The following is a 144,179-nucleotide window of genomic DNA, read 5'->3' on the forward strand; positions in this document are numbered from 1 at the left end:
TGTCACTTCCCCCTTATCAGTTCCAGTAGCGAATGGTTTGCAGGAAGAAAGATTGTTGGTCAACTTCCGTGTGACCTCGAATCCCTCTAATTTCACCTTCAGGGTCTTTTCGCGAGATATAATTAGAAGGCAGCTATGTATTAGCGGACTCTTCTACGAAGGTATGCTCTCGGGACATTAACAGTAAACCACATGGCAAAACCGGTCTTGGAGTGTGTGCCTCTGGTACTGATTGTCTTTCCGACTCTTCCACACTTACCAAATGAATCTGTGACGAAACGTGCTGCTCTTCTTTGGATCTCCCCTATTCCCTTTATCAAATCTTCTGCTATGGATCTCAGACTGACGATCAAATTCAAGTACTGGCTGAACGGTTATTGTACGCTACTTAACTTGCTGATGGACTACATTTCTTGAAGATTTTTCCAACTCAGTCTACCATCAGCTTAACCGCGATTAATATCAATCGCCATTAATATCACCCAACCGCGATTAATTTTATGTGAGCCTTCCACCTCAAATCACCCCATGTGCATACCCCATCCGCATTCTGTGTGATTATACAATATAGCCCGCATCTCGTGGTCGTGCGGTAGCGTTCTCGCTTCCCACGCCCGGGTTCCCGGGTTCGATTCCCGGCGGGGTCAGGGATTTTCTCTGCCTCGTGATGGCTGGGTGTTGTGTGCTGTCCTTAGGTTAGTTAGGTTTAAGTAGTTCTAAGTTCTAGGGGACTTATGACCACAGCAGTTGAGTCCCATAGTGCTCAGAGCCATTTTTTTTATTATACAATAAAGTTACTTTCTGTCTATGTATTCGCAATAAGTTACATTTTTTGTGTTGAAAGTCATCCTTTCTGCATCTTCATGCGTTTCGCTATAATTTTCTATCGTCACGACTCCTCAGTATATAACAGCATAATCCGCAAAAACTCTCATGGAACTTCCGACGTTGTCCACTAGGTCATTTATGTTTTTGTGAAAACTAATGGGCCTATAAGACTCCTTTGGAGTACGCTCGCAGTTTGTTTTACGTCTCAAGATTTCTCTACATTGACAATGACATGATGTATTCTGTTTCCTAAAAGCTCTTCAGTTCAGTCCTCAAGCTGCACTGATATTCCGAACACTCTTATTTTGTTCGGTTAGGTGACAGTGGGAAACTATATCGAGTGCTTTATACTCCAGTCAGATTGTGTTTTTGCCAGAACAGTTGTACGATAATTTTGATTTCTTCCATTTTTGGAGTTTTTTGCTTATAACTTGGAAACTATGAACTTTACGTAAATAACTTCCCCATTCGAAATGAAAGTACGTGATATATCTCAAAAATTTTACTGTTAAGTTTTAGGATGTGAAAGAGGTGGTTAGAAAACAACAACATGCGATCATGAATGGTTAATAAATTGATTGTAAGTTTAGACATATCTTCTTCATCGGATCAGCGTCCTTCTTCAGTCTGTTCTCGATCTCTTTCTTCAGTCTCTTCTTCATCTAAGTTAACGCTCTGTTCTGTTAGTTCGACATTTTCACACATCTCCCTGCACGCTCAGCAGATCGGGAAACAATGGAAGCCTGCCTTCCTCCATCTACACTTGCGCTTGCAGCCCTTTTCAGGTTTACAAGAACTGGCTGGAGTATCGTGTCCATTGCGGGGTTCCAAGAGCTTGGCATTACCACGAGACGACTCCTTGTTCCCACCCCCATTAATTCGGATCTCTTTGTTGATCATCGATTGGGGTTTCACCGGATAACCATTGCTGCACCTGAAAGTAAACACATTGTGAATGTTGTCATGCAGCAGGTTCGGTGAGGGATAATGAGGGAATATTGTTTTACTCCCGTTGGTGGGGAGGCTTGCGGGCCTCAGCGATACAGGTAGCTGTACCGTAGGTGCAACAGCAACGGAGGGGTATCTGTTGAGAGGCCAGACAAAAGTGTGGTTCCTAAAGTGAGGCAGCAGCCTTTTCAGTAGTTGTAAGGGCAAAAGTCTGGATGATTGACTGATCTGGCCTTGTAACACTAACCAAAACGGCCTTACTGTGCTGGTACTGCGAGCGGCTGAAAGCAAGGGGAAACTACAGCCGTAATTTTTCCCGAGGGCATCCAGTTTACTGTATGGTTAAATGATGATGGCATCCTCTTGGGTAAAATATTCCGGAGGTAAAATAGTCCCCCATTCGGATCTCCGGGCGGAGACTACTCAGGAGGACGTCGTTATCAGGAGAAATAAAACTGGCGTTCTATGGATCGGAGCGTGGAATGTCAGATCCCTTAATCGAGCAGGTAGGTTAGAAAATTTAAAAAGGGAAATGGATAGGTTAAAGTTAGATATAGTGGGAATTAGTGAAGTTCGGTGGCAGGAAGAACAAGACTTTTGGTCAGGCGAATACAGGGTTATAAATACAAAATCAAATAGGGGTAATGCAGGAGTAGGTTTAATAATGAATTAAAATATAGAGCGCGGGTAAGCTACTACAAACAGCATAGTGAAATCATTTTGTAGCTAACATAGACACGAAGCTCACGCCTACCACAGTAGTACAAGTTTATATGCCAACTAGCTCCGCAGATGACGAAGAGATTGATGAACTGTGTAATGAAATAAAAAAAAATTATTCAAATAGTGAAGGGAGACTAAAATTTAATAGTCATGGGTGACTGGAATTCGATAGTAGGGAAAGGAAGAGAAGGAAAATTAGTAGTTGAATATGGAGTGGGAATAAGGAATGAAAGAGGATACCACCTGGTAGAATTTTGCACAGATCATAACTTAATCATAGCTAACACTTGGTTCAAGAATCATGAAAGAAGGTTGTATACGTGGAAGAGGCCTGGAGACATTGGAAGGTTTCAGGTAGATTATAGAATTGTAAGACAGAGATTTAGAATCAGGTTTTAAATTGTAAGACATTTCCAGGGTCAGATGTGGACTCTGACCACAATTTATTGGTTATGAACTGTAGATTATAACTGAAGAAATTGCAAAAAGGTGGGAATTTAAGGAGATGAGGCCTGAACGAACTGAAAGAACCAGAGGTTGTAGAGAGTTTCAGAGAGAGCATTAGGGAACGATTGACAATAACGAGGGAAATAAATACAGTAGAACAAATATGGGCAGCTTTAAGAGATGAAATAGTAAAGGCAGCAAAGGATCAAGTAGGTTCGTGGACTAGGGGTAGCGTCTTTCATTCATAATCAAAACGTCTTCGGTCCCGGGTTCGATCCCCGCCACTGCCTAAATTTTGATAAATTATCAGCATTGGCGGCCGAAGACTTCCGGCATAAGAAGTCAGCCTCATTCTGCCAACGGCCTTGTGAAAGAGGACGGAGGAGCGGATAGAGGTTCAGGGCACTCTCTTGTCCTAGGGGTGGGAAATTGCCCCTAAAGGCGGAAGAATCAGCAATGATCAACGACATGAGGATGCAGAAGGCAATGGAAACCACTGCATTAAAGACACGTAACGTGTATCCACAGGACATGTGGCCTGTAATTGAAGAAGTGTCATGATGATCTCTCCATTGGCAAAAGATTCCGGAATAGTCCCCCATTCGGATCTCCTGGAAGGGACTGCCAAGGGGGAGGTTACCATGAGAAAAAGATTGAATAATCAACGAAAGGATAACGTTCTACGAGTCGGGGCGTGGAATGTCAGAAGCTTAAACGTGGTAGGAAAACTAGAAAATCTGAAAAGGGAAATGCAAAGGCTCAATCTAGATATAGTAGGGGTCAGTGAAGTGAAGTGGAAGGAAGACAAGGATTTCTGGTCAGAAGAGTATCGGGTAATATCAACAGCAGCAGAAAATGGTATAACAGGTGTAGGATTCGTTATGAATAGGAAGGTAGGGCAGAGGGAGTGTTACAGTGAACAGTTCAGTGACCGGGTTGTTCTAATCAGAATCGACAGCAGACCAACACCGACAACGATAGTTCAGGTATACATGCCGACGTCGCAAGCTGAAGATGAACAGATAGAGAAAGTGTATGAGGATATTGAAACGGTAATACAGTATGTAAAGAGGGACGAAAATCTAATAGTCATGGGCGACTGGAATGCAGTTGTAGGGAAAGGAGTAGAAGAAAAGGTTACAGGAGAATATGGGCTTGGGACAAGGAATGAAAGAGGAGAAAGACTAACTGAGTTCTGTAACAAGTTTCAGCTAGTAATAGCGAATACCCTGTTCAAGAATCACAAGAGGAGGAGGTATACTTGGAAAAGGCCAGGAGATACGGGAAGATTTCAATTAGATTTCATCATGGTCAGACAGAGATTCCGAAATCAGATACTGGATTGTAAGGCGTACCCAGGAGCAGATATAGACTCAGATCACAATATAGTAGTGATGAAGAGTAGGCTGAAGTTCAAGACATTAGTCAGGAAGAATCAATACGTAAAGAAGTGGGATACGGAAGTACTAAGGAATGACGAGATACGTTTGAAGTTCTCTAACGCTATAGATACAGCAATAAGGAATAGCGCAGTAGTCAGTACAGTTGAAGAGGAATAGACATCTCTAAAAAGGGCCATCACAGAAGTTGGGAAGGAAAACATAGGTACAAAGAAGGTAGCTGCGAAGAAACCATGGGTAACAGAAGAAATACTTCAGTTGACTGATGAAAGGAGGAAGTACAAACATGTTCCGGGAAAATCAGGAATACAGAAATACAAGTGGCTGAGGAATGAAATAAATAGGAAGTGCAGGGAAGCTAAGACGAAATGGTTGCAGGAAAAATGTGAAGACATCGAAAAAGATATGATTGTCGGAAGGACAGACTCAGCATACAGGAAAGTCAAAACAACCTTTGGTGACATTAAAAGCAACGGTGGTAACATTAAGAGTGCAACGGGAATTCCACTGTTAAATGCAGAGGAGAGAGCAGATAGGTGGAAAGAATACATTGAAAGCCTCTATGAGGGTGGATATTTGTCTGATGTGATAGAAGAAGCAACAGGAGTCGATTTAGAAGAGATAGGGGATCCAGTATTAGAATCGGAATTTAAAAGAGCTTTGAAGGATTTACGGTCAAATAAGGGAGAAGGGATAGATAACATTCCATCAGAATCTCTAAAATCATTGGGGGAAGTGGCAACAAAACGACTATTCACGTTGGTGTGTAGAATATATGACTCTGGCGACATACCATCTGACTTTCGGAAAAGCATCATCCACACAATTCCGAAGACGGCAAGAGCTGACAAGTGCGAGAATTATCGCACAATCAGCTTAACAGGTCATGCATGCTTACAAGAATAATATACAGAAGAATGGAAAAGAAAATTGAGAATGCGCTAGGTGACGATCAGTTTGGCTTTAGGAAAAGTAAAGGGACGAGAGAGGCAATTCTGACGTTACGGCTAATAATGGAAGCAAGGCTAAAGAAAAATCAAGACACTTTCATAGGATTTGTCAACCTGGAAAAATCGTTCGACAATATAAAATGCTGCAAGCTGTTCGAGATTCTGAAAAAAGTAGGGGTAAGCTATAGGGAGAGACGGGTCATGTACAATATGTACAACAACCAAGAGGGTATAATAAGAGTGGGCGATCAAGAACGAAGTGCTCGTATTAAAAAGGGTGTGAGACATGGCTGTAGCCTTTCGCCCCTACTCTTCAATCTGTACATCGAGGAAGCAATGATGGAAATAAAACAAAGGTTCAGAAGTGGAATTAAAATACAAGGTGAAAGGATATCAATGATACGACTCGCTGATGACATTGCTATCCAGAGTGGAAGTGAAGAAGAAGTAAATGATCTGCTGAACGGAATGAACAGTCAATTGAGTACACAGTATGGTTTGAGAGTACGTCGGAGAAAGACGAAGGTAATGAGAAGTAGTAGAAATGAGAATAGCGAGAAACTTAACATCAGGATTGATGGTCACGAAGTCAATGAAGTTAAGAAATTCTGCTACCTAGGCAGTAAAATACCCAATGACGGACGGAGCAAGGAGGACATCAAAAGCAGACTTGCTATGGCAAAAAAGGCATTTCTGGCCAAGAGAAGCCCACTAATATCAAATACCGGCCTTAATTCGATGAAGAAATTTCTGAGGATGTACGTCTGGAGTACAGCATTGTACCTGTATGGTAGTGAAACATGGACTGTGGGAAAACCGGAACAGAAGAGAATCGAAGCATTTGAGATGTGATGCTATAGACGAATGTTGAAAATTAGGTGGACTGATAAGGTAAGGAATGAGGACGTTCTACGCAGAATCGGAGAGGAAAGGAATATGTGGAAAACACTGATAAGGAGAAGGGACAGGATGATAGGACATCTGCTAAGACATGAGGGAATGACTTCCATGTTACTAGAGGGAGCTGTAGAGGGAAAAAACTGTAGAGGAAGACAGAGATTGGAATACGTCAAGCAAATAATTGAGGACGTAGGTTGCAAGTGCTACTCTGAGATGAAGAGGTTAGCACAGGAAAGGAATTCGTGGCGGGCCGAATCAAACCAGTCAGTAGCCCGATGACCAAAAAAAAAGGTAAAAAGACGAGGGGTAGTAGAAATCCTCGGGTAACAGAAGAGATATTGAATTTAACTGATGAAAGGAGAAAATAAGAAAATGCAGAAAATGAAGCAGGCGCAAGGGAACACAAATGTCTCAAAATTGAGACTGACAGGAAGTGCAAAATGGTTAATCTGGGATGGTTGGAGAACAAATGTAAGGATGTGGAGGCATGTATCACTTAGGATAAGATAGATACTGCCCACAGGAAAATTAAAGAGACCTTTGGAGAAAAGAGACCTACGTGTATGAATGTCAAGACCTCTGATGGAAAACCAGTTCCAAGCATAGATGGGGGGGAGAAAGGTGGAAGGAGTATATAAAGGGTCTATACAAGGGCGATGTACTTGAGGGCAATATTATGGAAATGGAAGAGGACGTAGATGAAGATGAAATGGGAGGTATGATAATGGGTGAAGAATCTGACAGAGCACTGAAAGACCTAAGTCGAAACAAGATCCCGGGAGTTGATAACTTTCCATCAGAACTACTGATAGCCTTGGGAGAGTCAGTCCTGACAAAACTTTACCATCTGGTGAGCAAGACGTATGAATAGGAGAAATACCCTCAGACTTCCAGAAGAACATAATAATTCCATTCCCAAAGAAATCAGGAGTTGATAGGTGTGAAAATTACCGAACTATCAGTTTAATACGTCACGGCTGCAAAATACTAACACGAATTCTTTGCAGACGAAAAACTGGTAGAAGCCGACCTTGGGGAAGATCAGTTTGGATTCCGCAGAAATGTTGGAACACGTGAGGCAATACTGACCCTACGACTTATCTTAGAATATAGATTAAGGATAGGCAAACCTACGTTTCTAGCAATTGTAGACTTAGAGAAAGCTTTTGACAATGTTGACTGGAATACTCTCTTTCAGATTCTGAAGGTGGCAGGGTAAAATACAGGGAGCGAAAGGCTATTTGCAATTTGTATGGAAACCAAAAAATGGCAGTTATAGGAGTCGAGGGGCATGAAAGGGAACCAGTGGTTGAGAAGGGAGTGAGACAGGGTTGTAGCTTATCCCCGATGTTATTCAATCTGCATGTTGAACAAGTAGTAAAGGAAACAAAAGAAAAAATTGGAGTAGGAATTCAAATCCATGGAGAAGAAATAAAAACTTTGAGATTTGCCGATGACATTGTAATTCTGTCAGAGACAGCAAAGGACCTGGAAGAGCTGCTGAATGGAATGCACAGTGTCTTGAAAGGAAGATATAAGATAAACATTAACAAAAGCAAAACGAGGATAATGTAATGTAGTCGAATCAGGTGATACTGAGGGAATTAAATTAGGATATGAGACAATTAAAGTAGGATGGGTTTTGCTGTTTAGGGAACAAAATAATTGTTGATGGTCGAAGTAGAGAAGACATAAAACGTAGACTGGCAATGGCAAGGAAAGCGTTTCTGAAGAAGGGAAAATTGTTAACATAGAGTATAGATGTAAATCTCAGGAAGTCTTTTCTATTTGTATGGAGTGTAGCTATGTATGGAAGTGAAACTTCGACGATAAATAGTTTAGACAAGAAGAGAATATAAGCTTTCGAAACGTGGTGTTACAGAAGAATGATAAAGATTAGATGGGCAGATCACGTAACTAATGAGGAGGTACTGAATAGAATTGGGTAGAAGAGGGATTTGTGGCACAGCTTGACTAGAAGATTGGATCGGTTGGTAGGACATGTTCTGAGGCGTCTAGGGGTCACTAATTTAGTACTGGAGGGCAGCGTGGAGGGTAAAAATCGTAGAGGGAGACCAAGAGATGAATACACTAAGCAGATTCAGAAGGATGTAGGTTGCATCAGTTACTTCTAGATGAAGAGGCCTGCACAGGATAGAGTAGCATGGAGAGCTGCATCAAACCAATCTCTGGACTGAAGACCACAAAAACGTCATATTGGGGTCGTATAAGCTCTAGTGGCCTTTCTTCTGTTGAGCAGTTTCATTTGCCTGTGTAGTCTCTTATATCCGTCATTTTGACGTTCGTGCGACCATTTAAAGGAAAAAATATTTCTGATGAAGGATGTTCAGCACTGCGTCCTTCCCTCTCTCATCCTCATTATTGTCAAAGAGTGTCTGGATAAGCGACTTCGATCCGTTTACTGTGATTGAGAAGTAGCGGCTCCGCTCTCGTAAACTGACATACGGCCAGGAAAGCGGTGTGCTGACAGCATGCCCCTCCACATCCGCATCCAGTGACGCCTATGGGCTGAGGATGACACGGCGGCCTGCCGGTACCGTTGGGCCTTCATGACCTGTTCGGGAGGAGTTACGTTTTAGTTTATTTTGTTCTGCATGCCTTACTTTCCAGAGTAGCAGAATGCCTTCACATTCATTACATTCATTCAGAGGTTCTAGGCGCTTCAGTCTGGAACCGCGCGACCGCCACGTCGCAGGTTCGAATCCTGCCTCGGGCATGGATGCGTGTAATGTCCTTAGGATAGTTAGGTTTAAGTAGTTCTAAGTTCTGGGGGACTGATGACCTCAGATGCTAGGTCCTATAGTGCTCAGACCCATTTGAACCATTTTTTTTATTACTACGGTTATCTTTAATCTCATTTATGCTACTCCTCATTACTTTCGTCTTTCTTCATTTTACCAGTAGTCCATAGTCTGTAGTCATCATACCGTTAATTCCAATAAATGGGTCATATAATTCTTCTACACTTTGTCCGATAGCAGTGTCGTCAACGAATCTTATCATTGATATCGTTTCATCGTGAATTTTAATCCCACTACTGAAACTATTTTAATTTTCTTCATTGCTTGTTAGAAGTTTAGAATCAACAATCTTTTCAATCCGAACACTTCATTTTTGGCCTTCCATTCGTATTATTCTCTCTTGGATCTTGGACATATTGTGTATTACCTGTGTTTCTCTATAGCTTACTTATATTTTTCTGAGAATTTCGAACGTCTTGCATCATTTTACATTGTCGTACACTTTTTTCGGTCAACAGATGCTGTGAGAATATCTTGATTTTTCTTAAGTCTTGCTTTTATTATCAGTCGCAATTTCAGATCTGCTTCTCTCATGCCTTTACCGTTCCCGAAGCAGAATTGATGGTTGTTGTTGTTGTTGTTGTGGTCTTCAGTCCTCAGACTGGTTTGATGCAGCTCTCCATGCTATTCGGTCCTGTGCAAGCTTTTTCATCTCCCAGTACCTACTGCAGCTTACATCCTTCTGAAATCTACTTAGTGTATTCATCTCTTGGTCTCCCTCTACGATTTTTATCCTGCACGCTGCCCTCCAGTACTAAATTGGTGATCTATTGACACCTCAGAACGTGTCCTACTAACCGATCCCTTCTTCTGGTCAAGTTGTGCCACAAATTCCTCCCCTATTCTATTCAATACCTCCTCATTAGTTATGTGATCTACCCATCTAATGTTCAGCATTCTTCTGTAGCACCACATTTCGAAAGCTTCTATTCTCTTCTTGTCTAAACTATTTATCGTCCATGTTTCACTTCCATACACGGCTACACTCCATACAAATACTTTCACTTATGTAACAGATTTTCAATTATCTTTCGGCAACATAGATGGATGAGCTATTAAGCTGACTGTGCGATAGTTGTCGCCCTTATAGGGAGACAATTATTGAGCTACATAAAAAACGTAAATTATTTACAGACTACGGGGTGCACACAGTTTATGCAACATGTAAACGTAACTACAGATATTCGTATTTATGTTATGATATGTTCGATATGCTGTAAGTAGGCTGTTTAGGTTTTTTTTATTGGTAACGCCACCTCTGTATGAAAATCACTGGCTGTGCTGTGTGCAGTCTGTGGCTGCTTTTCATTGTTGTAATACTCGCCATTGTAGTGTTAGGCAGCTGGCTGTGAACAGCGCGTAGCGTTGCGCAGTTGGAGGTGAGCCGCCAGCAGTGGTGGATGTGGGGAGAGAGATGGCGGAGTTTTGTAATTTGTCATGAACTGATATATATATGATGATATCAAGGTAAATACATTGTTTGTTCTCTATTAATATCTTTCATTTGCTAACTATCCCTATCAGTAGTTAGTGCCTTCCATAGTTTGAATCTTTTATTTAGCTGGCAGTAGTGGTGCTCGCTGTATTGCAGTAGTGGGAGTAACTAAGATTTTTGTGAGGTAAGTGATTTGTGAAAAGTACAGGTTAATGTTAGTCAGGGCCATTCTCTTGTAGAGATTATTGGAAGTCAGATTGCGTTGCGCTAAAAAAATACTGTGTGTCAGTTTAAGCACAGTAGTGTACTATTATTGAAAGGGGACGTTTCATATGTCGACCCTTAGCCTAGGATACCTCACTGGAATCTTCTGATTTTTTCTTGTATTTTGTGTAATTAGTGTAGATTTTGTTTATTGCTAGCGCGTAATTGTAGAGAGAATCTCCTTTGTAGTTGCAGTCTTTCATTGTTGTACAGTAAAACAGGTGTGGCACGCATGTAGATTTGCACCAAGTATTTCGCAGCTGCAATTAACTAGATATTATTTTCAGTGCTATGTTAATGTGTTCCCCTATTTTTGCTCTTCAAATTGTGTTTTTCTGTGTTGTCGTGTGAAATACTGTGACAATAATGGCGTGTGAAAAACGTAACACTAGGCTCCAAAGTAAACTGAGAAATCACAGTGAAGACGAAAGCAGTGTGTTAGCGCCGCAGAGTAATGAATTAACTAATGTTCAAAGTAGTAATTTGGTAATTGTGCATAGGGAAATGGAGCGGGCGGCAAACAATGGCGTGGACAGTGAAACAATTAGTGAAGAGGGAAGCATTATCGGTCGATCGGTCGGCAACAGCTCGCCTCAGGAATCGGGAATGACAGAACACAATATTGCAAATACTGTAGACTCCGGTTTTGGGTTCTCACCGTTTTCTCAAATGAGTCAAGACACATTTTCCACTTGTCAAAATGTGAATGTTGCCGGTGCAAATTCACTGCAAAAAAGCATAGAGAAACAGATTCCAGACACTAATACATTATTATTGCAATTAATGCAACAAATGGGACAAAATCTTCAAAAGTTAGACACAGTGGAACGAAATCTTAAAAAGTTAGATACAATGGAACAACACCAGAGACAAACACAGCAACAGTTAGACACAATGGAACAACTTCAGAGACAAACACAGCAACAGTTAGACACAATGGAACAAAATCAGAGACAAACACAGCAAAAGCTTCAAAAGTTAGACTCATTGGAGCAAACTCTTGAACAAACACGTGAGGATTTAACTACTGAGTTATATCACATTGAATCGAAATGTCAAAAAGTCTGTAATGACGTAAAAACACAAATTTGTGAGCATTTCCAACCTATTTTTTCGCGTCATGAAAATGCACTACAGAATCATGAAGCAGCCATAAAAGAACTGCAAACTACTGTTCATGAAAATCATGAGACCTTGCAAGCTAAATTTGACTCAGTTGCATCTACCGATTCGGTTACGCAACTTGCAAAAACTCAGGAAAACTTGAAGGACACAGTAGATTCGATTTCAACACAAATGGACACTCTGAAACTCGGTTCAGAAAAACACACTGAGGAAATGTGTTCACTATCGGAGAAAGTAGCCGAACTTTCGGATCAGGTCACTAACTTATCTACAAAGGTAGATGATGATCTGAATGACACAAGACCTGTAGCCTTCACTGACACAGAAGAGTATGAACAAATTAGAAAATTCAAACAAAATCAAAATCAAATCAATACACAGTACAAAAGAGAAATCCGGGAAGTACAAGATCAGTTGGCGCAGGTAATACAAGAATTACATACTTCAGAGGACACTCGCGCTCCAGTACGGGAAGAGGGACATAGAAATACGGAACAACCACAAAATAATAACACAGGACATTTCGGAAATTATGAAAGAAATTCGCAAGGCGCATTGGATTTTGAGAGGGAACCGCCGACACGACGTAACAATGACCGATATGCTACTCGCCGACACGATGATTTTGACTATAAGCTGTTCATTACTACACGTAAATTCAAAACGTTTAACAATTCTGCCAACGACATTCATCCACAAGCGTGGCTCCATCAATTCTCTCATTGTTTTCCTCCCAACTGGTCATTGGAGCACAGGTTAGAATTTATGTGTGGCTACTTGGAGAATGAACCAGCTGTAAGAATGCGATCGGTCATTCACTATTGTCACAGTGAAGGAGAATTTTATCATGCCTTCCTCTCAGCGTATTGGTCTCAAGCTACACAAGACCGAGTAAAACATAGCATCATGATGATGAAACACTTTGAACAATCTCAATTTTCCAGTCTTGTCAAATATTTTGAAGACATGTTGCACAAGAATCAGTACCTGTCAAACCCATACAGCCCCTCAGAACTCATCCGCATTTGCTTAATCAAATTGCCTGAACATTTAAGAAATATTATTTTGGCAGGGCGTTGCAAAGACGACATTGAAGCTTTTCAGGGACTCCTACAAGAATTAGAAATTGACACAGACGATCGCGGGATGCGAAAACAGGAACACAACAATTACAGGTCACATCCGTCGCAGTTCCGCGATGAAAGAAATAATAACTGGACACGACAAGGCTATTCTTACAACGCAAATCGTGACCAAAACAGACACCACCCATATGACAACCACTGGCAGAGTAATAATAGTTACAGAGAAAGATCGCATTTCCATAGTAATGACTATCACAGAGACAGCCAGAGACACAGACGATATGGAAACCAAAACAATTATTATCAAGGGAGGCAGAATAACTTCAGACGCAACAGTTCGGTGCACAGTTACGATTCCGGGAGAAATTCTCCACCACATGACAGAGAGAAAAGAAACTATGTAAACTACCGACATAACGACAGACCTGAATTTCATCAGAACTGGCGGGATTCTAATAGAGCTGGGTCCTCTCGGCAAGGCGAATTTGTAGAAGTTAGGTCTCCTAATCCCAATAACGGCGCGCGCCAACAAAGAGACAGACAATGACTAGCACAAGCAGGCAGCCGCGTGCGCCCGCTGGTTCCGAGAAAAATAACATTAGACGCTAGCCTTGAGAAAAATTTTAGCATTCTTTACCGATGTATAAAACATGATAATTGCTTTGAAGTTGAAACTCTGTGCACTAGGAAGAGTAAAGGTTTACACCACATTTCACATGTAAAACCGTCTATTGAAAGATAATCTGCTTTTTAACTTTGTCTTTGCCATAAAACGTTTCACTTCACATTTCTAGTATGCATTGTCAGTTTTAGAATCTGTTAACATGCAACACTGTTTGAAGTTAAATATTCAGTCAAGAACCAAGAGAACTTATTTAAACAGAAATTACGAATGCATTGTTATTGTGAACAGACGACACAGTGTTATTGTGTGTGTGCATTCTTGCTTGTTTGTCGCACGATTACGTAACGACTATAAGGCTCACATACTTAGAACATTTACTAGTACTGCTAATGAGATTTTAATGCAACATTTTGGTTTATTTGAAAATACATTCTGAATTTAAAGTGCTTTCTGAGAGATACTAGATGACACAGTGGTTAGTTTATGTGACAGCTACACGATTTTATCACGACGCTACTAATGAGTGACAATTTACAATGTTGCTTTTGTGGTGTATCTGTTTTATATCTGCACAGTTTTCTGAATTCTTCTGGAAAGTAAAACACGTTTTAGTAGTAACTTTTGTGATATAGCAACAATGAGACAGCCTTTTTCGTGGCACAACAATACGTTACTGTACAGTACTTTCTTCATCACGCCAATAAGCATAATAACTACGATATCTATACGCAAAGCATTTCACTTTTGTTTATAATGAGGTAAGTACATTGACTTCTGCAGAACTTAGCTTTCGGAGGACAATAACTACGACACTTCCATAGAGATTATGTTACAAGATGCACAGTTTAGCGCTACAGTACACGTATTTGAGTGATTAATTTTATACTTAAAACACTTATTTTTAAACATTTTTTAATTACAAAGGAAGTTTTCCGTGATACATTTCATTCCATTGCTATAATCTGTAACACCTGAGGGTATAATTACATTTATCCTCAGGGGGGTACACGCTTACTTTGTGTACCATGTGTTTGGCAAGCACAAGGAACCCTAGCTAATGTGGTATTTGCTAATACAACTTTACACATCGGTACCATATTTCTCTAACACACAAATTACACAGCTATCTGATTATTTACCTGAGAGAAACAAACATTTTTTTACTATATTAGTGACAGATGTTTACGTAATTACACAGTTGAATAATTTCACACTTATGAAATTGTATTTTGTCAGTACTTTGCGAACTGTTCATATTTTTTCGGAGCCATTGTGGTACCATGAGAGCTTTGAATGATGTATTTGGTATGGGATCATGATTTTTAAAGTATGATTGAGGTTGATGACACTATTGAAATGAGCAGAGAATTTTTTTAGGTTTTGAAACTATTGGAGGAAGCTACGACGATTTTGAGAGTTGACTGAGGTGTTATGATGTTATTTTTACGACGACGATGTGTATTATGCTGCTGAGGTATGTTTATGGTCAAGAAGCTGATGCTATATGAGGAATTTGATTATGCTACATATTTCATATAATGAAATATTAAAGAAGCGTCGACGAATATATATATGTGTAATAAGGTAAGGAGTAATGAGTAGCGGTTAGGGACACTGACTTGTGAAAAAGGATGTTGGAAACCAAGAATCGTACTTTAAGAGGTAGGAAATGTGTGTAAATGCGTGAATGTATCACAATGCTGGCGAAAATTTTTTGGACACTGTTATATTCATAAGATATTGTTTCTACACATTTGTAACCAAATTCTCAACCTGTGAATTTTTTATATGAGACTGTCACTGTAGCGAAAACTGCTGTCGTCAATATTTCGGTATGAAAGGTAAGTGACCGTGACGTAATTCGTTGTGAGCGGCCAGGTGTGCCAGCCGCCTTGAGAAAAAGCCATTAGGTGGTAGAAAAAAAAGGGGAGGCCATTATCCTCGCTATTGACATTCCTTTGTAGTAAGCATCGTAAATACGACACGCTAATAATAACTTGGAAACATTTTTACATCTGCACACCTGATTATGACAAGCGTCTTTCTAAGAGAGTTGAGAGATTTTCTGTACTACCTTATGAAATGCCCTATGGCTAATGAATGATGTTTCATGCCTTCCTTTGTACATATTTACTCATTTTGTTTAATATCTAGTTTCTAGCTGCACTGCAGCATTGGTTAAAATAAAATTTAATATATGTACTAATATAGTTATTTTATGCCTACAGATCGAGTCAATAAGAAATTTATGATCTACTTCCAAGAAAACGAGGGCACATAAATAGACATTTCCCTTCACAGGAATTGCATAAATAATTTCTTTACGATTTGGTAACTTATCTGCTAGTGTAAGTTCTCGTGATGCATCACTCTAGTGTTAAGATGTGACATAGGTATTAGACATGGCTATTTTTAGTGTAATACTTTTTCTGCTTGAACTTTGTCATGTTTAGGTATAAGTTATGCTGTTTGCCAGGCATAGTGCTACTGAATTTTAATTTGTGTTACTCTGCTAAGCCAGATTTATTTTTCTTGTTTGCTGCACATCGCCTTACATTAGTTGTAATATTGCAATTGCTTCGCTAATTTCTAAAAAGCTGCTTCCTTTGCAAATCTGCACTTTTTTGTCATTGCTGTTTGCGTTAATTGTTGTATGTGCTGCTGCATTGCCTCGTCCCTTAGTTTAGCATCGGAGCTCAGTAGATTTAAGTTAGCTTAAGAGGGGGTAGACTATATAAGAAACTAGTTGTGATGAATGGAAAGAAATGCATTGAAGGTATATGAAAATGTTTTGGGCCAAAATGCGTATTGTACAATGATCCGTAATTATTTTGAAAGAAATATGAACAGAGTAGAGAAAGCAGGTATTGATAGGACTTTTTGGAAATAATGAGGAACGAAGGGAGATCTCCGAGAAGTAAAGAAAGTTTTGTTTGCAAAATACTGCAGTAAAAGAAACCCTGTCCCTTCCTTGTGTTATCCCCCTATGTGTTTGTGCACCCTTGTGTATTTGTTTTCTTCCTGTCTCTGTGTACTGTTTCATAGAACTTTTTTCTCTTCTAATACTCAGCTACATGAACTATGATGAGGAATACTGTTATCCTCAAATATAATTTGCATTGATAATATGTTATTTACTTTGTAAATATGCTTAGACATTATTTATTCTGTTTTGTTTTAATGCTCATGTGTGAAGTTGATGTTTCGAAAGTTATTCTGAACTTTTATGTATCTACTTATCTCATAATTCCTGTAACATTGATGTATATGTTTATTTCTATTCTATTGTAAAACCAGTACTACAAATGTTATCTGTATTGTTATGTTCTTTAATGATGTATTTTGTAACTTTGTAATTGTATTATTCTGTTATAAAATTGTAATTGACACTAGTTCATCAAATTACATAACTTGTAAGTTACATTTCACTGCACCCGTTTCTGTTGGTCATAGTATATGGACAATATGTGAGAAGCAGGGACTGTTAGTGTTTGCACGTGTGTTGATAATTCAGCAAGGGACTGGATAACAGCATTGCTGGTACTAAGGACAATTCCAAAAACTTTGTGAGTGCACAAGTGGTGGTTGTGGACTTGCTCTATTATCCGCAAGACTCTTCAATGGTGATTGTGCACCTGCACAGTCACAACGGATGGCTGCTGGCCATCTCTACAAGGAATACAGTGGGTCTACGTCTTTGATGATCCATCAATACCATTATTTCTACAAGGACTGCATTGGGTCTGCACCTCTGGTGGCCCACCAATACCGTAATCTCTACTGGGACTACAGTGGGTCTGCTCTGTGATGACCTACCCACCAATATTCTTCAAAACTTCGACTGACTCTGCTGTGGGTTTACTCTGTTGTGGCCCATTACTTGTCTGCATGTCAAGAGTCAGCACTGTCTTTCCGTTGGAAGGACACTACTTCTTCAAGACTGCATGGAAATCCACTACTTCTGTGTGCATTTTCTTTTACTGCTCAGACTTTGAGAAAAACACTGCAATGTGATGAATGATCAGGACTGTCTTTATGGACTGTGAGAAAATTTTAGCTTTTGACCAACATTGTATCAATAAGTGTGTGCATTTGATTTCTTTGTTATTGTAATTGTGAAAAAAATTTTAACAAATATGTATTGGCCAGTGCCCAAAAAAATTTGTAAAATTTTTTGTGGGTAGCATGGGGGCTATGTAAGTAGGCTGTTTAGGTTTTTTTTTTATTGGTAACGCCACCTCTGTATGAAAATCACTGGCTGTGCTGTGTGCAGTCTGTGGCTGCTTTTCATTGTTGTAATACTCGCCATTGTAGTGTTAGGCAGCTGGCTGTGAACAGCGCGTAGCGTTGCGCAGTTGGAGGTGAGCCGCCAGCAGTGGTGGATGTGGGGAGAGAGATGGCGGAGTTTCGTAATTTGTCATGAACTGATATATATATGATGATATCAAGGTAAATACATTGTTTGTTCTCTATTAATATCTTTCATTTGCTAACTATCCCTATCAGTAGTTAGTGCCTTCCATAGTTTGAATCTTTTATTTAGCTGGCAGTAGTGGTGCTCGCTGTATTGCAGTAGTGGGAGTAACCAAGATTTTTGTGAGGTAAGTGATTTGTGAAAAGTACAGGTTAATGTTAGTCAGGGCCATTCTCTTGTAGAGATTATTGAAAGTCAGATTGCGTTGCGCTAAAAAAATACTGTGTGTCAGTTTAAGCACAGTCGTGTATAAATTGTTCAAAAGGGGACGTTTCAATGCCTGCCATCATTGGAGACGATGTGGGGCAGACGAAGAGCGAAATTCTGCATGACCCGCTGAAGTGTCGGAACTTCGATGCTGTCGATGACCTCCTGGATGGGTGTTTTCAGGTGAGTAATGGTTTTGCTGTTATTTCTGTACACCTTGTCTTCAATATAGCCCCACAGAAACGAGTCGCATGTGTTCAAAGCCGGAGAATATGGCGACCAATCGAGGCCCATGCCAATGGCCTCTGGATACCCCAGAGCCAGATTGTGGTCCCCAAACACGCTCCAGCTTCGATAGGTTCGAGCTCCGTCTGTCATGAACCATATCTTGTCGAAATCAGGGTCACTTTGGATAGTGGGGAAGAAACAATCTTCCAAAACCTTCACGTATCATTTGGTAGTCACCGTGCCATCAAGGAATATCGCACCGATTATTCCGTGACTGGACACTGCACACCACACACTTACCTGTTGAGGCTGAAGAGTCTTCTCGATCGCGAAATGAGGATTCTCAGTCCGCCAAAGGCACCAGACGAACCCATCCAAATGAAAGTGGGCTTCGTCGCTAAACCAACCTATACACGCGCATACTAGTTCCCATCATGCCCCGCGGCCAACCGTGCAATTTGAACATCCTAAAGCAAAACCGTACTTCGGCAGTCTCATCGATTAATAATAGTTTGCTATTACTTCCGGCAATAATTTTAGTAATTCCGAAGGAATGTTTTATATCCTTTCCGCCTTATCTGACAGTAAATCTTCCAAAGCTCTGTTAAACTCAGACTCTAATACTGGATTTCCGGCGTATTTCGTATTGAGTTATGATTCTTTTGTCTCGTCATTCGACAAGTCCTCCTGCTAGTATAAGCCTTCAATACACTTTTTGTGTCTGTACGCTCTCTCCTCTGTGTTTAGCTGTCGAATTTCCATTTCGCTCTTAATATTTCGACCATCGCTTTTAATTTCAAGGTTTTAGCTATCCTGCACTTCGAGTTGATTTCTTTCCTTAGCGATTTATTGTAGAATTCCTGTCTTTCCCTGAACATTTTTGTACTTCCTTCTTTCGGTGATTATTTAAAGTATTTTTTCTTCGCAGTTACCATACATCTATCAACGTCTTTCTGTACAACTTGGGTGATTTCTCGTTTTAGAGATGTCCATTCCTTTCGACTGCACCAGCGATTTTATAATCCGTTCTTTTTGTCATCGATGTACTTTTTGCTCATCTTTCATTGCAATAATTTAGTTTGCGACTATCGAATTTGTGTAAGGGTTGTTTAACAGAGAGAACACGCCTCGTTGCCAAATCATACAGTGTTGCCTAAAACGAAAAAGCCAGTTTCTTTACTTTACGAATATTAAAGTTACTTAAATTTACGTCGAATAAAATTGCGTTCAAAGGGTAACAGCAAATACCATTTTTACTTCGTTCTTTGAATTCTGAACCATGAATTTACTTTCAAAATCTTTTCTTAAAGAATTTACTTTATTTACTAGCGATATTCAATCCCACCAGGTGAGCGTGAAAGTAGTTGCCAGGGATTAACTGATGAAAATGAAATTACCTTTAACAAATGGGAATTTTATTCATGAAAGCCCTTTCAAAACAGATTTAAAATTTATAAGCAGAATAGCACCCTCGAAATATCAAGTTACAATTTCATTTAGAGGCAGAGAGAACAACACTGACAGTATGAGCCTTCGGGCTCAGAAGCTTGCCGCTCCCTTTCCACACGGCCGTAGTCACGACCGCTTACAACAACCTCTGAAAGACTACACTGGTGCAAATCTGCAACACAGCAGATTACTAAAAATTTTAACAACTCGCACAAACACATTAACTATGCACCCCGTAAGAGGCACGGAAATGGTACAAACACTCACACTAAGAAATTATTTGCCACCGAAAGTGCAATTTGTTTTTGAAAGGACTCTTACGGTGGAAGGGTGGCAACTTTATAAAAATGACTATTTAAACAAAACCCATGAAATTCAGACTTACATAAAATGTACAACATGCTCTACATTACACATATACCGCCTCGCAAGATGATAGGCAAGATAAAAACATATTTCAGGAATTCGGCCTTTACACCTTAATTCTGTAAATTCGTTAACACCGAATCCGACAAACATGTCAGAGGCAGCTATTAACGTATGGCAGATTGACAGGGGGATTACTGAACAACCTGAACCGCAGATTGCTCTAACCCTCCCCAACTTCACAAGGGAAAAACGGACCACCCAATTCACAAATAACCACCTTCCCGCGGGTGGACAAACGGAGATGAATGGTGGTACGACCCCAAAACAAAGCGGTTGGTGACCTCACCAAGAAAACAAGTTGAATTTAACAAGTAAATAGAACAACATGTCTCCAATCACTTAACTTCTAATAAATTGCGATATCTAGCTAAGACCTGGCGCAGCACCCCCAACGCTCTCCCGGACCGTCCGCTGCCAGCCGCGTCAACGGACGCAGGAAGGCGCGCCGACCTCCCGTCTCACGGTGTCGCATCTCGCCCCGGCCAGCCCGAGTCGTGGTTTCACTCCTGTTGCTCTCGTGTCGACCGCGAAGCCACTACCCCTTTCTATACGGCGCGGCCCACTGGACTCACGTGGGGACCTCACATGCGCCGATGCTCAAAGCGGACAAGACATCTCGTGTCTCAGTGCGGGACCGACCAACCGACCGATCCAACCGCCAATGACCGTTGCCCGAGCAACTCGAGCAGACTGGCGGCCTAACGCGCAGACTCCGATGCAGGAACTCAGCTCCGACCGGACGACCACTAGCTGAGTTCTGTTACTGGCGGAGTGGCAAGACTCTCATTTTCTGGCTTAAAGTTTGATCCAAACGACAGACATACTCGCACTCCGACGACAGACAGACGCTAACTGCTGCACAAATGCGAACGAGAGACAGACCTAGCCTTACTCCGACTGACCAACTGCCGAGCTGATAGCGCACGTGAACAGGCAACCTTTCCGCTTTCCCACCAGAGGGAGACACCAAAGCTGCGATTGCCACAGCGGCGCCATCGCCAGAAACGGAGGGCGACTGCTTCACACAACGCGCTGCGGCGCGCTTTTGAAAACAGCGATTTTTATTTATTTATTTATTTATTTTTTTACCATGGCTCAAATTCGTAAGTATCACACTTGCATCACACTTCCTAACAACGCCTAGATCCTATCATGCTCGTATTAACTGTAAAATTTTAGATCCCTTTTCACAGTGAAGTTTTCATTGTTGCATTACTGCCGGCCGGAGTGGCCGAGCGGTTCTAGGCGCTACAGTCTGGAACTGCGCAACCGCTGCGGTCGCAGGTTCGAATCCTGCCTCGGGCATGGATGTGTGTGATGCCCTTAGGTTAGTTAGGTTTAAGTAGTTCTAGGGGACTGCTGACCTCAAATGTTAAGTCCCATAGTGCTCAGAGCCATTTGAACCATAGTTTTTTTTTTTCGCTGCATTACTTATACAAATTAATCTATAACTTTATTAAAGTCCACAGCCGTTACTGACTAAGAAAGACGATACTCGTTCGTTCACTAAATCCGTGTGTAATTAAATTACGCACACCCTCCGCGAATAAACCGAATAATTACTCATTGTTGCCATACCATTCGGCAAGAATGATTCCACATTCTTATTTCATTGCATCAGTAAACTATTCATACAATTTTAGTGCGACTTGATTGCACTTGACCATTCCACACGAGACCCGAACAACGAAGTTTCCTCCATATTCTGGCGTGGTGTGACCAGTAGAGGTTGGGCACTGTTGAATGTAGCAAGACAACGCTCAGAGGGTCACAGAGAACCAGTGATGGGTAAGGGGTCTATTTACTACCCAGTACCACTATCGATATTAGCATCCCCTGCAATGTGCTTTAGTTTTTATTGTTAGCACTTCCAAACTAATTAATATTGCTTTTATCAACGGCCATTTACCCATATAATCATTTAAAACATTCTTATTAGTTAGCTGTAGGTTCTAATCATCTCGGATGATTAGGTGAGGCACTAGGTGACTCATGCTGTTTTCATACAACAAAAATATGGGAAAAGTGCGAAAAACACATGCTTGGACATAAATATAGAAGCTAGCCAAGACTGCAGGTTGACCTGTTGTATTTGACCACGACGGCAGCTGCATAGCTTGTTCAATACGTTACAGTGTTCCATGCAGTTGCAAGTTCGGTATGTGTCGGAGCAAAGTCAACTCGAATGCGGGCAAGTTGTTGGAGTTCCTGCGGTGCGTGCTTCCATAAAAAGGGTAACCAAAGTGTTTGGTGTTTCAAGAGGCACCATACCGTAGATTTATATTGCATACAGGAAATGCAGAAAAACATCACCCGCTGTGTCACAGCGAGGGCGAACATCTGTATTGAGTGATCCTATCAGACGGTCATTGAACTGGATAGCGACGAAAAACCAGAGGAGAACAGCTGCAAAAGCCACTGTAGATCTGAACAACGTACGCGCGAACCTCGTCAGCACCAAAATAATAGGAAGGGAGTACCATTAGCAGGGAATCTGGGGGCGAGTTGGAATTCCGAAAGCACTCATCAGTGATGAAAATGAAACTTCCTGGCAGATTAAAACTGTGTGCCGGACCGAGACTCGAACTCTGGACCTTTGCCTTTGACGGGCAAGCGCTGTATCAACTGAGCTACCCAAGCACGACTCACGGCCCCTCCTCACAGCTCTACTTCTGCCAGGTTCGCAGGAGAGCTTCTGTGAAGTTTGGAAGTTAGGAGACGAGGTACTGGCAGAATTTAAGCTGTGAGGACGGATCGTGAGTCGTGTTTGGGTAGCTCAGTCGGTAGCGCGCTTGCCTGCGAAAGGCAAAGGTCCCGAGTTCGAGTCTCGGTCCGGCACACAGTTTTAATCTGCCAGGAAGTTTCATATCAGCGCACACTCCGCTGTAGAGTTAAAATTTCATTCTAGAAACATCCCCCAGGCTGTGGCTAAGCCATGTCCCCGCAATATCCTTTCTTCGAGGAGTGTTAGTTCTGCAAGGTTGGCAGGAGAGCTTCTGTGAAGTTTGGAAGCTAGGAGACGAGGTACTGGCGGAATTAAAGCTGTGAGGACGGGGCGTGAGTCGTGCTTGGGTAGCTCAGTCGGTAAAGCGCTTGCCCGCTAAAGGCAGAGGTCCCGAGTTCGAGTCTCGGTCCGGCACACAGTTTTAATTTGCCAGGAAGTTTAATACCAGCGCACACTCCCGTGTAGAGTGAAAATTTCATTCTAGTGACTAAAATGCCTGTAACAGGCAAACGTGGTGTTGAAGCCTTAAAAGCTGAACTATGGAGCAATGGAAGAGTGTCATTTGATCGGATGAGCGTTTACATCAAAAGAGTGAGACAAGGCGGAGGTTTGGTGATCATTTGGGTAGCCGTAGTATGGAATTCTATGAGTCTCACGGTTACCCTGCGAGGTCGCATCACTGGCAAGGATTTTGTGACCATTTTGGCTGATCAAGTCCATTGCATGGTCCATTGTTTGCTCCCCAACAACAGGGACACTGTTCATAAGGTTCACATTGTTCAGAACTTGTTTTGTGAGCACGATATGAATTGTCACATCGCTCCTAGCCACCACAGTCACCAGATCTCAGTATTACTGAGCCCTTGTGGTAAAGGATGCGGGAACGCTATCAAATGGTTCAAATGGCTCTGAGCAATATGGGACTTAACTGCTGAGGTCATCAGTCCCCTAGAACTTAGAACTACGTAAACCTAACTAACGTAAGGATATCACACACGTCCATGCCCGAGGCAGAATTCGAACCTGCGACCGTAGCGGTCTCGCGGTTCCAGACTGTAGCGCCTAGAACCGCTCGGACACTCCGGCCGGCGTGAATGGTACCCGCCTCCGTCATGGTTACCTGAAGTTGGCACTATTTTGCAGGAATAATGATCCTCCAAAACCACAGAGGACCTGTATTTCTTCATTTCGGGACGACTGGAAGCATTGTCCACCATCTGTACGTGTGGCTTATGGATGATTGGAGGCTGTGTCGTATTTACTTACCTGTACTTTATATTAAAAAAAGCTGTAACTTTTTGTGTAAATGCATCATTTGAAAAGTAGCTTCATGTACTGTCTTCTGACGTCACCAGTTTTTCATTTGATACTCCTTATGATGCGATAGCTGCAATGGTTGAGTTGTTATTAATTTATACTGTCCAGAACAATATTCACAGGCAATGCGTATGGCATGATCTTGCTTAAAGAAGAAATGACATCTTCTAGTTGCCGCGATTTATAAGGTGTATTTGGTTTTATTGTGATGTGTTTGAAAGATCTGTAGTATTGTTTCCCCGAAAATGTAATATCCATATTATACTTCGATCACCGTATTCGCCATTCTCTCTTCGTGAAGCGGCTCATCCATACATGCAAGCACCTGCCGGTAAGTATTTCGCGCCCACTGGTCACGGCTTACTTGGGAGCCCGGCCTGTTCAGCCGCCGCACTGACCATTGACAGTCAATGCCCCTCCGCCAGTTCTAGTTATATCTGGAAGAATCAATATGGAAAGTAGTTACTCAGGTACTGACGCATGATTAGGAGCGTTTGAAGTTCCTAAGTCTGTAGGCACTGCAATAATGAATACTGCGGTAGGTATATCAGTTTAAGAGGATGTGGCATTACGAATGGTTCTCCAACAACGTCCTCTTTAGCTGAACTGCTCACTGTAGTACTCATCATCGCAGTATCTACAGCTTTGGAGAACTTCATACGCACCTCATTATTCGTAAGTACTTCCACAGTTTCCAGTCACGTTAATGTGAACACATGTCAGAATCCTGAATAACCACCTTTCGCAGCGCGGGCCACTGCGAGAGGAGCAAGACGAGAGTCAGTGAAGTTGTGGAAGGTACCGAGGGGGATGTGGAGCCATGCCGACTCCTCAACCGAGAACGCCAGCTGCGCTAGGTTTCTCGGTTGATGATTCAAGGCGCGTTCAGAACGAATGAGATCCCACAGATGCTCGATTAGGTTTAAATCCGGGGAGTCTGGTGGCCAGCGGAGTACGGTAAACTCATCCTGCTGCTCTCTGAATCACGCACGTACACTGCGAGCTGTGTGGCACGTTGCCATGTCCTGCTGGTAGATGTCATTTTATCGAGGAAATAGAAACTGAATGTAGTGCGGACATGGTAGGTAAGGATTGATGCATGCTTACCTTCCATTCTGCCCTGCAAGATAAAGAAATTGTCCAGGAAATGTCACGAAACGTTCCCCAGACCATAGCACTTCCTCCACCGATCTGGGCCCTTCCGACGATTGTTCCAGAGCCGTACAGGCCAATGTCCGACAGAACATAAGACGTAATTCATCTGAAAAGGCCATATGTCGCTACACAATGGACATCCAGTTGCGATATTGGCGTGTAAATTCCCACACATGCTGCGGTGGTCCATAAACAGTAATGTTCACTACAGGAGGCACTTGGTAGCCTTTTGGTTCATCTGACGGGGGCGGGAGGGGGGTCATTTGTTCAACAGTTGCACGTTTATTCGCCCGTACACATTTCCGCAGCCGTCGATCACCCTGTCGCCTATAGGCCGAAGAGCGATACAGTTGCCTCGGCGCCGGTTTTAGATGGCGCCATTTAGCAATGCATGTCATATTAATGTGACCGGACTGTGTACACATCCCACTACTTCCCATATTGATGCTTGTAGAGGATTCTCTTGAATTCCAATTTACTCTTTAACATTACTGAATTGTCTTCTGAGACTATATCTGCTCCTGGGTACTCCTTACAATCAAATATCTGATTTCGCAACACCATATTACGGAGAATTGGTTCAAAATGGTTCAAATGGCTCTGAGCACTATGGGACTTAACTTCTGAGGTCATTAGTCCCCTACAACTTAGAACTACTTAAACCTGACTAACCTAAGGACATCACACGCATCCATGCCCGAGGCAGGATTCGAACCTGCGACCGTAGCGGTCTCGCGGTTCCAGACTGTAGCGCCTAGAACCACTCGGCCATTCTGGCCGGCCAACGGAGAATTAATATAGATTGTGTCCACCATTCAATCACAGTCTCAATACAGTGTCCCATTATTTGATAGAGAAGTACGTCCTGGCAGACACAGGCGACCATTCATGTTTGGCACAACTTTGAAATATGGAAAGGTCTTGATCGCACAGTTCTTTATTAAGAAGAAAAGGACTGTGCGATCAGTACCTTTCCATATTTCATAGTTGTGTCATTACAGGGTGTTTATAAGCATTAATCTGATCACTGTATCTTTTATAAGAAAGGATACAGAGATATGGGGTAAATTTCAACATACGTGTGCAACTATGATCTTTTTCTCCAAAAGAAACATCCGACTTGACAAGGTTATGTATTTACATGCATACACATCATCTTTAGCGTCTTCCCACATCTTTGCGAGTATGTATGGCATTGCTTCCGATGCTTCTCCGGTACTGCTATTCTCCTAAAGTCGTGGGACTGTGAGATACATAAAAGGAGTCTTTCGCAGACTCCACAAAAAGTGTCACGAGATTAGGCGACGCTAGAAGTCAATGATGCAATGCGAGATCCATACGTCCTTGACATCCGATTCACATTTGAGGCGCTTCAGTCCGCAACCGCGCGACTGCTACGGTCGCAGGTTCGAATCCTGCCTCGGGCATGGATGTGTGTGATGTCCTTAGGTTAGTTAGGTTTAAGTAGTTCTAAGTCTAGGGGACTGCTGACCTCAGATGTTAAGTCCCATAGTGCTCAGAGCTATTTGAACCATTTGAACCACATTTGAGGCAGCTCGTTATTAAGAAATTCTCCCACAAGCAGAGTGCGGCGGTAGTCCGTCTTCTCGAAAAAAAATTAAATTTTCGATGTGTTCTCTTAATTTTGGAATAAGTCACATCTCTTAACAGATCTAGGTACCTGATTACTGCAATCGTCGTTTCCACAAAAAGAAGGGCCCCTTAAATTTTTATCGGAAAACGGTGCGAAACGTACGTGAAAGCTTTGGAGGGCTACCCTCGTGCTCGAGTCTTTGCTATGATCTCCACTCTTGGTGGTTCACTTTTCCACTTCACTGAATGGCAAGCGTGAAAGGAAACCGCTATCTTGAAACTCTACATCCAGACTCACTTCACAAACTGTACACACTGTGATTTATCCCACCATGAAGAACTCGTAACAACAGAACCCCATATGATTTTAAAAATAAACGTCATGACGGAACACACCAGACCTCTACAGGGAGAATGCCTAACTCAGATGGCACGACAAACCGACTTCTTCGGATCACGTGTAAAAGTGTTGAATGCACTCTGCTTTCCGAACGAGCACACAAGGGTGATCTGTGAATTTCTCCATACGCAAAAAATGGGTACCGAAACTACTGGTGCCGTCTTCGAATTCAGTATAGTACTCTGAACATTGAGTAAATAACAAGCGATGGACTGTCCAGCTGCTCATATTGATGTGTGGAGAACCCCCTCGTACCTTGCTTTGTGAGTCCACCAAATTTTCAATATTCGTCTACATCACACGTCACAATCTCATCGATTCTCATCTGTTCCGCCGGCCGAAGTGGACGTGCGGTTAAAGGCGCTGCAGTCTGGAACCGCAAGACCGCTACGGTCGCAGGTTCGAATCCTGCCTCGGGCATGGATGTTTGTGATGTCCTTAGGTTAGTTAGGTTTAACTAGTTCTAAGTTCTAGGGGACTAATGACCTCAGCAGTTGAGTCCCATAGTGTTCAGAGCCATTTGAAGCCATTCATCTGTTCCGGTTTTCCCACAGTCCATGTTTCACTACCATACATTGCTGTGTTCCTAGCGTACACTCTCAGAAATTTCTTCCTCAAATTAAGGCCTATGTGTGATACTAGCAGACATCTCTTGGCCAGGAATGCTCTTTTTGCCAGTGCTAGTCTGCTTTCATAGGATTTGTCGACCTGGCAGAAGGGTCCGACAATGTAAAATGGTGCAAGATGTTCGAAAATCTGAGAAAAACTGGGGTTAGCTACTGGGAGAGAAGGGTAATATACAATATATACAAGAACCATCAGGGAATAATAAGACTGGAAGACCAACAACGAAATGCTCGAATTAAAAAGGGTGTAAGACAGGGATGTAGTCTTTCGCCCCTACTGTTCAATCTGTACATCGAAAAAGCAATGATGGAAATACAAGAAAGGTTCAGGAGTGAAATTAAAATTCAAGGGGAAAGGGTATCAATGATATGATTCGCTGATGACATTTCCTTAAGAATTACATGATCTGCTGAATGGAATGAACCGTTTAATGAGTACAGTTTAGGGATTGAGAGTTAATCGAAGGAAGGCTAGAGTAATGAGAAGTAACAGAAATTAGCACAGCGAGAAACTTAACATCAGGACTGATGGTCACGAAGTAGATGAGGTTAAGGAATTCTGCTACCTAGGCAGCAAAATAATCAGTGACGGACGGAGCAAGGAGGACATCAAAAGCAGACTAGCACTAGCGAAAAGGGAATTTCTGGTCAAGAGAAGTCTACTATTATCAGACATAGGCCTTAATTTGAGGAAGAAATTTCTGAGAATATGCGTGTGGAGCGCAGCATTGTATGCACTAACAGAAGAGAATCGAAGCATTTGAGAGGTGGTGCTACACATGGATGTTGAAAATTAGGTGTACTGATAAGGTAAGGAACGAGGAGGCTCTGCGCAGAATCGGAGAGAAATGGAATACGTGGAAAACACTGACAAGGAGAAGGGACAGGATGACAGGACATCTGTCTGTTGGTATAAAGGCAGTCACATAGAGTCTAACACCAACCTGAGTAGCCATTTTGTTGCCACTTTCGCCAATGATTTTAGATATTCCGATGGTAAGTCATCTATCCCATCTTCCTTATTTGATTTTAATTCTTCAAAAGCTCTTTTGCTTTCTAATTCAAATACGGCTGTATCGACTTCTGTTTCTTTTTCCATCACGTCATCGGACAAGTCATCACCCTCATAGAGGTTTTCAATGTACTCTTTCCGCCTATCCGCTCTCTTCTCTGCGTTTAACAGTGGAATTCCCATTCCAGTATTCATATTACTTTTTATTTCACTAAAGGATGTTTTGACTTACTGTGCCACTATATTTATTTTATTAGCGGGTTAGGATATACATTACGAAAAGTTAAAACTCTGCCTCCTGATTTTAAGTGTCCCCAAAAGGAGAGAGAAACGGAAATTACCTAAAATTATTCCCTCTGTAGGGTAATAGTTTTGGGCCAGCGTAATTATAATGGAAATCCTTTTAAGCTACAGTTATTGGTGGTCAGCAAGATTGCGAAGACTGTTTGCGAAGGTCCTCGGTTTGAAGAAAGACGCCGGGAGTGTAAGAATGCACTCCTAGACTGTACTTGGCATTTAGGAACAGCCAGGTAATGGCAACATATCAAATCTGATTAGTTCCCTTAGCACTCTCTGAAACGACTCATAGCTTTTTGTTGGGACGGCCGTCTAGGGTGGCAATAGAAAATAGTACTTACCCTGACAGTTTGCTGTTATCTTACTGGGACAGATGGTTCAAATGGCTCTGAGCACTATGGGACTTAACTACTTAGGTCATCAGTCCCCTAGAACTTACAACTACGTAAAACTAACTAACCTAAGGACATCACACACATCCATGCCCAAGGCAGGATTCGAATCTGCGACCGTAGCGGTCGCGCGGCTCCAGACTGTAGCGCCTAGAACCGCTCGGTCACTCCGGCCGGCTTACAGGGACAGAGTTTTTGAACAGGGCGCAGCAGCGTCAGTCAGACTCACTTTTGTCGGTGTTCCAGAGTAGGCAACATGTACTGTCTGGATCCACTACAGAGGACCTTGTGGTCGACTGCCAGTCGACCATTGGAACAACACGCTGAGATGCTACGGCCCCAGGATAGGTTGCTTGGTAGGTTTGGGGGAGGGGACCAACCAGCGAGGCCATCGGTCCCATCGAATTAGGGAAGGATGGCGAATGAAATCGGCCGTGCCCTTTCAAAGGAACCCCGGAATTTGCCTGAAACGATTTACGGAAATCATGGAAAACCTAGATAAGGATGGCCGGACGCGGGTTTGAACCGCCGTCTTCCCAAGGGCGAGCCCAGTGTGCTAATCACCGCGCCACCTCGCGCGGTCCTAGGATAGGTAACACGCCCCCAAGCTCCACTGCTGCTCCTTATTGCTAGCGTCCTTGCCTCTCACTCGTCGTAACCTTGTACAGGGTGATTCCGTGATGATGTTACAAACTTCCATGGATGATGGAGAAGGGTAAATTTATCAGTTTGAGGGTTCATGTCAAATGTCCCTTAGAAAAATTAAGCATGACAGTGCTGGAAAAACTCTTACGTTATTTGATTTTCAAACAGCTGAGCAAAAACTCAACGTACTCAGACAGTCTCCTCTTCACCTATTCTGATCATCACTAAACTGACACACAATATTTTTTAGCACAGCGCAGTCTGACTTTCAACAATCCCTACAAAAGAATGGCCCTGATTAACAATAACCTATACCTCTCGTGAATCACTTACATCACAAAAATCTTCTGCAATACAGCAAGCACCAATACTGCAGCTAAATAAAAGATTCTAACTACTGAAGGCGCTAACTACTGACAGAGAACAAGCAATGTTGGTTGGTTGGTTGGTTGGGGGAAGAGACCAAACAGCGAGGTTATCGGTCTCATAGGATTAGGGAAGGATAGGGAAGGAAGCCGGCCGTGCCCTTTCAAAGGAACTATCCTGGCATTTGCTTGGAGCGATTTAGGGAAATCACGGAAAACCTAAATCAGGATGGCCGGACGCGGGATTGAACCATCGTCCTTCCGAATGCGAGTCCAAACAAGCAATGTTTTTACCTTAATAACGTTCAAAAGTCATTATATATATATATATATATATATATATATATATATATATAATTTTGTGACATCCAGTTAAACAAATTTCACTTCTCTGACGGACACACGTCCATATCTCCGCTCTCAAAACTCTAACATCTCTCCCCCACGTCCACCACTGCTGGAGGCTCACCTCCAACTGCCCAACGCTACGTTTGTTCACATCCACCTGCCCAACACTAAACAAAGGAATATTCCAACAATGAGTCCAACCAGCCACAGACTGCACACAGCGCAGTCAGCGATTTTCATACGGAGCACTACGTGGCGTTTCCAACATAAAAACCTAAACAGCCTACTTACACATGGTCCGGAAACGACCGAGTCGAAAGCTGAAGCGAAAATCATTCTTATACATCTGACAGTGTATCTTTTCTACCGCAGGCTCATTGCTTTCCGTATTTCAAAAGGCAGTGGTATGGACCAAAACAACAAAAAAAAGTCCCGTAAACATGGCCTCTAAAATGCATACCTTGAGAATTATGAGTACTTGTTCAATAGAAAAGATGTATTTCGCTGTAGCAAAGAGAAATAGTTCATAGCTCTTAAGGCATCCACTTTAGAGTCCATGTTTTCTGGGCATTTTTTCTACTTTTTTCCTTACTACCACCCCTTAAAATATGGAAAGCAAAGAGCTTGCAATAGAAGATATCGACTGTCAGAGGTGTCAAAGTAATTTTCGCCTGTAACTTTCGACTCGGTCGTTTCCGGACCAGGGTCTCTTACCTCACATTGATTCATTTCGCCGGTCCCACCATTCCTGAAAGTTTGTAACATCATCATTGTATCACCCTGTAGGTCTTCCATTGATAACAGTTTTGTAAAGCTGATTCTGATGGTCGATAACCCGTGAGCTTGATCTTCAGTAAGTCTCCTTGATATTAAACACTCTTCCCTCTCTCCTTAGTACTGAACAATCTTTCCTCGAAATTTCTCTGTTTCATTTTCATTTTGCGTTATATTACGAAGGTTGGAACTTAAATAGTGGCAACTATTTATTCAAAACCGATGCAAAAGAGTTACGCGTTTGCACCTGTTACTGTCCTTCAAAGTAGCCACCAGCGTTGTGTAGAACCCGTTGCCAGCGATGTGGAAGGCGCAGTATACCGTTAGCAGAGCCTTTTCTGTTGATGATGCGGTCTAAAGTTATGGTGATTCTCGTGTACGACTCTGATGGTGTTATCCTAACGCATTACGTTCCTCCACGGCAGACCGTCAATGGACAGTATTAGTTTTCGTTTTTGAAGCATCACCTGCGACCAACTTTGCGAAGGAATGGTGACTTTCTATGCAACCCACCCATCATTTTGTACGACAATTGCGCGGGCGCATACAGCGCAAGCTGTGGCTGCTCTATTCGGCCGATGGACTGGGAAGTACTGTACCATCGACCTTACTCCCCCGAGTTAACACCTTGTGACTTTGATTTGATTCCTAAATTGAAGGAACGACTTCGTGGCATTCGCTTCAGAACTGTTCCAGAGATTCGACAGGCAGTAAACCGCTCCATTCGCACCATCAACAGAATAGGCTCTGCTAACGGTATACTACGCCTTCCACATCGCTGGCAACGGGTTCTACACAACGCTGGTGACTACTTTGAAGGACAGTAACAGGTGCAAACATATAACTCTTTTGTATCGCAATTGAAAGAAAACAGCCCTCGGTCACTATTTTTAACGAATTAACCGGGTTTCGACACTGCTAGGAGTGTCTTCCGCAGAATTTAAAACAAAGAATGGTCTATAACATGGTCACAGAATTATGGCTAAAAACGTATGTTATAAAGTATAAGTACGGAATCATCGTGAAAGACTGGCAGTACTTATACGCCATTTACAAAATAATAAATATGCGAAAAGGGCATTAGTCACAAAGCTATTTAAGATAAAGAAAACTTTGATGGTGAGCCACTAAGGGCATATTTATTATTTTATAAAAGACATATACGTGCTGCCGGTCTTTCACGATGATTCCGTACTTATACGTTATATCATACGTTTTTAGTCATAATTCTGTGACAATGTTATAGACCATTCTTTGATTTACATTCTGAGGAAAACACTCCTAGCAGTGTTGAAACCCGGTTGATTCGTTAAAAATCGTGACCGAGGACTGTTTTCTTTCAATTGTAACTACTCACGGTCTCCGAACGTGCAGCCATGTACAAAATCTTTTGTATCGGTTGTGAATAAATAGTTGCCACTATTTAAGTTCCAACCCTCGTGTAAATGTGGAATACTAAATACATCTCAAGTGTGGAATCGAATTTGGGCTCTTACCGTTGTATTAGTTGTGGCACTACCATTCCTGTTCATCTACATCTCCATTAATCCACATTCAAAGTTACTGCTTGATTGACAGTTGGAGGCAGGATCGAGTGAGATACACCCAAGGCCTCGCGGTACGATATCTCCTTCATTGGGTTCCATTTGCCAGCGGAAACGGTAGGCAGGCAAGGTGTAACGCTAAATTAGAAACTTTTAGTCTCGATATGTAATTTACAATTTACACCAAGTTTGTATCTTCATTCATTTAGAAGATATTGTCTTATGAAATTTGATTAATTTTTATTGAAACACCTTTTGTTACAAATGCAGACCTCTAGAACGCTACGTATTTGATCTCTATTCTTTTACACGCCTGTATCGACCATTGTTAATAATGAAAATAAAACTGATAGAGTACTATATAAAGGGTGTAAGAAAGAGGATTGAAATGCTTAGTATATTGTGGAAGACGGAAAACTAGCCATGTATCAAGAGGGGAACCATACCGGAAACTCATGGTAGCTCCCCAGTATTATCAGATACAGTCAATTACAATTCTTTCACGAGCGCCTGGAAAAGAAGTGGTCCTAGTGTGGAATCCTGAGGAACACCGTAGCTAACGGTAATTCAGATAACAATGATTTTATCTTGAAACTCTTCCATTTGATTCGTGTTTGCATAGAAAAACAGCAATTTGTTTGATTATATTTAGTTCCTGTGTCTAGTTTTCTGGTTTAAGAGGTGCCCTGTTTATCCTGTGGAGCATGTGTGTGAAACTGGCATATTTACGCAATGTCGGGTGGTTTGATAAGCGTAGGTATGCCAGTTTCACACACATGCTCCACAGGATAAACAGAATACCTCTTAAACCAGGAAACTAGACACAGTAACTAAATATAATGAAACAAATTGCTGTTGAAAACGACTACAAAACAGACATCATAAACAAACTCAACAACAAGACAAAACGGAAACATGCAGTACACACAGACAACACAGCAGACCACACCACTTCAGGCAAAAGAGAGAGGTGGTACACACTAACATACAAGAACAAAATATCACATAGAACAGGAAACATCATGAAAAAGCAAGGAACATTCAGAACAAACAATACAGTTCAGAAAAGACTAAGACCAGTCAGAAATACCTCAGACAAATTCAGCAACGCTGGAATATACCAACTCATTTGCAACTCCTGTCAGGCCCAGTACGTAGGACAAACAAGCAGAAACTTCCGAACCAGGTACACAGAGCACATGTGAGCTCTAAAGAGTGACAGCACACATTCAACTTTCAGAACATCTAATGAACAAAAACAATAACCCTACTGATATCGAAAACGATCTACACATTCTGAGAAACAGCAACAGTCTATACCGTCAACTAATAATAGAAGAAAATTACTGCATACAAAAGGCTATAGTCCAAGGGAAAAATGTAATAAACGAGAACACAACACTTTGCAACAACACACTCTTTACCGCTCTGAGAGAACTGACCAAGGACACAGAACAGAAAGCACACACACGCAAAAGAACCACTTCCCCATCACAACACAGTGACAAAAATAATGAGCAGAAGTCGTCGTATTTCGCTCTACAGTTTTCATAGCTTTTCTCGCCACCAAGCGATACACATCTCGCGACACACGGGAACAGCAAGATAGCATAATGTTCTGGATCAGGAACAGAGTGCGAAGGTTTTGTTTCTTCTGTATGTAAAAAGAGCTACATACCATCCAACGAACATGAGTACACGAATACCTAAGTAACAGCTCTGCACACACCAAATAACTGGTTTCCACAACACTACCACAACCCCAGGCATATACTGCCACATACGAAGTTCAACTTTTAGTATTTCATCTACATCTACATACATACTCCGCAATCCACCATGCGGTGCGTACCACAACTAGCATCTTCTCTGCCTGTTCCACTCCCAAACAGAGGGAAGGAAAAATGACTGCCTATGTGCCTCTGTACGAGCCCTAATCTCTCTTATCTTATCTTTGTGGTCTTTCCGCGAAATATAAGTTGGCAGCAGTAAAATTGTACTGCAGTCAGCCTCAAATGCTGGTTCTCTAAATTTCCTCAGTAACGATTCACGAAAAGAATGCCTCCTTTCCTCCAGAGACTCCCACCCGAGTTCCTGAAGCACTTCCGTAACACTCGCGTGATGATCAAACCTACCAGTAACAAATATAGCAGCCCGCCTCTGAATTGCTTCTATGTCCTCCCTCAATCCGACGTGATAGGGATCCCAAACACTCGATCAGTACTCAAGAATAGGTCTTATTAGTGTTCTATAAGCGGTCTCCTTTACAGATGAACCACATCTTCCCAAAATTCTACCAATGAACCGAAGACGACTATCCGCCTTCCCCACAACTGCCATTACATGCTTGTCCCACTTCATATCGCTCTGCAGTGTTACGCCCAAATATTTAATCGACGTGACTGTATCGAGCGCTACACTACTAATGGAGTATTCAAACATTACGGGATTCTTTTTCCTATTCATCTGCATTAATTTACATTTATCTATATTTAGAGTTAGCTGCCATTCTTTACACCAATCACAAATCCTGTCCAAGTCATCTTGTATCCCACAACAGTCACTGAACGACGACACCACCCCGTACACCACAGCATCATCAGCAAACAGCCGCACATTTACTTGTTTACTAACTGCCACTCACATGTTTGCAGATGACATGATGTTCGCTAAGTAAAAAACGGCAACAGAAAAGAGCGCACAGAAAATATGTCGCAAACAGTGACAATAATTCCTCAAAACATGCTGTAACATACAATAAATAAGGTGGTATGAAAGTATCCATAGTAAACTATGTTTCAAGAAACGACCAGTAAACAAATAAATATACTAATGTGCTACTGTGTTTGTGTAACCATGCTATTTTCTGAATGTTTTAGATTAAAAAAAACCACTGATGATGGTGATACACTACTGGCCATTAAAATTGCTACACCAAGAAGAAGTGCAGATGATAAACAGGTATACTAGGGCTGACATGTGATTACATTTTCACGCAATTTGGGTACATGGATCCTAAGAAAACAGTACCCAGAACAACCACCTCTGGCCCTAATAACGGCCTTCATAGCCGGCCGTTGTGGCTGAGCGGTTCTAGGCGCTTCAGTCTGGAACCGCGCGACCGCTACGGTCGCAGGTTCGAATCCTGCCTCGGCCATGGATGTGTGTGATGTCCTTAGGTTAGTTAGGTTTAAGTAGTTCTAAGTTCTAGGGGAGTGATGACCTCAGATGTTAAGTCCCATAGTGCTCAGAGCCATTTGAACCATTTTGAACGGCCTTCATACGCCTGGGCATTGAGTCAAACAGAGCTTGAATGGTGTGTACAGGTACAGCTGCCCATGCATCTTCAACACGATACCACAGTTTATCAAGAGTAGTGACTGACGTATTGTGACAAGCCAGTTGCTCGGCCACCATTGACCAGACGTTTTCAAGTGTGAGAGATCTGGAGAATGTGGTGACAAGGGCAGCAGTCGAACATTTTCTGTATCCAGAAAGACCCGTACAGGACCTGCAACATTCGGTCGTGCATTATCCTGCTGAAATGTAGGGTTTCGCAGGGATCGAATGAAGGGTAGAGCGACGGGTCGTAACACATCTGAAATGTAACGTCCACTGTTCAAAATGCCATAATGCGAACAAGAGGTGACCGAGACGTGTAACCAATGGCACCCCATACCATCACACCGAGTGATACGCCAGTATGGCGAAGACGAAAGCACGCTTCTAATGTGCGTTCACCGCGATGTCGCCAAACACGGATGCGACCATCATAATGCTATAAGCAGAACCTGGATTATTCCGAAAAAATGACGTTTTTCCATTCGTGAACCCAGGTTCGTCCTTGAGTACACCATCGCAGGCTCTCCTGTCTGTGATGCAGTGTCAAGTGTAACCGCAGCCATGGTCTCCGAGCTGATAGTCCATGCTGCTGCAAACGTCGTCGAACTGTTCGTGCAGATGGTTGTTGTCTTGCAAACGTCCCCATCTGCTGACTCAGGGATCGAGACGTGGCTGCACGATCCGTTACAGCCATGCGGATAAGATGCCTGTCATCTCGACTGCTAGAGATACGAGGCCATTGGGATCCAGCACGGCGTTCCGTATTACCCTCATGAACACACCGATTCCATATTCTGCTAACAGTCATTGGAACTCGACCAACGCGAGCAGCAATATCGCGATACGATAAACCACAATCGCGATAGGCTACAATCCGACCTTTATCAAAAGTCGGAAACGTGATGGTACGCATTTCTCCTCCTTATACGAGGCATCACAACAACGTTTCACCAGGCAACGCCGGCCAACTGCTGTTTGTGTATGAGAAATCGGTTGGAAACTTTCGTCATGTCAGCACGTTGTAGGTGTCGCCACCGGCGCCAACCTTGTGTGAATGCTCTGAATAGCTAATCATTTGCATATCACAGCATCGTCTTCCTGTCGGTTAAATTTCGCGTCTGTAGCACGTCATCTTCGTGGTGTAGCAATTCTAATGGGCAGTAGTGTATCTGTCGCCGAAACTTGTTTGGGACAATAAAGAAATAAACGAATAACAAGGTGTTTTGGATCAAGGGAAATAAGAGCTCGTACTGAGGCGTTCAGACAGTCGTTTTTCCCTCGTGCGATCCGCAAGTGAAACGAAGGGGGGGAAATACGACTTTAGCGCAAATTGTGCCCTCCACGACACACCGCTTGGTGGCTAGCGGAGTATATCTGTAGATGTATGTAGAAGGCGGACTCAGTTTCTGATATCACTGGTAATTCAGATGGAAGCTAGCCTACTACCGGTTATGTAATCTTTGAAGGCAAGGAAAGAGCCTCTAAAGCAAACTTAACATAGATTTGTTAATGAAATAGCCAGCGGTTGCTATTCACAGTCGACAGATTGTCGTGCAGACTGCAGATTATTGGCGTGGCAGCTGGGTGGGAAGGACGGGTGCGGCGAGCAGCGCGTGCATCTGGCGCGTCGCCCTGGCGCGGCCCCAGGCTCTACCCGCGCGCTAATTATGCAGGCCACGGCAGCGCCCACGCGCGGCGCCGACTGCCTGCACGCGCTCGCAGTAAACAGAGCCGCCGAGCAGCGCCCACAGCGCACTCTGCCCCGGCACTCCAGGGACCGCTGTTTGTCCCTCGCACACCGGCAAGGTCGTTTATATCCAGGACGCGGCGCGCGCAGGTGCCACGCTACGGTACTGCTATAAACTTCGCATTCGTGCCTGTGAGCGTGCGTGCGTGCGTAACATGTAAGGATGCCGAAGTCACACGCAGCACTAAAAAAAGCAAGCACAACTGCTACGTATTCTGAAGATGGCGTAAGACTAGGCCTAAACCGGCCATTTAAATAAAATAAACATTGCAATCTAGACTGTTTTTCACCAATTTTTTTTCCGAAACTGCCATTAATACGAAACTCTCTTCTCTGTAAACGACCGAGGTGGTACTGAGCCAGGGACAGGAGATTTTAATTCCCTCGCTGAACTAACATCTCACGGCAGGAGTTTGTAGCACAATTTTCCAACACAGTCTAAAATGAAACATGATGACCTATCTGGAACTAAGTAGCCTTTAATATGTACACAAATTTCTTTTCCGAAAGTTCAAAATTGTTGGTAACATTTTCGGAGAAAAGCGATCTTGTAAGCTATATAACAGTAGTGAAAAACAGTCTAGATCGCAATGGTTATTTTATTTAAATGACCGGTTTCGGCCTAGTCTTGGATCATCTCCAGAACAGCGTCATCAGCTGAAGTTGGCAGTGTCCAGAAGTCAGTAGACCTAAGTCCCTGAAACTGCAGTCTACAGACTGTTCTAGACATCGTCAACTTCAGCTGATGGTGCTGCGTATTCTGAAGATGGCCGAAACCGGTCATTTAAATAAAATGAACATTGCAATCTAGACCGTTTTTCACCAATTTTTTTCCGAAACTGCTATTAATACGAAACTCTCTTTTCTGTAAACGACCGAGGTGGTACTCAGCCAGGGACGGAAGGTTTTAATTCCCTCGCTTACCATCGTGCCACCTCAGACCCATTCATATGCGCGTGCCTTCGCCACATTAATTTATCACTAACAATGGTGATTGAACTACGTACGTGTGGGTTGGGTACATGAAAGATACAACAACCAGCCACTTTTATTTATGCCTTGCATGTGGTGTTGTACACAAATACGTTACTCGCAAGCCGGCCACGATGGCCGAGCAGTTCTAGGCGCTTCAGTCTGGAACCGCGCGACCGCTATGTCGCAGGTTCGAATCCTGCCCCGGGCATGGATGTGTTTGATGTCCTTAGGTTAGTTAGGTGTAAGTAGTTCTAAGTTCTAGGGGACTGATGACCTCAGATGTTAAGTCCCAAAGTACTCAGAGCCATTTGTTACTCGCAATGTAAACATGGCGAGTGTGACAAATATTAAACGAGGAGCTGCAGTTTACAGTGTTGTCTAAATATAAATTAAACGTAATTATGGAACATGCGAAACGTTCTGATGAAAAGATTTCTAATTTTGTGCAAGGGGGGGGGGGGGGGGGGGGGGGGAGGGCTACAGCGTTCAAAATGCGACATACGTAAACGATGTACTCGTGAAAATATAAATGTATTACGCCAACTCTGTCTATAAATAAAGTTATAAGAAAATGGGCTGTCTGTTGTCTTTGGCCAAGTAAACCTATCGTTTTTAATATCTACCTTGACCCCAGAGTTGTAGTTCAAATACAGATAAACCCAGGTCGCTTATTGTTCGCTTTATTACTAGTGCGGCCTCTCTTCAGACAACAATATCTTCAGATATTCGCCAACACCAAATAGTATTGGAGTATTGGATCTGTTCAGTGCGGCGTCGAGCAGTAAAGCGGCGTGTATGTAAAAGTTTTAAGTATCAAGGTCCACGACCAAGTCTGGAAAGCATGATCTGCGGATCTCTTGTTTACACTTACCTTGAACTCCTCTACGGTTTGTTCAGAAAACACTTAACAACACTGGATGCATCTACAATCACATTTGCCCTACAACATTGCAATTTCTACTAGATACTGTAGACGCGGTCTTTAAGAAAAACAGCATACATCCACACCAATCTGGCGTAAACTTCACCAACAGTTTCATAATTTTCACTGATCACTAGCGTGACCAGATCACCAGACCTTTCTCCCCATTGAGATTGGAACGATTTTACGATCAGTTCATTTCCTTGACTTCTCGTTTGCTGTCATACTGATACGGCATCGAACTACACTCATGCTCGTAAATTAAGGATAATGCTGATACATGGTGAAACAACGCTCTGGTGGGCGGTTTGCGGGTTTAAATCACCTCGGGGTACGACCATGAGGTGCATTTGAACTGCAGTCGTCGCTCGGTGGCGCTGGCAGCAGTCCACATATGCAGAGGTGAGTTGGTGCATGTAGGGTGCAGCGATTAAGTGTGCAGACGTTTTCAGACGTGCTAATGGACACTGTTTGTTGAAAATGCCTCAGAGAACACATATTGATGACGTTATGAGGGGTAGAATACTAGGGCGACTGGAGGCTGGTCAAACACAGCAGGTCGTAGCACGGGCCCTCCGTGTGCCACAAAGTGTGTTCTCAAGATTATGGCAACGATTCCAGCAGACAGGAAACGTGTCCAGGCGCTACAGTACGGGACGTCCACAGTGTACAACATCCCAAGAATACCGATATCTCACCATCAGTGCCCGCAGACGGCCACGGAGTACTGCAGGTAGCCTCGCTCGGGACCTTACCGCAGCCACTGGAACAGTTGTCTCCAGACACAGAGTCTACAGGCGACGGAACAGACATGGTTTATTCTCCTGGAGACCTGCAAGGTGTATTCCACTGACACCTGGTCGCAGGAGAGCACGCAAAGCCTCGTGTCAAGAACATAGTACATTGTCATTGGAACAGTGGTCCTAGACTATGTTCACGGACGAGTCCAGGTATAGTCTGAACAGTGATTCTCTCCGGGTTTTCATCTGGTGTGAACCAGGAACCAGATACTAACCCCTTAATGTCCTTGAAAAGGAACTGTATGGAGGTCGTGGTTTGATGGTGTGGGGTGGGATTATGATTGGTGCACGTACACCCCTGCACGTCTTTAACAGAGGAACTGTAACAGGTCAGGTGTATTGGGATGTCGTTTTGCACCAGTACGTCCGCCTTTTCAGGGGTGCAGTGGGTCCCACCTTCCTCCTGATGGATGATAACGCACGGCCCCACCGAGCTACCATCGTGGAGGAGTACCTTGAAACAGAAGATATCAAGCGAATGGAGTGGCCTGCCTGTTCTCCAGGCGTAAACCCCATCGAGCACGTCTGGGATGCTCTCGGTCGACGTATCGCTGCACGTCTTCAAACCCCTAGGACACTTCAGGAGCTCCGACAGGCGCTGGTGCAAGAATGGGAGGCTATATCCCAGCAGCTGCTCGACCACCTGATCCAGAATATTCCAACCCGTTGTGCGGCCTGTGTACGTGTGTGTGTGGTGATCATATCCCGTATTGATGTCGGGGTATATGCGCAGGAAACAATGAAGATTTGTAGCACATGTGTTTCGTGACGGATTTCTCAACTTATCACCAATACCGTGGACTTACAGACCTGTGGCATGTGTGTTCCCTATGTTCCTATGCTATTAGGGCCAGTTTTGTGTAGTGCCACGTTGTGCGGCATCACATTCTGCAATTATCTTTAATTTATGAGCATGAGTGTATTTGCTGACAGAATTATTAGTGACCTTTGCAGCTATGATCCCCATGCATGTTGCTACACTTCTAACACCCTTCACTTGTTTTGTGTTAGTTACGATTATTGCTAACCTCTTTTCTGTGGTAGTTACTCTGCCCACTTCAAAGTCTTCTTGATTGTTCTTGCTTCCTGTGAGAAGGGTGAGCAGAGGCAGAAGACCAAGATAAGTGAGATTATGGTGCAAACGGACTTGGGCGTTGCTGTAATACTCTGTCCAGTCACATTAACGTGACCATCTGTCAAAAGTCTGAATAACCACCTTTTGCAAAGTGGACGTGCAGGAAGAGAGTCAGTTAGGATCTGGAAGGTACCAAAAGGGATGTGGAGCCAGGCAGACTCCACTGCCGTTGCCACCTGCGCTAGGTTTCTCGGTTGAGGATCCAAAGCGCGAACAGCCCGATCGAGGTACTCTCAAAGTTTCTCGATTGGACTTAAATCGAGAGAGCACGGTGGCCAGTGGAGTACTGTAATAATATACTGGTGCTCTTAACCACGCACGTACACTGCGGGCTGTGTGACCCATTGCATTGTCCTGCAGGTAGATGCCACTGTGCCGAGGAAGACACAAACTACATGTAGGGGTAGACGTGATCTCCAAGGATAGATGCATCCTTTTTTTGATTCATTGTGCCTTCCAGAATGACGAGATCATCCAGGGAGCACCATGAAAAATTTCCTACTACGGCCTGGACCCTTCTGATGATTGTTATAGGGTCGTACACGCCAGCACGGTACAGTACATCACGCCGTGCAGCGTGTCATGACTCATCGCCATACTTCCACCACGCGGTCGGCAGAATGTTTACGAGCAATGGTTTTGGATTTAGTCTTTAACGTTACCTACGGCTACCAAACCACGAAACCTGAAAATGTTCAAGGAACGAAGCCAGTTATAACACAATAAATCTTGACTTGGTTTTTATTAAGCCTTAACATTAGTGGCAGCTATGAGCTCAGCATGATCAACAAATTGAAATGTATCCAACAAATAATTTAATAATGCTGTGTGCATGTGCTACTCTGAGATGAAGATGTTGGAACATGAGAGGAAATCGTGCTGCATCCAAACAGAGGTTCAAAATGGCTCTGAGCACTATGGGACTTAACTACTTTGGTCATCAGTCCCCTAGAACTTAGAACTACTTAAACCTAACCAACCTAAGGACACCACACACATCCATGCCCGAGGCAGGATTCGAACCTGCGACCGTAGCAGTCGCGCGGTCCAAACACAGGATTCATAAATAATAAAGCGACTACGTAACGTCGTATTAAAGGCATAGCGATTTTGCCTGCCACGCAGATTCCGAATCATCTTTACTGTTCTGTATACTGGGCCAGTTTTTCCACTAATGAAGGAAAGCCGAGACGTAATTTTGATTCACTTGACTCTTACGTCAGTTTGGTTGGTTGGTTGGTGGGTTTGTGGGGGTTGAAGGGACCAGACTCAGACTACATAGGCCATCGGTACCTGTCTTATGTCAGCCGTGATGTATAAGTAAGCGTTCGTTTTTGATGAACTATGACCATTTTTAACGACATTAGCGACGGCAACGGGATTAGCCAAATGTCTGAGAGAAAGGCAAGGTGGCAGAAACAGGCTACCATCAAGTGGAGCTGTCGTGTTACACTGAGTCATGATATGCATCAAGAAGATAGCCCTATGCCACTAAGATACATAGTATTTTCTACTGGTCCTACTTTGTCACGTATTTACAGGATCACTCCGATTTTTATAAAAAAAAATGATGTTCAAATGGCTCTGAGCACTATAGGACTTAACTTCTGAGGTCATCAGTCCCCTAGAACTTAGAACTATTTAAACCTAACTAACCTAAGGACATCACACACATCCATGCCAGAGGCAGGATTCGAACCTGCGACCGTAGCGGTCGCGCGGTCGATTTTTATAAACGGAACTATTGTACATGCTGACGTCTCGGTTTAAGAAGGAGACAGGGAAAATTATTTGAACTGTGTGTACGTACTCACTCTTAAAGGAAAGGATTTTTGTGGAGACAAGTCAGAATCTAAAGCGCTGATGCAACGGAGGCTGGCTAGAATGCTACACAATGTAATGTTTACACCGCAGTATCTGATTCCAGGCTCATGGTTTTTCAGAATTAATAAAGTTCTAGGGTACTTGGCGAAAAGTCATCAACAAACAGTGTATGATTGTATTCGTCTTCTCAAGAGCTTTGAAATGCTGTAAAAGAAGTATATAATTTGGTACTAAATAAATAAAAACTTGCTTAAATAACTCTGTTGGTACTGTTGTTAAAGGGATTCGCATGTGCAGCAAAGTTATGTGGTCCTCTGCGTGCTGTAGTTTGCCGAAAACCTCGTTTCGATATCTTGAATTGGTTAGAAAATAATAGGGATGTTACGTCTTACACAACTTACCATGTATACGGTGGTCAGAAACGGCTTGAAAAGCTTGTAACGGTGTTTCAGAGCAGATTATCTTACGACATAAGTGTTAAGAAAAAAATTCGATACGTTGTGACGTTTCAGCGATAATTAGCACTTAAGTTAGCTAATGAGGCCGTTGCGAGCGCAAATCTAAGCGGCCCGCCAGAGACGGTGTCGCCAAACGTGTTCTTCTTTCGATTTCTAAAACTGAACAAGAGAGCGATACAAAAATTTGGATTGAGCTTCTAGTAAGGAACAGAGCCTAAGGCTGAGCAGCCTTGTGCGCTATCATTTGTGTCAGGCCGCTTGAGTTTGCGCGTGCAACGTCTTGATTGGCTAACTTCAGTGCTAATTAATTCGGAAATGGCGCAACGTATCGAATTTTCTTCTTAACAATTGCTTCTCAGCACAACCTACCCTGCAACACCTTTACAGTTTTTCAGATGTACTCTCCCCTTCCTTCCTAATTCCATCTATTGTCCACATTAGTCTTTTACGAAGATTTGAGAGCAGCGAAGATTACAATAAACTTTTTAGGTTACTTAGCTTGTCACGTAGAGTTGAATCCAGTTCTTCTTGTCTAGGCGTCTGATTCCTGAAGCGGAAAATGTCACATTTTAGATCCTCGCGAGCTGATTGATCTAAATCAGTCTGAAGATTGTTGTGAATTTCTACTAGTTTCTGTTACATTACTAATTTCGATTATTATTTCGTAAATGAATACCGAAATAAAAAGTCACCAGTACTGTGGTGTCCTTCCCACTCATCTAATATAGGGTGGATAGGAAGCTGTTTCCTCGGATAGCTAGACAACAATTTAAGCAAATCTTATTAAAGGGGTTTATTATGTTGTTGTTGTTGTGGTCTCCAGTCCTGAGACTGGTTTGATGCAGCTCTCCATGCTACTCTATCCTGTGCCAGCTTCTTCATCTCCCAGTACCTACTGCAACCCACATCCTTCTGAATCTGCTTAGTGTATTCATCTCTTGGTCTCTCTCTACGATTTTTACCCTCCACGCTGCCTTCCAGTACTAAATTGGTGATCCCTTGATGCCTCAGAACATGTCCTACCAACCGATCCCTTCTTCTGCTCAAGTTGTGCCACAAACATCTCTTCTCCCCAATCCTATTCAACACCTCCTCATTAGTTATGTGATCTAACCATCTAATCTTCAGCATTCTTCTGTATCACCACATTTCGAAAGCTGCATGGGGGCTTAATTAAAATAATAAAATGCAAATAATTTTAATTTTTTGCTTCAGTAGCTGTCTGTTCGGTTACGAAGTCTCGTAACGGTTGGCCCTGACTAGTATTATTACGCAATCTGACTGCATAGAACAACAACAAAGAATGAAATGGAAATTTTCATTAACACAATTAATTAATTAAGTCCCCAGCAACTATAAAACCTACGAAACCAAAGCACAAGTGTAACTGTTCTGTGTGTGGAAGTATGACTCAACGTACGCATCTGGCACGGTTCTTCTTCAACAACACAAGAAATTTTAAATATCATTTATACTGAATTAATTAAAGAAAATAGAAATACCATAATTACTCAAGAAAACCAGAATTACACTCTAATACAAGAACACAAGCCAGATGCTTTGTTGACTGAACCTGTAATGACGCATTATTCAGGACATTGAAATAATGAGAAAGAAAAGAAAAGTAGTTTGTTACCTTAATTTATATTGATGAAAAGCACTCTAGACATTACAATCTCTCCACACCGACTCGCTACTATCACATCTCAACAAGAACTTTTCAGTATCACATCTCAGCAAGCACTGCCTACTAGCTCATCTCAACAAACACTCCTCACTACGACATCTCAGCACTGACTACCACGAGTTCTCCCAAAGCACTGCCTACTACGAGTTCTCAATAATCACTGCCAGTGGAGGCGGCGAACAATACTCTCTAGCGCGATCTCTGGCGCTGTGGCTCAGTGTAGCCACCTTTCATATGCCCTTCCTCCACAGGCTAGAATTTGATGGTATTTTTGCCAGCATTGGTGGTGAAAATACCACCAAATTCGTCAAAAAAAATACAGACAAAAATAAAAGACAATATTAATGCGTAAATATCATATAACTAGATAAAATTTTGGCTTTGCACTGACCTTTCAATAACCTAATATATAAAATACAGTAAGCAATACAAATTCCTTCATACATGTGACTTTACATAACAGTTTACACAAGTATTATGTGGTTAAACAGTTCAATCAATAGCGTCAGCAATGACGAATATGTGCAGGTAAGAGTCTCATAACTTTTCACAAACAGTAATACACAAAAAAATCAGTTTATACAAATATTCACATAAACGCTTTCCATAGCTCAAGAATAAGCAGTTGACAGTTCCAGCAGTAGCACCCAGCAATGGTCAACAGGTGCAAAAACCAACAAGTGACATTTTTTCAATAGAAGCAGTCCATCAGTGGCACCCAGTAATCTTGAATAGGTGCAGACACCAACAAGTAACACCATTTCAGTATAAGCAGTTCCATTAGTGGCACCAGCAATGTTGAATAGGTGCAGATATCAACAGGTGACATCTTTTCAGTAGAAGCAATCCATCAGTGGCACCCAGCAATGTTGAGCAGGTGCAGACATCAACAAGTAACACCATTTCAGTATAAGCAGTTCCATTAGTGGCACCAGCAATGTTGAACAGGTGCAGACACCCACAAGTAACATCTTTTCAGTAGAAGCAGTCCATCAGTGGCACCCAGTAATGTTGACCAGGTGCTGACCGCAGTCCATAAAATTCACTTTCACTAATCACACTGTTCATCAGCAGAAATTAAACATGACTAAATGTCACACATCATGTTGAAAAGTGCAGCACTATCACTAATCAGACAGTTCAGGCATGAACAATAGTTTGAATACACATACAATGCTTTTACACTAAACATACAAATCATAACAAACACACAAATGATATCAGATAATTGTCACATTAACTATTACAATACACAAATAGCAGTAAACCTATAACATTTATGGGTGTCAGTGCAAGCCACAACAACAAGTAAAATAAAATTTAGGAGATAGATTGGTACCAATTTGGGATAGGGAAAGGAAAACACACAAAAAACACTCACTCATCTTTCATCCACATTAGTGCTACTGTGTAATTGAATAGTGTTAACTGTGTAAATGCAATTCTGTCAAAATTTTATGTTCATCATGTGTATCAAGTAGTAGTGGCAGCAATGTATAACAGTCAATAATAGTTAGTCAGTGTCATAGTCATCATGTCAAGACCAATCTTTGCCAAGCCAGATCAAATTGTACGGTTGCTGAACAACTGTCAGTGAGCCAAGATATGCAATTACTTCCTCTCTCCAAAAAAAAAAGTATATACTGCTTAGTGATTTAACAAAGTGTGTGTGTAGACAATCTTCCTGCTACTTTAGTGTTCTAGTCTGCCATCTTTATCCTCCTTGTTCCATATAGACCAACGAAAAAAAATATGCTCCTCACTTACTTCACCTCTTATCCACCAAAACTCCAATAATCATCAGCATCACATAATCTCAATACTTCAATAATACCTCTTCAATACGTCGATCATCAATATCATTTACCTTACCTCTTATCCACGAAAACTCCAATAATCAACAACTTCACATAATCTCAATACCTCAATCATACCTCTTCAATACGTCGATATATATAACCTCATTGCCAATATCATTTCACTTCCATAACAACTCTTTCCTCTAGTCAGTCTCCTCGAACAAGTGCAGACAAAATCCTAATGCAAACCTCAATTCATCATCTCATACAATCCGAAGACACAATGTCAACACACAACCTCTCGTGTAATCCATCTGATCCAAATCTGCTACTCATTATAAATTATAAGATACATTTTGTTTACCTTGTCCATCATTAAATAAAAGAAATGCGTACATGACCTCTAACAGACTTAGTTCGAATAACTCTCAGTAATTAATTACGATTACGGAGTGTGAATGATCATAATATTTCACAGTCTGTACACCACTTCAAGAATCATGGCAGAAGCAAACATGTGGAGTATTTCTTGTGTCAAGTGTCACTTCCTATTTCAATTACTCACGAAAAATGCAATGTAATAACTGTCGATGGTCTAAACCTAGTGTTGGTATGTCATGTCGCTATCTTCCTTCCTATTAGCATAAATTTATACAGCTTCCATAAAACCTCCAGCTCATGTGACTTCTATGAAGTTTCTCGTACTAATGTCGTTCGTCGAATTATAGCAGTTCATTTTCTTATCTTAAAAATATAAAGCACTGAGCGTAAGCAAAACATGCAATAGCGAGTAAATATACCAGTAGAGAACAGAATGTCAACAAGTGGATGCAGCACAATCCCTACAACGAGGCTCTGCCAAGCAAACAATCTATAATTAATACCACAGTGTAACCTAAACTCTATGTTCGTACACAGTATATCAGCATTTCTATATTCTAAATTAAAGAGTAGTTATGGCAACAAAACAGAAGTGTGTAATTATGCAATCCATACGCACAGCAGCAAACATATATCTTACGTAATAAACAAGTCATTAGCATCATTCAGGATAAGCAAATAAATGTTCATATGTAATCTTAATAAGTAAACATGAAGGCGCAAACAGATAAATCACAAAGTGTAACCTACATACCTAACTACAGTCAGCACAATTAATCAGGTGACAATTATAATTTAAATAAATAAGCACAGCAGGCACATAATAGAAAAATATGACGTCAGTGAAAAAGCAGTGCAGCCAAGCGATGCATAATATATACAAATAACAAGCCTGTTCATTAATCAATCATCGTCAAAATCAGTAAATGTACACAAGCACGTCGCTTCACAAGTAAATTCATAGAACATGAATTTTAGCACAAAGTATGAGTCACGTAATCGCAAGCAGCAAATTACGTCTAAAGTACGTACCTAAGTGGAAATATGTTACCTGAAAAATAAACTCAATTAATAGTTACCCTTTTCAGTTTATTACTTTTTTTTCGAAATTACATTCTTCCTGAAATTTTCTCCATAGCAAGTCGTATTAACGTGGGACACGCACGGAATTTACCTGAAGGTCTTAAATACTTTATACAACCGTATCCTGAAAAATACTGAACGTTAATAACATAATTTATAAAGTCACCATAGCTTTATACAGAATTTATTCGGAGAATTTAGACTGTGTATTTGTTTACGGCTGTCAGTGCATTCACACTGTGCGCTCGATCAGCTGTAGGCGCGTGACGTATGAAGTAATTGTTTGCGATCAACGACTGCCTTTTGCGGCGCGCAGACTTCACTGTTGCTTTGAGTATCTGCCGCCGCCGGAACACGGCGCGGTATCCTTGCATTCTCCGCATGTTTACGTATAACTGTTGGTCTCTCAAAAGTATGTCACTCCACAAAAATTTTAACGTTAGATATGTGATGTATTCCCTTAGAGCGCCGAGATTTAAGAGTTTCTACTTCTACAGTGTTATCATGGATAATTTTGCGAATTCTGTATGGACCGTTATAAAGCAGAAAAAATTTGCGACACAAGCCTTTTCCTTTATGAGACAAACGATGAGACTTAATTAACACCTTTTGACCAACTGACAAAATTTTTAAACGACCAGGACGTTTAGCTGATTTCTCTCTTCTTGCAGCCGCAGACGCAATATTTCGTAGAGCCAGGTTGACAACTTCAGAATGCCGCAGTTTCCGTGAAGGCGGAAAAGGAACGATTTCAGAAATGCGATTTGATGGTGCTTTGTTTTTTAATATCAATAGAGGCGGTAAAGAAGTTGAGTCATTAGGAAGTTCATTCAGAATGTTTTGAAAAATATAAAGATACTGATCCCAAGTTCTGTGATTCTGATGACAATAAAGATGGCACAATTTATTGATTTCCTTCATCCATCTCTCTGAAGCATTAGATTGAGGGTGGAAAAGTGAAATAAAAATTGGTTTAATCTTACGACGCCATAGAGTACAAAGCCAAATTTTAGAGCGAAACTGTGATCCATTATCTGATATAACCTTATCAACATGACGCACTTCTTTAAGAAAATGTTTGATGAAAGCGTTAGATACTGAACGAGCTGTTGCTTTGCGTAACGGTGTAAAACACACATATTTTGATGTCAATTCCACTGCTACGAAAATGTACGCAAAACCATTAGTAGAACGAACCACTGGACCGAACAAATCGACTGCAGCCATGTCCTTTAATTTCGCTGGAATGATAGGAAACAACGGTGCTCTGTGAGAAACAGTTGGCGGCTTAGCCTTTTGACATAATTTGCATTTGGCAAGAACAGATCGAATACGTTTTTCCATATTACTGAAGTAGCAATTTTCTCGTAATTTATGAAAGCATTTTCTGGAACCAAAGTGCGCATAACTGAAATGTGTAAACGAGGTGTGGCCAAATCATCCAATCTAACAAAGCGTCTAAGAAAATTACAGACACCAAGGAAACTACGAACATCACGTTTTGTGGAAGGAACAGCATAATTACGAATAGCGTCTAGTTTCTCTGGATCAGGAAGAATACCTTCTGTAGAAATAATGTGACCGAGAAATTTCACCTGAGAACGACCAAATTCAGATTTCTCCAAGTTCACAGTAATGCCAACTCTTGCAAAAATACTTAATAATGAATCCAAAATTTTGTTGTGCTCACTCCAAGAATGTTTAGCAATAAGAATATCATCAACATATGAAGTAATATTGTCACGAAGATAAACAGGTAAAATTTAATTTAAGCTACGAATGAATGCTGATGAAGATACAGTAAGTCCAAACGGTAATTTCCAAAGTCACTTTTGGGTAAAAGAGTCAAATCCGGTTATTGTTTACCTACTGTCTATATAGATGGATAGTAGAAGAGTTATTTTTATAGATGCAGAGAATAGTGAAAGAGTAGGCAGCGGTGCAGAAAACTAAAAGGGAAATAGCACCACTACAGCTCGGGGCCCTGTGAGCGCTACGGCACATATTCACTTAGTGTAGTGAATCCCCTGAGGACATTAATAGCTGCACATAAATTTCAGTTTGTGACTTAGTGGCAAATTTGGCGGAAGTACGTACGTAAATTGATCTAACCATGCACATGGATGTATGTCATTCTTAGAATTGCGAAATATCCTGATCTTCCGAACAGTCAAGAAGTGTTTATAGTCAACGTTTTCGCCTCGTGGCGACAAAGACCTACCGCGTCTGTCCCAGTCCCAATGTCGATTATTGTCAAGTTCCCGCGCCTGGCGCTCTCTTGTTACATCCCGTAAATGAAACAAATTACTTTCTTCAAAGCCCTCTGATATCTGTGATTCTAAATTTCTTTTGCTGTCTTTTCCTACAATTTCGCCATCGATTTGTTTGACTTGCATTCGTAATGCCTTAAATTCCTTTTTAACGCGTTCATTAAATTTTGCCGGATTTTCAACATGCTTATTTATGTTCTGGTACTCTTCAGTTTCCGCAAATGGCAATGGTGCTATATCATCTGAATCTCTGTCCCCATTTAAGCTAAGACTTGTCAATTTATCTGAAATCTCAACTCCTTCCGATGAGTCACCTATTTTTTCTTTCTGTTTATTTACGTCTTCCATAAGTGTCGCGACTCGGGTTTCGGTATTGTCACATTTAGTAGTTAACTGTTCATACTGTTGCGTTAAGTCATTTGTTACAGATTCCTCGATTCCCTCAAATATTTCCTCCTTATCGTGTGTACTATCACGCGATCTTTTTCTTCCCGTTCTCTGTCCTGTTCCTCTTTTCTGATTTCTGTTGAAATTAAGCTATTATTGTGAGCCTTCAAAATCGGTTGTACTTCTTCTCTAATTTCTTTCTTTGATTCATCATTCGTATTTTTGAAACATGTCCGTATTCGTGAGCATAACCGTGTTGTCATTGCTTCCATCTTAGTTCTAATTTCAGATCGTAACTGTGATCCCACTGTTTTTATCTCGGTTTCAATTGTTCCTATTTTTGAGCTTAACCGTGTTGTCATTGCTTTCATCTCAGTTCCAAATATTTCTATTTGTGATCCCAAATTTAATATAGCACCCATCAACTGCTCCATTTCTTCTGTCGTTAATCTCGTAATCTGAGAATTTTTCGATTGTGAAAAATTTTGAACTGTTTCCGGATTATTTTCGCGACTTATTACATTGTTTTCAACTCCATAATTCATCATACTGTTGTCCTGTGTTGGCGAGTTCGCCATGTCAACAATTTCGTTATTCTGACTATTCATCATTTTTGCCTGTTTCATCGATCGCGTAATCATTTACAAAAAATATACAAAACTCGTCACTATATGAAAATTACACACAATGACACTTTATCTCCAACAATACCATTCACACGAAATGTTCCCCTCAAACACGATTAATCGAACAATTGAAATAATTGCACTAATTGTCAAACCCGTAGACAAGACAACAGAAATGAAATTTTGCAAAAAAAATACCATTAGAAGAATGACAATTACCAAATCTACACATGCAATATAGACTACAATTACTAAACTACAAATTACTACAACAATCCTACTGTCTACTATTTCTACAATCAGAAGAATTCCAAGGGACGATCCTGGCAGGGTCGCCACGTGCATGGGGGCTTAATTAAAATAATAAAATGCAAATAATTTTAATTTTTTGCTTCAGTAGCTGTCTGTTTGGTTACGAAGTCTCGTAACGGTTGGCCCTGACTAGTATTATTACGCAATCTGACTGCATAGAACAACAACAAAGAATGAAATGGAAATTTTCATTAACACAATTAATTAATTAAGTCCCCAGCAACTATAAAACCTACGAAACCAAAGCACAAGTGTAACTGTTCTGTGTGTGGAAGTATGACTCAACGTACGCATCTGGCACGGTTCTTCTTCAACAACACAAGAAATTTTAAATATCATTTATACTGAATTAATTAAAGAAAATAGAAATACCATAATTACTCAAGAAAACCAGAATTACACTCTAATACAAGAACACAAGCCAGATGCTTTGTTGACTGAACCTGTAATGACGCATTATTCAGGACATTGAAATAATGAGAAAGAAAAGAAAAGTAGTTTGTTACCTTAATTTATATTGATGAAAAGCACTCTAGACATTACAATCTCTCCACACCGACTCGCTACTATCACATCTCAACAAGAACTTTTCAGTATCACATCTCAGCAAGCACTGCCTAATAGCTCATCTCAACAAACACTCCTCACTACGACATCTCAGCACTGACTACCACGAGTTCTCCCAAAGCACTGCCCACTACGAGTTCTCAATAATCACTGCCAGTGGAGGCGGCGGAACAATACTCTCCAGCGCGATCTCTGGCGCTGTGGCTCAGTGTAGCCACCTTTCAAAGCTTCTATTCTCTTCTTGTCCAAACTATTTATCGTCCATGTTTCATTTCAATACATGGCTACACTCCATACAAATACTTTCAGAAATGACTTCCTGACACTTAAATCTATACTCGATATTAACAAATTTCTCTTCTTCAGAAACGCTTTCCTTGCCATTGCCATTCTACATTTTATATCCTCTCTACTTCGAACCTCATCAGTTATTTTGCTTCCCAAATAGCAAAACTCCTTTACTACCTTAAGTGTCCCATTTCCTAATCTAATTCCCTCAGCATCACCCGACTTAATTCGACTACATTCCATTATCCTCGTTTTGCTTTTGTTGATGTTCATCTTATATCCTCCTTTCAAGACGCTATCCATTCCATTCAACTGCTCTTCCAAGTCCTTTGTTGTCTCTGACAGAATTACAATGTCATCGGCGAACCTCAAAGTTTTTATTTCTTCTCCATGGATTTTAGTACCTACTCCGAATTTTTCTTTTGTTTCCTTTACTGCTTGCTCAATATACAAATTGAATAACATCGGGGAGAGGCTACAACCCTGTCTTACTCCCTTCCCAACAACTGCTTCCCTTTCATGTCCCTCGACTCTTATTACTGCCATCTGGTTTCTGTACAAACTGTAAATAGCCTTTCGCTCCCTGTATTTTACCCCAGCCACCTTTAGAATTTGGAAGAGAGAATTTCAGTCAACATTGTCAAAAGCTTTCTCTAAGTCTACAAATGCTAGAAGCGTAGGTTTGCCTTTCCTTAATCTTTCTTCTAAGATAAGTCGTAAGGTCAGTATTGCCACATGTGTTCCAGTATTTCTACGGAATCCAAACTGATCTTCCCCGAGGTCGGCTTCTACCAGTTTTTCCATTCGTCTGTAAAGAATTCGTGTTAGTATTTTGCAGCTGTGACTTATCAAACTGATTGTTCGGTAATTTTCACATCTGTCGACACCTGCTTTCTTTGGGATTGGAATTATTATATTCTTCTTGAAGTCAGAGGGTATTTCGCATGTTTCATACATCTTGGTCACCAGATGGTAGAGTTTTGTCAGGACTGGCTTTCCCAAGGCCGTCAGTAGTTCCAATGGAATGTTGTCTACTCCGGGGGCCTTGTTTCGACTCAGGTCTTTCAGTGCTCTGTCAAACTCTTCACGCAGTATCGTATCTCCCATTTCATCTTCATCTACATCCTCTTCCATTTCCATAATATTGTACTCAAGTACATCGCCCTTGTATAGACCCTCTACATACTCCTTCCACCTTTCTGCTTTCCTTTCTTTGCTTAGAACTGGGTTTCCATCTGAGCTCTTGATGTTCATACAAGTGGTTCTCTTATCTCCAAAGTTCTCTTTAATTTTCCTGTAGGCAGTATCTATCTTACCCCTAGTGAGATAAGCCTCTACATCCTTACATTTGTCCTCTAGCCATCCCTGCTTCGCCAATTTGCATTTCCTGTCGATCTCATTTTTGAGACGTTTGTATTCCTTTTTGCCTGCTTCATTTACTGCATTTTTATATTTTCTCCTTTCATCAATTAAATTCAATATTTCTTCTGTTACCCAAGGATTTCTACTAGCCCTCGTCTTTTTACCTACTTGATCCTCTGCTGCCTTCACTACTTCATCCCTCAAAGCTACCCATTCTTCTTCTACTGTATTTCTTTCCCCCATTCCTGTCAATTGTTCCCTTATGCTCTCCCTGAAACCCTCTACAACCTCTGGTTCTTTCAGTTTATCCAGGTCCCATCTCCTTAAATTCCCACCTTTTTGCAGTTTCTTCAGTTTTAATCTACAGATCGTAACCTTAGATTGTGGTCAGAGTCCACATCTGCCCCTGGAAATGTCTTACAATTTAAAACCTGGTTCCTAAATCTCTGTCTTACCATTATATAATCTATCTGATACCTTTTAGTATCTCCAGGGTTCTTCCATGTATACAACCTTCTTTCATGATTCTTAAACCAAGTGTTAGCTATGATTAAGTTGTGCTCTGTGCAAAATTCTACCAGGCGACTTCCTCTTTCATTTCTTAGCCCCAATCCATGTTCACCTACTACGTTTCCTTCTCTCCCTTTGCCTACTACCGAATTCCAGTCACCCATGACTATTAAATTTTCGTCACCCTTCACTATCTGAATAATTTCTTTTATTTCATCATACATTTCTTCAATTTCTTCGTCATCTGCAGAGCTAGTTGGCATATAAACTTGTACCACTGTAGTAGGTGTGGGCTTCGTATCTATCTGGGCCACAATAATGCGTTCACTATGCTGTTTGTAGTAGCTTACCGGCATTCCTATTTTCCTATTCATTATTAAACCTACTCCTGCATTACCCCTATTTGATTTTGTGTTTATAACCCTGTAGTCACCTGACCAGAAGTCTTGTTCCTCCTGCCACCGAACTTCACTAATCCCCACTATATCTAACTTTAACCTATCCAATTCCCTTTTTAAATTTTGTAACCTACCTGTCCGATTAAGTGATCTGACATTCCACGCTCCGATCCGTAGAACGCCAGTTTTCTTTCTCCCGATAACGACATCCTCTTGAGTAGTCCCCGCCCGGAGATCAGAATGGGGGACTATTTTACCTCCGGAATATTTTACCCAAGAGGACGTCATCATCATTTAATCATACAGTAAAGCTGCATGCCCTCGGGAAAAAATTACGGCCGTAGTTTCCCCTTGCTTTCAGCCGTTCGCAGTATCAGCACAGCAAGGCTGTTTTGGTTATTGTTACAAGGCCAGATCAGTCAATCATCCAGACTGTTGCCCTTGCAACTACTGAAAAGGCTGCTGCCCCTCTTCAGGAACCACACGTTAGTCTGGCCTCTCAACAGATACCCCTCCGTTGCGGTTGCACCTACGGTACGGCCATCTGTATCGCTGAGGCACGCAAGCCTCCCCACCAACGGCAAGGTCCATGGTTCATGGGGGGGGGGGTTATTATAGTAAATTAAATTAACATTACTTAACTTTGCCTTATTACAGAGAGGTGTCGCAAGCAGTTGGCGACATGCAAATAATCAATGTCCTTTGGTATGTACAATTTCCATGCAAGCAATTAATACAGATCACAAGTCACGGTTAAATCGTTTGGATCACGTGTCGTCTTCTAGTGCGGCTGTTCTAGCTGGAGCGGCACTTATATTCTCTTCGTATAGGTGCCGCTCCTGTCGTGGTGTCATCTTAGCCAGCGTTGTATTGGCTGACGTCGTCTCACAGCCTCCTCTGCTCTATCTTTCCAGGCCGACGTGCTGGCGCTTTATGTAACGCCGGAAAAATACAGTATTGCGTAATTAATAATAGAAATGTCAAGTGTTCCAATAATTCGTAATTTCAGTTGTTTCTAAAAATAATTTTAACTTTACATTCAGAACAAGTACTTACCGATTATAACATGGAGACTAAAACATTTTATAAAGTAACTCATTTACATTAATTTTAGCTTGAAATGTAACATGCTGTGTATAAGATTATATGAAAGTTTTCAGAAATGCAACTGAGATAGTACTGACCTGTCCAAAGTTCGAAAAATAATACTGGGAATGGACAGTGTCTTGAAAGGAGGACATAAGATTAACATCAACAAAACCAAAACGAGGGTAATGGAATGTAGTCGAATTATGTCGGGTGATTCTGGGGGTATTAGATTAGGAAATGAGACACTTAAAGTAGTAAAGGAGTTTTGCTATTTGGGGAGCAAAATAACTGGTGATGGTCGAAATAGAGAGCATATAAAATGTGGACTGGCAATGGCAAGAAAAGCGTTTCCGAAGAAGAGAAATTTGTTAACATCGAGTATAGATTTAAGTGTCAGGAAGTCGTTTCTGAAAGTATTTGTATGGAGTGTAGCCATGTACGGAAGTGAAACATGGACGATAAATAGTTTGGACAGGAAGAGAATAGAAGCTTTCGAAATGTGGTGCTACAGAATAATGCTGAAGATTAGATGGGTAGATCACATAACTAATGAGGAGGTATTGAATAGGATTGGGGAGAAGAGGAGTTTGTGGCACAACTTGACTAGAGGAAGGGATCGGTTGGTAGTACACGTTCTGAGGCATCAAGGGATCACCAATTTAGTATTGGAGGGCAGCGTGGAGGGCAAAAATCGTAGAGGGACACCAAGAGATGAATAAACTAAGCAGATTCAGAAGGATGCAGGTTGCGGTAGGTACTGGGAGATGAAGAAGCTTGCGCAGGATAGAGTAGCATGGAGAGCTGCATCAAACCAGTCTCTGGACTGAAGACCTCAACAACAACAACAAAAACAACAATACTGCGATTACTGTTGACGAAGAGTAATGCTAGAGGAGAATGTCCCCTTACACAGACTGTCCCTGACCACCCTGCACAGTTACCAAGTTTCTGTCACAGCTCGTGCCGCCTGAATCGGAATGAATATTATTTTACATAGGAAAATAATCCAAAGATAACTAAAAGCAATGCATCAAACATTACACAAGTGTTTCTGGCTTGGCCTCTGTACGCATCAAACAACGTACAACGAGAGGGAACTGCCTGAAAATACAATGCCACTAGGTGTTCATATATTATGAGTGGCTCGTCCAGCTTCATGAGCAGTTGATAATGAGTATGGATAGTTACATTTCTTTTCATTAAACAATGGTTAGTAAACGATTTTGGAATGGTATCATAATAGTACTATCAAATTCAAAAAGTCCAGTGTGCTGCTGGGGATAATATTTACGTCTCATTGTCAATCTATTGATAAACGCCTCACAACTGTAGCTAAAATGTAAATGAGGTTTATATCTTTGCGGTCAGAAACGAGATCAAACATCGCTAACGTTTACTATTATGGCACATCACTGTGCCCGCCGTCTACAGCCTACCAAGTGTCCATTAGAAGTGAACGCGAATAACGGTACATAAGAAAAGAACATATTCAGGTCTCTGCAGGAAGTGGGAGCAAATCACGGACAGACGGAGGGTTCTGCGAGGTAAGCACTACTTGAGAAGTGCCATCCGATCGCATGGTGGCCATCCTCCCCACGCTGCATTCTTTTGATGTTGCGGTTCAGTATTCAGTTATATTAAACGTCAATATTTTTGTGTTAGTGAGGTTCGTCTCGATCTTAAAACTATTTCTCTTGCTTAAACTTCAATTTTGATTGTTTCTATGTGACACTAATTATCACTGTCTTTTGAATGGCCATCGGTGACAATATTCTGGCCTTCTGCCACGACTCCAGAGATTCTGCGCGAGGCCTTCGACCTGTACGTGGCACAGTCCCCTCGCAGATCGCTCCCGGCCCACCATCCACACAACCCAATCTCAGAATCCAAGTCCCTAGCATCTTTGATTTATATTTAATTACTGCATGGGAAATTTGTGTCGTTAAAAACTGCACACAGCTTGGGAGGGACCTTAGTAGAGCGTGGGAAGTTAGTGGGTGCCTCGCAATTGCGATGCATAGGTCCAGTTTGCATGTCTACACTGCTTTTGTGGTATGTTTTGGAATGCGGCAGGCGACTCTGAGTTACCTCCCTGGCAGCAGTCTCTTTAACTAGTAAACCTTTCACTTGACTACCTGCTCCATGCGTCTGATAAACTGATTTTGCCCTTTGACTGTGTTTGTTGTTGATAGCCTGCATTAGATTTTATCACATTTACCAGAATCCAAATGAGGATGAATGCTGAAATAATGTTAGTGAAATGGTCGACCTGTCATTGTTTTATTCAACTGTTGATGGGTGATTAATATATCAAAACGGGATTGATCTTTTGCAAAAGTTACGGCACAGGTTTATCGAATATAAAATGCGAAAAAGAGATACTTGTCAAGCGAGATGACAAAAATAAAATGTGATCTGATGGCAGGACGAATATGCAAGAAACAGTTAACACTCCCTTAGGTGGTGGCTGGTTGGCAAAGAATATGGTGTGTCTGATTAAACTATTTACTCTGGCTCAAAATATGAATAACGCAATCTGAAATCATCTAACACTGAAAATACATACTGGCCATTAAAATTGCCACACCACGAAGATGACGTGCTAAAGACGCGAAAACTAACCGACAGGAAGAAGATGCTGTGATATGCAAATGATTAGCTTTTCAGAGCATTCACACAAGGTTGGCGCCGGTGGCGACACCTACAGCATGCTGACGTGAGGAAAGTTTCCAACCGATTTCTCATACAATAACAGCAGTTGACCGGCGTTGCCTGGTGAAACGTTGTTGTGATGCCTCGTGTAAGGAGGAGAAATGCGTACCATCACGTTTACGACTTTGATAAAGGTCGGGTTGTAGCCTATCGCGATTGCGGTTTATCGTATCGCGACAGTGCTGCTCGCGTTGATCGAGATCCAATGACTGATAGCAGAATATGGAATCGGTGGGTTCATGAGGGTAATACGGAACGCCGTGCTGGATCCCAATGGCCTCGTATCACTAGCATTCGAGATGACAGGCATCTTATCCGCATGGCTGTAACGGATCGTGCAGCCACGTCTCGATCCCTGAGTCAACAGATGGGGACGTTTGCAAGACAACCACCATCTGCACGAACAGTTCGACGACGTTTGCGGCAGCATGGACGATCAGCTCGGAGACCATGGCTGCGGTTACCCTTGACGCTGCATCACAGACAGAAGCGCCTGCGATAGTGTACTCAACGACGAACCTGGGTGCACGAATGGCAAAACGCCATTATTTCGGATGAATCCAGGTTCTGTTTACAGCATCACGATGGTCGCATCCGTGTTTGCCGACATCGTGGTGAACGCACATTGGAAACGTGTATTCGTTATCGCCATACTGGCGTATCACCCGGTGTGATGGTATGGGGTGCCATTGGTTACACGTCTCGGTCACTTCTTGTTCGCACTGACGGCACTTTGAACAGTGGACGCTACATTTCAGATGTATTACAACCCGTGGCTCTACCCTTCATTAGATCCCTGCGAAACCCTACATTTCAGCAGGATAATGCACGACCGCATGTTCCAGGTCCTATACGGGCCTTTCTGGATACAGAAAATGTTCGACTGCTGCCCTGGTCAGCACATTCTCCAGATCTCTCACCAACTGAAAACGTCTGGTCAATGGTGGCCGAGCAACTGGCTCGTCACAATACGCCAGTCACTACTCTTGATGAACTGTGGTATCGTGTTGAAGCTGCATGGGCAACTGTACTTGTACACCGCATCCAAGCTCTGTTTGAGTCAATGCCCAGGCGTATCAAGGCCGTTATTACGGCCAGAGGTGGGTACTGCTTTCTCAGGATCTATGCACCCAAATTGCGTGAAAATGTAATCACCTGTCATTTCTAGTATAATATATTTGTCCAATGAATACCCGTTTATTATCTACATTTCTTCTTGGTGTAGCAATTTAATGTCCAGTAGTGTACTTTGATGAACTTATTCTACAAGGAAGTTCTACTATGTCGGTGCAGCTGAGAACAAGTGGCGAGATTGTGATCCTGTTCGCCCTGAAAAGCTGGAGCAGCGATACGATACTCCTTTTCTCTATGTGTGGCAGTGTCTCAGGTGACAGTCGGGGTTCCAGCGTCTGCAGAGCAGTAATATGCGGCGCCTGTAACTTCCTATCACAGGCACGAAATACGCAGAGTCGCGGTTGGCGATCTGTTAGACGGAACACCATTATTCTCTAAAGGAGCCCTGAAATCTCGGCAGATTCCAGCATATGACACTCTTGTTCGCCAGTAAAACCAATTTGAATTACTTATACAACAGTGCACACAAGGAGATCAAATGTCAAATGGCAGAACTGTCACGAATAAGATTGTCCTCAGCACAGTGAGTTGTCCGACATGACAGAGGTCTAAACTGTTGGTACAGCTGAGTCCTCACCACAAGCTCCCCAGTCAAGACCAGTGCTAGTGCAAAGTAATGCTCAGGACAAATGTCCCAAGTGCACCCTACTGTTAACAAAAGTCAATACCAGAATTCTTACCAGACCGGAGTCTGAATCAGAAGACAGTTTATCCTCTCCTCACTTTCCATCAAACCTTGATAAACTCCACACAAGCATTCCCGCACCCGCCTCCACAAGGGTTTCGTGCCAATCAGAAGACTCCATGAGCTCCATGTCTGCCCTCTAACTCGTCTGCCCTCCAACTCGTCTGCGCTCCAACTCGTCTGCCATCCAACTCTTCTGCCCTACCCGTCAGCGTATCCTAATCAAAGTTGACAATATTCTTCCCTTGTCAGGAGGAGTCACCAATCCCTGACTCGCAAATTTCCGTGCAGAGAGGAGACGACATTGTGCAACAGACGTTTTTTTCCACAGCCACTCTAGGCAGCTCGTTATTTTAAGTTTCTGTATAGCTCTAGAGTGAAAAACACATTTATCATGAAGGCCATTATCTGGATGGCTCGAATGTTACTGGGTGTCCCATTATAGGCCCTGGATAAACTAAAAGAAGTGCTTTTGTGTCCCAACATAGATCATTTCAGCGTCGCTATAAATGCTACGTTCTTTCTAAAATTATTTTGAAGGCCTGAGGCTTCCCAGAAATCTCTACAGGCCTAGGGACGATACCACCTTTATGGCTCTCTTGATAGCATCTGGTCCACGTTGAACATGCGAACTCGCAAACTTTGTGATTGCCATCCCTGTTCACAAAGGGTGTTTATGACACCGTCGTAATGCATTGACCAGTTGACCTAGGTTTCTCTCATGCGCCCTGCCCCTGCTGTGGCAAGAGGTGCCTAACAGGTAGGTCCAGGTAGGCCTTTTAGTTTCGCCTCTTCGACCAAACGCATTGTCTGCACACTGCTGCAAGAACTCCTTGGGCCCAGCATTCTGTCATCAGTAAGTGCTTTGAGATGTTCCTTTCCCTAATAGCTGCATGTGGCTTTCAAACTCAAAACGTCCACTGCAATATTTACTGTTAAATGACCAAACTGTCTTCTTGTTCTCAACTCCAGAAAAATAATATTTGAAGGAGAGCCTCATTCGTTAACAATGTACTTGCTTCCATCAATGCCCGCCCATCCTGACAACTTCCTGTCGTCTCGCAAACACGATGTCTTGGTTGAAATATGCACATTAACTTGTACCCCTGAATACTGAGAATAGTGAGAGAGTTACTTGTCCTCTGTCACGTTTTTCCATACCAGAGTTGCTGCTGGAGTAGACAAGGAAAGTGCAAATAATAGTAAGAAATAACCTGCGGCATGTTCAGCACTGAGGCTTACTGAGTTGCGTAGACTGCACTCCATTAAAATTGCAACACCACTGTCCACCTGCTTAGCTGAGTGGGAACGAGTTTGCCTACTCGACCCGGGTTAAATTCCCGGCCAGTTTGGAGATTTTCTCCGCCTATGGACTGGGTGTTGTGTTGCCCTCTCATCACTGATACACAAGTTGCCCCATGTGGCGTCGCCTCTGAGACACGACTTGTTACACGGCGGCAGAACAATGCAACCTGATCATTCCTTTTTTTTTTTTTTCAGCACCATTAAGTATCTCAGAGACATTTTGCTTATTGTCAGTATATACGAAATTTAACGGGCAGTCAAAAACGAGACAAGAGGAAAAAAGTAAATAAACTGTTTACTATTTCAAAAGTAATATCCACAGCAGAAACGAGATTTTCAGTCTGTAGGGGAGTGTGCACTGATTTGAAACTGTAAGTAGGCTGTTTAGGTTTTCTTATTGGTAACGCCACGTAGCGCTCTGTATGAAAATCACTGGCTGTGCTGTGTGCAGTCTGTGGCTAGTTTGCATTGTTGTCTGCCATTGTAGTGTTGGGCAGCTGGATGTTAACAGCGTGTAGCGTTGCGCAGTTGGAGGTGAGCCGCCAGCAGTGGTGGATGTGGGGAGAGAAATGGCGGAGTTTTGAAATTTGTAAGATTGGATGTCATGAACTGCTATATATTTATGACTTTTGAACACTATTAAGGTAAATACATTGTTTGTTCTCTATTAAAATCTTTCATTTGCTAACTATGCCTATCAGTAGTTAGTGCCTTCTGTAGTTTGAATCTTTTATTTAGCTGGCAGTAGTGGCGCTCGCTGTATTGCAGTAGTTTGAGAAACGAAGATTTTTGTGAGGTAAGTGATTTGTGAAAGGTATAGGTTAATGTTAGTCAGGGCCATTCTTTTGTAGGGATTATTGAAAGTCAGATTGCGTTGCGCTAAAAATATTGTGTGTCAGTTTAAGCACAGTCCTGCATAATTGTTCTAAGGGGACCTGGCGACCCTGCCAGGATACCTCACTGGAATCTTCTGATTTTTTCTTTTAGTTTGTGTAATTAGTGCAGCTTTTGTTTATTGCTAGCGCGTAATTGTAGAGAGAATTTCCTTTGTAGTTGTAGTTTTTCATTCTTGTACAGTAAAACAGTTGTGGCATGCATGTAGATTTGCACCAAGTATTTCGCAGCTGCACTTGCAATTAACTAGATATTATTTTCAGCGCTATGTTAATGTGTTCTCTTATTTTTGCTCTTCAAATTGTGCTTTTCTGTGTTGTCATGTGAAATATTGTGACAATAATGGCGTGTGAAAAACGTAATACTAGGCTCCAAAGTAAACTGAGAAATGACAGTGAAGACGAAAGCAGTGTGTTAGCGACGCCGAGTAATGAATTAACTAATGTTCAAAGTAGTAATTTGGTAATTGTGCGTAGGGAAATGGAGTGGGCTGCAAATAATGGTGTAGGAAGTGAAACAATTATTGAACAGGGAAGCATTATCGATCGATCGGTCGGCAACAGCTCGCCTCAGGATTCCGAAATGACAGGACACAATCTTGCAAATACTGTAGATTCAGGTTTTGCGTCCTCACCGTTTTCTCAAATAAATCAAGACACATTTTCTGCTTTTCAAAATGCGAATATTGCCGGTTCAAATGCACTGCCGAATAGCATTGAGGAACATGTTTCAGATACCAGTGCACTGTTATTACAGTTAATGCAACAAATGGGACAAAGGCTACAAAAGTTAGACACAACGCTTGAACAAAATCAGAAACAAATGGGACAAAATCTTCAAAAGTTAGACACAATGGAACAACACCAGAGACAAACACAGCAACAGTTAGACACAATGGAACAAAATCAGAGACAAACACAGCAAAAGCTTCAAAAGTGAGACACAATGGAACAAAATCTTCGGAAGTTAGACACCACACTTGAACAAACACGTGAAGATTTAACTTCTGAGTTTCATAACATTGAATCGAAATCTCAAAAAGTCTGTAATGGCGTAAAAACACAAATTTGTGAGCATTTTCAACCTATTTTTTCGCGTCATGAAAATGCATTACAGAATCACGAAGCAGCCATAAAAGAACTGCAAACTATTGTTCATGAAAATCTCGACACCTTGCAAGCGAATATTGACTCAATTGCATCTACCGATTTGGCTACGCAACTTGCAAAAACTCAGGAAAACTTAAAGGACAGCCCTGTATAATTGTTCTAAGGGGACGTTTCAAAACTTCCTGGCAGATTAAAACTGTGCCAGACTGGGACTCGAACTCGGGATCTTTGCCTTTTGTGGGCAAGTACTCTACCAGTCTGAGCACTTTCCCGGGAAAAGCAAAGGTCCCAATTTCTTGTCGCGATCTGGCACGCAGTTTTAATCTGCCAGGACGTTTCAGTTTCCATGTCTGATAACACGCTTATCCCCCTGTGAGACAAGATGTTCAATACCTTCAGGGGAAAATTTTTTGCAGTTGCCTATGGAACCTTGATTGTACCTAGGTACGCACCTATTTGTCCGAAGCAAATTGATGGCCATGAATGTCTTTCTTCAGGGCTCCAAAAATGTGAAAGTCACGTGGGGCGCACTCACGTGTTGCCGTTTTCAGTACGCTGCAGAAGTTTCACTGGGAAGCCCTTACACATCCTCCATACAGTTTCGACCTCTCCTAATGCGATTTCCGTATTTTTGAAGTACCCAAGTAAGACAGTCTTGGCTGTCTATTTTCTTCGGAAGAAGAGGTGCACTACTGGATACGACTATGTTTCCATAGGCAACCTCAAACATTCATTTGTGAAGGCATAGATCGTCTTGTCTTACACTAGGATTAATGCATTAACAGTTATGGCTCCTATTTTTGAGATAATAAACGTTCTACTTACTTTTTTCAGTCTGTCTTATTTTCTTTTGACTCCCCGTTATAGTAAAGTACAAAGAATATAAGGGTGTATAAAAAAAGGATGACACCAATTAGAAACTTCATTTTTGTTGACAGAAACATATTAGAAACACAGAAAATCTTAGAGTTTTAATTATTATCTAGAAATGATCTATGTGTCACTGCAGCTCTTATTCTGTTCTTCAGCTCATCTATGTCACGAGATGAAAAGGAGATGAAGAAAGTTTCCTGCACACACACACCCACAAGTAAATATCGCATGGGATCTTGTCTGGAGATCTTGGAGACTGAAAATGTAGGGCAGTGTCTCGAGGTCTTGTTTTTCCCCTCCAGCTTTGATGCAGCGTGGCACTGACGAATTGTCACACAGTGTTGTATGAGTGCCGTGGAACTCCAATCGGTTGAAATATGAAGTCATTAGTGTCCTCTTCAAATTAAGCAAAAAACCAAGCATTCAAAGATAGCTCATTCCAGTCTCATTTTTTCTAAGAAAAAAGGAGGGACCATAAACATTTTCATAAGAAACAGTAAAAAGAAACATTCACTTTAGGCGAGTCTCTTTCATGCTCAAGAATTACGTGAGGGTTCTTGAAATCGCCATATGCGCACATTTTGTCGGTTTACTTTACTGCTAACATGAAACATAGCTTCATAACTGAAAATTAACCATTGTAAAAATCTTTCGTTTTTCATGTCTTCCAGCACGGCATTGCTGAAGTTAAAATGAACCCTTTTATCATCAACCAAAAGAGCTTAGACTAATTATTGTAGTGTGTATCGTTTATAGACCAAACATTTCCTTGACACTCTCCAGGAATTGCAGGTTCGCTGCTCACATGGAGAATAGATTTCCATAAACTCCACACAAGCGTTTGCAGAATTCTTTCTACTGTCTCATTTGAAGTGCATGGTCGACCTGGCCTCTTACCACTACATAACAATCACTTCTTTTCAAATTGACGATTCCAGCGACGAAGATTTTTCGGTGAAGGTGGGTCAGTTCTAAAACACCGACAAAACTAACGCTGGATAGTAATCGCTGGCTCACTTTAGCTAAACTGAAATACACAAAACTCCAACTCCTTCTGTTGAGTGGAAGCCATTTTGCCATAGGCTGACTGAGCAGGCGCATGGGCTGGCATCTAGTGGCGATTCTCTACAATTTTACGCCACACCCATTCAAATATAGCCTTACATAACAGTCGCAACACTCCATCTCACTTTTGCCCCCCCCCCCACCAACAATAGCAGCGACCCAAGCGGCCAGCAAACGACACTGCCATATCGGATATCGGATGAGTGCGAATACTAACGTTTATATTGACTTTCAATTTATCTTTCACAACAGGGAACGTACGTACTCCATAAAATCGACAATAATTAAAACCTTACATCACGTTTGTGATTATTTAGTTTCCTAAGGACTCTGGGAGATACGAAACGGTGCGTTACGGGGCAGTTTATTTATTAGTCTCTTGTAACATTCAGACACTCACTGAATAATGTCGTTTTAGTTCAATAACAAAAAATTGCTAGGAAACACCAGATGACCTGACCTTACACACAAAATCGTTTTCTTTAATCGTTTTTGCACGTATTTCACCATAATTCATGTCACTTGGTAGCTTACTAAAGCAAGGAACTCAAAAATGTAACAACTATTCTGTTGATTAAACAGAAATGATTCGTTTTATCCTTACGATCCATTTGGCTGCTTTCTCGCTACTTGGAGCGCTAGTGTCGCACCAACCGTCAAACAGTAATACTGTCGCACTAGATTGTCGTGACTGTATGGCAAGGGCTTGCGTCTAGCGGAGATTTTTCTAAAATTCTACGCCACACCCATTCAAAATTCAAATGGTTCAAATGGCTTTGAGCACTATGGGACTTAACGTCTGAGGTCATCAGTCCCCTAGAACTTAGAACTACTTAAACGTAACTAACCTAAGGACATCACACACATCCATGCCCGAGGCAGGATTCCAACCTGCGACCGTAGCGGTCGCGCGGTTCCAGGCTGTAGCGCCTAGAACCGCTCGGCTACTCTGGCCGGCCACACCCATTCAATCAACACACATTTCCTGTGCGGCATGGCCCCTTTTTCGCAATTATTATACTCTAAAATAGGGTCATTCTTTTTGATGCGACCTGCCTTAATAAATTTGTAGGTAATATGGAGGTACACGTTGTGTGAAATGTAGTAGACCACCCAGCCATCTCTGACAGCAACAGTGACTCTAAGGCCGGTGTTGCGCAACGCACCTAAACGTGTGCAAGTCAGGAGTGGACCGCCTGCAACCTACTGGCAGAACGAGTGCAGCTGTGATTTCAGTACACGGTTTATCCGGCGGGGAGAAATAGGAATCGTTCTATTCTGCCGTGGATTCGCGGATGTGCAGTAGCAGAAATCGCGCATGCGCAGAACGCAGTTATCTAGCGGGCATTGTACTTTTAATCGTTTCCACGTGTGGTCAACATACGCGAAATACGTGAGTGAGCCCTTGGGGACTCATTTGGCTGCTGCGTGAGATAGTCTGCACATTTTTCGGTGAGTAATTTTTTTTATATAATACAGTAATAAAACAAATGAATGTTTGTTTTGTATTGCAGCTGAGATAACCTGTTTCATATATCTAATGGTCGCTTCTTATTATATAAGTGGAACAAAACAATGAAAGTATGAGATTGCTTATTGAGGCATACAACGAAGAAAGGTGACTATGATGCTCTAGATACGCTGCACTATAATAAAGTACGTCTGCCAATGTTTAAGTCTTAGTTTATATGATTTACGTAAATGTGCATATAATTTTATTTTCGATATATGTACGTATCCCTTTAATTGGTGGAAGTACCGGAAGTGTTTGATTTCACTGAATCTTTTGCATTATTTCAGCACGCCAGGAAGAAACTGTTGAAAGTAAAGTTAGCCAAAAGAGACCGAGCAGTTGTGCTGGTCGCCACCAATGAGGACTGTAAAAGCCGTTTTGCATCTTTGCGGTCGTACTGTTTGAAATAGCTTCCCTCATTACAGTGTCACTTGCACAAAGCCCTGTCATGTACGATCAACAAGGTTCATCCTTTCTGACGAAGGTCCAAAATTCCTGTGGATCTTCAGGCCTCAACTCATTCATTAACAGCGAGGATATGTCCCTGCCTTTAGCTTTTCTTTCCAGCCATGGTCGAACCCAATTCCTGCTTTGGCGTTACGTCGTTGTACTCTCGAGGACACTGTCACGGAAAATGTCCCATAAATAATTGTGTCATTCATGTCTAAAATGCTGTGAAACATAAACATATACATCGATAAGCCAAAATGTTATGACCACTGCCCAACTCGTTGCCTGGTGACGTTGCGGGCATGTGACACGGCAACAAAAGTATCTAAGCGGAATAGAAACTGATGAGGGATCTCCCTAGCAAAGATATGGGCTGCAAATGGGGAAATCCATGCAGATAAGCGACTGTGACCAAGGGCAGCTTATTATTAAGCAGAGTCTGTGAACGAGTACCTCGAAAACGGCGAACGACAATGAAACCACTTCTAGATGCTAAATGTTTGGACGTTCACGACTCTTCACAGAGCTTGGGATTCGGAGGCTCATCTGCTCTGTAAAGAGAACAAATCTGGTGCACGCACAAGTATTTCCGAGCACACGGTTCATCGTACATTGTTTTAACATGATGATCCGCAGCAGACCACCCATACGTGTTCACATGTTGACCCAACGACATGGTTAGTTACGATTGCAGTGGGCACGGGACCATGGGGATTCGACCGTCAATCAATGGAAACGTGTCGCCTCTTCGGGTAATAACATTTTTGCTACACTAGGTCAATAGTCGTCCCCACAAACGCCGTCATCGAGGTGAAAAGCGACTCGAAATGTGCAACGCGCCACGGATGCAGGCTGGTGGGATCATTATTATGCTATGGGAGACATTCTCTTGCACTTGCGAGGGGCCTGTGGTAATAATCGAAGACAAGCTGACAGCTGCGAATCACCTGCATTCCTTCATGCTTGATGTCTCCTGCCGGCCGATGTGGCCGAGCGGTTCTGGGCGCTTCAGTCTGGAACCGCGCGACCGATACGGTCGCAGGTTCGAATCCTGCCTCGGGCATGGATGTGTGTGATGTCCTTAGGTTAGTTAGGTTTGAGTAGTTCTAAGTTCTAGGGGACTGATGACCTCAGAAGTTAAGTCCTATAGTGCTCAGAGCCATTTGAACCATTTTTTTTTCAGCAGTATAATTGTCGGTACCTGAGAACCAGAATCGTGCTACAGTGGTTCGAGGAGCCTTACAGTGAACTCACATTGATGTCTCGGCGACCAATTCGCCTAATGTAAATCTTAAGGGGCTCCGGAAAGTCTCAAAATCATGAAAAGCTCAATTTTTACTTTTTTGCGTTTTCTGAATCTGCAGACTATTACCTTTTAATAGATATATAATTTATTCAATTCCGAAGACTACAACTATTTTTAATTTTTTTTGAAATGTTTTCCACATGGGCGTGACCCAATGTGGCGCTGTTAAACTGCTGTCAAATGGTGTTATTATTAACGTCCGTGTTTATCAGGTACATTTTAGTGACGTGAGATAAAGTATGTGTTGTGGCTAACCTGTGATGGTTCAATATATATCGCTGGTGTGATTGTCGATTGTTTCATGTTTATTTACTCTGTCGTTATCTCGAAAATATTCGTAATTAATTCTGTTTCTTGAGTCTCTGTTTTGTTTAAGTATAATAATGAGTAAAAGTAAAGTTATTAGAAATCCTCTGAAGGCTTTTAAGAAAAGGAGAAATGTTGGAAAGCCAAAGGTATGTGTTATTACTGTAAACAATAAAGACGATGAAAATCCCCAACATAGCTTGTGTCCCAAAGAAGAAGACAGTTGGTGTAAATATAACAAAGGATTGCTAACTGGTGAAGTGTACACTCATAAGCATAGTCTGCCTCATGCAATAATGGAGGTGATAAAACCTATTTTCAGAGACTTAGCAGCACCTGAACTGTTGAAAAAGTGTATTCACGGAAAAACTCAAAACCCCAATGAAAGTGTAAATAGTGTTATATGGTCGAGAATCCCCAAGACTGTATTTGTTGGAGTAGAAACACTTCACTTTGGTGTGTATGATGCTGTTGCGACTTTCAATGATGGCAACATTGTAAGGTGCAAGGTATTTAGAAATATGGGAATGAAGATAGGTTCTAACATGGTACGAGCGATGCTTGCTTTAGACAAGGAACGCCTTCGGGCTGCAGATAGGGCTGTAAAGAGTCTAGAAATACAAGCAAGAGTAAACAGGAGGAGGAACAAGAGGAAGCTGGAGGAGGAGTTTGCAGAGGATGAAGATAATCGATCCTATGGACCTGGAATGCACTAAAAAGTTAATCCAATCTTTGTCGCTCGATTCCCAAAACTTTTATTTTCTCATACTAATTACATGTTTTCTAAGGATCTTCCAAACATATTTGTTTCAAACTTTCAGTAAATGTTACACAGTACCTTCTGCATAATTTAACACAGCCTTTTTCCAAAAACCTGTATATTTTTGAATATATAAATAAAAAATTGCAAAAAAAATGTTGTGAATTTTCATTACAATTGAAAAAAAGTCATCTTTAATAACTGAACTAAAATTTTGTAAAATCCCTGTGTTAAGTTGTAGCCCATATTCCAATAAATAATCTGTAAAAAGTTCAACTTCCTACCTCAAATACTTTGTGAGCAAAGATGTAATTTATAAGCGTTATTTTAACATTGCAAGTATAGGGCGTTCCGGAGCCCCTTAAGGAACCCATCTGGCTCGCTATGGATCGCCGTCACCGTGTACGCAAATCAGCGGCCTGTTATTTAGGTGATTTACATGACCTGTGCGTAGACATCCACATGCCTCCACAAACCTCCAACAAACTGTCGAATACCTGATACGCAGAATCAGTGATGTATTTCGTTCCAAAGATGGACAAACAAGCTATTATGCAGATGGTCATAATGTTGGCTCATCAGTGTATAATCATTTTCTTGTAGCAGCATGACATAAAAAGAACAGTGTAATCCATAATTGTGTATAATCATAACATTATTTTATTATAGTCGCACAAGATAACAATAACTGCTTAATAAATACGAAGCTGGAACTTTCAGTAGTTTCAATATGATTAAACAGGACTTATACGTTGGGTGTATCGTGTAACAGGGCTGACGAAAAAGTTGACAGTACCAGACTTGCACCTCAGGGGTGAATCTCATGTAGGGCCTTCTGGTAACACGTCCTTGATTCGCTGCTACGCCACTTGGAGCGCTGCAAGTTTTGTAGTCCATCATCTCGCTTTCTTATTAGCTGATCTTTACTCTTCCAAGTTTGTTTTCGTTTCACAGTTAACAGAAGTTGGATTCATCACGCTGTGCTTCTGATTACGACTTCTCGTGTGTATTATCTCTGAATAGCGTTATAAACATATTACTCGTATTCCTATTGCATTTTTCGCGTATCCGTGTTACTGGGTGGGGTAAATGATTCCAAATTTGGTTTTGTTTCATATAAAACAGAATCTACTTTCGTTGTATGGTATTCTGCGGACTTATGTGTATCTGCTATTGCTTACGAATCTGAGTGTGAACCGCTCGATTTAAATGCATTTTAAGTTTATTGCTCGTACTCTAAGTTATTTTTGTTTGCATCCGTTTTCCGTATGTTCTCGCATTTAATGGAGAACTCCATGTTAGCAGGTTGTGGCAGCACTGGTATCGAACTTTATTAGATCTTGCCATGGAATGAGTATGTAATTCCGCTTTGAACGGTTTAGCTTCTTGCCACTGTGTGCCATGCAGTTCACAGTGTTTTGCAGAGCGTGGATGTAGATATAAATGAGTAGGCCCAATGCTTTGTAGTCATGGTCACTAGAGCATTCTTCCTTGAAAATGATAAAAATGACACACCAGTTATGCAGATGTTTTCACCTGCCATTTACAGGTGCTACAAACAGTACATTTTAGTAGAAGTCAATTTCGGTGGCCTGACCACAATCTATTGGTTATGACCTGCAGATTAAAACTGAAGAAACTGCAAAAAGGTAGGAATTTAAGGAGATGGGACCTGGATAAACTGAAAGAACCAGAGGTTGTACAGAGTTTCAGGGAGAGCATAAGGGAACAATTGACAGGAATGGGGGAAAGAAATACAGTAGAAGAAGAATGGGTAGCTTTGAGGGATGAAGTAGTGAAGGCAGCAGAGGATCAAGTAGGTAAAAAGACGAGGGCTAGTAGAAATCCTTGGGTAACAGAAGAAATATTGAATTTAATTGATGAAAGGAGAAAATATAAAAATGCAGTAAATGAAGCAGGCAAAAAGGAATACAAACGTCTCAAAAATGAGATCGACAGGAAGTGCAAAATGGCTAAGCAGGGATGGCTAGAGGACAAATGTAAGGATGTAGAGGCTTATCTCACTAGAGGTAAGATAGATACTGCCTACAGGAAAATTACAGAGACCTTTGGACATAAGATAACCACGTGCATGAACATCAAGAGCTCAGATGGAAACCCAGTTCTAAGCAAAGAAGGGAAAGCAGAAAGGTGGAAGGAGTATATAGAAGGTCTATACAAGGGCGATGTACTTGAGGACAATATTATGGAAATGGAAGAGGATGTAGATGAAGATGAAATGGGAGATATGATACTGCGTGAAGAGTTTGACAGAGCACTGAATAACCTTAGTCGAAACAAGGCCACGGGAGTAGACAACATTCCATTAGAACTACTGATGGCCTTGGGAGAGCCAGTCCTGACAAAACTCTACCATCTGGTGAGCAAGATGTATGAGACAGGCGAAATACCCTCTGACTTCAAGAAGAATATAATAATTCCAATCCCAAAGAAAGAAGGTGTTGACAGACGTGAAAATTACCGAACTATCAGCTGTAAAATACTAACGCGAATTCTTTACAGACGAATCGAAAAACTAGTAGAAGCCGACTTCGGGGAAGATCAGTTTGGGTTCCGTAGAAATATTGGAACACGTGAGGCAATACTGACCTTACGACTTATCTTAGAAGAGAGATTAAGGAAAGGCAAACCTACGTTTCTAGCATTTGTAGACAATGTTGACTGGAATATTCTCTTTCAAAATCTAAAGGTGGCAGGGGTAAAATACAGGAAGCGAAAGGCTATTTACAATTTGTACAGAAACCAGATGGCAGTTATAAGAGTCGAGGGACATGAAAGGGAAGCAGTGGTTGGGAAGGGAGTGAGACAGGGTTGTAGCCTCTCCCCGTTGTTATTCAATCTGTATATTAAGCAAGCAGTAAAGGAAACAAAAGAAAAATTCGGAGTAGGTACTAAAATCCATGGAGAAGAAACAAAAACTTTGAGGTTCGCCGATGACATTGTAATTCTATCAGAGACAGCAAAGGACTTGGAAGAGCAGTTGAACGGAATGGACAGTGTCTTGAAAGGAGGATATAAGATGAACATCAACAAAAGCAAGACGAGGATAATGGAATGTAGTCGAATTAAGTCGGGTGATGCTGAGAGAATTAGATTAGGAAATGAGGCACTTAAAGTAGTAAAGGAGTTTTGCTATTTGGGGAGCAAAATAACTGATGACGGTCGAAGTAGAGAAGATATAAAATGTAGACTGGCAATGGCTAGGAAAGCGTTTCTGAAGAAGAGAAATTTGTTAACATCGAGTATAGATTTAAGTGTCAGGAAGTCGTTTCTGAAGGTATTTGTATGGAGTGTAGCCATGTATGGAAGTGAAACATGGACGATAAATAGTTTAGACAAGAAGAGAATAGAAGCTTTCGAAATGTGGTGCTACAGAAGAATGCTGAACATTAGATGGGTAGATCACATAACTAATGAGGAGGTATTGAACAGAATTCGGGAGAAGAGGCGTTTGTGGCACAACTTGACTAGAAGAAGGGACCAGTTGGTAAGACATGTTCTGAGGCATCAAGGGATCACAAATTAGCATTGGAGGGCAACGTGGAGGGTAAAAATCGTAGAGGGAGACCAATAGATGAATACACTAAGCAGATTCAGAAGGATGTGGGTTGCAGTAAGTACTGGGAGATGAAGAAGCTTGGACAGGATAGGGTAGCATGGAGAGCTGCATCAAACCAGTCTCAGGACTGTAGACCACAACAACAACGACAACCATTAAAAGTGAAAGTACGAAAAACGGATGGTAACAAAAGTAAAGTGGAATACGATCAATAAACTTACAGTGTGTCTATATCGAACAGTTCACAAACGGATTCGTAAGCAGTAACAGATGGACATGAGTCCACAGACTACCATGTGACGAAATCAGTTTTTACTTAATTTGAAGCAGATTCAAATATGTAATCATTTTCCCCACCCAATATTACGCATGAAAGCAAAAATTAAGTAGAATACGAGCAAAATATTTACGTTGAAATTCAAAGAGTGCAATATGCACAAGGGGGTCGTAATCAGGGGCATAATTTCCACTTGATGACAGCTACGCGGTCGAAATTGGAATAATGGGTTTTGCAAATAAATACACTTTACCACCAGACTACCAGACCCACTCATAAAGTATTAATGAAAAATATTACCATTTCCGCGCCATATTTCTCGTATTCATAGTTCACTTCCACGCCACTTGGAGCTCTGCTGTCGTTCTACGTTTCTGTGTCGTAAAACCGGCCTTGCACTTCCGATATTTTGGTGGTCTGTGACTTGTACGATTGGGGCACTGGTGCAGACTTGTATGCGATAGGTGTATCGTGTGTGACACAGCTCACTTGGAAATCTTGTGCCGGTGTGGCACTGTATTGCCAAAGTTCATCAGCTGTAGCGGTTGGCGACTAGTGGCATGCAGGTCTCTTGGCGAGCCATTCACCAGCAGGTTTCACTTTCTGACGGATGTGAAGAACAAATTATCCAGGACACCAGACGAAGAGTCCTTTTGACCATGACGAATGCAACCTGGCAACAAACGCTCGTTCTTCTTGGCGCTTCCGGACACGAACACGTCCATAGTGATGGTGTATGCAGAAGCAGGACTCGTCTGAAGAAGTGCCGCTGCAACGTCGAGTCTTGTCGTTGCTCTCGTCACTGTCAATGCACCGCTCTTCACTTCCGCATCAAGGAAAGCTATAATTTGCATTGTATTAACTATTACGATCTTTTAACAAGTTGTTGCGCAATCTATAGCTGCATGCACGCGCAGGTGGTTGAGCCGCATGGCAACAGAAGAGAGCGAGGAGGAGGGGGATTCACACATTCTCTGGCCCTCTATTGCAATATTTCTGGCTTGGCAGCCATCATATTCAGGTACAAGATGCTCTTCGTAGAGCAGTTGAGAAGGCAGCTGTGGCAAAGTGACGTATATAGTATGAGGTACCGATGACAGATGGTTTTGTTCGGTATGGGTATCGTGAGAAAGACCGCATAAATTGTGGTCCCTCTCCGTGATTGGCTGCAGCATTCGGAAGCTGCGCGCCAAAATGATAATTTTCTGTTATTAATATTAGACAAACTAAGGAGTGTATTTACTTGTATTTCAAATTTGAGCATCTCTCAATAGCGTGCTGTCATTCCATTATTTCACAAGTATTAATAACCAGCGGAATAATAAACAACCGATAAACGAAGAGGCAGACGAAGCACTTCGGTAATCTTCGGATCGCGCCTAACTTGCGAGGTGGGCGAAGTGGTTCGGCTGTAAAAATAGAGCTGGTTCGTCAGCCTCGGAGGACAGATATGTTGTTTGCCGAGGTCGGTGTCAATTAAGACTTTATTAGCAAAGTTTGGTTTGTAAATATGAGAGATGGGTGATAGCCTCGGATGACAGACATTTTGTCTGCCGCAGTCGGTGTTACTAGCAAAATCCGGTTATTTGGACATGTAGTTTAGAACAGTGTGATAGTTATTACGGAAATACGCAGTTCACTATTTTCTTGAAGAATGGAAATTATTTTTGACTCTAAAGTGGAATGTAATTGTGCAGTTTCTCGTATTCAGCTAATAAGAAGAGAGTGGCCTCCCCTATAAACAAACTTATTGGAAATTTAATCATTTCTAAAATATTTCCTCGCGAAGGGTCTACTACAGCCTCAAGATAAGGGATTCACGGTCTACGTGCTGTTTTCTGCGCAGCGGACAACAAATACGGAAGACTGCAGTTTAGTGAACATTAATAACTTATGCATTCCACTCAGGGCGGTGGAAGCAAATAGGCACCACGCTTGTACTGCATTCTTAGTACAAATGAGATCAGTGACACATCCTATGTGGTAACACGGAGGAGGTATGAAAGAGAGAAATTTTCAAGTGGCAGGGTTTATCTTATGCATGTAAATATCCGTCTCTCCCTCCCTCTCATTTTCAACTTACTGTCTATGCTATTCTGCACTTTTCGTAAGCAATCAAATTCACTTGTTCATTTGCTTCCCTACAAAAGCATACAATTAACCCAAAGGAGACTCAAGAGCAGAAAATCCGTACTATGTCATGTGTGAGTGGGTACTTGGGTTGTTAACTTCCATTGCTAGCACATGGCGCCACCGACGGATTTCTGCCCACGCTCAGTGCTCAGCACACACGCGGATTTTATTTCAAGGGCCTACATACGAGCTATTAATAGGTGGCAAGACACAGGATTCACCAAGCAATTTCAACGGGTAAGTTGTACGAGGACTTGCTGAAAAGTAATGCCTTCGAATTATTTATGTGAAAACTCTTAAATAATCCTAGTAAACATGCCAGGCACAGCAGCGATCGCTATGAACAAGTAATAAAATATTATATGGAACACTCTTGATCACGTAACATACTTATATTCATAAGTGGTCACCGGTTTCGACGTGATATGGATCATCTTCGGACCATATTCCAGTGATGACGTGTGGAAACAACGGCACGGAGCAGAAACTGTGGATATCACCCACTGATGCTGACACAGTTGCTACTCCGTTTCATCGTCTCCACACATCATCATTAGAGTATCGTCCGACGATGATCCGTATCACGTCGAAACCGGTCACCACTTACGAATAAAAGTGTTTTTATGCGATCAAGTGTGTTATATACTAACATTTTATACAAAAACCTCTTAAAGGTTTTTAAATATAACAAAAAACAACATTCTCCATCTTTATTCTTCGTGTCATATTTTTTTTCAACATAGTCACTCTGGCGACGAACACATTTCTCCCAATGAGAGACCAGTTTGTTGATACCGCACCGCTACAGTCGCAGGTTCGAATCTTGCCTCGGGCATGGATGTGTGTGATGTCCTTAGGTTAGTTAGGTTTAATTAGTTCTAAGTTCTAGGTGAGTGATGACCTCAGAAGTTAAGTCGCATAGTGCTCAGAGCCATTTGAACCATTCTTTGCCGGCCGCGGTAGCCGTGAGGTTCTATGCGCTGCAGTCCGGAACCGCGGGACTGCTACGGTCGCAGGTTCGAATCCTGCCTCGGGCATGGATGTGTGTGATGTCCTTCGGTTAGTTAGGTTTAAGTAGTTCTAAGTTCTAGGGGACTGATGACCTAAGATGTTAAGTCCCATAGTGCTCAGAGCCATTGTTTTGAACCATTCTTTTGTTGATACCGGCCCTGTAGAGAGTTCATATGTTCAAATGTGTGTGACCAAAATGCTGAGGTCATCGGTCTCTAGACTTACACACTACTTAAACTAACTTATGCCAAGAACAGCACACACACCCACGTCCGGGGGAAGACTCGAACCTCCGGCGGGAGGGGCCGCGCAATCCGTGAAGTGGCGTTTCAAACCATGCCGATACTCCGCGCGGCAGTGTAGACTGTACAGTGTTTTACTTGGTTGACGGAACCACAACCTCGCCTCTGCTTGCACTGCTTCGTCACTACTAAAGTGAAGTCCCCGAAGGTGTTCTTTAATTTTTCAAAACAGATAAAAATCAAATGCGGCAAAGTCTGGACTCTACGGAGGGTGGTCGATGGTAGTGAATCCAAGGTGTTGGATTATTGTAGACGTCGCTCTGCTCGTGTGTGGTCTGGCATTGTTACGCCCTGAAGAAGAGTGCTACATGTGTGGACGAACTCTTTGAATTCGAAACACGATTACAGCGCACTCTTTCTCACGCACCGACATAGTTAGGTTACACACCGCCATGTTGCACGCTATAGTTAGGAGCCCTCTATCACAGAGGACTGAAAATATAGAGACATGAAGAATAAAGGTGTAGAATGTTGATAACGTTTGTTTTATTTAAAAATCTTTAAGGGTTTTCACACAAAAAATTCGGAGGCATTACTTTGCAGCACGCCCTCATTCTTCGATTGACAATGTGTCATGAAGTTCTGTTGTGGCAAAATTAATTGTTATGTGACAATCGGTCTTCGTACATCGAGTAATACTTGTAATAAATTACTTAAAAAAGCTAACGGTACTTAAAAATCCATTAGACTTGTTTCACGGTGCTTTCCCCTTGAACTGTAGGGTATGTTACGGAATTCCTTACATTATTCTTCGACGCCGTGTACATGTTTCGAGCGTAACAAACGAAATACGTCTTCCGAAATTTTACCCCATTTTCATTTGTTACTCCTGTTGTTTAACTACAAGTATTTTCATCGTGGCTTTGCAATTTTGAGGTGAGTATTAAATGCTGATACCCACAACTCTCGCTACAAACTGAACGTGGGGGAGACACATTATATGAAACCACAAGGCAGTGAAGTAGAGTTCTGGAATACGGACCTCTAAAAATTATATTATGATGTCAACTAAATGTTAACTCATTCGGTTTGCAAGTTAAAAAGTCTAATAAAGCGTGAATTGTTTCTTGAATATCTCAGAAACAACAGCTGGTGCCCAATACTTTATCATTATTTCTATTAACTTCCTATGAATTTCTGCTTGTACAGCACAAGTCCAAAAGTTTTGGTTAGTGGCAAATCTGAGAGTACCACCATATCTACACATATAAAAAAAAGTTTTGCATCAGCCCGGTTCCCAGAACTCCTGATGATAGACGTTGACTCTGGATATTGTGGCACAGACACAGTCCCTTTGACTGTTCAGAGACGTCACTAAACCCGCCCAAAGATGTAAAGAACCATGCACGAGCAGCGCCTATTAGACGGAGGGATTCCAACAGCTGATCAGTTTCAGTCATTCCACCAAGAAGGAGGTACAAGGCTCGTGTTGTCTCTAGTTCAACCGTGCCTAAATGGTCCATAGCGCGGTTCGATCGCGTCCGCATTGTTACTTTGTGCCAGGAAGGACTCTCAACAAGAGAAATGTCCAGAGGTCTCGGAGTGAACCAAAGCGATGTTGTTCGGACATGGAGGAGATACAGAGAGACAGGATCTGTCGACGACAAGCCTCGTTCAGACCGCCCAAGGGTTCCTATTACAGTGAATGACCGCTACCTGTGGATTGTGGCTCGTAGGAACTCTGACAGCAGCGCCACCATGTTGAATAATGCTATTCGTGCAGCCACAGGACGTCGTGTTACGACTCAAACTGTGTGCAATAGGCTGCATGATGCGCAACACACTCCCGACGTCCATGACGACATCCATCTTTGCAACCACGACATCATGCAGCCAAACAACATGCTGAATGGACCGCTCACGATTGACATCACGTTCCCTTCACCGATGAGTGTCGCGTATGCCTTCAACCAGACAATCGTCGGAGACGTGTTTGGAGGCAGCCTGGTCAGGTTGAACGCCTTAGACACACTGTCCAGAGAGTGGAGCAAGGTAGCGGTTCCCTGCTGTTCTGGGGTGAGGGGGAGGGGGGGCATTAGGTGGGGTCGACGTACGCCGCTGGTGGTCATGGAGGGCGCAGAAACGGCTGTGCGATACGTGAATTCCATCCTCCGACCGATAGTGCAACCATATCGGTAGCATATTGGCGAGGCATTCGTCTTCATGGACGACAATGCGCGCCATCGTGCACATCTTGTCAATGACTTCCTTCAGGATAACGACATCGCTCGACTGGAGTGGTCAGCATGTTCTCCAGACATGAACCCTATCAAACATGCCTGGGATAGATGGAAAAGGGCTGTTTATGGACGACGTGCCACACCAACCACTCTAAGGGATCTACGCCGAATCGCTGTTGAAGAGTGGGACTATCTGGAGCAACAGTGCCTTGATGAACTTGTAAGACGTATGCATTGCCGGCGATGGGCGAGCCATGGCCGAGTCTCTGACCAGAGAGCAGTATGTCGTTAGTTGTTGTTTGTCGCGAGTCTGCGCGAGTTTGCGCGTGTCGGCAGTCTGCTCTGGTCGGGACTCTGGAAGATGAGTATTGTTGTAGAAGGTAAAGAAGCAGCCTTGCGCATATCTAGTAATGTATATTAACTGTCATTAACTTCTTTTAAAAATGCCGCAATAATAATTTTCATAATATAAAGTAATTTTTTAAAGAAAAGCATTCATTTCAATTTAAAGAATATTTCCAATGCATGATCATTCGTTCCAACAATCAAAAAAAAAAAAAAAAATATACGCCAGCATTGCACGAAGCTGTGCCCAAAAATTTCTACATAAGAGCAGATATATATTCGCAGTTTTTATTGAGGTAAGAATTTTTGCTTTTTTTAAATTCAGAATACAGGGCCGAAGGGCAGCGCTGCTGTACTCATAAAATTTACCAGGTTACTAATCTTTTTTATTATTTTGGTGTTTAGGAATTTTTCTGTTTCGAACGTAACATTAAATGAGGAAAGAATTTTGTGGGAACATTAAATGTGAATGCATTTCTGCACACAGATTATAAATGGGAGCCAATTTTGTTCAGAGGTTACATTAAAATTAATTTTGTTCAGAGGTTACAATATAATTAAAATTCATTTAATAATTATTATTTTTGTGGGAGGTTACGCTTGGTACATGGTTTTTGGTTTCTCATTTAAATATTTCTGTGGGGGTTTACACTTGGCTCATTTTAATTATTTAAATTTCGTGTGGAGAGGTTACACTTGGTGACATCCGGACCAGGATCGTATTTCTTTGTGAATCTTCTGAGAAGTAGTCATATATCTGCTCTTATTTACTTAAATGTAGTTTGTATCTGGCGCAACGCATTTACTAATTTGTCACTCTTTCTTTCACAGATCATCGGCAACTTGTTGCTCTCTGTTGTAATTGTGTCTGTTGCATTTTCGCATTGTCCTTGTTTCATTTTGTGTTTAATTTTGATTTTTGTGAAAAATGCCGCGAAAAACTGTTAACAGTGCATCGCGATGTGCAATGAATGAAATAGCCGACTCGAATAATTTGACCGATAGCACATGCGACACTCAGTGTAATGATGATAATCCCCTAATTGTAGACAATCAGTGCGTACCGATCAATAATATTGATTTTGATCCTAGTGATGAGCAAATAACTTCAGTTGTGTCCTCTGTTAATTTAACGACAATTGATGACACGGGACGTTCTGTTACAATGAACGCTGCCCAGCTTGACACACCCGGTTTGCAAAATTTACGTAATGAACAGACAAATTTTTCTAACGAAAATGAACAGTATACTCAAAGGAAGACAGATTTATTTGATTCCGGTGTAGTGACCAACAGTGCACATCCGATTGGCAAACGTTTTCAAGAATCACAGAATATGCAAATGGATACACAAAACGTGACAATTGCAGGTACGTCATCAAACAGCACAGAGAATAGAGTAGGTAATATTGGCTGGGATCAAATTATGGCAGTATTGCTACAAATCAAGAAAGAACAAGACGACTTTCTCAAAAAAAATTTATGAACAGAACAAACAACTTAGTGAACAGAACAAACAACTTAATGAAAAACATGACAACCTTAATGAAAAATTAGACAACAATTCCAGACAGCTTAGTGAACAGATTACAGCCGTTGCCGCGCAATGTCATGATACTAAAGAACAATTACGTGACGAAATTGAGGCTTTTACTGGGAACAGTAGTGAAGAAATTAGATCTGTTGCACAAGAATTAGATAATACACATGCAGGCACAACAGAATCACTTATAGATGAAATTAATGTAGTCACTGAACAATGTTCAGAAAACGTAACACAGATATGCGACGAGTTTAATTTAAAGTCGCCAGAACTTTCACGCACTCTGGATACGGAAGTCGATAAGGAATCTGCTACATGGACACGTATGTTACGAGCTAGAAACATTTCTCCGATCTATATATCCAGGTACCATGCTTCTTCGAACCCTTGTGAACGATTAATGAAAGAAATTTGTAAACTGTGCAGAATATACTGCCATAAAAACATATTAATTGGGACACACACATACTCTCATTCCAAGATGTAATTAATTCCATACCAAATGAATCTACTATGCTATCTCCGTCTGTTATACTGAAAAATGTTGAACCACCTAAAAAAATTAAAGAATTAGTAACCTTTCCTACATCTCGTCGACTACGACACCATGAAATAATTGCGCTGAACAACATCAAACGTGCCGCAGAGCGCCGGAGAAGACAGCATAAACAGGTTTGTACACGCCGTGACTTTCACGTTGGACAGAAGATATTAGTACGCACACATTATTTATCTAACAAAGGAAAAAGTAGATGTAGTAAATTTGAGCTTCTATATGCAGGTCCATATCGAATTCGCAGCATTCCTCACCCCAATGTAGTACACGTCGAAACTTTGAGAACCAGAAAAACCAAAGGGAACCACCATATCTCCAACATCAAACCCTTTATTGAATGAACATACTTTATGATATATCACACTGTAATGCCATTTCCTAATTTTTTTTATGACCACTTATGCAATCATATTCACATGAACGCTTACTTATGATTATCGTATTTTATCTTGGCAAGTGCCCGGCAAGGTAAGGTTAGCAGGTCGCTTTTCTTCTCGTTACACCTCAGACCGTGCACATTTTTCCAGATGAACTTACACATTTTATGACCACTTATGCAATTATATTTATGTGATTACTTACTGATGATTATCGTATTTTTTCTTGACAAGTGCCCGGCAAGGTAAGGTTAGCAGGTCGCTTTTCTTGTCGTTACACATCAGACTGAGCACATTTTTCATGTATGTATGATTGTTTTCCTATTTTGTTTATATGCACTATGAAATATTTAAGATATAACAAAAACCAGTTGACTTTGACATTTTGCCTTATGATATCTCAACATTGTGACTATTTTTTTTTTTTTTTTGCAGCTACATTGTGATACTCTGTGTACTTTTTTGCATCTAAACACTGTCTATGTTTTTGACATATTACGTTTTCTGTCATGCTATGCTGTATGCTCAATTATATCACTATAAACCAATTTTTATTTAATGGGTATATGATTTAAATGCAAGACATTAATCTTTGTTCATCATTTTCAGAAAGAAATAACGTGTACAAGAAATAAATTAAACAGAAATGGGAATTTCACCTTCGCAGTGAACAAAAGAAGATACAATCGTCACGAAGAGTAAATGGATCAGAATTAACAAGCATTAACAAGAATATACTATACACATCGTAGAATAGCAGTCTTTACTAAGTTTTTCTTTCAGAATACGAGGCGATTGATGCAGGCTGTCAGACAGAACTACACATCTTAGTTTTAGTGATGAAATATGCTAGTCCGTGATGCAAAACATTTTTGATGTGTGTATATTTGTATTCCTTCTTAGATGCAAACTCTTGCTTCGATTTCAGTTTTCAGTGGTTCGTGTTTACTGATAACTAATCAAATCCTAATGCAAAGTCCTTACTCAACGAGACCACGGCGAATAGTGAACTCTATACTATGGAGAGGTTACAAACTTGTGGATAGTAGGCCACGACGAATACAGGCATGCACCAATGCAAGAGGACGTGCTACTGGGTATTAAGGTACCGGTGTGTACAGCAGTCTGGACCATCACCTCTGAAGGCCTGGCTGTAAGGTGGTATAACATGTAAAGTGTGGTTTTCATGAGCAATAAAAAGGGCGAAAATGATGTTTATGTTGATCTCTATTCCAGTTTTCTGTACAGGTTCCGGAACTCTCTGAACTGAGGTGATGCAAAACATTTTTGATGTGTGTATATTTGTATTCCTTCTTAGATGCAAACTCTTGCTTCGATTTCAGTTTTCAGTGGTTCGTGTTTACTGATAACTAATCAAATCCTAATGCAAAGTCCTTACTCAACGAGACCATGGCGAATAGTGAAACGAAACAAAACTGCACAAACCAGCTCAATAGCTACACCAAGCGTGGGCAACCTTTGTGACTCGCGGGTCTTATTCACAAACCTATTAAGCTTGCGGGGCGGTTCGTCACGTGACGTAACAGCGGCGCTGCTAGCGCAATAAGATAAAACTAGCGTCCATGACGTTAATATTTATGGGGGTCACGCACCGATATGAATATCACCTTTCCCGACACGCCACAGCAATGAACTGTGCCTCAAAACACGCTTGTATCAGAGTACATTCATTTCAACGTTCACCTTACCTTCAGATGTTGACATTTAGTTACGCGTAGTGAACATTGTTTCTTTGCTTACGATATCTCACAATAGCTGTTCTCGACACATAAATGAATGAAACGAAATTATCGTACTGCATTGATGGCCGGTAGCCCTCACCTAGGAAATTTCTGCCAGCGAGATGCAATTTTTTACTGTTGACGCCACCCTGAACGACTTATGTGTCGATGATGATGAAATGATGACAAGAACAACACAACGCTCAGTCTCCGAGTAGAGAAAATCTCCGAGCTGGTCGGGAATCGAACCTGGTCCCGGTGCATACCAGCCAGACGCGCTGACCGCTCAGCCAAGACGGCGGACACTTAAACAGAGGTAAACATGGAATTTCACCATTGAAAAATAAACGCCTATGAAAAGCAACTATTTGCAGGGAGTTCAGTTTCAACAGTTTCAGTGTTCTAATACGTCGACAATGAACAAGAATTATTTACTAATGTTAAAACGCGAAATAACAGATAAACGAACTAGGACAATGAGACAGGCAATATCAGTCGAAAATCATTTAGGAGTAATTCTGCGATTTTTGGCCATAGGTAGGTCATTAAAATATTTGAAATATATTGTGTTAACATTCACAAACGCTTTTAGTAATCGTTTTTGTTAAATAGTTGTCCAAAAACACTTTTGATGACTGATCGCAGAGGCGTGGATAGCCTGTGTAACTCTAAATAAATTTAAGCCATCATTTCCCCGTTCATTTAAAAAAAAAAAAAAGCTTAAAAGTCAAAATCGCTTGAATTTACCATATATCGGCTGTATTATACAGAACGCAAAATGGAATAATGCGAAAAACAGAATGGTAAATACCGGAAAATGCGTCACGGGGAGCGCAGAGTGCGAGTGCCACGAATTTCTTCCGGAGGCCGCATTGAAACGATCTGCGGACCAGGCTACCAATTGCCCACACGTGAACTAGACAAACGGATCGCAGCCAAGAAAACATATTCCCACACACGATGACCAGCGATTCATCGGAATGCATGGTAATTATCGAGTGATAAGCGATCGATTGTCCACACCGGACAGATCGCACGATATGACGACGGATTGCTGTGTACCGCCGCTCATGTGTGTGTGTGTGTGTGTGTGTGTGTGTGTGTGAGAGAGATAGACAGAATGAGGAGGGGGACGGGGGGAGGCTTCTGAAATGTATACGCAACACCAACCTATTCGCAACTTGCTCGGAGGTAAATTTACTCGGTGTCACGTGACGCATGCCCAACACGAGTAGAAGAAACAAACAAGAAATACGCTCGTGTAAAACAGGCTTCACACTCAGCATGCGCACTGCAGACGGACGTGTCCGTTCTGGCGTGAGGTGGGTCAGCTACGCCAGAGCCACCTGTTGTCGTCACATTGCATCCCGACGCGACGCGTGCCGCAGCAGCAGCATGGCGGGATATTTTGGTCGCAGCGGGCTGCGCGCCGTAAATCACACGAAGGACGGCGGGGAGTGTTTCGTGCAGGTTGGTGTGGCGGCGGCAGAAGCAGGTTCCGGGAAACCGAAAAACCAACCGAGGCATTTCCTCTTCTCGCAGGCGTCTGATCCTCGCAACACACACGGGCATTGACTATCGCTCTCTTGCTCCGCGATACACTGCGGAATGCATATGGCGGCGCCTCGAGCGCACTGGAAGTTTCTCGCGCGTCAAATACCGGTGCAGTCTGCCGTGAAATTTTCGTTGCTGCTTACATACAGCGCTGAGACAGCACTTTCGCTGCTTGCCGGTGATAGTGGCCGTTGCAGCTGCGTCGTAGCGTAGTAATGCGGTTGTCCTTGGCAGGGTTCACTGGGCTAATGTCTGTTTTGAGTGATATGCGTTTATGTTGAATTTGATTCATCACGAAGAGGTCGTCGATAATACTATTCATTTCCTACTCTACACCTATCGCTGCCTTGATCCCTCTCACCCCCTGGTTGCTCCTCTCAACACCCACCCTCTGCCGCGCCGTCACTGTTTTGTCACCCCTCCCTACCCTCCATCTCTATCTACCCCCTTCATCTCCTTTCCCTAGGTGGCTTCCGTCAACTCCCCCTCCTCGATGATGACCTCTCCCTCCATTTATCCCTCCGATCAGCTCTGATCCTCATATCCCCATCCCTTCCTCTGTCCTTTTCCTGGGCTCACTCTCCCTCCCTCCCTTCCAACCTGTTTTTTTCCCCACCTACCCTCTCTCTGCCTCCTGTCTCTCCCCCAAGTCCTTTTGCGTTTCCCTCCTCTGCCTTTTCCCATTCCCTCTCGCATCTGTCCTGCCTTCCTCCTTATGAGTCCTCTCCCTCCATCGGTTCCCCCAACCCTTTCGTTTTTCCTCTCCTCCCCACTTTTTTCCCTCCTCATTTGTCCAGGTCCCCTCCCCCCCCCCCCCCCACATCTGCCCTTGGCTTTGGTGTGTCATCTTCGTGCCGACTTTTTAGCGCAGTGTTTTCAGTTTTGTTACGTGTTGTGCGTCTTTTCAAGTGTTGCGAACGTCATCATGCTGTCACTGGGTGTGATTTTTATATCTCTTGCGAACAGAAACCAGACTGTCGCCGTGTTTTTTGTTGTTTTTTTTTTAATTGGCTGTCCACTATTTTACCCATCTGCTTCCTGTGTATTTTCTTAGCATCGCCCACCCTTTGTTTCATGTTTTAACTTTCCACAGTTTTCCGCCGTTTTACAATTTACGTCACCATTTTATCGCCCACTTTTATTGTTTCTTATCTTCTTACGTTTTACAAATTCTGTAGGCTGAAGAGCAGCATACTAAGCTGCTGCCAGCCTGCCCCCTTTTGGGGGGAATCGAAATTCAATAAAGAAAAGAAAATACTCTTCATTTCCCTTTTCTGACCTGTGTATACCATACGCACAGAACTTAAATCACATAATCAAGGTGCCCTAGACCCATAAGAGAAAGAAACTACACACTCTAGAGACTACAAATGCCGATGACTCTGGTAAATAATCAGTCTTTTTACTAGATTGAGAATTCACTTAGAAAGAACGCTGACACATTAATTTTGTGTGACAGGACTATTACTGTTCATCTCAGGTGTGATTTAGTGGCAGCTGTTAGTTGCTGAATCGGTCTTCCCATACATAAATTGGTATCTATTATGCAGTGTTCCACTACAGAAACGGTAGTAACATGCAGAATGATCCTGACGGAACAGACGCTTCGCATAAGGACTAGCACCTAGTTCTTGGTGTATGGAAATACAAAATTGTGCAGTACAAGAACCGGAATTTCTTGAATAAATACAACCTTGTAAGTGCATCACAGTTTGGGTTCCTAAGTGGTAGAAGTACAGAATTTATACAAGAGGTACTTGACAAGAATGTTCCTAGATCTGGAAAAGGCTTCTGTTACTATTCGCCATAAGATTCTACTAAATAAGCTACCGTCATTAGTAATAGGAGGTATAGCTGACGGCTAACAGATGGGCTAGGAAATCGGGTACAAGGGGTAGATACGCGAGTGGTTTGAAAAGTTCTCGGAACGGAATAGAAAAAAAGTACTTAAATCACAAACTTTTTTTTAATTTTTCAATGTTGTCTCCTCGTAGATCAATGCACTTGGCCCAACGATGTTCCAGTGCCTTCATCCCATCTCGAAAATGAGTTTCCTCCAGGCCTGCAAAATAGTTGTCAACTCCGACTATCAGTTCTACGTTTGAAGTGAATCTTCGTCCACAAAGAAAATTTTCAATTTTGGGAAGAGATGGAAGTCTGACGAAGCCATATCGGGTGAATATGGCGGGTGTGGCAACAATTCATACCTTAGTTCATGTAATTTTGCCATGGCGACGGCGCATGTGTACGGGCGCCCATTGTCTTGGTGGAAGATAACTTTCTTCCTTACTGAACCTGACCTTTTTTTCGCGTACCTTTTGTTGCGATTTGTCCAGGAGGTTAGCATGATATTCTCTAGTAATTGTTTGCCCAGTGTGGAGATAATCTACAAACAGAATCCCCTGAGCATCCCAGAACACTGATGCCATGACCTTTCCCGCCGAAGGAGTCGCCTTTGCTTCATTTGGTTGCGGAGAATCAGCATGTTTCCACTGTTTTGACTGTTTTTTTTGTCTCTGGGTGTAGTCGTGCACCCAAGTTTCACCTGTGGTCACAAACTGGTGCAAAAAATCTTATTCGTTTCTCCAAAAACGGGATAAACATTGTTCCAATATGTCCATTCTCATGCGTTTTTGATCCAGCGTCAAGAGTCACGGCACCCATCTTGCGGATAATTGTTTCATTTGTAATTCTTCAGTTAAAATGTGATATACCCTCTCAGATGACATCTGGAAAACGTGAGAAATTTCACATACTTTCAATCGGCGATCCTCCATGATCACTTTGTGCACTTTTGCAATGATTTCTGGAGTAGTTACACATCTTGGCCGACCATTGCGCGGATCATCATCTGAGCTCTCCCGACCAAATTGAAATTCAATTGTCCAACATTTGGCAACAGTTCAATATGAAGGAGCAGAGTCCCTCAGTGTATTCTGGAAATCGGTATGAATGTCCATTGCTTTCATACCTTTCTTTACGAAGTACTTAATCATTGCTCGAATCCCGATTTTTTCCATCTTCGCAAATCACTACGCTGGAACAACAACGGAGCCATGTCACTGCCGCAGCTATCATCCAAGAGCACTGACGTGGCACATGTTTACAGACAACAGACCAATGAATATCTAGTAAACAACTCGTTGCGCTAGCGCTGACCTCCCGTGGTGATTCCGAGAACTTTTCAAACTACCCTCATATAACACAAACCTCGAAAAAGGCTAAACGTTTAGTGAAACATTTAGGTTCAAATGGCTCTGAGCACTATGGGACTCAACTGCTGAGGTCATTAGTCCCCTAGAACTTAGAACTAGTTAAACCTAACTAACCTAAGGACATCACAAACATCCATGCCCGAGGCAGGATTCGAACCTGCGACCGTAGCGGTCTTGCGGTTCCAGACTGCAGCGCCTTTAACCGCACGGCCACTTCGGCCGGCTGAAACATTTAGGTCTAAAACACATTGATATAAGTGTTACTGAGGATAGCGTATTATCACCAGTGCTGTTACTGATACAAAGCTGTGAATTTTCAAAAATGGCTCTGAGCACTATGGGACTCAACATCTTAGGTCATAAGTCCCCTAGAACTTAGAACTACTTAAACCTAACTAACCTAAGGACATCACACACACCCATGCCCGAGGCAGGATTCGAACCTGCGACCGTAGCAGTCCCGCGGTTCCGGACTGCAGCGCCAGAACCGCTAGACCACCGCGACCGGCAGTGAATTTTCCAGTCATATTACCGATACGGGAAAAAATTCTCTTTCGTTATGGCAACAACGTAACAATTTTATAGTGCTCGTCGCAAAACCTGGCAGCGTGCTATAGGTTGGATCCCTGAACGTGTTTTTCTTGTACGAGTGCGTGTCGTATAGTTCTACTTTTCACCGTACATCAGCGTTGTTTACCTGCGTTTCTCGGCGTTTCTCGTAGTTTTTGTCCCAGATAAGCTGGGAAGTTTTTGGTGTGCGTAGTCCTCTCGTGCTGGGCGTCTGGCTACGTCAGGTGGACCCATGTCTACCATGGAGGAGTCCGATGAGCGACCTCCGCAGCTCTCCAACCCTTCCACCGCCGCCTCTCGGGGTGAATCGCGTCGGAAACGCCGCTCACCCTAGTTTCCAGTTGCGCCTATGTTCCGCCCACCTCGCAGCGGGCGAAGGATCGTTTGAATCGTGCCAACCGCCACAAATCGCCGGTGGAAGCCACCGGCACTGAAACCGATCACCGTGACCACCGTGACGACTGTTCACCGTCCCGCGTTAGGGTCCGTTCTTCCGTCTCGTCGTCGTCCGACGACTCACCGCACCGGACCGGTTAGTAATTGATCTTTCTCGTAATGAGGCGGCTACTGCCTCGGCTGTGTCTGACCACCACCACTGTGGCGAGTCTTCTGGGCATCCTGACCCAGTCAGAAAGCCCTCTGGCCGTCGCTCCAGGCGCTCCAGACGCTCCTCCGCCCACGTGGGCCGTGATGATAGGGCTCCGATATCTCCCTCTTGGGGGACGCTGCACCGGATTGTCCTGTGGATGAGGAAATAGCTCCTGCTCCTCACCCTCCTTCTCAAGAGACCACGTCAAGCCCTCTGAAAAAATGAAAAGATACCCCCTCTTTTGGTGTATAATGTCACTAATAATACAAAACTGAACACTGAGCTCCAGCAGCTCGTCTTTGGTCAACTGTGGGCTGTTTACCGAAAAGAACATGCAAAATACCTGCTCGACAGTAGGGACGACTATCTTACCATTCTCGAATTTGTCAAATCAAAGGCGATGCCTTACTTTACTCACCTGACATCGCGTAATCGCCAAACCAAAGTCGTCATCAAGGACTTGCCACCAAAGGTAACAACATAGGAGGTCAAGGAGGAACTGCTTTGGCTCCATTTCGAGGACCCTTTGGTCCACCAGTATAGCAAGAGACATCCTGAGACCCAGGCGTTGATCCCCTACCCTACATATGTCGCCTCCCTTTCCCGGAGGGAGGACATAGAGAGGATTTACCAAATCCAGTATCTTCTGTACACGAAGGTCTGGATTGAATTGTATGAGGGCTGCAGCGGGCCCGTCATCTGTCGCAAATGCCAACGTCTGCAACATACTGGGAATTACTGCTCCCTACCATTGCTGTGTGTTATGTGTGCTGGCCCACACTTAGGGGAGAGGTGCCCACTCCCTGCCTCAGAGAACCTACACGCACCTGGTGTCTGGGCGCAACCCACGTTCCCCACCAAACGGCCTCTTTACCAGAAGGCACTGAAGTCATCACGTCATCCCAAAACGAAACCAAGAACAAGTAGACCTCCCCCACTGTATCGGGACGCCACCAACTTTCCTGCTCTGCGGGGCCAGCCTGGTGCACCTCCCTCTGCAGCTGCTGTGATGCCAGCCACTCAGGCACTGGACATTTCTGAGACACATGTGCCCCTTTCTGCCCAGACTCCTGTGAGATCCTTTGTTGCTGCAGCCCCATCTCCTCTTCGTTGCCCATCTTCAGTGAAGGCCTCCACTGCTCACCAATTACAGGAGCCAGCTGCAGTCTCCTCGAGTACACCTGTGACTGTATCTCAGCCCTTTGCTCCTTCCCCACTCTGTCTACTACTACTCCAGCCCTTACACACCACAGGGGCTAGCAGCCCACCCGGAACTCTCCACCCAGTGGCAGAGACTGATACGTTCTTTCGGGAGGACATGCACGAAATCCTCCAGGTTGTCTCCTTCATGAAACCCCACATTCAGACAGTTATTCGTGACACTGCACACAAAATCCGTCGCTCAGGGGACAGGCTCTCCAAGGTCATCGCCCAAGTGGAAGGGCTTACTCAAATATTGCTGTAATGGTGAATCGACTACCACACCCCAACCAACACCTCGGGATCTTGTGACCTGCATTTTTAGTGCCAATAAATCGAACAGATAAAGATGGAGCTGAATGCCTTCCTCCATTACCATTGTGTGGATATTTTACTGGTCACAGAAACACACCTCAAGCCAGCGGACGATTTCCACGTTCGTAACATGCTGTGTTACCACTCTGACAGCCTCGACCACCATGATGGGGGTACGGAAGTGTTCCTCAACAAAGCTATTGTCCATACCCAAGAGACTCTCCAGCCAGTGGAACACATAGAGGCCACAGCAGTTACCATCTCCACATGCCTTGGTGCCATTACCTTTGCAGCAGTGTACTTGAGCCTAAACAGGCCACTGCTTGAAGCAGACCTTCACACATTGACATCCTTTGACAGGCTCATTATTGGGGTGAATCTCAATGCCAAGCACCTGGCGTGGCATTCTCAGGTCTCTAACCCCAAAGGTCGACTCCTCCTTCATCTATAGGATACTTTAGCACTGTTAGTCTATGGCCCCCATGAATCTGCCAGCCAGACATTCTGGATGTGGCCATATTCAAATACATCACCACTCAGTTTTCTCTGGAAGTTCTCCACGAACTGGCCTCTGACCATGTCCTAGTGCTCCTGCAACTCACCGATGCTGCTCTTTCATCTGACGTTCGTTCCACTGTGACCCTCACCGATTGGGACAGGTTCCCCAGGGTACTTAATAACACCACTCGGCATGACCTCAACTTGACAACATCAGCCAACATAGTCCGTGCCGTGGATTACCTGACTGCCAAAACACGGAAAGCAGTGAAGCTCTCTACCTCCACTGTACCTTGGGCTTTAACCCCCCTGCCACCCTCCTAGACGATTTGCTTCCCCTGTTACGAGAGCTGAAGGTGCAGAAGAACCGCTACTGCCGGCGGTGGAAGCAGTTTCGCGACCCTCAATACAAACGCCAAATGAGGCTCATCCAGCGCGCATTCTGCGGCCAGCTCGCCGACTGGAAGTCCAAACAATGGGAGGCCAGGATGTCCACTTTCCTTCTACACCATAAGACTGACTGGGCTGTCATTCACGCCCTGAGACACTCGATGCCAGTGACTGCCCATCCTATTTGTACGGCACCGGGCTTGTCATATGACACCCTTCAAATTGTGGAACTGCTGGCGGATGTGTTTGAGGGCCAAATCCACCCCCTTGTCCAGGACCTTTCCCTGGACGACCTCCAGGAGGAACATGATGTCCTGATGGCTGTTGCCGCTTTCTGCTACTGTCCACCTCTGTCTGCCCCCCATCTTACTTCCATGGCAGAAGTCCAGCGGATCCTACGATGAAAACGTGGCCTGTCAGCCCCTGGATTGGACTAAATTTTGAATGATCATCGCTGCCGCCTTCCACATACGCCTCTCCTCTTGTTCACTAAGATTTTAAGTGGTTGTCTCATGTCTGCCTTTTCCCCCCCTCAGTGGAAGCAAGCCAAGCTAATTGCTATCCCCAAGCAGTTCAAGGACCCTGTGGTCCCCACCAACAACAGGCCCATCATCCTTTTATACACCATGGCGAAGGTCCTTGAATCTGTGATCTTCCACCGACTTTCCCAACCTCTGGCAGTGGCTGGGACGATCCGACCTGAACAGTTCGGATTTACTTCGCACCTCTCTGCCGAACTTCAGGTCCTATACATCTGTGAACACGTCAGCAAAGGCATCAATACCGCCAAGTCGACAACTGCCGTTTTTCTGGACTTGCAGAACGCCTACGACAAGATCTGGCACGACAACCTAGTGCACAAGATGCTGACGCAGACCACTATACCAGATATCTATGTCAAGATTGTTGATGTCTTTCTCCACAGTAGGACTTCCCTAGTGGCTCTACAGGGAATGCGTTCTGGCATTCGTCAATTGTCGGAGGACACTCCACAAGGATCGGTGCTGTCTCCCATTCTTTTTAATATCTATGTGAATGATATGCCAGTCATCCCCGAGTGCCACCTGTCACAATATGCTGACGACACGGCACTATATACCACTGGCCGTATTACTGACGCCGTTGTCACCCGTGTCCTGCGACAGGTGTACGCCACCATTACCTGGTACTGAACAAACAAAATAACTCGTAATGCTGCCAAAACTACGGCAGTCTGTTTCACGAAACGGCTCCCAGTCCTCCGCCGCAATATCTCGATTGCAGGCATGCAGGTGTTGGTCCCCGACTACCACCTATCTGGGTGTCCGGATGGAACACAAGCTGCTGTTCCACTGTCATGCGGAGTATGTCGTGAACAAGCGGCAAAAGCTCACCAGGGCTTTGTATCCCCTCTTCCGTAGTAGGGAACAACGTACATGCCAAGCTCCGCATCTACCGAGCAGTTATCCTGCCTGCCCTCACATATGGCTCCGCTGCATGGGCCACGATTAGTGTCACCAGGATGTGAACGTTGCAGCGCCTGCAGAGCAAGATTCTCAGGTGGAGCCTGCATGCTCCAGCACTCACAAGAATTGTGACTCTCCATGAGGAAGCGGATATTGTTCCTCTCAATACAACCATACGCAACAACGCGCGGCGACTCTATGAGAAAGTAGGTGCCATGCGGGACCTGTCCATGGGTTAAGCCACGTTGGGACCACCTGGCATCGATATCCGGTTCCTCTAACCATCCTAGAGGAATCGGATCCCGACCACGGCTAACAATTGCCCTGTCATGCCCACCACGGTTCCATCCTTTTGCAGGAATAGCTCCCCCCCCCCCCCCCCCATTCTACGTCCTCTACCTTTCTCACCGTAGCTGCGCACGTTGACTGAGTTTTTCTGCCTGACTGATGTAGTACTGTCGCTATTGGAGGGTGGTACGAGACTCCCAAGTCCCACCGCCACACCTCCAAAGTATATTGCAGTGACGCAGTATCACTGCCCTGTGAATGAATTTACTGCCTCACCAACACAGTTAGATTGCAAACTAGTAGTGATGCTGTAATGTAACATCCCACATATGAGGAAAAAAAGAAAAAAAACGTGGCAGCTCGAGGTCATGCTACCATCTTCTTACAACATTACTATTACAATTACAATTACGATAAGTTAAAATGTGGGTAAGAATATTTTTGACTTCTCTAGTTTAAGTCCACAATGTGATGGAATACTTCCCCACAGGAAGTTCAACCCAATCGTTATGTAACAAGAACTAACTTACAAGGAATTTTCAAATAAAATATTTTATTTACTTCAATCTGTGGTAAAACCAGAAGCACCAAAGTACGTGGACAGAAAAAAATATGAACTTTCATAAAGTTTCTTACGCATGCGACACTTATTTTATCGTGAAGACATATAAATATTATGGGATAAAAATAAAGTACCTTAGATTGTAAGGTGTCAGGCAAATCCAACACCTTCCATGAAAACCCTGACATGATAAGCAAATCCAGTAGTATGTCACATAGCTCCGAATAAATCGTGACATTAAATTAACCAAAGTAATACGAGTAACGAGTGAGCAAATGGAATACCACAGACTAACACAAGAATGCCTAAATGCATGTCATACTTTCCCACCGTGAGACAGACGCAGTTCCGAGGGGAGAAACGAGAACAGAAGCCGAGAGCAGAACCGTGTTAAGCGAGAAGGCCCTACGATAAGGGACAGACACCCACGGCAAGTTTTTAGCGTGAGACTTTTTCGCGTCTCTGTTACGTTAGGACAACCCCCCAGCCCATGTTAAAAGCTAGAGCCCTCCAGAAGAACAGTATAGATCTTACGATAATGCAAAAAGGGCCACACCACCCGCAAGTTTTAGGGTGAGACTTTTTCGCGTCTCTGTTACATCAGGACCACACCCCAGCCCATGTTAAAAGCTAGAGCCCTTCAGAAGAACAGTATGGATTTTACGATAACGCTAAAAGGACCACACCAGCTGCAAGTTTTAGCGTGAGACTTTTTCGCGTCTCTGTTACGTTGCAAACTTTAAAAACATTGCCCCACCACGAAAAGTATAACGTTTCTCATTGGATAGACAGAATTTTTGTAGGCGGAGCTTAAGGTTAACATTGAGACCCTGATTCGTCAGATGAAAACAGCCAGATAGTTTTTGAAACTTCCTGGCAGATTAAAACTGTGTGCCCGACCGAACTCGGGTTCGAGTTCGAGTCTCGGTCGGGCACACAGTTTTAATCTGCCAGGAAGTTTCATATCAGCGCACACTCCACTGCAGAGTGAAAATCTGATTCTGGCAGATAGTTTTTTTTTAAACCAACTTCGGTAAATTGTAGTAAGGAGAAGTTAGAAGAGAGTGGCTTCCGAGAGGGCGAGCTGGACGGAGCTGAGCCGGCCGCCGCCCCCTGACGAACACCGACAAGGTAATGGACGCACGCGATGCCGCATAACAGCGCATAAAGCTTCACTCAGAACTGCAGAAGTCTCATCTGTTACATCCCCTTTTTGCGTAATACTAGTGTCGATCGTCAATTAAAGCTCATGGTGATCACATTTGCCACTTGAAGTAAAAATCTGAAACGCGATGATTTTTCTGTTATATAGTTATTGAGAAGCCACATCAGCCACTGTAATTTACGACAAGTTAGATAAGTAATTAAAGATAATTGAGGGTCACTGTAGACCGTTTTGATAGTTTTCTCTCTTGTGAAACTTAATTTAAACCTAGATTATACATGTGATATGGCATAGGTCATCCTTCGATCCATTGTAAAACTTGGAAACCCATTCAGGGAATATTCGTTCACATTTTTGTTGAACACAGTTAGTTTTTACCATCCTGTATTAAAACATTTCCTTTTATCAATAGTGCAATTTATAAACGATGTTTTGTGATTAGAATAAAATTTCCAATGGTAAACTTAACTGCTTTTTCGACGTTATTTTACCAGCTAACTAAAAATAGGAAAGCCTTGAACCCCTTCCACTAAATTTAGTTAGTATTAAGATTCTTTTACAGGGAGTGCAGTGGAGCTGACGCTGAAATCATTAAGTATTTGGTTATATCATCGGTAGTCTCACTGAACTCTTCTGAATTCTACATGTCATGTGTGGTCTGGCGCCTCCTTACCAGCAACAGGTCCCAGGTTCAAACTAGTCAATTCCCTAAAAAACACGCTCAGAGCGTCGTTGCGCGAAAGTGGTAGGGAGACACGATATAGAACAAACAGACACCACGCAGCATGTTTAGAAGATATGTGACACTGTTTCGCCTGTGTAACGAAAAATGTCTCCATTAATGAATCAGCGTTCCTTTGAAATTCGTAGTCACTTTCAACGAGAAAATTGTTAGGGAAATTATAAAATTAATTCATCTGCATGTGAAATATCATTATTGTATCGTGACACCTATGAACACCATTTATTACCAAAATACTCGGTCCACAGTAACGGAGGAGGACTTGCATGCTGCAGCCACGATTCCTTTTCCTACAGCTCTATAAGACCGACAATATTAATCACCTCGTGGATTAGTTTTTATTTACAGCTGTCGCAGGGTCATCATCACTGTGATCATCATCCTCAACACCGATATGCAGTGTAAAAAAAAAAGTGTACATAGAAAATTGCTGTATCTTAAAAGCACAGAAGGCTGAATGTGTAGAACGAAAGTAATTCTACAGACTCTGTGTGAAGTGAGACTTTTACAAACAATTCTATGACTGTTTATCAACAGTTTTGTTGAATACTGGAGTTTCAGACTTAAATACTTTGCAGTACGTGGATGCTATGCACAGTATCCCCTATGAGAAAGAAAATCGAACGCAGTGACGTGTAGATATTATTATCTTTGTAAAAGCTGAATAATGTCTGAGATTCTATGAAGAACTAAATTTGTTCGTCCTCAGACAGTGATTGATGTTCGGTGTTTTCACTCAGACGTATTAAAATCGGTCCCATTGTGGCATCCCTAAAGCACTATTTTGCGTAGTCTCTTTCATATATCTCTTCCAGATGTTTTACGCATTTAGTCCAAACTTCTTTCTTGCAATATCTCGTTTTAATGTAGCCTGTTAGGGAGTGAAGTCAGCGCCGGCACGCCAGTCGAGAACGACAGAGAAGAGAAGGCTGTGAGAAGAGCTCAGCCAACAGCACTCTGACCGACCGCTCTCCAGGACGACAACGCGACAGCAGCGGCCCCTAGGTGAAGACGACATGAGCGCCGCGGCCGACTGGTGGCAGCCCACTTCGATAGCAGCTTCAGCGTTAGCCATTTCGTTAGCCGACGCGTCGTAGCCTCTTCATTTCCCCAATCTCTACGTAGCACAGTTTGAGATCAGCAGTCAGTGCAGTTCAGTTGACAGATTTTGTTAGTAGCGGTCGCTAGGACCAGGAGTGTTACTTGTGTTTGTCTATTCTGAGAATTTTGGACAACATGGTTGTGGAGAGAAGCAGCGATTAGTATGATTAATCAATAATTCAAAAACAGTCTTAATCGTATTTATTATCATTATTATTATACCGCCAACCTGTTTCAACCCGACGTTGGGGTCATCTTCTGGGCATTTACACCATTGGTCGACTGCTGGTGGTATCACTTCTATCTACATAACTATGACAGGTTCCTGCCGTTATGTAGACAGGAGTGACACCACCAGCAGTGGACCAATGGTGTATACGCCCAGTAGATGACACTCACATCGGGTTGAAATCAGTTGGCGGTATTATAATAATAATAAATGCGATTAAGACTGTTTTTGAATTATTGATATTCTGAAGAAAATTGATTATTTATGTCGCCCTTTTTGCTAGCGACACATCTGTGTAACTGCACTAATCGATGATCACGTATAAAGGACTACAAGAATTCTCAGATCAAAGTTAAGTATTTTTACTTGTGTAATAAAACTCATTAATACGAGTTATTTGGCTGTTTGTCTAGCGAACCGAGTATGCAGGATTCCTAGACACAATAGAGCCCACTTAAATTCAGTAGGATTATATTGGCAGTCGTATGGAGGAAGTCGCACGGTTTCAAGTCCCATTTCCTTTGCAGTGTTACCCACTTCAGAGACATTCTTTTCACCTCTTTTCTCTTGATTACATGAGAGTTTAACCCGTTTTCTGCAAGGGAAAACTGAACCACATTCTTCTGAACCCAATACACGCTGTCTGCTTTAAGCCGATTCTATAAGAGGGGCAATGAAATGAAAACGAGAGAGGTGGGAAAAAGAAGTAAATTGTTTATTATTCCAGAAGTAATCGCCTTAACAGTTAAGACATTTATCAAATGGCTCTGAGCACTATGGGACTTAACATCTGAGGTCATCAGTCCCCTAGAACTTAGAACTACGTAAACCTAACTAACCTAAGGACATCACACACATCCGTGCCCGAGGCAGGATTCGTACCTGCGACCGTAGCGTCTGAACTTAAAACCAGGGTCTTTTAGAGGGGAAAAACGAAAGTATGCGACGCACTGGTGTTATTTGGCAGGTAATATATTCTCATCTACTGCAGTATTCTAACACAGTCCTGCAAGCCACTTCTTTATTAAAATCATCCGTTTGAGTAAATCTATTTTCCCCTTTATATTCCTCTTGTGGAGAATGAATACGGCACCTATACCTACACTTTCGAAGAACTTATGACGACGTTAACACTTAACAGTATTCTCTCTGACGCTCCACGTCACTTTTGCCGTTAAGTTTGGCGCTTGGGCGAAGTTCATGTCTAGCTTCTCCATCACGAGGATGTTTATTAAAAAACGCAAAGATATTAGGTGTTACATATTTAATTTGTTTTCTAATATCCAATTGGACCAAGAAGACGTGTGCTAGCAACAACACTATGCACAACATCCTGCTCTTCAGAATCACTCATCTGCTCGAGCAGAACTAGTTCACGGAACAAATACACTATTGGCCATTAAAACTGCTACATCAAGAACAAATGCAGATGATAAACGGGTATTCCTTGGACAAATATATTATACTAGAACTGACAGGTGATTACATTTTCATGCAATTTGGGTGCATAGATCCTGAGAAAGCAGTACCCAGATTAACCACCTCTGGCCGTAATAACGGCCTTGATACGCCTGGGCATTGACTCAAACAGAGCTTGGATGCGGTGTACAAGTACAGCTGCCCATGCAGCTTCAAAACGATACCACAGTTCATCAAGAGTAGTGACTGGCGTATTGTGACGAGCGAGTTGCTCGGCCCCCATTGACCAGACGTTTTTAATTGGTGAGAGATCTAGAGAATGTGCTGGCCAGGGCAGCAATGCAACATTTTCTCTATCCAGAAAGGCCTGTACAGGACCAGCAACATGCGGTCGTGCATTATCCTGCTGAAATGTAGGGTTTCGCAGGGATCGAATGAAGGGTAGAGCCACGGGTCGTAACACATCTGAAATGTAACGTCCACTGTTCAAAGTGCCATAATGCGAACAAGAGGTGACCGAGACGTGTAACCAATGGCACCCCATACCATCACACCGAGTGATACGCCAGTATGGCGAAGACGAAAGCACGCTTCTAATGTGCGTTCACCGCGATGTCGCCAAACACGGATGCGACCATCATAATGCTATAAGCAGAACCTGGATTATTCCGAAAAAATGACGTTTTGCCATTCTTGCACCCAGGTTCGTCGTTGAGTACACCATCGCAGGCGGTCCTGTCTGATGCAGCGTCAAGTGTAACCGCAGCCATGGTCTCCGAGCTGATAGTCCATGCTGCTGCAAACGTCGTCGAACTGTTCGTGCAGATGGTTGTTGTCTTGCAAACGTCCCCATCTGTTGACTCAGGGAGCGAGACGTGGCTGCACGATCCGTTACAGCCATGCGGATAAGATGCCTGTCATCTCGATTGCTAGTGATACGAGGCCGTTGGGATCCAGCACGGCGTTCCGTATTACCCTCCTGAACCCACCGATTCCATATTCTGCTAACAGTCATTGGATCTCGACCAACGCGAGCAGCAATGTCGCGATACGATAAACCGCAATCGCTATAGGCTACAATCCGAACTTTATCAAAGTCGGAAACGTGATGGTACGCATTTCTCCTCCTTACACGAGGCATCACAACAACGTTTCACCAGACAACGCCGGTCAACTGCTGTTTGTGTATGAGAAATGTGTTGGAAACGTTCCTCATCTCAGCACGTGTAATTGTCGCCACCGGCGCTAACCTTGTGTGAATGCTCTGAAAAGCTAATAATTTGCATATCACAGCATCTTCTTCCTGTCGGTTAAATTTCGCGTCTGTAGCACGTCATCTTCGTGGTGTAGCAATTTTAATGGCCAGTAGTGTAGAAGCCAGCCAAACGGAAGTAGCGCACTGTGGCTGTTGGCCTGTGGGTACCCGGTGACTGACACAGCAATATTGCAGAATCACAGGCGAAGCGCAGTAAGACGTAAGGAGTTAATACATTCCATCTTGAGCTACATGGTTTCATTACAGAAACTGTAGTATCCCTGCGAAGAAGAGAAATTTGTTAAGATCGAGTATAGATTTAAGTGTCAGGAAGTCGTTTCTGAAAGTATTTGTATGGAGTGTAGCCATGTATGGAAGTGAAACATGGACGATAACCAGTTAGGACAAGAAGAGAATAGAAGCTTTCGAAATGTGGTGCTACAGAAGAATGCTGAAGATAAGGTGGGTAGATCACGTAACTAATGAGGAGGTATTGAATAGGATTGGGGAGAAGAGAAGTTCGTGGCACAACTTGACTAGAAGAAGGGATCGGTTGGTAGGACGTGTTTTGAGGCATCAAGGGATCACAAATTTAGCATTGGAGGGCAGCGTGGAGGGTAAAAATCGTAGAGGGAGACCAATAGATGAATACACTAAGCAGATTCAGAAGGATGTAGGTTGCAGTAGGTACTGGGAGATGAAGAAGCTTGCACAGGATAGAGTAGCATGGAGAGCTGCATCAAACCAGTCTCAGGACTGAAGACCACAACAACAACAACATAATACTTGTCTTTTACAGGAGTTAAATGTGGATAATAAAGTTCAGACAAGAGGAGCATAGAAGCTTCCAAAATATTGTGCTACAGAAGAATGCTGCAGATTAAATAGTGAAACTGGATAACTGATGAAGAGGATCTGAATCCAATTGAGAAGTTACAACTTGATTGAAAGAAGGAATAGGTTGATAGGATATGTCCTGAAGGCCTCAAGGAATTGTTAATTTCTTAATGGATGGAAGTTGGGGGGAGGGAGGGATAAAATTTATAGATGAAGACAAAGGCTTGAAGTTTCAGTAGTTTTCAAATATGAAGAGGCTCGCAGGGGATAGACTGCCTGGAAAGCTGCATCAAACCAGTCTTTGGACTGAAGACAACCAGCAGCAGCAGCAGCACCAGCAGTATCCCTGCGTTCTGCGGTTATAGGTAGCAGCGGAGACCCAGGGATGTAGCAAGTTATTAGTAACAGAATCGCCACTGCTGGCCACAAAAGACGGGATTGGTGGGTCACGTGAGCCGTGGTGCTATACCTTATGCCTGGCTCTTAATTCACGCTGTACAAACTGTGTAGTCAGTCGTCACACCGCTACACCTACAATGACCGTGCTTCGTTTCTGTACTGTCTGGTTTTCGCTACTGCAACGCGTAAATGATGATTCTTGCTCTTTTTCCAGTCGACACTTATCATTAGTGGACGAAAACACGACGATGAGGACTTACCCTACAATTTTTTTACTGACACAATCGAACTCTGAGTCAGTTCTGTGGATCCGCAGTTTCTTGAACTTTCGGAACAGCAGCTGCTACTGCAGCAGCTTCAACAGCAACAGCACCAACGACAACAAAAGACCACGGGACTAGCAGCAGAAACAGCATGCTGCTATCGGTAGTTATCGCTATTCCATCTGCCCGATTTGACGAGGCTTCAAGAGCTGCAAAGTACGAGGGCTGATCAACAAAGACTGACTTTTTTCCTGTAGCTTGCGTGATAGTTTTCTACCTGTAGCATGAATAACTGAAAAGAGCGGGTTTTTATGTATAATGTTCATAGCCTACAGCACCGTCTTGTCGGCAGGTTGGTAGTAACGCTGTATCTCGCAGACGCTGATTGACATTTCACTTACCAAGCAATGGAGCTGGCGCGAAACGAACAGTACGATGCAATAAAATTGTGTGTTCGTTGATTCACGCAGCCACTGAAGCTTACGAAACGCTGCAGCAAGCGTACGGTCAAGATGCTCTACCTCGTGCAACAGTATTCACGTACTTCAAGGACTTCGAAGAAGGCCGACTTGTCTGCTTAAGCAAGGTGGGTGCGGTGTTCTGGCTTCTGCTGTGACTGAAATCAACACAGCTGTTGTAATTGTCCGTGAGGATCGGCGGGTAACGTTACATTACCTCAGTGAAGCGAAGAGTGTTTCATATGGCAGTGTCTTTACGATTATGCATAATCACCTCCATAAGGCACGTGTTTGTGTCCATTGGATGCTACATCTGTTGACTCCCGAACGAAAGTCTGTGCGAATGGAGAGAAGTTGCGAGGTGCTGCGTCTCTTTGTGGTTCAAATGGCTCTGAGCACTATGGTACTTAGCATCTGAGGTCATCAGTCCCCTAGAAATTAGAACTAGTTAAACCTAACTAACCTAACGACATCACACACATCCATGCCCGAGGCAGGATTCGAACCTGCGACCGTAGCGGTCGCGCGGTTCCAGACTGAAGCGCCTAGAACCACTCGGCCACTTCGACCGGCCGTCTCTTTGTTTATGGAGGGATGCGTTCGAGGAATCGATTATCACCAATGATGAGTCATGGTTACATCATTATGAACCTGAGCGCAGTGTAGAAATCGCCATGTTCTCCATTGCTAAAAAAGGCCGAAGTTTTGCACCTGCAGGGAAAATTACGGTGATCATATGTTTTTGACTGTCATGGAATGATTTTCCAGCATGTATTTCAGCCTCACACTACTGTTACAGAAGCGTACTACAAGTCAGCATAGGGTCAAATGAGGAAGCACAATGCAAGGAGACGATCGGAACTTTCTCAGACTGTATGGCGACTTCATGATGACATTGCACGGCCTCACGTCACAAATCAAGCCATGCAGTTTCTGGCTCAGTTCTATATTACCTGTGTACCGCATCTGCCTTGTAGCCCCGATCTCGCATCGTGTGATTTTTTTCTCATTCCTATCATGTATGGCAAAGCTTCGGAGCATTCGACTTGAGAATTCCGAAGCAGTGCTCAAGAAGGCTGTCCTCAAGGACCTGGCAAAGAATAGCCTGCACCCTCTGTTAAAGGTCTGGCAGGGACGCTATAGAAAGTGCATTTAAGTAGGAGGGAAGTACTTTGAAAAGATCATGTAAACACTGAAATGCAGTAAAAACATCTGTGAAAAAGAATAAGTCTCAGTCATTGTTGATAAGCCCTCGTATATAAGGAACTGCGTAATGAAAACGAGACACATGGAGAATGTCAGTAAACTGTTCGTTATTTCAAAAGTAATCGAAATAACTGTTAATATATTTATTCCACTGTGAGACAAGATGGTCAGCGCTTCGTGCAAAAATATCTGCGGTTGCCTACAGAACAATGGCTATACCCAGACACTCATATCTTCGTCCGAAGAAAATCGGCAGCCACGAATATCTTACTTGGGAGCTTCAAAAATACGGAAATTGCATGTGGAGAGATTCGAACTCTGGAGGATGTGTAATGGCTTCCCAGCGAAACTTCTGCAGTGAATTCGATGCAAGTTTGGCAACGTATGGGCAAGTACTACTCTTCCACAGAATGACTTCGCTGCAGAAATTTCGCTGGAAAGCCCATACACATCCTCCATTCTGTCCTAATTTCTGCCCATGCGATTTCACTATTTTTAGAGCCCTGAGGCAAGGAATTCGTAGCCGTCGATTTGCTTCGGACGAAGAACTACACGCTTGGGTAAATCAAGGTTCCGTAGACCGCAGAAAACATATTTCCAAGCAGGCACTGAAAGTCTTCTAACACAGTGGAATAAATGTATAAACAGTTATTAAATTCTCCATTTGTATAGCCTTATGGTTCAGAGTTGATTTACTGTTCATAAGGGCATTTCAAACCTGTCTTTGCAGCTACAATGAATTGCATGTCTTTGTTACAAAACGCGTTTCGTTTTATTGCAATAAAACGTCATAATTGGTCTGCAGTGAAAAATATTTACAATTTGACTTCCTTTTTAGATTGAAAAACAGTTCGTTGCGCAAGACTTTGATTTTTACTTGCGATGTTTCATGTCTTTATTTCCGCTCACATCAGGAAACACTGCCTGCTTGGACATTTTTGGATTCTTTCTTCGTTTGGTACCTTTCATATTTCCCTAAACCCACACTAATTTTCAGAACTTTTCATTTTTTATGTTAAACAAAATACATTGTAGCACTACCACTCTTTGTTTCTATCCCTAAAATTTGTTTCCTGTGTTTTTGTATAGTGTTGCAAAATTAGGAAATAGTTTTTCTTTGATCCACAACTGCTATTTTTTCTGCAGTTCGTCATATGTGTGTTATTTCACTTAATTAAGTTACTGTGTGTTTGCGTAATGTTTAAGGGAAATGAAGGGATGATGGATGGAGTTGAAGATCTAAGTGGTAAGTGGGTGGGGGAGGAGGAGAGGCGAAGATGACAAGAGTATGTGCAAAGCAGTGGGATGGTAAATGAGTTGGAGGAAAAGGCTGAAGAGAAAAAGGTAAAATGTAATGGGGGAGGGGAAGGGGGGTGTAGAGCTAGAAGGTCTGAAGGAAGGAAGAAGGGGAAGTTTTTCATGAGGTTTTTCGGTTATTCTATCCAGTGTCTGCTTTCCAACATTTTTTGATCATTGAGTAACAGTCTAGTGTGTGTTAATGCTTTGTGAATATGAACGCTTTCTTGGAAAGAAAGGAGGAGTCTGATATTACTGTTTTATAAGGTTTCCCTATGCACAATATTTCAGTGTTGTGATGTACTCTTTGTATCTTGTGTCAAATCTCCTGGCAATCAACCCATTGTAGATTTCTTCACAGTCCTTGCATCTGAGCTGATAATGCCAGTTTGTTGTTATTGTCTGGTTTTGATTTTACTTTAGGAGTGTGTTTTTTACTGAGTTATTTGTTTTGTTGGCAGAGTTGATGCCCTGCTTTTTGAATATACTACTATTAAGTGTGTGAATTTGCTATAGTAGATCAATCTCAAATCGCACCTGAGAAACCTTCACAACAACATTCTCACACCCACCGAAACACACAATTTCTATCCAAGAGTTGTCAGTGTTACAAACATAACACTAAGTGAATACAAACAGTAGCCCTTAGAAAAAGATTTAAAACACAATATTGACTAACCAGAAAAGGACAACCAACAGAAGATCTTATCATAGAATATGAATAGCTCGCAGTTACAGAAGAAAAAAATGACCACAGTAATGTAAATACATGACTAACTATAGAATTAATAAAAGAAGAGATTAAAATCATCACAACATATATTAAAAAACGATAAATTCAAAAAATAATTACATTGAATCAAAACTTAAAAGACTAAAGAGACAATTCCAAGCATAAAATATTATTAAAACAAAATCTGACAAACACAGCATTGTTGTGCTCATGGAAAGAAAGGAACACACGGAAAAAAGTTGCTTCAGTATTTCCTTCTCTTTCACCATACATCGAATATTTCCATTTCTTTCTATTTCAAATATATATTTAGAAACTTCCTGGCAGATTACAACTGTGTGCCGGACCAAGACTCGAACTCGGAACCTTTGCCTTTCGCGGGCAGGTGCTCTACCATCACAGCTTCAATTCTGCCAATACCTCGTCTCCTACCTTCCAAACTTCACAGAAGGTCTCCTGCGAACCTTGCAGAAGTAGCACTCCCGGAAGAAAGGATATTGCGGAGACATGGCTTAGCCCGCAACCATTAAACAAAATGAGTAAAAATCAAGATCCTCAGCAAGAAGCTGGTTTTTGACTCAAACACCGAGTCAAAATGTAAACATCTTTCATTACAGATCGCTCTTGATGCTTTATTTCAATGACAGGCGTTTGTGACAAAAAAACAAATTTTCTTCTAGTTGTAAAGAGGGAATTAAAATACGTCCAACAATTAACTGGTATTGCGATTGCTTTTCGAATAAAAAGATTCTACTTACTTTTTTATGTCTTTCTCGTTTTCATTTGATTCTCCCTTATACATCTAGCGGTTTGAACTGCATTATGTTGTTTGTAGCATTTATGATAGGCAGCAATGTTCAAAAAGTCTCATAAGGAACGTGAATAGTCTTTACGCAGCACGTCCTGCCATCTTGCAGGTTCTTGTACGACATAGCAAATTTATTTGTCATAAATGTAAAGTTCCTGTGCGTACTGCCACACGTTTACTAACGAAATTCAGATATCATACGTAGTTGGACACCGCTGTGAACAGTGGCCAGCTGACAATTCTAACATCATCTCGTTGACATCAGAGTCCACGGTCACCCGGATAGCCATCGTCTCATGAGGTTAATGAACTGCGTTGATCACAGCCCATTCAGCAACGCTAGCCTCACTCAACAACACGACTTGGTGAAGGCGGACCTGTCCATGCGGTCACTTTAACTGGGAAGACTTTCCGACAAGCACTACACATGCCAATGTTGCTTTTCACCATTTCCGGCCAGTCAGTGGGATTGCAGCGAGACACTAGAGCTGTCGTGCCATTAGTCAATCAAGACACACACATTGTCAGCTGGGTTCACCCCTTCTCAAAGGTCTCGCCGAAGGGACCTGTTTCAGCGTCAAAAAGCAAATCTTGTCTTTGGAGAATTGTCAGTTACGGGGCAAAAACGTCAAACATGTCCGAACATTCTCAGCTCTAGATTCCCCTAACACTGTTAATTTCGGCTTAGAAGCCTTATAGCATAAGTTAGGCCGGAGTTGCTGAGGAGAAATCATGGTGAATGTTGTGTACATAGGTCCGCGTAGTCAGCGCGTACACAACTTTCCCACTAGAGCGCGCACCGCTAAGCACAACAGCGCAGGCGCAGCGCTCGTCCGTCTCCGCACTACGAGATGGCGCTGTCTTAAAGACGGACCAAATTTTGCTTCCGCCGATCCGCGTATTAATACGTAACGCAGCCAATGAGATTGCTGCCAACGTAGAATCTTTTCTCCTCGCAGATCACACTCGCGCAGTGATACCAGAACGCGCGAGGTATTATAACGAGTGTACAGACCTCCGATTAGTTAGTCTGCATCAGTCTGCATTAGTCTGCATTAGTCTATAGTCAAGTTTCAGTCTGCGCCCAATAAGATTATCATATTCCTGTACATAGCCATGAAGATAAAAGAATAGACACTTTGTCAAGTATCAGAGATATGTGAGAATAAGATTAACGTACCAAGACCAAAGGAACTTCAGGTTGTCAATTGTAAACAGCATCCAGAATCAAGTTAAGTAATTTCTATGCTTTTTATTATTTTAATAAATGTGCGTGAAAATTAATCAAGTTCTGTTTAAAGTTGGTCACCGTCAATCTGCTACTCTAAGCGTGCAAGTGGCATTTCTATCGTCTGACCTAACAGCATAAGATAAACACGCCACGATAAGACCACGAGACATATTGCTGACACTCGCCTACTTCGTTAGAGCGACAAGTCAAATAATCTGATGGTGTGTGTACCGAAGGTCTTACAGTACGCACACCACAGTGAACGTAATTAAGTCTGTCATGAGACTTTGGCGATCCGGATGACAGTGACTTGTGATGAGAAGAAGGTGATTTGTCATCTGGCTATTGCTCACGACAGCGACTAATTGGCTGTGATACGTGAATATCGTTAGTGAAGGTATACGATTCCGCCTATAAAGTTTACAATTTTGAAACATGAAATTGCGCTGTCGTGTGAGACCCTGGAAGACGGCAACCCGTGTTACGTAAGACATCCATGTTGTTTATGAGATTGATTAAACGTCAGCCTAGTAGCTGTGGGGTACGTCTGACAACAGTACCACGTGTTTCTTGGCCGGTGTTGTGACAACCTGTGGAACATGCCCGTCGTTTCATGTAACTTGGCGAAACTGGTCACTTGCGCTTCATCATGTTTCTTGCCTCGTTATGGAGTCCGCCGCACTATATTTTTACTCTGGAATGACTGGATTAAAACCTCTAGGGAGAGTGATTCTCCAGCAGAACGAGGTTCTTACTCATTGGTCTGAAGATGACCACAGTAGTGGTAGAAACCGGTCACCGTAATAAATAAATTGTGAACAAGACTGTTTTTGATAGTAAATACCTCTAGGGAGAGGATTTTATTGCGTTTATCAATGTTGATACTATTTTTAATTTCCTTTCATGTTTTCCCTGAGCGCTTGTCGTTGAATGTGATTTTTGTGGGTTTTTGAAGACAGGCATGGAGACAGAAAGGGAACGGGCCATAACACACACGGGGCGGGAGAGTTGGCTGAGATATTTAAATCCAACGGATCTTCCCCCTCTTCCATTTAAACGTCGTTTTAGACATGACAGAGAAGAGAACAACCAGTAGGTAGGATAGAGAAAGCGAATCCTGTAGCAGGAGAATAGTTGGCCGCTTCAAACCCAACGAATCTCTCCACCTACTTTTTTCAAACGGAAGGGCGTGTCTCTGGGTGGCGTGACGGCAATACGAAAGGGAAGGAGGCAGTTTCAATTAAGAATGAGCAACTTATAATAAGAGCGAGAGATTTTAGTAGTCACTTCCGAACTAAAATGGCTGAATGGTGTTGAGGAGTGCGTTGAAAGAGAGGTGAGGACTGGACCAAAGCAAACACAGAAAGTTGGTGAGAAAACAGGACTAGATGGCGAGGCTTATGTTCCAAAGAGACCCAGCCTGGAGCTGGAAATCGTTCCAGATGAAGATGGTGGTGATGATTTCCAAACTCAACAAATCCCTCGTCCCACTCTTATGGACAGAGGACCCTTTTCGTTGGCAGTGGTGTTTTGTCTCACTTCTGGCTGCATAAGGTAAGTTAGCGGAAGTACTCGTCAAAGCATTTCTGTCTGGTCTTGGAAGAAATTAACAAATGGTTCAAATGGCTATAAGCACTATGGGACTTAACATCTGAGGTCATCAGTCCCCTAGACTTAGAACTTCTTAAATCTAACTAACCTAAGGACATCACACACATCCATGCCCGAGGCAGGATTCGAACCTGCGACCGTAGCAGCAGCGCGGTTCCGGACTGAAGCGCCTAGAACCGCTCGGCCACAGCGGCCGGCTAAGAACTTAACGCAATGTGTCAATTTTGTGATTTATCGTTTCCAGTTGCGTTTACTTTAGCTCAGTTATGACAGGAACGCGTTTAGTGTTTTTATTACGTTTCATAGCTATTTTTAAATTTAATATAAGTTCTCGTAGGCTCTCAGTGTCTTGTTAGGCAGTGCTACTTCCCTACTCTGTCAACAGTGTGTTCCATGTCTGTCTGTGAGGAACGCCAGAGAGTAATAATATTCCTTTATCACTAACGATTACCGCACTTCTTCCCCAAATGAGTACACCTGTGAATCTTAAACCATTGTTTGTTAGGAGGTCACACGCTGTTGTTGTAACGTTCTGATTGTGATTGTGAAAATGTGTATTGAACCAATTTTGTCTTCAGAAATAAAATATTATCATTGTATATTGTGAAAGCATCTCACCGTTAATACAAAGAGATCCCGAGCATTCCCGAGGTTTTCACAACACCACAACTTAAATAATTAGGAAGAGCAGGTGAATATTTTCAGTGTTATATCACATTGTAATTAAATCAGAATGCTATGTGCGCTCCCCCAAGTAACTTTCCAACACCTGTTTGCTAACAAGTCGTTATTCTGTTACTCGCCATTAGATTATTGTTTATTGGAATGTAATTTAGTTTCTTTATTCCCAGTAACAGGCAAGGTAAAAAGAAGCCTACGCGAGAGAGCTAAGCAAAGGAAGAGAGCGGTGGTTAACGAGTAATAGATTACTTACATTTCAGCGAACTTCTGCCACGATAATAAACACCAGCTCATGCTGTCGCTTTAATTTCTGCCTCTGATCGTGATATCACAGTAGACTATCATGTTGGTACATCTCTTAATATACGTGAGAAACTGGATTCAATATAATTACATGTCAACAAGTTTTGCAGTTCTGTTCTGAGACCATCTGGAGGCGTGGAGGGGTCAAAGTGGGTCATAAGTTCAGGTACCACGTTTCCGCCAGTTCGCTCAGTTACATCTGTTCAGTAAGAGGAATGCCTGGTTGGAAGAAGTATCCAGGAATGGTTCACCGTACGCCACGTAATTTAACCAACAGTAAGACAGATGAAGATTCCGTATGACTTCTCAGCCCCCGTGGTATAGGGCACTCGCTTTGCCAGAAGCCAGTAGTAGCAGGCCTGGTCCTTACTATTGTATGTAGAATGGGTTCAAAAATGGCTCTAAGCACTATGGGACTCAACTGCTGAGGTCATTAGTCCCCTAGAACTTAGAACTAGTTAAACCTAACTAACCGGAGGACATCACAAACATCCATGCCCGAGGCAGGATTCGAACCTGCGACCGTAGCGGTCTCGCGGTGCCAGACTGCAGCGCCTTTAACCTCACGGCCACTTCGGCCGGCTAGAATGGGTTTTCAGGGAACTTCACAGTGCATGCTCACTGTGGTGCTCAAAATCTGCTAGGCTCATTTAATAACTGCAGACTATCGATGATATCAGAATTTCTTTCTGTAGTATTAAGTAGAAAATCATGATGTGAAAATACTGCTATCACTTTACAATACTTGTTGGCGTCAGAAAGGTGAGTGAGTAAATACTGGTGAGTAAGCCAGTATTTGAGTCAAAAACCAGTCATACTGCAACTTAGAGCTGATAGAAATGCCTCGACATTTAAACGATTGCGAGTCGTTAGTAGCATATGAAATCAGGGAGGCCCCCCAGGTGTACTAGAGAAATCGTAGATCATCTCAGGTGATGCCCATGTTCGGAAGTTTTACTTGTTTCTGAGGGCGGTAATAAATGACCTACAGTGATTGAAAAAGAATTTATTCCAGTGTAGAAAGCTTATAAATATTCGACTACTGATCACTTTCTTCCGATTGTTGTGGACGAGTGCCTAGATGCGAGATTAGCCGAGGAAAGCCTTAGATTAGACGATGGGGACATTAATTTATCTGGGTTAAGTACTGAAGAAAACTAGACGGCATTTAATGAAAGTGAATATGTTATGTTTCATTGACGTTATTTTCACTTTGGTATGACTCTTGACCTACGAGCATTTGAACTCGTATTCTGTTTATCTTCGTGCATATTTCCATGGAAGTTGTAAGGAACTAGTTAGGGGTGTTATGCTGACAATGGTGCATGTTTCCTTGTCCAGTGGTCAGAACGTGGAACCTTCCAAAGTACAGTTAGTTGTGGGACATTTATCACTGGTGTAGCAGATGAGACCTTTTTAACAGTGTCTCTTGATTGAATGTAAGGATGGCGACCCTTATTAAGCAGTTTTACAAGAGTATCACAGTTGAGAATCCAACTGGTCTGCGGTAAACGTATGCTTGACTAATATGATTCCTATTCCGGGCACGTGAAACACGTTGGGCGGCGAAACGACGCTATAAAAGTCGACAGAAGAAGCACTTGTAAGTTAGGTGATAGGCGTGAACCAAGCTCTAATCAACAGAATAGGTACAATGCCCGCTAAACGGAAGAGGCAGTTTGACAGTTGCGTGGCTGGCTCAACCGGGCAAGAGGTGGGAGACCATGGCGGACAATTAGCCATGAACTTGGGCTCCTTGGATGACCACTTCCGCCAGGCGAGGGGCTAAATTATTAATAAGAGTATGACTGAAGGTATATTCAACGTAATAAAGTTACAGAAAATCTGGATACATCAAAGGGTCTGCATCAACAAGACGAACTCATTGACACTTTGCAGCTGTTTCTGCAAAAAGATTGCTGAAAGTTATAGTTGATTCATGTTTTTACAATCTCAGTTAAGACGCTTAGTGTAAGCAGCAGTGTGTAGTGTACCTACGTTAACAGGCCACGTGCCAGAAGAAGGTAAAGCCTACAGCTATAAGCTGTAAACATCATTTGCTTCTAAGTCACGTTGATTCAGCGTGATGAGAGATTTTTGTATCACTTAATACGATAATTAAGCCATTGTTCAACAAGAATCACATATACACAGCACTGTGTGACCACATCATATCCTTGCCGGCCGTTGTGGCCGAGCGGTTCTAGGCGCTTCAGTCTGGAACCACGCGACCGCCACGGTCGCAGGTTCGAATCCTGCCTCGGCCATGGATGTGTGTGATGTCCTTAGGTTAGTTAGGTTTAAGTAGTTCTAAGTTCTAGGGGACTGATGACCTCAGATGTTAAGTCCCATAGTGCTCAGAGCCATTTGAACATCATATCCTTGTCTTCCTCATATCATTGTCTTCCAAATACGAATACTTAGCTGCAAGAGTTTTTTAGAATTTATGATGGTAAGTTCCCATGGTATCAAATTGCTGAGGTCATCGGCCCCTAGGCTCAAACACCATTGAATTTAACTAAAAGTAACTTACGCTAAGGACAGCACAAACAGCCATGTCCGAGGAAGGACTGAAACCTCCGACAGGGTGAGCCTAGCGGCAGTTTGACAGTTTGACAGTTGACAGTAGCAACCACCGCGGGTTTCGATGCAAGACATATAATATGTGTTTAAGTAGAATTACGGTGTTCCGAGTTCTGCGGTGCGGGCTGTATACAACGCAGCACGTAGAAACACCGTACGTATGTTCGTTAATTGGTGCGCTCATCTTCTCAACAGCCATCGCGTTTTGTACGGGAAACCTCAATCTTCTTAACCCTCTATACCAACAACCACTTCACCTAAGAAATCAACAGGTGTCGTCTGGAGACAAATATCATACTGTCGTCAAAACAGGAAGCGTTCCACATTATGACTGCTTACAGTTTTCAACTATTGACGATTGACTTAGTGGCCACCTTAATTAATCAGCTTAAATATGATTGTATACTGGCTGGTTGTAGTTAGACTAACAGTATTACGAATGCTGAAGTATGGGTTGTATACATCGCAGGACACGTGGAACATCGGTGCTCTTGTGCAATACGCTGAAAAAAGTAACAGTTCAATTTTGTGCCACCGGGTGAAAATAATGCGCTGTTGTTGTTGCTCGTGTGAATAACACATAGCGAATGTGCAGAAAGACTTCTATGAAGTTTGGAAAGTTGGAGAAGACATTGGGAAAAAAGTCCCGATCAAGCAAACGGTTGACTCGGTCGAACAACTGAATGCGGCACGCCAAGTATGGTCGCCCGTGACTGCGCTAGAGTTGCATATTACGTGTTCAGCGCATTCTGGTGTGTCCCCTGGCACATCCATCATACACTGAGGTTCGAAACCGAAAGATTTATATAATTATTGGTTATCTTCAATAAACATGATAGTGTAATGAAACAGTGGCAACATATATTATTTTTTGAAAATTTAGAGTGATGACTAAACTGCAGTCGAACTCTTTCTCTGTATATTCCTTTATCTGCTGAGGATATAAACCACTATTGTACATGGAGCTGTGTATTCCTACAACTTTTAACTGTATAAAAGAGATTGTTGTATACTCTTTATGTAAAATGACAGAGCGCCCCCCAAACGACAAATGAAAAAAGAAAGGTTGTCTTTCCGAGTGCAAAACTGCATACTGATTATTTTGATACGTGGAACAATATAATTTCTTTTATTTCATTTTTTTACAATCACATACGTTTTGGCTAGTGTTATGAGGACTGCGACTTTTAGTTGCGACTTGTACCGTTAACAGTAATTTGAAATAGCCACTGCGTCTAAGACGTGATATAATAAGTACTTTAAAAATGTAAAAGTTAGAATGGAAGACGAAGAGTAGCGGCAGAAAACGGTGGACAGTATATTGAACGTGTCTTGCACTAGAAAAAAATGGTTCAAATGGCTCTGAGCACTATGGGACTCAACATCTTAGGTCATAAGTCCCCTAGAACTTTGAACTACTTAAACCTAACTAACCTAAGGACATCACACACACCCATGCCCGAGGCAGGATTCGAACCTGCGACCGTAGCAGTCCCGCGGTTCCGGACGGTCTTGCACTAGACTTGCGAAAGTTAAAAACCGATAAAATTTTGCATTTTATGCGGTTTTTGGATTCAAGACAATTAAAAACCGGTGTCATTTGACTCGATATGCTGTTTTCGGCAATTAAAAACCGATTTTCCCCATCCGATGTGGAATTACCTCGCCGTGTTGGATGGGCCTACCGTGTAAAAGTAGGCCGGCCAGAGTGGTCGAGCGGTTCTAGGCGCTACAGTCTGGAACAGCGCGACCGCTACGGTCGCAGGTTCGAATCCTGCCTCGGGCATGGATGTGTGTGATGTCCTTAGGTTAGTTAGGTTTAAGTAGTTCTAAGGTCTAGGGGACTGATGACCTCAGAAGTTGAGTCCCATAGTGCTCAGAGGCATTTGAACCTTTTTTTTGCCTTTTTTTTTTGTAAGTAGGCTGTTTAGGTTTTTATGTTTTTACCGTCACGTAGCGCTCTGTAAGAAAGTCACTGGCTGTTCTGTGTGTAGTCTGTGGCTGGTTGGCATTGTTGGAATATTCGCTATTGTAGTGTTGGGCAGTTGTATGTGAACAGCGCGTAGCGTTGCGCAGTTGGAGGTGAGCCGTCAGCAGTGGTGGATGTGGGAAGAGAGATGGCAGAGTTTTGAGAGCGGACGTTGTGGACGTGTGTCCGTCAGAAAAACGAAATTTGTAAGACTGGATGTCATGAACTGAGATATATATATATATATATATATATATATATATATATATATATATATATATAATGACTTTTGAACGCTATTACGGTAAATACATTGTTTGTTCTCTATCAAAATGTTTCATTTGCTAACTATGGCTATCAGTAGTTAGTGCCTTCAGTAGTTTGAATCTTTTATTTAGCTGGCAGTATTGGCGCTCGCTGTATTGCAGTAGTTCGAGTAACGAAGATTTTTGTAAGTGATTCATGAAAGGTGTAGGTTATTGTTAGTCACAGCCATTCTTTTGTAGGCATTATTGAAAGTCAGACTGCGTTGCGCCAAAAATATTGTGTGTCAGTTTAGTGATGATCAGAATAAGCAAAGAGAGAAATGTCTGATTACGTTCAGTTTTGCTAAGCTGTTTGAAAATCAAATAACGTAAGGGGTTTACCAGCACAGTAATTCATAAATTTTGCTAAGAGGTGGTTTGATAACCTAACTAACAGTGCCCACAACTATTGAATGCCGAATCTGTGCAGTGATGCTCATTGAACAGAACGGATGGTGTAATGTGCAACTCAAACCATACCATCGTATTGCGATTCTTCTGTCATTTGCAGCCGACCCCATTTACGATAAGGTGCTTAGTTGGTAAGATTTTAGTTAAAATTTGTTTTGCTCCATGACGTTTCCCCAGCGCCAGAATATGCAGTTCAAAGTTGACGTCATTCTGATCAGTGGTTCTGTTTATACGTCGTTCAAAACCGGAGCTTTAATTACGGACACCCTGTATATTACCTTACACTCAGGTTTCTTCTTACTTTTCGTGTTATAGTCCCTCACAAGTCCTCCCCATCCGACAGACAGCCCTGCTAACAGTAGCTGATGAATACGTAGTTCAGTGTCCCGCTGGAGCCTTCGACTACTGCCGCGCTGTGGCGGGGAGTTGCGACGCAGACCGGGCCCCTGCCGTGTCCGCGTGCGACCCCGACCCGCCCGGCCGGCAGTCACGTGTGGCTGCGGGGTGGCGCACGTGAGCGCGGCGCTGGCAGTGCAGCACGTGTCCCCAGGAGACGTCCCACTCCGCCTCCGCATCCTGAATTATTCCCGGCCTCTCCAGTCTCCCCGCTCTCCGGGGAGGAAAGCGTTTAACCGGCACCGCGGCTGCCGGAAAAAATTTCTTAACAAGTTGCACAGGACACACTTTCCAGCGTCGTTCAGCGGTGTCACGTGAGCGCGACACGGAGCGGTCCGCGATCCCCCAAGCTACGTTTGCCGCGTAACTGCGTGTAATTAATTTGCACGCTAGTACAAGGAATCTCCTCCGCGCCGTATAACTTGGGACATGAAAATTTTGCGGGTACAATAAAGCGGAAAAACGTGAAATCGGCTGTTTTCAACCAGAATGAGAGATCATTTCTTTTACGAAACGTCGAGACATTTAACATTTTCTCCGTTCCAGTTGTAAGACTTGCATATTTCTATTGTCTATTTTCAAACCACAATTTATGAAAGTTGTTTATATTTTATTAATAGGGTTAAGTAGGAATTAATATTTCTCATGTTGGAAATAATTGTGGTAGCAGGGAATGTCTGCACCAAAGTATTGTTGGCAAGAGAGACCGCAAATTGATATAATTTTAAAAAGGGCGGGAGAGACCGCGTATGGATACATTTTAAGAAAAGAGCGGGGAAGACTGCGCATTGATACATTTTGTAATGGTAGCAGCGATTGTCTGCACCAGAAAGCATTGTTGGCAGGAGAGACCGCACTTTAGCGTTCGTAGGAAGTCAGTAGTAAGTGAGATGTGAAGCGAGTTGGTAGCAGGTCTGAAGCGAGAGGTTGAGAGGAGTAGTGTGCCTGCCAGCCACCAGCTATGATTTACAAGAGATTATAAACGGATGTACAGACACATCAACTAACTATTATCATAAGAGGAACTAATATTATTGAATTATTTTCTTTGCGAACTCAAGGCTACTGAAGGTATGTTTGCGCAATGCTAGTTGTAAGATTATTGTAAAAAGTAAGTCCCATTTGAACATTTGTAAAATCATTTCATTACCAACAGTAAACATTTGAAGCGTTTTCAGAATATAATTAATTTTTGCCAGCAATGTTGCATTACTGATTATAATCCATCCCAAAAACCATCAACATAAAACTTTGCGAAAATTTTATTGTTGTCGAGAAAAAGTTTAACTATGAATTACGTAACTTCAGTCAAATTAATTAAAGAATAACGTCAGCTTTGCTATTAAAGAATAACGTCAGGTTTGGTAATAAATACAGCCACTTATTATGACAGCCCACCAGCAGTTAATAGAGTATAGTAAACCAGAGTAAGTATATTCATGTCACAATTCGATGTAGCAGTCAGGTGGCGATCCAGTAACAGTAAAAAAAGGTAAGGAACAGATTTGGGTTATTGCAGATAACGACTCAGGGCCACGACGACGACACATTCTATGTTTCGTAGAAATAAACAGAAAATCACTTTTAACAAGCAGCAATTAAATTCTTATGCGAAGATTGAGAAAGAGAATAAATTTCAAAGGAAAGATTTCATTTGTTATTATTAAGCAAGAGGTAGAAATCCTAAGGGAAGGTTTCATAGGTTATTGTAGAAGGGAAAAAAATGGTTCAAATGGCTCTGAGCACTATGGGACTTAACTACTGAGGTCATCAGTCCCCTAGAACTTAGAACTACTTAAACCTAACTAACCTAAGGACATCACACACATCCATGCCCGAGGCAGGATTCGAACCTGCGACCGTAGCGGTCACGTGGTTCCAAACTGACGCGCTTAGAACCGCACGGCCACACCGGCCGGCATTGTAGAAGGGAAGGTTGCGTAAAAAAAGAGATATAGAGGAGACGGGAAGGTTTCACAGTGTCAGAAGTTCGTAAATCGGACGACAGGACATTACTGATATTGGTAGATGATAATTACTCACAATGGAAACTCCCATCGCATCCTTCTCAGATTTAGTGGTAAGATGGTTCAGTGTACAGCCCGTCAAAAACTGAACACAGATCAAGGATGAAAACAGGAAAAAGATGTACTGGACTGGGTAGAAAAGTAAAACAGAAACACTGAACGGTACAATAAAAGTAAGTGCAATAAAGAGCACCCTGACTTAGCAACGGCGTCGTGGATAAATGGTCATGGTGTACTGCCAAGCGGCCAAGCCGTGTTCAAAATGTTCAAGACACCTCCGTGCCAATTTTTCCCCACAACATTATGAACTGTTCGTCCAGTCGCTGAAATGTTTGTTCTCCTTCTGTAGTCTTGGCAGTTGTCAAATTATACATTGGTTACACAATGTGGGTAATTTGGTACGAATACCTTACCGTCGCAAGTAAATGTGATGAACAGTGAGACCATCCGAGATACCACATGGACGTCTCACAGGAATGAAAACAACAAACGCGTGTGAACTGTGTTGCAATAAAGAAAGTCAGTAGTCAAGACTTCCAAAACGGAACGCAACTTCAATAACATGAAAAAGGTATGTTTTGACAGAGCACAGAGAAACTGCGTGATTGTGAAACTCTTGCGTTCATTTGTTGCAGCTTATGGTACAAACTGCTATCTTTTCATCACGTCCTTGGGAGTGATCACATTCACATTCATACGAGTACCTACATCGGGCAAGAAGGCATATCACACTCACTTACCAGTCGTACAAATTAGGTGCGTCGATAAGAGATTCCTGTCATATGACACAAGTACTGTCACTAATGTCGTGTATGACACACCAGACATGTTTTCCGGTGAAGGATTCGGTTGACCTGTCGCCTTGTCAAAAATGGCTCTGAGCACTATGGGACTTAACATCTGTGGTCATCAGTCCCCTAGAACTTAGAACTACTTAAACCTAACTAACCTAAGGACATCACACACATCCATGCCCAAGGCAGGATTCGAACCTGCGACCGTAGCAGTCGCGCGGTTCCGGACTGAGCGCCTAGAACCGCTAGACCTGTCGCCTTGTCATCAAATGTTTGCGGTTCCCATTCTAAAACCACTTCCTTTCGGCTGCTAATAGAATAGTTGTGCAGAATCAGTTGTCATAGGTCCGAAAAAAAGGCACGATGGTGATTTGAACACGGATCGCCGACTTGGTTGTCCAACACCGTAACCACCTAATTACAAGGCCATTTTACATCATTGCTGCTCTATATTGCACTTCTTGTTCTTGGATCGTTCACTGTTTCTATTTTGCTTTTTTTTTCACAGTCTGGTACCGCTTCTTTCGTTTTCATGTTTGCTCTGTGTTCCGTTTTTGACGGGCAGTCCACTGAGCCCTCTTACCACTAAAGCTGAGGGGGATGCGATGGGGAGTTTCCCATGTTAGTTATGAAATTGTACATTGACTTGTTTCTTACAGCCGAAGGTGGCTTGCGATGTCAAAATGGCGGTTCATCTTCCAGATAAAGAATGATGTGAGGTTACAAGAGAACACGCTACTTTGAACGAACTCCATTCTGTTAATACGTAGTTTTGTTAGCTGAGGTCACATTCTTCGACCCTTTGGACAACCAAATATAAACCAATTAAACTGTATATTTTCGTAGTACACCAAATACGGAACCTTAGCTTTGGAAACTCGTAAGTCAGTATCGTATCTTCTCCGTTTCCTTCAATCAACCAATCGCGGAATAAGGATACGTGATATCACGCCATCACTCCCGTCCTACATGAGGGATCGAAGAATTTTATTCATGCTGAGTAGTATGGAAGTTTCGTATGGACCACAACAGAATTATCCTAATGCAGGGTGAGTCTGGAGCAAAGGTGATAGTACTGGTGATCCTGAGTAAAAAACTTCCAATGAACATATGCTCTTTTCTTAACCAAATCCGACGTACAGCAATTTGAAAATCACGGGCGTCAGTCGCAGGTCATTCTTCACCAGCACTGACATGCGATTACAACCAAAGCGACAATAGCTTTGTAGTGTTGTCCGATCATTTCAGTGCGTACTTCACTTGCGCCTGGTGGGGCGACTTACTTCACAAGCGTATGCTCAAGTAAAGGACAGTACGAATGAGTTCAAATCAGCAACACAGCAGCTGTCTAGGAGGGCTAAAAAAGCATTGCAATTAACAATAGAAGTTTTGAACATCTTCGATAAAGCAATGTACACATTTAAAGAAGATATTAGATCACAGTGCTTCATTTACCATCACCTGCATTTTTGTCCGGTTCCCTATATTTTCCTTAGTTCATATTATGTCTTTTGCTCAGCATCACTATCAACCCTCAAAGCATGTACCTATCCTCCTCACACACCTTAATAACTATGGTCGGTGGACAAAAATTAGGTATCACCAAAAAACACTACATTTTTCCACGCATAACACGGTGTACGAAATCCTTCAGCATTCAGAGCACGTTCAAGGCGTCTCAGCATGGCTAAATACAGGTCCTGTATGGTTTTCAAGTGGATTTCATACTGTTCTTCCTGCAAAATAGTGGCAAGTTCAGGCAATGACGATGGAAGTGTGTAGCGACCACGGGCCCTTCTCCCCGAAATATACGGCGAAGACAGAATAATATCGAGATATGGTGACCGCGGTGCCTTAAGAGATGCGACAGTTCATCCTCGCTCTCATAAAACCAGTGTTGGACGACGCGAATTTTGTGAACAGAGGCCCTCTCGTCTTGGAACACAGCGCCACCATTCTGGAGCAAACATTGTGCTACGGGATGGACCTGGTGAGGCAAAATGGTCACATAATCCTTGACAGTAACACAGCCGTGTACAGTAATCATAGTACCCAAGCAATACCACGATAAGGCTGCCCAAACCATCATCGAATCCCCGACATATTTCACTCTTGGGACCTAAACTCCGCCAAAAGTTGGAAACAGCTTGAAACTAGACTCATTCGACCAAAATGACATCCTCTCGTTGCTCCGTAGTCTAGGTTTTCTGGGCGCGGCACCACGTTCTCCTGTTACGGGCACTTGCATCGCTGATGAGTGGATTTGGGTTTCCAGCTCGCTCTCCAGCTCTCTGCTTGTGGGGCTTTCTTCGTGTTGTTTCGGTGCTGACGGAGTTCGCGAATGCTACATTCTGTATTGCGACAGTTGTCCTCCTTATATTTCGTCACAATTCTCTTCAATGACCGCCTATGGTGATCAGTCATCACAGTTTCTTCTACGCTGTGATTTAGCGGACGAGGTTCTTCTGCTTTTCCTGTATTTGGTACAAATCGCTATCTCTTTGAAACACCAAGCACTTTAGCTACCTAGGTTACGAAAGAACCCACCAGCTCGCTCTCCAGCTCTCTGCTTGTGGGGCTTTCTTCGTGTTGTTTCGGTGCTGACGGAGTTCGCGAATGCTACATTCTGTTTTGCGACAGTTGTCCTCCTTATATTTCGTCACAATTCTCTTCAATGACCGCCTATGGTGATCAGTCATCACAGTTTCTTCCACGCTGTGATTTAGCGGACGAGGTTCTTCTGCTTTTCCTGTATTTGGTACAAATCGCTATCTCTTTGAAACACCAAGCACTTTAGCTACCTAGGTTACGAAAGAACCCACCAGCTCGCTCTCCAGCTCTCTGCTTGTGGGGCTTTCTTCGTGTTGTTTCGGTGCTGACGGAGTTCGCGAATGCTACATTCTGTTTTGCGACAGTTGTCCTCCTTATATTTCGTCACAATTCTCTTCAATGACCGCCTATGGCGATCAGTCCTCACAGTTTCTTCCAAGCTGTGATTTAGCGGACGAGGTTCTTCTGCTTTTCCTGTATTTGGTGCAAATCGCTATCTCTTTGAAACACCAAGCACTTTAGCTACCTAGGTTACGAAAGAACCCACCACACGAACACCAACAATTTGCCCACATTCAAATTCGCTTCGCTCCAACACAATGCATTTCCGACAACACAGAACACAGTTCTGACCACGACTGCTACGTATTGACGACATCGCGCACGTGCTAGCATCTGCATTTATGTTCAAGCATGCGTTTCTGACCATGTTCCCATATCTTTCTCTAACTTCTGTACATGAGAGATGCAAGAATTTAAGTCGCCAACTGACAACCAAATGGTCACATTTCACCCATAGACCTTACGTTATGTTTGATACCACGGAATCATCACAAACTTCGCTCACAAAATCGCAAAAACAGCACTGAATGAATATTGGTATAGACGTGCTCAATGTTCTATGTATCTTCAGAAATATGCTTGCCCGAAATTACGTATCCTATGTTGTGATTGGCTACTGTGATTGGTATCGTGCTAAGTGACAGTATTGATTGACTAGTCTTCAATAAACAACTCCTCTCCCCCTCTTTTTGTAGAAAAACACGAAATTTTGAATTAAGCGAATTAGGGCAGACACGGTTCAGCTAAACATGCATAGCTAATCTGACAACCAACGTTCCTTGGTAAGGTGCATTTTTGCGATAAGCTCCTCATAAAAAAAGGACACGGTCGATCACGGTTACCTAGTGCTCACCAGCCAGAGTTTCCTAATACGACAATCCAATATACCAGAGTGTAACCGGGAAGAATCGTTCCATAGCTCTTGTGGAATAAGGGGTGACCATGTCTAAAAAATACGGTATATCAGTTAAGAGTGTGGCACAAGCGTCTGTCCAAGCGCCTGTCTCAATCAACTGAGTTCCAGAAATGTTTGCTTACTCCTGAGTTGTCACCTCTAATATTGGCAGCTATTCAAGCAGGGAGGGCGTGTGAGATGTTACTCGAATCTGATAAACATAGCGTCGTATTAACGGTCTTTTGACAACTCACACGCTAGTCTTGAAGGCAGACCAAAATTTCGGAAAGAAGAAGTAGTAAACTTTCTGTCTTGTACGTACAGATACCAAGCAGCTACCACGCAAGCTGACGCTGTGATGGCCTGTAAGCAGCGACATAAAAGTCGCAAAAGAGGGCTGCGACGACTGTATGAATAGTGAGCATGTCTTTTCCTCCGCTTTTTAGTGGCTAATAACAACTGTCTTTTTATTGTTGGGCGTTTCAGGGACACAGCCCATCATGAGAATATCAGATAAAAGTACACGTAACATTCAGAAAAGAACACCTTGAACAACTACAGATAGGACGTTCATGTTCACAGGGCATACACTTTACTATGTTCTGCAAAATGATTAGCATCTGAAACATGTCGGCCCCCGTGTTCGAGATCAACATCGATATCGCTGCGCAACCCCACCTACCAGTAAAATGAACCTACGGCTCTCGTTGTCGCTATAAACCTAAGGTACTGCATCGGTGTGACTTGAGCAGGCGCGCAGGCTACGAATCGTACCGTCAAATTAGTGAGTCTTAAAGAGGGCGCAATGTAGGGCACGAGAGAATGTGATGCATCCATCCGGGAAATTGTTGCTCGAGTGGAACCAAGTATTTCGGTAGTGCAAGGGCTGTGCGCAGAATGGTTCACGGAAGGCCGTAGAGCACGAAGAGATGGGTCATGTCTCACCACCCAGACTAACCCCCGACAGTATCGATACCTCATCCGAAAGGCATTGCAGGAGAGATATGAATCCTCCTCTGCTCTGGCGCAACAGTGGAACTCTGTAACACATCTTACACTATGGGTTGTAACAGCCCGTCGTCGTTTGTTAAGGCATGCGTTACGTACGCGTCGTCCACTTCTCCGCATACCTTTTGTTGTGGATTGGAAAGACAGCCAACCCACTATGAGAGGAAGCCGAAAGGCACGCGTTTTAGCTCAAGCAGGCTGGCGTGAGGTCTGGAACAGGACAAGGAAATTAGAACTTAGAAAACCGGACGCAGATGGTGGAATACTTAACTTTAATCCATTAATGTTGAACGTAGCTCTTGTCTGTACATTATTTACAATATCAATAGCAACTGATAATGGCGCCTTGCTAGGTCGTAGCAAATGACGTAGCTGAAGGCTATGCTAACTATCGTCTCGGCAAATGAGAGCGTATTTTGTCAGTGAACCATCGCTAGCAAAGTCGGCTGTACAACTGGGGCGAGTGCTAGGAAGTCTCTCTAGACCTGCCGTGTGGCGGCGCTCGGTCTGCAATCACTGATAGTGGCGACACGCGGGTCCGACGTAAACTAACGGACCGCGGCCGATTTAAAGGCTACCACCTAGCAAGTGTGGTGTCTGGCGGTGACACCACACCTTTAAAGAATGTGCGGGAACATGCTAGACGGCAATTATGTATGGAACGACGTCACTGGGGACAGGAGTGGCATCAGATAGTGTTTTCGGACGGATCCATGTTTTGTTCGTTTGAAAATGATGGTGAAACGACGGGTGCAACACTGTGGCCCAATGATAGCCACTACAAATGAACTTTGGAACAAGGTGAATGCAACATGGATGGCTATACCCATAACGCATGGAACATGTTATCAGGGCCCATCGCGGACCCTGTGCCTATTACGGAACAGGACACATGCTGAACCGCGGTCACAGAAATGCTAATAATTTCTACAGAAAATTCTAACGTACATTTCTTGTGAATATGAATGTCCTCTCTAGTCGTTCAAGGTGTTCTGTTTTTTTCTGAACAGGAGTGTACTTAATACAGGTAATCGTGTCACAGGATTTCCTTCTTAACGCGGGTGCTCAGTTGCTTAAGGCTTAGTTGAGGACCAATGATAAAACTGAAATCATGTAACACTACATCCTGTATAAAATACTTTTATCTGATTTTTGACGGATCAGTATTTTTGTAGTGGTCTTTCTACAGTGTAGTCTTTGGACACTACGGTATCCCAGGTTGCGATAGCTTCAAGATATTAGTTCTGTCTTATGTCATATACTTTAAATCGCGTTTATAGAACATTTTCTTTGGCAAGTATTCATTCAGCAAAAGGGAGCAATAACAATACTGTATTGACACCCGCACAACTGAAATATTGCTCGTCCGTCGATCTTCGGTTGCTAATAACGTATTAATGTTTTTGAGGCGATATCTGCATGTAACTGAATGAATATAACTTGCCTTTGCGACATGCGTTTCACCTCGAATCACTCAGTTGCACAAACAAGTAGTCTCAACATCGGCAATTAAGAATTTCTTAAGCCCTGTGGTATACGTCATTGTAGTTGTTGGTTCCATGAGATGTGCCCTGTAAGTGCAAAAACAGACATCTCTGACGAGTTTTACTGGAAATAGATTAAAGAGTTTGGAATAGTGAAATACCTTAAATGAAATGGCATAGGAAATTGTTTTGAAGGAAGGTACAGAGACAAGCGAGTATTAATGGGCAGTGTAATCTTTTCTAAATTAGCAGATGAGGTCAACTATTTACGACATATTTGACGCTCGCAGCCACCGCCGCTTGGAAAGATTTATGTGATGCAATAATTTACGGATACAAATCACCCCGTTGGAAGAGACCTTTAATCTATGGCCCGACATTACGCGGGTCATGGTTCATTGGACTGATAGGTGATACTGGATTTATCGTTTCTAAGAACGCCGGATAATTCTCGTTCCTGATACAAGTCCCGACATACATTGGCCGTTTATTCTGGGACGTAACTAGACTGGGGTAACCGGGGCATTTCACCGGGGCAGCCGTTAGGGACGGGCACTAGGTGCCCGAGAGATTAAAAGAATTACAAAAAGCAACATCTATCAGTCAAGTGATGTCTTTCCTTATACTAAAAAGATTAACTTATTTTTGTAAAACCGTAAAGATATGTGAATCGTGTAGTCAACTTAAGCTAGCAGACGATATGTGTTCAGAGTGTCTCCGTACTACTCGTTGACGAAAGCACGCGTAAAACAGAAATGTTACATGTAATGATGTTCGATACCATACGGAGCTGATGTGCTCAGTGACTGGTTATTTGAAGTTGAGAAACTATACAGCGATCAGTCGCTAATAATCTGTTTATTGTGAATTTAGATATCAATCACTGTGTGACTATCATCAGTGCGGTGAGATGCAAGCAATATTGATGATATGACTTGCATCTTATCGTTCTGATCATAGTCACACAATGACTGAAATCTAGATCCGCAATAAAAAGAGTATTAGCGACTGGTCGCTGTACATTTGCTCAACTTTGAATTCGGATTTCTTTAAATTTATTGATATGCTCAGTGATTATACTCTTTGCATACAATATTGAAAACTAACGTCGGTAGAGACCAGAAACAAGCGAATTTCAGTCCGAAGTCACACAGTCTTTCGACTTCTGTCGAAGCAGCTGTGAGAGTCTTTGCAGAGTGAGCGATTGATACTTTTTACGTCAGATCAGGTGGTCTATAACAGCGTAAGAGGTCACGTACACATGATGTTCACTGCTACACATTACTTTGCACCGAAACTAAACAAAGCATTAAGCAATGAAGACTACGGTTTCAAGCCTATTGCTCATGGCGTCATTTGATCGCCAAAGTGAACATGTTAGCACTTCAAATTTCAGAGCGCTCTCTACCTGTTCAGTACCAGCTAGACGAGCAGCCAAGGAGATGTGTGCGCACTGTACTGGGACTAAGGATACGAACTGCGCTGGCACGAAGACGAAAGCTGATAAGCCTTACTTAACTATACGAAAACATTTCATTCCGTTTACAGGACACGTATAATTTGAAAGGAAAATTAGTTTTCTGGTAAAAATACGGCTTATAGTTTGAAAGTTATCTACAGGGTGTTACAAAAAGGTACGGCCAAACTTTCAGGAAACATTCCTCACACACAAAGAAAGAAAATATGTTATGTGGACATGTGTCCGGAAACGCTTACTTTCCATGTTAGAGCTCATTTTATTACTTCTCTTCAAATCACATTAACCATGGAATGGAAACACACAGCAACAGAACGTACCAGCGTGACTTCAAACACTTTGTTACAGGAAATGTTCAAAATGTCCTCCGTTAGCGAGGATACATGCATCCACCCTCCGTCGCATGGAATCCCTGATGCGCTGATGCAGCCCTGGAGAATGGCGTATTGTATCACAGCCGTCCACAATACGAGCACGAAGACTCTCTACATTTGGTGCCGGGGTTGCGTAGACAAGAGCTTTCAAATGCCCCCATAAATGAAAGTCAAGAGGGTTGAGGTCAGGAGAGCGTGGAGGCCATGGAATTGGTCCGCCTCTACCAATCCATCGGTCACCGAATCTGTTGTTGAGAAGCGTACGAACACTTCGGCTGAAATGTGGAGGAGCTCCATCGTGCATGAACCACATGTTGTGTCGTACTTATAAAGGCACATGTTCTAGCAGCACAGGTAGAGTATCCCGTATGGAATCTTGATAACGTGCTCCATTGAGCGTAGATGGAAGAACATGGGGCCCAATCAAGACATCACCAACAATGCCTGCCCAAACGTTCACAGAAAATCTGAATTGATGACATGATTGCACAATTGAGAGCGGATTCTCGTCAGGCCACACATTTTGATGTGAAAATTTACAATTTGATCACGTTGGAATGAAGCCTCATCCGTAAAGAGAACATCTGCACTGAAATGAGGATTGACACATTGTTGGATGAACCATTCGGAGAAGTGTACCAGTGGAGGCCAATCAGCTGCCGATAGTGCCTGCACACGCTGTACATGGTACGGAAACAACTGGTTCTCCCGTAGCACTCTCCATACAGTGACGTGGTCAACGTTAGCTTGTACAGCAGCAACTTCTCTGACGCTGACATTAGGGTTATCGTCAACTGCGCGAAGAATTGCCTCGTCCATTGCAGGTGTCCCCGTCGTTCTAGGTCTTCCCCAGTCATAGGCTGGAATGTTCCGTGCTCCCTAAGACGCCGATCAATTTCTTCGAACGTCTTGCTGTCGGGACACCTTCGTACTGGAAATCTGTCTCGATACAAACGCACCGCGCCACGGCCATTGAACCGTGCTAATCCATAAATCAAATGGGCATCTGCCAACTCCCCATTTGTAAACATTGCACTGACTGCAAAACCACGTTCGTGATGAACACTAACCTGTTGATGCTACGTACTGATGTGCTTGATGCTAGTACTGTAGAGCAATGAGTCGCATGTCAACACAAGCACCGAAGTCAACATTACCTTCCTTAAATTGGGCCAACTGACGGTGAATCGAGGAAGTACAGTACATACTGACGAAACTAAAATGAGCTCTAACATGGAAATTAAGCGTTTCCGGACACACGTCCACGTAATATCTTTTCTTTATTTGTGTGTGAGGAATGTTTCCTGAAAGTTTGGCCGTACCTTTTTGTAACACCTTGTGTAACACTAGAAATTTTAATTTTAAATTTCAAAACTTTTTGTCAGATGACTTATTAAAGCAAGTGTTCTGTAACCATTTTTATGGTTATTCTAGAAATCTGTTTTGTCTATCACATCAGGCTTTTACACAAAATAAGAAGTAATATTTTGACGATTTTGTCTTCTTAGCCCACAAATACATTCAAACACCATTACACACAATGTGAGTTCTTAATCACAACACATATAAAAAAATACATCTAAATGATACTCCACAGAACTTCCATAATTTACTTTGTGACTACCATGTATAAAATCAAGAAGTCAACAGAGTGTTCCATTATTTTTTTAAACCCTCTCTTATTTGACTTACTTGCAGATCCTTGTATATGTATCTCTTCAACATCCCACCGTTATAGTTGCATCCACAAGCGTGGCTTCATCAACTCTCTCATTTTTTTCCTCCCAACTGTCATTAGAGCACAGATGAGAATTTATGTGTGGCTATTTAGAGAATGAACCAGCTGTAAGAATGCGATCGGTCATTCACGATTGTCACAGTGAAGTAGAATTTTAACATGCCTTCCTCTCAACATATTGGTCTCAGGCTACACAAGACCGAGTAAAACATTGCATCATGATGATGAAACACTTTGAACAATCTGAATTTTCCAGTCTTGTGAAATATTTTGAAGACATGTTGCACAAAAATCAGTACCTGTCAAACCCATACAGCCCCTCAGAACTCATCCGCATTTGCTTAATCAAATTTCTTGAATATTTACTACATATTATTTTGGCAGGACGTTGCAAAGACGACACTGAAGCTTTTCAGGGACTCTTACAAGAATTGGAAATCGACACTAACAATCGCGGGACGCGAAAACAGGAACACAAATATTACAGGTCATATCCGTCACAATTCCACGATGAAAGAAATAATAACTGGACACGACAAGGCTATTCTTACAACGCAAATCGTGACCAAAACAGACACCGCCCGCGCAGTTACGATTCCGGGAGAAATTCTCCACCACATGACCGACAAAAAAAAAACTATGTAAACTACCGACAAAACGACAGACCCGAATTTCATCAGAACTAGCGGGATTCAAACAGGGCAGGGCCCTCTCGACAAGGTGAATTTGTAGAAGTTAGATCTCCAAATCCCAATAACGATGCGCGCCAACAAAGAGACAGCAGACAGTGACTCGCACCGCAGGCAGCCACTTGCGCCGGCTCGCTCAGAGAAAAATAACATAGACGCTAACCTTGAGAAAAATTCGAGTATTCCTTACCGAAGTACACCACATGATAATTGCGTTGAAGTTGAAACTCTGCGTACTAGGAAGAGTAAAGGATTGCACCACATTTCACATGTAAAACCGTTTGTTGAGAGATAATCTGCTTTTTAACTTAGTATTTGCCATAAAATTTTTCACTTCACGCTACTAGTACAATTTGTCACATGAGAAACTATTAACATGCAACAATGTTTTGAAGTTAACTATCCAGTCTAGAAACTAGGGAACATATTTAGACAGTATTTACGAGTGCATTGTTATAGTGAACAGACGACACAGCGTTATTGTGTGTGTACATTCTTGCTTGTTAGTTGCCCGATTACGTAACGACTATAAGGCTCACATACTTAGAACATGTACCGGTACTGCTAATGAGATTTTAATGCAACATTTTGGTTTACTTGAAAATACATTCTGGATTTAAAGTACTTTCTGAGAGATATCAGATGACACAGTGGTTAGTTTATTTGACAGCTACACGATTATATCACAATTTACAATGTTGCTTTTGCGCTGTATCTGTTTTATATCTGCACAGTTTTTCTGAATTCTTCTGGACAGTAAAACATGTTTTAGTAGTAACTTTTGTGGTATAACTACAATGAGACAGCGTTTTCCGTAGCACAACAATACGTTACAGCACAGCACTTTCTTCATCACGGCAATTAGCGTAATAACTAAGATATCTATACACAAAGCATTTCACTTTTGTTTATGACGAGGTGAGTACATTGACTTCAGCAGAACTTTGCTTACAGAGGACGATAACTACGACAGTTCCACAGAATTATCTTACAGCAAGACGCACATTTAGCGCTACAGGACACGCATTTGAGTGATTAATTTTGTACTTAAAACATTTATTTTTAAAGCTTTTTGAATTACAATGATACAAAGGTTTTCCGTGATACATTTCATTCCATTGCTGTAATCTGTAACACCTGAGGTTATAATTACATTAATCCTCAGGGGGGTACACACTTACTTTGTGTACCATGTGTTTGGCAAGCACAAGGAGCCCTAGCTAATATGGTATTTGCTTATACAACTTTACACATCGGTACCATATTTTTCTAACACTGAATTACACAGCTATCTGATTATTTAACAGAGAAACAAATTTTTTTTCACAATGTCAGTGACACATATTTACGCAATAACACAATTGGATAATTTCACATTTATGAAATTGTATTTTGTCTGCACTGTGTGAACTGTTCATATTTTTTCGGAACCATTGTGAGACTATGAGAGCTTTGAACGTCGTATTTGGTATGGGATCATGATTTTTAAAGTACGTTGGAGCCAAATGACACTATAGAAATGAGCAGAGAATTTTTTTTAGGTTTTGACATTTTTGACATTATTGCAGAAAGCTAGGACGTTTTAGAGATTTGACTGAGGTGTTATGATGTTATTTTTACGACGCCGATTTGTATTATGCTGTTGAGGTATGTTTATGATCAATAAGCTGATGCTATATGAGGAATTTGATTATGCTACATATTTATAATGATGAAATATTGAAGAATGTCGACGAATATGTATATGTGTAATAAGGTAAGGAATAGCGAGTAGTGGTTAGGGACGACGATTTGTGAAAAAGGATGTTGGAAACCAAGAATCGTACTTTAAGAGCTATGAAATGTGTGTAAATGCATGAATGTATTACAATGCCGACGAAAATTTTTTGGACACTGTTATATTTATAGGATTTTGTTTCTACACATTTGTAACGCAAATTCTCGACCTGTGAAATTTTTTATATGAGACTGTCACTGTAGTGCAAACTGCTGTCGTAAATATTTCGGTAAGGTAGCCAAGTGACCTTGATGTAATGCGTTGTGAGTGGCCAGTTGTGCGAGCCGCCTGGAGAAAAAGCCATTAGGTGGAGAAAAAAGAGGCCATTAACCTTGCTATTGACATTCCTTTGTAGAAAGCATTGCAAATATGACACACTATTACTCGGGGACATATGATTATACTGTGGAGCATGTACTTTGTGCTACTTGCAGATATGCTTATGAGTTGATGGGAAATATTCTTACATCTGCACACCTGATTATGACAAGTGTCTTTCTACGAGACTTGAGGGAATTTCTACTGACTTATGAAATGCCACATGATGTTTTTAAGCTTTGCTTTACATAATTGCTTATTCGATTTGATATCTGGTTTCCAGCTGTGTTGCAGCATTGGTTGTGTAAAATAAAATTAAATGCATTTGCTAATGTGAACAGTTTCTGTCAACAGATCTATTAAATAATAATTTTATGATCCACATTCTTCGAAAAAGGAGCACTTGGAAAGGAAAGAACAATAAGAATGGTAATAACAGTAACTGCATACATAATTTTCTTTTCAAGTACGTGGTAATTTTTTGTAGAATAAGTTTTTGTGGTGCATCACTTTAATTACATAGACATTAAGATGTGAATATACATTTCCCTTATCTGCATTGTTGTCTTTAGTGTACTATTTTTTTCTGCTTGTGGGTTTGCCATGTTTAGATATAAGTTATTACATTTGCTGCTGGTGTTTGCCAGGCACAGTGCTACTGAATTTCACTTTGTATTACTCTGTTAAGCCAGTTTTACTACTGATTTATTTTTCTTATTTGCTGCCCATTGCCTTACATTAGTTGTAATGTTGCATTTGCTTTGCTAATTTAGATATACTGCTGCTTGCTTTGCCAATTTCCATTTTTTTGTCATTGCTGTTTGTGTTAATTGTTTTGTGCTGCTGCATTGCCTCGTCCCTTAGTTTAGCATCTGAGGTCAGTAGATTAGATTAGATTAGATTAATACTAGTTCCATGGATCATGAATACGATATTTCGTAATGATGTGGAACGAGTCGAATTTTCCAATACATGACATAATTAGGTTAATTTAACAACATACTTAAGTTAATATAACAACTTTATTTTTTTGTGTTAGCTTAAGATGGGGTAGGCTATATAAGAGAACGAGTTGTGATGAATTGGAAGAAATGCATTGAGAAGCTATAAGAAAATGGTTTGGCCAAAAAAGCATTTTGAAAGAGGATATGAACAAAAAAGTAGGGTTTAGGGACAACAGGTTTAGGTAGGATTTTCTTGGAAATAAGTGATGAGGTAAGATAATGGAAAATAATGAGGTAAGAAGTATGTGAACATATAAATACAGAAAGCATGTTTGGATAGGATTTTTTTGGTGGAAACAAATGTTGAAATAAGACGAAAGATCTATGGAATGAAGTTTTAGGTTGGACTGCAGTACCAAATGTTACACTGAAAAGAAACCCTGTCCTTTCCTCCTGTGTTATTCTGCTATGTGTTTGTGTACTCTTGTGTATTTGTGTTTTTCCTGTCTTTATGCGTTTAGTTAACAAGATTTATGTTGTAGAATTTTTCTAGTACTAAGCTACATTCACTATGATGAGGAATACTGTTATTCTGAAATATAATTTGCATTAATAATATGTTATTTTCTTTGTAAAGATGTTTATAGACATTATTAATTCTGTTCTGTTTCAATGCTCATGTGTGAAATTAATGTTTCGAAAACTATTCTCATTATTTTATATATTTGCATATGTCATAATTCCTGTAACACTGATGTATATGTTTATTTCTATTCTTTTGCGAAGCCTGTATTACTACAAATGTTATCTGTATTATTATGTTTTTAATGGTGTTTTCTGTATCTTTGTAATTGTATTCTCATGATACAAAATTGTAATAGACACCAGTTCAGCAAATTAAGTAACTTGTAAGCATTCATTTCAGTGCACACGTTTCTGTTGGTCATAGTATATGCACAATATGTGAGAAGTTGGAACTGTTAGTGTTTGCACGTGTGTTAATAATTCAGCAAGGGACTGTTTAACAGCATTGCTGGTTCAAAGGACAATTCCAAAAACTTTATGAGTGCACAAGTGGGGGTTTATGGACTTACTATATTGTCCTCAAGACTCTTCGATCGTGATTGTGCACCTGCACGGTCGCAAAAGATGGCTGTTGGCCGTCTCTGCAAGGACTACAGTTGGTCCGCATCTTTGATGGCCCACCAATATCATTATTTCTACAAGGACTACAGTAGGTCTGCATCTTTGATGGCCCACCAATACCATTATTTCTACAAGGACTGCAGTGGGTCTGCACCTCTGGTGGCCCACCAATACCATAATGTCTAACAAGACTACAGTGGTCTGCTCTGTGATGACCTACCTACCAATATTCTTCAAAACTTCGTCTGACTCTGTGGTAGGTTTGCTCTGTGGCCCATTACCTGTCTGCATGTCAAGAGTCAGCACTGTCTTTCTCTTGGAAGGACAACACTACTTCTTCAAGACTGCATGGAAATCCACTACTTCTGTGTGCATTTTCTTTTACTGCTCAGACTTTGAGAAAAACACTGCAATTTTACTATGATGAACGATCAGGACTGTCTTTACGGACTGTGAGAAAATTTTAGCTATTGACCAACATTGTATCAATAAGTGTGTGCATTTGATTTCTTTGTTATTGTAATTGTGAAAAATTTTAACAAATATGTATTGGCCAGTGCCCAAAACAATTTGTAAAATTTTTTGTGGGGAGCATGGGGGCTATGTAAGTAGGCTGTTTAGGTTCTTATATTGGTAACGCCACCGCCACGTAGCGCTCTGTATGAAAATCACTGGCTGTGCTGTGTGCAGTCTGTGCCTGGGTGGCATTGTTGGAATTTGCTACTGTAGTGTTGGGCAGTTGGCTGTTAACAGCGCGTAGCGTTGCGCAGTTGGAGGTGAGCCGCCAGCAGTCGTGGATGTAGGGAGAGAAATGGCGGAATTTTGAGAGCGGATGATCTGGACGTTTGTCCATCAGAAACAATACATTTGTAAGAATGAATGTCATGAACTGCTATATATATTATGACTTTTGAACACTATTAAGGTAAATACATTGTTTGTTCTCTATCAAAATCTTTCATTTGCTAACTATGACTATCGGTAGTTAGTGCCTTCAGTAGTTTGAATCTTTTATTTAGCTGGCAGTAGTGGCGCTCGCCATATTGCAGTAGTTCGAGTAACGAAGATTTTTGTGTGGTAAGTGATTTATGAAATGTATAGGTTAATGTTAGGCAGGGCCATTCTTTTGTAGGGATTATTGAAAGTCAGATTGCGTTGCGCTAAAAATATTGTGTGCCAGTTTAAGCACAGTCATGTACAATTTTTCTAAGGGGACGTTTCAGATGCTTTAATGAATGTTATTCTGATTGAGGAACAGGACTTCGGGTCAAGTGAATATAGAACTATGATTACAATATCGGGGGTAGTTTTAATAATGAGTACAAAAATAGGAACGCAGATATGCTACTATGAACAACATAGTGAATGCATTATTGAAGCCAAGACTGGATTGAAGTCCACACGCACCACAGTAGCACAAGTTTATAAGCCAACTATCGCCGCAGATGAGGAGTAGATTGAGGAAATGTATGACGAGATAAAAGAAATTATTTAGATAGTTAAGGGAGCCGAAAATTTACTAGTCATGGATGACTGGAATTGGATAATAGGGAAAGGAAGAGAAGGAAAAGTAGTAGGTGAATGTGGACTGGGAAAAAGGAATGAAAGAGGAAGCTGCTTGGTAGAGTTTTGCACAGAACGAAATTTAATCATAGCTAACAGTCGGCTTAAGAATAATGAGAGGCCGCGAGACATCTGAAGGTTTCAGATTGATTATATAATGGTTAGACAGAGATTAGGGAACCATATTCTAAATTGTAAAACATTTCTAGAGGCAGTTGTGGACTCTAATCACAATTTATTGATTCTGAACTGCAGATTAAAACTGAAGAAACTGCAAACAGGTGAGAATTTAAGGAGATGGAACCTGATTAAACTGAAAGAACCAGAGGCAGTAGAGGGTTTCAGGAAAAGCATTAGGGAGTTATTGACAAGAACAAGGGAAAGAAATATAGAAATAGAATGGCTAGCCTTGAGAGATGAAATAGTGAAGGCAGCAGAGGATCAAGTACGTAAAAAGATGAGGGATAATAGAAATTCTTGGGTAACAGAAGAGATACTGAATTTAATCGATGAAAGGGAAAATATAAAAATGCAATAAATGAAGCAGGCGAAAGGGAATACAATCGTCTAAAAAATGAGGCTGGCAAGAAGAGCAAAATGGCTAATCAGAAATGGCTAGAGGACATATGTAAGGATGTAGAGACATATATCACTATGGGTGAGACAGATACCGCCTACAGGAAAATTAAAGAGATGTGTAAAAAAAGAGAACCACTTGTATGAATATCAAGAGCTCAGATGGAAAACCAGTAATAAGCAAGGAAGGGAAAACTGAAAGGTGGAAGGAGTGTATAAAGGCTCTACACAAGGGAGATGCACTTGAAGGCAATATTCTGGAAATGAAAGAGGACGTAGATGAGAAGGGAGATATGACACTGCGTGAAGAATTTGGCAAAGCACTGAAAGACCTAAGTGAAACAATGCCCCGGGAGTAGAAAGCATTCCATTAGAGCTACTGATAGCCTTGGGAGAGCCAGCCATGACAAAACACTTCCATCTGGTGAGCAACATTTACGAGACATGCTGACAGGTGTGAAAATTACTGAACTATCAGTTTAATGAGTCGCGTCTGCAAAACACGAACACGAATCATTTACAGAATAATGGAAAAACTCATAGAAACCAACCTCAGGGAAGATCAGTTTGAATTTCAGAAAAATGTAGGAACGCGCGAGGCAATACTGACCCTACGACTTCTCATAGAAGATAGGACAATGAAAGGCAAACGTACGTTTATAGCATTTTCAGACTTAGAGTAAGCTTTGATAATGTTGACGGGAATACTCTCTTTCAAATTCTAAAAGTCGCAGGGGTAAAACACAGGGAGCAAATTGTTATTTACAATGTGTAAAGAAACAATAGGGCATCCATAAGAGTTAAGGGGCATGAAAGGGAAGTAGTGGTTAACAAGGAAGTGAGTCAGGGATGTAGCCTATCCATGATGTTATTGAGTCTGTATATTGAGCAAGCAGCAAAGGAAACAAAAGAAAAATTTGGAGTAGCAATTGAAGTCCAGGGAGAAGAAATAAAAACTTTGAGGTTTGCCAACCACTTTGTAATTTTGCCAGAGCATGGAAGTGCAGTTGAACGGAATGAACAGTATGTTGAAAAGTGGATGTAAGATGAACACCAACAAAAGCAAAACGAGGATAATGGAATGTAGTCGAATTAAATCAGGTGATGTAGAGGAAATTACATTCGGAAATGAGACACTTAAAGTAGTAAATGAGTTTTGCTATTTGGGAAGCAAAATAACTGATGGTGGTCGAAGTAGGGAGGATATGAAATGCAGACTGGCAATGGCAAGAAAAGCGTTTCTGAAAAAGAGAAATTTGTTAACGTCAGTATTGATTTAAGTATCGCAAAGTCCTTTCTGAAAGTATTTGTATGGAGTGTAGCCCTGTATGGAAGTGAAACATGGAGGAAAAGTAGTTTAGACAAGAAGATAATAGAAGCTTTTGAAATGTAGTGCTACAGAAGAATGCCGAAAATTAGATAAGTAGATTACCTAAGTAATGAGGAGGTACTGAATAGATTTGGGGAGAAGAGAAAATTGTGGTACAACCTGACCAAAAGAAGTGATCAGTTGGTAGGATACATTCTGAGATATCAAAGGGTCACTGGAGGGAAGGGCGTGGGGTAAAAATCGTAGAGGGAGATTAAGAGATGAATACAGCAAGCAGATTCAGAGGGATGTAGGTTGTAGTAGTTAATCAGAGATGAAGAGATGAAAAGGTTTGCGCAGGAAAGAGTAGCATGCAGAGCTGTATCAAACCAGTCTTCGGACTGAAGACCACAACAACAACAACAACTATGCATATTGTAGAGGAAGAGCCAGATGAAAAACATCCATGGCATATTTGGACAGTTGAACCTGTTTCCATAGATGATGTACTTAGGATGAAGTTTATGAAGAGACAAAAAATTACAGGAATTAAATAACATATCTGAGAGTGAGAAAGGGGAAATAGAGAGACTATTTCACAATAGTACGAAAATGTTTCTATCCGTCAGGGCCACCAAGCTCTTTCAGTATAAATTTGAGGACAAAAAGCATAACCCATTCTGAGTTCCACCATGCACCATACCACGCTGCTAGAGACGACAAGTGCTCTTGAGTTACATAAAATCATTGAAGATGGGATCATAGAGTCTGTGTTATCACCATATAATAGTCCCGTACGAATAGTAGGGGGAACAGATGGTAGTATTCGCCTCATATTATATTCTAGGCGAATTAGCACAGTAACAGGTACAGAGACAGATCAGACAGAGAAATTAGAAGAGTTGACTCAAAAATTTCATGGTGCAAAGAGTTTTTTGTCTCTGGATCTGAGGTCCAGCTTTTGTCAAAAGGCGTCAGCACCAGAATGCAGGAAGAACATGGCTTTACAAGTACAGCACATGGACAATGCTATCAATTTATAAGGTTACTGCTGGGAATCAATGTATCATCTGCAGCATTTATAAGTTGTTTAGGTACTATCTTAAATAAAGAGCTACATCAGAGGCTTACATACTATGTGGATGAGATATTAGTCGCTGAACCACCTTGGAAACAGCAAAATGATGTGTTAGGTTATAACATTACTGTGAATATTCTGAAATCTATATTTGGAACAAAGCAAGTAGAAGTTTTGGGACATATTATTTCAGAAAAAGGGATAGATCCAAATCCAGAAAAACTGTAAGCCATTGGCGATTTTGAAACGAAAAACACTGTGTGGTTTCCTGAGACTCGTAAACTTCTATAAAAGATTGATGTGGATTGATACTTTAGTGGCACTACGCTTATCTGTTCTTACAGGCAAAAATACGTCATGGCTGTGTGATCAGCAAGCAGATGAAGAATTCCATAAATCAAAGACAGCATTGTTAGAAGCACACACATCAGCACACCCAGATCTGACACAGGATTTCTGTATGGCAACGGATTGTGCAAGAACGGAACAGGGGGTGGGGTTGTTTTAAGAATTTGAACAGGAGGGACAAGTGACTAATAAAACTATTGCATTGGCAAGTCGGGCACTGACTAAAAGTGAAAGAAATCACTCCATTACAGAGTTGGAGGTGTAAACTGAAACATGGAGATTTCAATTTGTTACTTTCTACTTGGTAAGAAAACAAGGGCATTTAGAGATCATAAGGCCTTGGGGTTTTTTTCACTGGCTAAATTAACCCATATTAGACTTGAGTATTGAATATCAATCCCACAAAAATATGACTTCTTGATTACCTACGTCTCAGAACCAGTAAACATTTTGGCAGATGCCCTCTTGAGAGCCCCACGAGGTGTTTCTAAAAGCGCAGGAAGAAGCAATGTGGAGGATTTGCTATATGAAAAATGTTCCATTTGAAAATTATATCTCCATAGCATTTCCACGAAAATAGAAAAAAAACAGATCCTGAGATTTTGGGGACCAAGCAATTGTAGAAGAATAAATACTCCTTGGAAATTAGGCAGTATTATCTGCTGAAGGACGAGGTCTTGTTTTCAAGACATAATGTAGATATCACTTTATGGGTTTTAGCACATGCACCTTGGTAATGGTAACTATGGACCGAAAAAATGATTTGTAAAGTTGAAACAGTCGTGCTACTTTCCAATCCAGAGAGGCTAATTAGGAAAGTTTTAGCTTAGTGTAAAGACTGTCAGCAGGCAAACACATGTACTTCAAACCAGACCACACATATTTCCCATCCAGAGAAATTTAGACATGTTGCAACAATAGATTTGATGGGCCCTTTGCCACAAACAAAGAAGAGGCATACATGCATTTTTGTAATAATATAATTAACTTCTAAGTATGTCACCCTGATCCCTCTGAAAAAGGCGACAGGATTCAGTGCTAGCAAGGCTCTCTAGCAAGATTTCTTGAAGGAAGTTGGCAAAGTTGTCAAAATACTGTCAGATAATGGACAATTGTACAGGTCAGACACTGACAGGCAACACTTGAGAAACATAGGATGAGGTCTATATATTTTTTTTAAACGTAAACAGAGTGAAAGTTTGGCAGTATCCACAATGAAGGAGCTGGGGGCATTGTGTCATTCACATTGTAGTAAAAGGCAATAACATAAGGGGTACATATTTAGATGAATTTCAAGCAGTATTCAATAAAATGCCCACAGAACAACTTTACTTCCTCTGATTACAGTGTTAAAGAATAACCGGCCCCATATAGGATCATGGAGGTGATAAAGTACCTCCTGGTTCCAAGAGAACAACATCAGGATACGAGTACAGTGGCGATGTCAGTAAACAGCATTTGTTGTGCGGCCATAAAGAGGAAGAGCAGGGCAGACAAACTGCCACCACTTGGGTATTCACTAGAGGACAGAAGGGCCTTGTGAAAACACATTATTTGTCCAACAAACAAGGATAACAGTGCCACAAATTCTCTGCAGCATTTAAGAGTCCAGTGGAAATCAATAGAATTGTCCACAAAAATGCCGTGGAACTTCTAATGTTAGTCCAACTGCAATTCTAACTAAAATGCCTCTCATTATAAGAGATTGACAGGCTCCGGTTCCCGTCAGGTCACCGAAGTTAAGTGCTGTCGGGCTGTGGCCGGCACTTGGATGGGTGACCGTCCAGGCCGCCATGCGCTGTTGCCATTTTTCGGAGTGCACTCAGCCCCGTGATGCAAATTGAGGACCTACTCGACCGAATAGTAGCGGCTCCGGTCAAAGAAAACCTTCGTAACGGCCGGGAGAGCGGTGTTGTGCTGACCATACGCTCCTCCTATCCGCATCCTCAGCTGAGGATGACACGGCAGTCGGATGGTCCCGATGGACCCGTTGAGGCCTGAAGACCGAGTGATATAAGCGATTCACCATAGTATGAGACTGACGTAGTTTTTGCAGTGGAATACTTAGCTATGAATCGTCGAATCTCCTCCTCCAAGGAAGTACATTAGGGAACTATATTACCTGGATCTCAGACGTGATGAAAACTTGGAAGTTAGAACAGTTCATAATTTTAACAGCAGATGTTTTTCGTAAACCTTTACAAAGGTGTTCACAAATGACTGACAAAACAGCAACTGTTACAGACTTTTCGTCATTACATTGGCTAAACTGCGACTGACTTCAAGTGTTTTGCACTGCTCAATATATACCCGATCTTAACAATGTATAAATGACATTGTCAGAAACAATGTCATTTACATACTTATAATGAAAAGCTGATGATTTACAACAAAATGTTTTTTAAAGATAACAAATGACGATTCAAACTATGTAAGGGGAGCAGAAACTGACGGTGGATCACTCTAGCGAAGATATGGATTGCAAATTCGAAAATCCGTTGAGAAAAGCGACTTCTACAAAGGGTAGATTATTGTGACACAGAGCCAGTGAACGAGTATCTCGTAAACGACCATGCTACTGTCGTGAGCCGGTCGACGTGGCCGAGCGGTTCAAGGCGCTTCAGTCTGAAACAGCGCGACCACTACGGTCGCAGGTACGAATCCTGTGATGTGTGTGTGATGTCTTTAGGTTAGTTAGGTTTAAGTAGTTCTAAGTTCTAGGGGACTGATGGCCTCAGATGTTAAGTCCCATAGTGCTCAGAGCCATTTGTACCATTTTTTTTCTACTGCCGTGAGAATCTACGGAAAGATGTAGAAGGACAGTGAAACTGTCAGTAGACGCTAAATGGTTGGACGTCCACGACTCTTCACAGAACGTGTGGTTCGGAGGTTTCCTGTTCTGTAAATTAGGATAGATGGTGATCTGTGGCAACTTTGCCGAAAAAGCACAATGCTGATGCACGCACAAGTGTTTTCAGAGCACACAGTTCGCCGTACATTGTTGAACATTGAGCTTCGCAGCAGACCACTCCTACGTGTTCACATGTTGATCCAACGACATCGTTATTTACGACTGCAGTGGGTACAGGACCATTAGTATTCGACCGTCGATCAATGGAAACGTGTCGGCTCTTCAGGTGAATCACATTTTAGCTTCACTAGGTCTCTGGTCGTCTCCATAAATGCCGTCATGGAAGTGAACGGCGGCTCGAAACGTGCAGCGCACCACGGACGCAGGGTGGTGCAGTATTATACTATGGGAGACATTCTCCTGAGCTTGCATGGGACCTGTGTTACTAATCGAAGACACTCTGACGGCTAAGAACCACTGCATCCCTTCATGCTTGATGTCTTCCCCGACGGCGTTGCCATCTTTCAGCAGTATAACTGTCCGTGTCTGGGAAGCAGAACCGTACTGCAGTGGTTTGAGGAGCATTACAGCCAACTCACTTTTATGTCTCTGTGACTAAATTTGCCTGTTGTAAATTCTGTGGAACCCAACTGGGTCGCTGTCGGGTTCCATCACTGCGTACGCAAATCAGCGGCCAGTTACTTTGGGCGAATTACATGATCTGCGCATAGACGTCTAAAAGCACGATGTTCTTTGAGAAATTTTTTCTCAGGATGTATTATAGATGTCAATGTCAAGTTTGGTCAAAATGTTTATTGATATTTCCTCTACAAACTGGAATTTTTTCGACCCGGAATGTCGACGAGCAAAGGCGGAAGTGCCGTCGGAACGAAACAAAATTTCGATGTAGACCTCCACGCGCGGTATGTCACAGGTTAGCTGGCTCGTCTGAAATCAAAACTGAGTTGACGTTAGCGAAGTATATAAGAATCTTTAGGAGTTGTACCTCGCTTAAGTTATTTGGACCATAGGAAACAAAATGGCTGCCATTTGAAAAAAAATAGGGTTTTTTCATCGATTTTTCGACTTCGTCGGGCAAGTAAAAATATTTATAGTTGATGGATCGGAATAAAAGTGGTACAACTCCTAGACAATTTAGTTAGCTTCGACGGAAACAAAGAGTCATGCCAATCGGTTCAGTATATTTGAAGT

The sequence above is a fragment of the Schistocerca nitens genome, chromosome 5 (genome assembly GCF_023898315.1).
Source record: "Schistocerca nitens isolate TAMUIC-IGC-003100 chromosome 5, iqSchNite1.1, whole genome shotgun sequence".
NCBI lineage: Eukaryota > Metazoa > Arthropoda > Insecta > Orthoptera > Acrididae > Schistocerca > Schistocerca nitens.